The 144,179-nt window shown below is 45.0% G+C and overlaps 3 long non-coding RNA genes across 4 annotated transcripts; 2 read left to right on the top strand and 1 right to left on the bottom strand.

Annotated features, from left to right (window-relative positions):
* Window positions 1–29,449: 29,449 nt before the first annotated feature.
* Window positions 29,450–66,596, bottom strand: LOC109284395 (uncharacterized). The gene is made up of 4 exons (XR_009462947.1): window positions 66,511–66,596; window positions 51,421–51,554; window positions 42,175–42,280; window positions 29,450–36,145 (listed from the first exon to the last, which is right to left on the bottom strand). It is a non-coding gene; the product is annotated as an uncharacterized LOC109284395 (long non-coding RNA).
* On the top strand, window positions 48,668–51,427 carry LOC132251125 (uncharacterized). Its single transcript, XR_009462948.1, has 3 exons — window positions 48,668–48,860; window positions 49,730–49,806; window positions 50,215–51,427. It is a non-coding gene; the product is annotated as an uncharacterized LOC132251125 (long non-coding RNA).
* Window positions 66,597–101,898: 35,302 nt separating the features above from the next.
* On the top strand, window positions 101,899–112,006 carry LOC109284396 (uncharacterized). Of its 2 annotated transcripts, none has more exons than XR_002091845.2 (3): window positions 101,899–102,132; window positions 103,195–103,381; window positions 111,870–112,006. It is a non-coding gene; the product is annotated as an uncharacterized LOC109284396 (long non-coding RNA). The 2 variants fall into 2 exon arrangements; XR_002091844.2 differs by having other exon boundaries at window positions 103,195–103,403.
* The last annotated feature ends 32,173 nt before the right edge of the window (window positions 112,007–144,179 follow it).

The raw sequence follows: 144,179 nt of genomic DNA, 5'->3' as shown, positions 1-144,179 counted from the left end.
AGTTATGGTGAAGATTTTTCCTACCCAGGTGAAGGACCCTGTTGAACCTATTCTGATCAGCCCATAGAACCAGTCTGTCTAGGTCATCCTGGATCCTTGCCCTATCCTCTGGTGTGCTTACATTTTCCCACAGCTTGGCAATGTCGGCAAACTTAATCATAGAGCATTCTACCCCTTCATCCAAGCCATTAAAAATATGTTAAAAAGCACAAGTCCAAGCACCAACCCCAGTGGGACACCACTGAAGACAGCCCTCCAGGAAGAGGCCGTCCCATCAATCACAACTCTCTGGGACTGGCCTCTGAGCCAGTTATCCATCCATCTCACTGTATGCTGTGCCAGGCCAGTACCCTCTAGTTTAATTGTTATAATTTAATGGAGACAGAGTCAAAGGCCTTACTTAAGTCGAGGTAAATGATGTCTACCTCATGTCCCTTCTCCAGCTGATTAGTTACCTGGTTGTAAAAGGACACTGGTTTTGTTAGGCATGATCTACCCTCCACGAAGCCACGCTGGTTGTTTCTTAATACCCTGTCAGTTACAAGATTGTGATTGATGACCTCCTTAATTTTTTCAAAAGTTTTCCCTAGGACCGAAGTCAGACTGACTGGTCTATAGTTTGCAGGGTCATCCCTCCTCCCTTTCTTAAAGATGGGTACTACATTGGCCCTCTTCCAGCTGTCCAGGACCACTCCCAAGTTCCACGATTTTTCAGATAACTTCACCAGAGGCCCTGCTATGAGTTCAGCCAGTTCTTTTTGGACTCTAGGATGTAGGTCATTTGGCCCAGCAGACCTGAAAACGTCCAATTGTTTTAAGAGGACCCTCACATGGTTGGGGCTGATTTCATGTTGACTTCCTTGTGTTCCCTGGGCCTCTGGATGGGTGCACAGCTCCTGTTAGCTTTCTGGAATACAGATGTGAAGTAACCATTTAGGAGCTCCCCCTTTTTGTGGGGATCTATTGTAGGCTGCCCCTCTGTATTCAGTAGGTGTCCCACAGTGGAGCTCAATTTTTTCTTGCTTCCTATGTACCTGTAGAAAGACTTTTTGTTGACCTTAATTTCAGATGCTAGCTTTATTTCCATGCCTGCTTTGGCTTTCCATATCTCATACCTGCAGACCCTGGTTATATGAGTGAACTCTTCTCTGGTTGCTGATCCTTTTTTCCATTTCCTACATGGGTCCTTTTTTTTCCCCAAAAGTTCTCTAATATCCCTGTTGAGCCAAGTGGGTCTCTTGGCCCCTTTCCTGCTTTTTGGTCTCATGGGAATGGCCTCTTTTTGAGCAGAGAGGATTGCTCCCTTGAGGAGGCACCATCACTTCTGAACCCCCAAATCCTCTGGTTGGTGGTCGCAGAGGGCCTTTCTAAGTAGACTCCTGAGTTTGTTAAAGTCTGACCTTCTGAAATTGAGGACCTCTCTTCCACTAGTTGAAATCCTAGACTTCCAGTAGATGGTGAACCTAATCAGATCGTGGTCACCATCATCCAGGGTACCGTCAATCCTCAGGTCTCCTACCATGTCTTCCCCTTTGGCAAGCACTAAGTCCAGAGTGGCTCCCCCCCTAGTCGGTCCTTGGACAACCTGTGACATAAACAGGTCATCAGTAGTTGCCAAGAAATTGGCTGACCTGCTGGAGCTGGCCAAATGGTCCCCTACAACAGATGTCAGGGTAGTCGAAGTCACCCATGATAATCAGGTCTTTAGTGCTGGCTGCATCACCCAGTTCGCTGGAGAATGCCTGATTGTTCTCCTCTTCTTGGGAGGGAGGCCTATAGTAGATTCCCACCATCAGGTCTCCCTCTCCCTCCCTCTTGTATCTTGACCCTGAGGGTCTCAAGGGACCTCTCCCCACTATCAAACCTGACCCGCAGGGAGAGGTACCACTATTTCACATAGAGGGGCACCCCTCCTCCCTTCTTCCCAATGCGATCCTTTCTGTAGAGCCTATAGTCATTGATATCCACTTCCCAATCATGCGTATCATCCCATTAGGTCTCTGTCAACCCTATGAGGTCAAAGTCCTCATCTATCAGAAGGAGAGCCAATTCCTCCTGTTTGCTTCCCATGCTTATGGCATTCCCATAAAAGTACTCAAGTTCCCCTGTGGTTGCCTCAGGTTTTCTGTCATTATGCAAGTATCTCAGAGTGTTGGTGCTCATCTGGGTGTCCACTACATTGATGCCTTCTACTGGGTCACATGTAAAGTAGTGGCTGCATGTATAACAGTGAAGCCTCCTCCCTCTCCCTCAGTCATGCTTAGTTTAAAGCCTCAGCAAGTTGGTGATTCTGGTAAAGAAGAGCTTCCTCCCTCTGCCTGTGAGGTGAATACCATCTCTTACATGTAGACCACTGCCGTCGAACTGCCTACCAAGGTCAAGGAATCTGAAGCCTATACAATGACACCATCTCCAAAGCCATCAGTTGACCTCCTCAATGCGCTCCTCCCTTCATCGGCCTTGGCCCCTGACTGGGGGGATTGAGGAATGGACCACTTGTGCCCCTAGGTCCTTGAGCTTCACCCCTATGGTCTTGTAGTTGCCTATGATTCACCCAGGGCTGCTTCTTGCTGTGTCGTTGGTGCCCACATAGACAAGAAGCATGGGATACTGCTCCATTGAGTGGACTAGCTTAGGGATCCTTTCCATGATGTCTCAGATCCTGGGTCCTGGAAGGCAGCAGACCGCTCAAGCATAAGGATCCAGATGACAAATGGCTCCTTCTGTGCCCCGTAGCAGGGAGTTTCCCATGACAATTACCCTTCATTGTTTCCTTGGCAAGGGCGGGTGTTCCTATCTTGTTTGCAGAGCAGAGAACATGGATACCTCATCCATTGATGATGTGAGGGCTGCATAACTGTTGTGCAGGGCTATTGGTGTAGCTACTGACGTAGCTTGTGACTTTGGGCCTGATGTGACCAACTTCCATCCACTGTCATTTCGGGTATCTTGCTCAAGCCCGTTTTTCTGCCCAATTTCCATGGCATCTTTCTCTGGGTGCGCAGCCTGGCAGTAAGCGTCGATCTCCACCTCATGTTCCTTGATGACTTGCAGCCTGATCATCTCCTCCTGGAGTTCCCTCACCTAGCCCTCCAGGGTCTCCACCAGCAAGCACATCCCACAAGTGGGGGTGCCAGTGCCCCAGTTCCCAGTCTCCAGCAGATGTGCCAGGCAGCCCTTGCAGCATGGAGTCAAGGGCTCCATCTGTGTGGAGGCTGGGACCATAGGTTCTGTCTGGGTAAAGACCTCTGTGGTACCAAGGGAGAGTGCTCCATCTAGACCTGGAAGCCTAGGAATACAGGCATACCCATTACCATGTCTGTGTGGTGGACCCTGGTCACATGGCCTCCTAGGTACTTGTTTAAGTAGGAGACCAGGTGTGTGTGATTACTCCCATGTGTTCCCCACCAGCTGTGGTTGCTGATGCTTAGCAGACAGACTCAAATAACTGTATGAAGTGGGATCTCCTGGCCTTCTGGGCTCCTGATCAGCCAGGGACTTCCCTGGGTCGCTGGGTCTTACCCTGGATGGGAGGAGGCTTGGTCCCTCATCCCCTTCACCTCAGATCTGGTGTCTTAGGACTATCCTTCAGCATGAGGGGCTCCAGCTGCCCAGGGACACACAGAAGTGAAAGTGTGTGCTGATAGCCCCTCTTGCTTGCCCTCCTGTGCAAACCCCATGCGCTAACTCGCTTGCCGGGCCCAGAATGCACCTGTTTGCACTCTCTGTTTGTGCAGCTCCTTAGGGGGCTGGCCTAAGTAGGAGCCATGGCTAGGTGTGACCCTCCTCAGCTGCACTCAGCTGCTCCCACTGCCAAGTGCCCACCCACAGTGGGCCCACTTACCTCCCGGCTTGCACTGACGGTCAGGTTGGGGGTCCACCAGAGGGTCCACCGGGGGTCCGAGCTCATGAGGGTGCAACGGGTTTACACCTATGCATCTTGTTCTGTAGCTGGGCCCCAACTGTGGGGGGGCCAGCATCTCAGTAGGGGAGGCTGGCTGGAAGGTAAGACATACTTTAAAGAAACAAACCCTTCTCTGGTCCAGGGCTCCCTGGCCCCATCCCACTTACTGTAGCTGAGCTCACTGTTCAGGGCTATCAGCTCCTGGCTTAGCTTCATGACCCCAGGTGCCAAAACTCATGATATGCACCATGATGTACGCTAGTGGTCCCAGATCATACCCCAGTCCTTATACTTTGCCCACTCAGCTGAGCTTCAAGTTTGGGGTTTCCCCAGTCACCCCTTTCATTGGCCTCTGCCTCCCCTTCAGCCACCACCAGTCCCCTAGGGAAAAGCACCAAAATGCTAATGCCTGTCCCCGGGCACAGCAGTGTCCCATAGGGACTCACCAAGTTAGGGGGCAGTGTAGCCATGCCAGAAGATTGGTTGCTGATACAGGCAGACCTGGACAGGATAGAGAGTTCGGCAGACCAGAATCAGATGAAGTTTAACACTTCCAAGTGTAAGGTGCTCCACCTGGGGGCAAGTAACCCTCAACACACATACAGGCTCGGAGGTGACAGCCTGACTTGCACCACAGCTGAAAGGTAATGACTGACCACTGCATAAACATGAGCCATCAGTGTGATGCGGTGGCCAGCAGGGCAAACAACACGACGGCATGCATCAACTGATGCATTTCGTGTTAAACTAAGTGATACTCCTGCTGTACTCAGCACTGGTGAGACTGCAGTTAGAATACTGCATTCAATTCTGGGTGCCACACTTCAATAAGGACATGGAAAAACTTGAGAGGGTCCAGAAAAGAGCCACCCGTATGATCAGGGACTTGCAAGGCAGGCCATACGAGGAAAGACTGAGGGACCTGGGCCTCTTTAGCTTAAAGAAGAGAAGGCTGAGAGGGGACTTGATAGTGGCTTACCACTATATCAGAGGAGTGCATCAGGAGCTCAGTGAACAACTGTTCACTAGGGCACTTCTGGGGCAGACCAGGACCAAAGGATATAAACTCGTGGAATGCCGCTTCAGGCTTAATACCAGGAAAAACTCCTTCAAAGTCAGGGTTGTCCAGACTATGGAATAAACTCCCTCCGCAGATGGTGCAGTCACCTTCCCTGGAGGTTTTCAAGAGGAGACTGGACAGTCACCTTGCTGTGGTCACTTGACCCCAGTTGTCTTCCTGCCTAGAGTGGTGGGGGCTGCACCCAGTCATCAGCAAGGTCCCTTCTAGCCCCTAACACTCTACGAATCTATGAAACCTCACCTTCACCCCTGTGTGGCAAGCTCCAAGTAGAAAGAAAACAAAACAGAAAAATGCATGGGGCATTTAGCTTGCTTTCTGTGCAGGTCTGTGGCCTGTCTTCATTTGGGCTTCTTTCTAAGTTCCCCTCCTGCAGTCTGTACTTCTGTCCCTGTATCTCCCAGGGCAGGCTCTGTCCCCAGTGGCTCCCCCATCCAGACTGCCCCTCTCTGGCCTAAGGCTTTGGCTTATGTAGCAGGCTCTGGGTCACCTAACCATTTACTTCCGCCTCTTGAATTGTCAGGCTCTGTCTTCACCTGTACTCAGTGGCCATCTTGCTTCATGTTCTCAGCCTATGTGCCAACTGTGGCAGCACCCAGAAGCCCAAAAACTCAGACCACATGATAAAGGTAAAGGGAAGGAGGGTGTGTGTGTGTAGAGGGAGAGAGATAGGGGGAGAATGAGGAAGGGTGGGGGGGAAGTTCTGACTCAGGGAAACAAGCAGGAAGGGCCTTCCTACACCAGCCAGAGTGATGGTGGAAAATGAAGGTAGTAAGGATGGGGAGGGAGGAGAGGTAGCAGTGAGAGCAATCCCTAAACCATCCAGTCTCCCTAGTAATGGGGCAGAGGCCCCATTACACAGGGTCTGAGCATGGATATGAACCTCCTTCTCATGGAAGTCAACAGGAAGACTCAATTAGAGATGGGAGGTCTAAAGAGGTTAGAACAAGGTCTGGAAAAGTAAGCAGACCTCCATGGAGACCTGACCTTTAAACATCCATTTATAGTTTTACATGTATATATTGGTTGGTTGGTACAGCAATGTAAATAGTTGTAAGAGTTATAGTTTATTGTTAATCATTCATAATGTGTTATGATCTAATCTTGTTCTTTGTAAAGAAAGGAAGATGTGGAGTGATCACAGAGTCTTCTACATCCACTAGACAGGCGGTACTAGTGGGACTGTAATAAAAGCAAGTCACAGGCCCTGGGGGGTGGAGATTACAATCCAGACTATGGCTGTATGTGTCTCTGTCTTTTTCACACAACAGTATTCATTTCTCATCTTCTTTGCTCACTGGGTGCCCAACCTGAACCACAAGGCCAAAAGAGAAGTCCTGAGTGTACTTTGAACAAATGGGCTGTGTCCCCAAGAGCAGGGGCATGCAATTGCCGTGGGGAAAAAGGCAGCGGCACAAATTCATGCCACTGCTTTTTACCCTGGTGCATGGTCCTGCACATGGGGTTAGCATGGAGAAAAATCCTCTGGGAGGGGTAGGAGAGGCTGGAGCCAGCACCTGGGCTGGGCCCAGCAGCCTGACCTTAGGTGCTGGGGGCCTCCCAGGGCTCCAGCAGTGGCAATCTGGGCATGGGGAGCTGGCATCTGGCTGGCAGCTACAGTATGGCTCTGGTGGCCAGATTCCAGTTTCAGGTGGTGCACGCTGCTGCCAGGTGCGATGCCATGCTCTTTTTCTGTGCACATTTTTTAATACCAGTGTGACAACAATTGTAGAAGAGCAGGAACTTACCTGTGGGGGTTGACTGGGGAGCAAGGAGGGAATGCTGCTGCCAGCTGAGACAAAGCAACCCAGCTACAAACAGCCCAGCAATTCCCTGGGTGGGTCTAAGCTCACTGTAGCAGGTTGCCGGCCCCAGAGCCATCTTTTCTATTGTCCGCGCCCTACGTGGTGTGCCCTTGGAGTCCCCTTTAATGTTCCTCATGTCCCGCTTTCTACTCTCCTGCCACATCTTGATGGAAAATATTATATTGATGTTTTTGTAAGCGGGAGACTGCCTATTGTATTTTTGTATGTTGGGGTTCTCCGCCACCACAGGCCCTGACCCCTGTCTTCCTATAGCTAGGCCTCCCCATTTAAACCCACCAGATAAGGTTGGACTCTGAGGTTGTAGCTGCGTGGTCTTGAGACTCGTGGCCCTCCTTTCTGCCCTAATCTGGAGCCCAGCCTCCCTGCACTGCTGCTTTCTTGAATGTCTCTTTTTTTGTTATAGTTAGAACCCACTAACTGACTGTATGTATATATATATATATATATATATATATATATATATACATACACACACACACACACACACACACACACACACACACACACACACAGAGGCTTGGTGCTTCTGCTTCCCCGCTGCCTGCAATGCTGCTCCTGGTAGTGCTTCCACCACTCCTCTGAGGATCAGCAGCAGTTCTCTTCTGGCAGCAGTCAGACCAGCAGCCAAGCCTCTCTGGGCAGCTCCCACACACAACTTCTTTCCCCTTCAGTGGCTCCGCTTTTAACCCCTTCCCTGCCAGCAGGCTGTGCCTGGAAAGTTCTGGTCTTAGAGGGACCGACCTGCCTTCTGGTAACAGGGGTAGGGTTCCCTGTTACACCCCTCCCTCTCTTCTCTTTTGTATGGGGTTTTTCCTTCCCCTCTGAACCCTCTTCTTCATATTGTCATGAGAAGAAGTCGGCACTTACATTCTTGGTCCCTGGACGATGCTCTACCACAAAGCAGTATGGTTGCAGACTGAGAGCCCATTTCATTAGCCTTGCATTATCTGTCTTCATACTTTGTAGCCATTGCAGTGGGGCATGGTCTGTGATTAGCGTGAAATTCTGGCCTATCAAATAATACCAGAGTGTTTCTATGGTCCATTTGATCGCCAAACATTCTTTCTCTATTGTAGTATAATTCCTTTCAGGTGGGTGCAACTTTCTACTTATGTATGCTATTGGATGTTCTTCTCCTTCCTCCATTTGGACCAACACCACACCAATAGCCCAGTTTGATGCATCTGTCAATACCAAAAAGGGTTTATTGAAATCTGGTGTATATAACAATGGCTGTGTACAAAGTGCATCCTTCACCTTTTGGAATGCTCCTTCTGTCTCTGGTGTCCATCTCACTTTGGTTGGGGCTCCCACTCTTACCATCTCAGTCAAAGGCACCACTAAATCTGCAAAGCGAGGAACAAATTTCCTATAATAATTTGCCAGTCCCAAGAAAGCTTTCACTTGTTCCTTTGTTCGGGGGAGTTTGATACTTCCTTAGTGCCTCTACTTTATCCAGCAGCGGTCACACCTTACCACTCCATACCTGGAACCCAAGGTACCATGTTTCCTCCTTCCCAATTGTACACTTCTTCAGGTTGGCAGTTAACCCTGCCCTCCTTAAGTCCCATAATACCATTTGCAGCGCTGTTAAATGCCCCAACCAATCTGTGGTATACACGATAATGTCATCTATATAAGCCGCGGTGTAACCCCCATGAAGGGCTAAGACTGTCCATCAGCCGCTGAAACGTCACAGCGGCTCCATGGAATCTGAATGGCATGCGTTGGAAATGTTATAGTCCCCATGATGTGGCAAAGACAGTCTTTACTTGGTCTTTGGGTGCTAAGGGGACCTGCCAATAGCCTTTCGTTAGGTCCAAAGTAGAGATATAGCTGGCTTGCCTGATGTTTCCCATCATTTTGTCCACCCTCAGCATTGACTAAGCTTCAAACTTAGCTACCGCATTTACCTTCCGGAAATCAATACAGAGTCTAATTTTTCCATCTGGCTTTGGCACCGCCATGATAGGGCTGTGCCAGCCAGTCACTTTGGGATTCTTGTATTATGCCTTTTTTCTAACATCATCTTGAGCTCCTCTTTTATCTGCTCCTGAAGTTTTTGTGGGATCTGCCTCCAGTTTTCATGGGTCACCTGGCCTGGGGGGGTCCTTATTTGATGCATCACACCCCGAGCTTCCCAGGGGACCTCTTGGAACACATCTCCATACTCTCTCACTAGTTCCATTGCCTGTCGCCTCTGCTCTTCAGATAGTCATGGAGCTACTTCCACTTCACTTCTTCCATCCCTCTCCTGCAGGGAGAGTCCCAGTTCTGATTCATCTGGTTGGAGGGCCAAATATAGGCACTCTCATTCTTTCCATGGCTTCAGCATGTAATGTGGTATATTTGTTTTTTCTTTTGCCTGTCTGGCTGATGTACTTCATAATCTACAGGCCCTACTTGGCATATTATTTCGTAAGGGCCCTGCCATTGTGCTAGTAACTTACTCTCCTGGTCTGGTAAGAGAATCAATGCATGGTCTCCCAATCCAAACTTCCTTTCTCAAGCCCCTTGATTATAATAGGTTGTTTGTCACTCTTGGGCCTCCCTAAGATTTCCTAAAGCTTCTTTCTGTGCCACCTCCAGGCGTTCTCTCAGTTGTACCATGTATTGAACTAGGTTCTGGTCTTTACTTTGTTGCTCTTCCCAACTTTCCTTAATCACATCAAGGTTTCCTCTTGGTTGCCATCCATATAATAGCTTGAAAGGGGAAAACCCTGTTGAGGCTTGGGGTGCCTCTCTTATGGCAAATAACAAGGGCAGTAACATTTGATCCCACTTCTGCGGGCTGTCTACCATGAACTTCTTCAACATCTGTTTCAAAGTCCTGTTAAACTATTCCACTAGCCCATCAATTTGGGGATCATATACTGTGGTATTTAGGTGTTTAATTCCCAGTGTTTTACTAAGTCCCTCGAATACGCAAGATGTAAAGTTCATTCCTTGATCAGTAAGCAGTTCTTTAGGAAGCCCTACTCGGGCGAATATTTTCAATAACTCCTCTGCCACCTTTGAGGTGGACACCATCTGCATAGGTACAGCCTCCAGATACCTCGTTTGGTCAGGAGGACCAAAATAAATTGGTGCCCAGCACTGCTTCTTGGCAGTGGCCCCACAATATCCACTGCTACCCGCTCAAAGGGGACTTCCACCAAGGGCAGTGGTACTAACAGAGCTCTTAGAGGATGACTAGGGTTTACTTTTTGGCACATGGGACAAGACGCACAGTACTTGGCTACTTCCTGTATTAACCCCAGCCAAAAAAACCTTTCCCGGATGTGAGCTTCTGTCTTGTCTCTCCCCAAATGTCCACCCACAGGTAGTTACTGAGCTACTTTCAGTAGGGCCCTTCGGTATTGCTGAGCTACCAGCAATTGTACTACTTCTTCTTTTCCAGGTTTTCCACGTTTGACTCTATATAGGAGATCATTCCTCACCTCGAATCATGGAGTTGTCCTCATCAGCTCTTGTTGTAGCACCTCCCCATTTCACTGAGTTAGATGTGCCTGGAGTGCATACCGAAACCCTTCCTCTCAGCTCTGTTCCAATCTGAAATGCTCATCTTCCCTTAAGTGCACAACATCCACCTCCTGTTCTACTTCTTCATCTGATGGAGGTTGTTCAGCCTCACCAGTGAATACCTCAGCCATAAGATCATCCTCAAATATTGCCTCAGACCTTACTGTCTCACATCCTCTTTTTCCTATTTCCAGTGGCCTCCAGCCGGGGCCTTCTCCTGCCTCTGACTTCTCTTCAGAGGCTCTCCCCTTAGTCCGAATGGGTAGCATTGTGGGGCACCTCTAGTTTTTCTCACCTTTCTCAAACTATATGTTGCCACTTCCTCTTTCCTCCTCTCATGGGCTATGGCTGTCAGTAGCTCTGGCCAGTCACATCCCAGCATCATTGGATAGGGTAAGTGTTTAGCTACTCTGACTAGCATTCAGCGTGTTTTCTCACCCACTTGCAGAGTAACCCACACTCTGTCTTGTCTCTGGGCCTCCCCACACAAGCATTGAATAATTATCTGATCTGCTACTTCCCTCTCTCTTCCTGGTAACACGTCTTTCTGCACTGTTGTGTGCGAGGAGCCTGAATCCAACATAACATGTATCTTCTGTCCCTCAAGCCTCACATCCTTTCTTAGTGTGGGCCATTCCTCTCCTGGCTCATACCTGGCACCATACCTACAAATGCCCTCATGAGGTGCTTGTCTTGTCTGTATGCCTCTAACAATGCCTGTTGTCTTTCTGTTTGCTCCTGCAGACCTTGGGCTACTTGACACAGGAGTCCCAATATCTGTTGCTGTGCCCCTAGATCCAAGGCTTGGCTTTGCACTGTCTTTCCTGCCTTCTCTTTGGACCCAAGGGTTCTTTCTTTCATTTGGGCAAACCATCATCTCAGTATACACACTACTGTAGGAATTTTCCTGGCCAATTATTATCCATGCCCTATATGGGGTGCTCTTGGAGTTCCTTTTAAAGTTCCTCGTGTCCCGCTCTCTACTCTCGTGCCACATCTCGATGGAAAATATTATATTGATGTTCCTGTAAGTGGGAGACTGCCTATTGGAATTTTGTATGTTGGGGGTTCTCTGCTACCATGGGCCCTGACCCCTGTCTTTCTCTAGCTAGGCCTCCCTGTCTAAACCCACCAGATAGGGTTTGACTCTGAGGCTCTAGCTCCGTGGTCTTGAGGCTTATGGCCCTCCTTTCTGCCCTGATCTGGAGCCCAGCCTCCCTGGCCCAGAGGCCCATCCACTGGTTCTTCAGTCATCTGGTATATACACACATACACGCACAGTCAGTTAGTGGGTTCTAACTATAACAAAAAAATAGAAGTTGAAGAAGGCAGCAATGCCAGCTTACATTCTCTTCATGGCTTGGTGCTTCTGCTTCCCTGCTGCCTGCGATGCTCCTCCTGGTGGTGCTTCCACCGCTCCTCTGAGGATCAGCAGCAGTTCTCTTCTGGCAGCAGTCGGACCAGCAGCCAAGCCTCTCTGTGAAGCTCCCACACACAACTTCTTTCCCCTTCAGTTGCTGCCTCCCTACTGCTGCCAAGCCCAGGGTTCTTATAGTTCTGGCCTGCCCCTTCTGGTCACCTGTCTAGCTGGCCAGGATCAGCTTTTAACCCCTTCCCTGCCAGCAGGCTGTGCCCAGAAAGTTCTGGTCTTAGAGGGACCGACCTGCCTTCTGGTAACAGGGGTAAGGTTCCCAGTTACACTCACCTAACGAGCTCCAGCTGCCCAAAGGGGTTGTCCTGGCAACAAACAGGGATGGGAAATAAGAGTGGCTTCTGAATACTGGAGGGGAGGAAGAGGGAGAGAGAGAGGGCAAATAGCTGAGGGACATGCCCGAGTTGCTTCCTCCTGGGGTCCATAGAAAAAGGACTTTGCGTGACTGAAAAGAGAGAGAGGACAGGATCAAGAGCAGAGGCAGGCAAGTTGAAGCCTGCAGCCAAGGAGGAGAACCTCCCTCCATCGTGGGATCCAAGCACAAGAGGGGAAGCAGATGGTGGGACCCTCACACGTTTTTTTTACTTAAAGGGGAAAAGATACATTTGTGGCACTGAAGGCAGAAATTAAACCAAAAGTAAACAGAAAAGTGGGAAAAGGATGCCATTTGTCCACCAGAGATAAGGGCTGTAGGTGTAGGTGGGGGTGTAGGTGGGGGAAGGAGCCCTGCAGATGGACCATGACAGCAGCCCTTGGAAAAGAGTGGGTCACAAGCCACATGAGAAAGACCAGAATTAACCTTCTAGCTCCAAGAAGATTACACCAAGTCACGGCAGATTAGACGGTGGCTAAGAGCTATAGCTGTCCAGTGCAGGAGGGTACAGTGCACAGGTACACCAGGGTCACTCATAGACAACCAGGTTCTCTCGGTATTTCAGTTTGGCTTTGTGCTGTAAATATGTAGCACAGAGAACCAAATCACATGTGCAGGGTACATTTTGAGGTGCCTGAAAAGCCTTTGAGGCACCACAAAATGCATGCATGCACTTATGTGGATGCAGCCATGAAGTCCTATATAATGAAAAAATCCAGACCAATGTGTCTCAAACTGGGTGACCAAAACTAGTCTTTTTACTATTATATCTTCTTACTTCAGTTCCCTAACTGTACAAGGGAGATATTTCTAACTCCTTCAGCCCTGATGGGTATATGAAGCTATTTAGGTTTGCTAGACTCTTGGGTACTAGAGCCAGGGATGTCACAGAAAAAATGAGGAAAACAGCTGTATCTTTGGAGCAGGGCTTGAAGCATGTACACTAAATACGGGCTAGGGCCATGCATTCAACGAGAGTGAAAAAAATACTGACTAGCTACACATTAGTGAGCACCTGCCATCTACTGCACTGAATGATGTAGGGGTCCTGTGGAAAACTAGTATGTAATTATGCAATTAAAGACTGTATCATAATGCATAATACCCACAGGAGCACAGTAATAGTTGCAAAAACAACCTAACCACTGGCATTTTAGAACTTCAGAGTTCTTGACTTTGCAATAATGCTTTTTTAGTGTAGCTTTTTGTGTATAATTATAGAAATAGTTTATTATTAACATGTTTAAATAGTTTGGTCTCTAGGCTGCAGAAAATGCTTTCCTTTTTGGTGCTGAGTTGCCTTTAGCTGTTTTAGCTTTTTGCTGAAAGCAGCTTTCATTTTCTTTGTGAAGCTTTACAGCTCACTTGTCAAAATCAAGTGCCTAATATGCCCACACTGAGATTTTCAAAGGTATCTAGAGGAGTTAGGCACCCAATTCCATTGAAATGCAAGCACCTACTCTGGATTCTTTTAAGAAACATTTGGACGTCTATCTTGCTGGGATCCTTTGACCCTAGCTGACTTCCTGCCCCTGGGGCAGGTGGCTGGACTCGAGGATCCTACGAGGTCCCTTCCAGCCCTAAAGAAAAAAAGAAAAGAAAAGAAATTCAATGGCCCGGGGGGGTGCATTTTAGTCTCTCAGGGCATATCCCAACAAGTGTGCACATGAAGGGGCATACGTTTCCCATGGGACAAATAGCAGTAGCACACTGCTATTTTTCCCTGGGCACACCCCTGAACACATGCTCCAGCATGCAGCAAAGTGACCCTGGTAGGGGAGGCTGGGGACAGCACTTGTGTTGGCCCCAGCAGGGATCCTGGGGGCCTCCTGGGGCAGCAGCAGCACTGAGTCGGCCGCTGGAGCTTGGCTGGAAGCCAGAGCATGGCCCTGGCTGGCCAGGCTCCCTTTCTGGCAGTGCATGCTACGGCTGTGTGCACCATGCCACTTTTTTCAGTGGCAGGTTTTTTTTGATACTGGGATCTCCTGATGTAAAAAAAAAATCACTGCGCTGCAAATGAGCAGCGTGGTGAATGGGTGCACATGCACTGTGTGCAATTTGTGGGGCCTCAAAAACTGCTTTGAAGTGCTTCAAACCACATGTGCATGCTCATTAGGATGTGCCCTTAGACTTGTCAGAACCCGTCCCCTTGCCAAATACTTAAGAATTCAGGCTTCAGATTTGTGATCTGGGGTAATTAAGTGCTGCTTTAATGTTAAATCCATTTGAAGATTGGGCCCTGCATAAATTATACTGACTCACAGCAAATTAATCTGTAGGGCAGCACGTTTTCTTCCACACTGAGATGAGCTGCTTCATCACCCATAACCAAGGGTCTTTTAACAATTGTTTTCTCATTATCTTTAATTACTGTAAATCAATTATGAAAACACTGAGGACAACTTCTGGGAGAGTATCTCCCATCAAACTGCAGAAGTACATCTTTTGTCAATCTGGGTGGCTGTAACAAAGACCTATTCATCTAGGAGAGATACCAACAATCCTCTATTTCTCTGGTGTTTTTTGTCCCTGAGAATACAAAGCACAGATGTACTTGCAGTAGTTCCATTTACTTTTGCTAAATGAAACACACCAAATGCTAGAGGCTGGAGAAACAGATTATCAATATTCTCTCAGAGAGAAAGTTATCCTTTGACTCTTGGATTAAAAACAAGATGTTGTTCTAGTGCAATAGGGATGCTTTTGATCAGTCAATCCATGGTACCGTTTTCCAGTATTCCAGGTGCAAAGTAGCTCATTTATCATATTTTCATTTGTCCACTACTTCTCTCCTCATATCTGCTGTTCAGGTAGCTCAACTTTCAGACACTCTCCTTTAAATTTAGTTTCTTTTCTACTTACATGGTGTCTGCCCATTAACTTTTTTTCTATTGTCTCTTTACACTGCAAATTATTCTGTTTGGGTAGACACTCAGAATTCAAAGCGTGATCACAGATTCACACTAGAATCTTGGAAGGCCTGAGGAGTATAGAAGAAGATGTACTTCTGTGAGCTGTGCTTGTTCCCTATTAGTTTCCATATGGCTTTGGTACCTAAACCCCTTAGACATCTTGAAAATTCCATCCTATGACAAGACAAAACATGGAAGAATGGAAAATATTATCATCCCTATTGTATAGATGGGTACTCAAGTACAGAGGAATTATGGTAATTTGTTCAGACACCCAAAGCCTGGCGGACCAGGGAATCAACACAGATCTACCAGATTCCAGTTCACTTATGCAAAAATTGCTCCATAAGGGCTTAGCTAGTTCCAGTTTATGGTAGAAGAATATTCAAAGCAATAAAAACTTGTGCACTGTCATTTGAATAGAATGCTTTTATCTGGAAAAAGTAATACAGTCCTTTAAAAATGCAAAAAAAGCTAAGTGTGGAAAGTGCGGTTGAATACTGAATACAGAAAGTGAGTCATTTATCTTGGTTAGTCAAATGATCTCTCACATTATCAGGTTTATTAACAAGCTGCTGATTAAGTATGTTTGTTCAGCATAATTAAAGCAGCAGCCTCTGGGCGACCTCATCATATTAGATGTGTATCAGTGATTTGCCTTGTAGCCTGAAATACATTTGTATAAATTCAGATACCTTCCAGGGCTTGCCTTGAATGTATTTGTTCTTGTCTACCCTGACTGTTATTTTCTCAGATTCCTTGTTCTTTTATATCTTCTGCTAGGGAAGCCATGTTAGAATTTCCATTAACTTTGACATTTAAAATTCTACATGAATTACCACAGTTGAAATCCAAATTGTCCTTTAGATTATGCTAACTATAGGCATATGTCATCCTATACATATATATCCTATATCCTGTGTGTGTATATATACACACACACGCCATTTATATGATATTTGCTATAACTTAACATTTTAAGTACAGCTGAATTAACTTGAGAATATTTTCTATCAGCAAGGATTTAAATACCAACTGCTGTGAGGCAAATACCTAAGATATAATAAATCAGACTAAGAACCAGGCTGAACTTTTGTGCAACCCTGTAACAAAACCAACTCTGACTGTCTGTAAAATTTCTTATCAATTTGCTTGTATTCCCTGCTTAGGAGAGGCTATTCGCTGTACCAGCTTCCGCTCTGTGTGTTCTCCAAGCTGGAGTTTCCCCAACAGGTGTGTCAAAACTTGCCCTAAAAGGCCCCAAAACATATATGTCCTGCAGGGTCCAAACAGTCCTTGCACCTCTGGTGAATTTCTAGGCAGAAAGCAGCAAAGCAGGAGTTACAATTAAAAGGGGGACAAGCATTGGAGGAATAGCTAGACAGATGGTTCATGCAAAATGTGCATGAAGACTACTGCAATCTTCTTCAAAGGAGAAAACTGGAAACTACTAGTGGAAGGGAGAAGAAAAATCATGCCAGAAAGACTGAAAAGGAAGGGTGATATGCAGAATTCCCTTTTGCAATAGCTCCTGGTCTTCCAAACATCTAAAAAAGTATAGGGTCAGGTCCTAGTCCACCTATTAGGTATCTAGGTGGGCATAGGTGTTTATATGTAATCCTATTCCACCCATCTCAGACCCCTGAAAAGCAGTTAATACAAGAGGTAAGTTCTTCTCCTGCTCCCTGCTTTTTTGTGTCTTAGTCTTAAGGCTAAGACTATGGGGTTTTTTCAGGGACTGGAGTAGAGAGGATTATGTTAGGCATAACAGGACCTGGTCCTTCCAGTCTAAACCAAAGATTCCCAAACTAGAGATCAGAATTCCAAAGGGAGCATAAAGCCTGGAAAATTCTTCTGGAAGGGTAATTAGTATCAAATACCCGGAAAGAGTGGAAAGCACTGGTCCAGACCAGTGGTTCTTAACCTTTTTAGACTCACGGAACCCCGAGATAGATTTGAAGCAGCCCTCAGAAAATGCCAGCTCTTAGTTTTCACTCATTTTTTACTACAGAAAAATAGCAGAGCAATTCTTCTGTTGCAAAGGACTCAGAAAGACCACAGCAATGGATTTCTATTTGAAAACTTCAGGTTTATCTTGTGAATCATGTTTGTAAACCTAGCAATGCTAACATCGTGTGACAACTCCAGTCACCCTTGATAGGATCTCAAGACACTTTAGTGAGAATCACTGATCTAGACAGACAAAGTGTTTATAATTAGACCCACTTTACACATGTAAAAACAGAGACTAACTTGTTTTCACAGACATGAAACGCTGAACCTGGAGCTGAATCCAGACCTTTCATATTCTAGTCACTATACTGTTCAGCAGACAAGTCTTTTCACAAATAGCTCAAAGAGGCTGAGTTTCAAGGACATACATAAATAAAACAGAAACCCAACCAAGTAATAGCAAGATTAGCTGTTCAGATCTCTTGGTGATGGGCAAAGTATAAATGACAACACATGGATATAATTTACATTTAATGACACTGTAAACACAACGTTTCTAGCTATTTCATTACTCTTTCATCTCCTTTGTCTAATTATCTTTAGAGCTTATCATTCTATCTACCCAATCATCTTGTGTCATCACCCTGAATGATAAAAGGGTTTTATGTTATTTCAAATGGATTTAGAGTAGAATGCATTGCAATTGGAGTGGAACTTCCCCCCTTCCAGAAGGCTGCCTTTTCCATCTATATTAAGAAAATGTCAAGCGGTCTTCCAGAGTTCCAGTTAAAGTTTTTTTCCTTCAATTCAGTTGAAATCAATTGCTTCCTGGGAGTCTAAAATAAATCCTTTGTGGGCTGACACTAAATCTTAACTTATTGCAAACCCAATTACAGATATCTAAACCCCAGGAATTTGTAAGGAATTTTGTTGCTTGTTGAAAGAATGAATATAGGCTCCCTTTCACTCAATCTTTACTCTTTTTTTCATGTCAACTCTTCAGCTGTCACAATAGATCTGTCATTTTCAAGGTCTGTCTGAGCTGTGTCTATCCACACCTATAGCACTTGATTTCCAACGGAGAAGTTGACTTTGGATATGTTTTGCTATGCCTGGTTTTTCCCATTTGCAAAGCAAGAATGTCCACAGACAGGATCCAATGCTTAATACCCCAAATGCATGGAATCTAAAAATAGAAAGACCCCGTCCATCTCTCTGAGACTGTGGGAATGTGCCCTGAAATCTGTTTTGTTGTGCTTTGTTCAGCAGTGATGACACCTGAGTGTCACCTGGGGTGACCAGAGACTCAAACATCAGAAATACCCAGTCTACTTAGGGGTAACAATGTACGGTATACTTTGTTACAGAAAGCACATATTAAATACTAAAGCCAAGGTCAACACACCAAACAACATTTTGTGTAAGCTAACAAATTGCAAGTAGGGAGCGCATCCATCCACCCTATGCACTACTGCCATAGCATTTTGTTTCTCTGTGGCTGAATATGTCTGCACCTCCTATAGATACTTAGGTCACAGTAAACATATTGGCACAACCCTAAATGATACCTGCAGAATTATAACAAGCTTCCTAAAACCCACCCCTGTTCCCTGCCTATATACACTATCAGGTGTAGTGCTCCCTTACATCAGGAGGAAAGTAGCAGGCGAGATTGTCCAGCAAGTATTAGAGCCGGAGGACTACCACCTGCCGCATGGACAGCAACCAATGCACCATCGTCTCTCACCAAGAAACTTGGAAGCATTGCTGCCAGCTTCCCTGGGCCACTTCCTAGGGTTCCTCCCCACCTAGGGGCCTAGGGATATCTGTCCACTCACACCCCATGCTGTTGGGCCGCTACCACCAGGCCTGGGGGTACCAAGGAGGGGTGGGGTGGATGTGGTGCAGAGCTGGGGGGAAGGGGCAGATGAGAGGGGGCAAGACATGGGAGCAGCTGAGCCTCCCTTCAGGCTGAAGTTGCCCAGGCACTGGGAACAGCCTGAGAGATGTGTGTAGCTGGGAGACATACCCAGACATGCGTGACAGCAAGCCCAGAAAACATGGGTGCCAGGAGCTGGGCAGGCAGTGACTTTCCTGCACAGCCTGCCAAGTCCCTCGGCCTCGCTCTCAAGGGACTCCACTACCTCCCTCCTCTCCCTGTGGTCTAGAGCACTGCTACTGCAGAAGGCAAGGGACAAGCAAAGCATAGAGGAGCTTAGAGAAGTAGGGCTGGAAGGCTGATAACCAGGCTTCTAGTTACAAGTCACAGCTGAGAAGGTGGGGGCAGTCAGAGAAAGTTGTGACTGCTCCAAAAGGTGTGACTGCTCCAAATTCCAAGCTAGCACTAAGCTGATCAACATTTGTGCAACTCAAAGTACAACATGTAACAAGGTCATCAAAAGCCTTGAAAAAAACAAGGTATACTATGCCCACTACTCTCTCTGTATCCACAGAGCCTGTCACTTTATCATAGGAGGAAATCAAATTGATCAGACACGGTTTCCTCTTGGTGAACCCATACTGACTGTTCTTGGTCACCTAGTTCTCTTCTAGGTGCTTTACAATGGATTATTTGAGGGCCTGCTCCATGATCTTTCCAGGTACAGAAGTCAGACTGGCTGGTCAATAATTCCCCAGATGATCCTCCTTTCCCTTCTTGAAGATGGGCCCTTTTTCAGTCATTTGGGACTTCATCCCAACTGCACAAGTTCTCAAAAAGAATAGCCTCAGTCAATTCTTTCCATCTGGCCCTGCCAACTTGAAAGCATCTGGCTTCTCTAAATAATCTCTCTGTTCTGCCATTACTTTAGGATGTTTATCTTCTTCCCCAGCTCTGCTGCTAACTGTACTCATCCTCTGGTAGTTGCCCCTATTTGTGAAGACTGAAGTAAAAAAGGCATCAAGTACTTCAGCATTATCTACATTGTCCATGACTAGATTGCCTTCCACATTCTGTAAGGGACCTATGCAATTGCTGGTCTTCCTATTACTTTTGACATACCTGTAAAATCCCTTTTACAGCCTTTTGTCTCTTACCAGCTGCATTTCAAATTTTACCTTATCCTTCCAAATTTTTCCCTGCATGCCCATGCAATACCCTTATACTCTTCCCGAGTACTATGATCATTTCCAATTATGGTAGGATTCCTTTTTGAGTTTCAGCTCGTTGAAGAGATTACTGTTTAGCCAGGCTTGCTTCTGTACATTTGAGAGAGCCTCTTTTAAGCCAGCCAGCTCTCCTGGATTCCTTTTCCCCTCAAGCTTGGTCCAAGGGATCCTGCTCACTGTTACTTTGAATTCCAATTTATCAAATCAAGGGCAAGACCTTATAAAGGGGGATAAGGCAAAATGCCACGTTTATTGATTACATGAATTAGACACAGAGGTTCGGACACATCATTTATATAGACACACACACACATCATACACATCATGACACACAGACACACACAAACACAAAACAATCATTCCATTCTCTCAGGAATTATAGTTACCAGCAGCAGTTGTTCAATAATAGCACTGGGTGGCCAGCCCAGGCCTATTGAGAGAAGATGCAGATAGCAGGCAGGGTGGTTATTATAAGAGAGATCCTGGAGATAGCAGCTTGGAGCGGAGTGAACAGACACGTCTGTGCTCTGAAGAAACAGCAGTTAAGAGAGAGACTCACCCAACCTGGCATTTTTCAGAGTCCTCTTTTATAGGGATTGCCATCCTTTGTTTCAGCACTTTGGGGGTTTTCCAGACCCAATTTCTGTTTTTGCAGTTGTTTCTCATCCATCTTCTGCTTATCTCAACCTGAGGTCAGTTTAGTCATAAAAGTTGGTCTCTTAGCCTTGGAGTGTCCTTGCTGCCCATCTGGCAGGATGTATGCATTCCTCCTCCTCAATATTTCCTTTGTGCCCTAGGCCTCAAAGGGATTCTTCAGTCATCTATTAATTAGTTTACTGACTGGTAACTTACACATTTGGTGCCTTGTTGCTTACAAACACAGTTAAATCTTCTTTTCCTGTCTCTATGCCATTCTCTCACCATTCACCCTTTCACATACACTCATACATAAAGGGATTTTAGAGTTCATCCACTTACATCAACCAAAGAATGCAAAATTAAGTTTTCAAGTTACTTACAGGACAAGACTAACAAGGTTACAATTCACTACTATTACACTCTATGTTAACATCAGCTATATTAGCTCAGTTCATGCTATACCACCAGGCTCCTGATTTTATAAAGGTTTGCTTTTCTGATGTCCAGAGACCTTGTTCTAGTGCTCTTCTTCCTTCATTCCCTTAAGATTATTTCATGGTCACTGTCAGCCCTCCCCTGGAGCTGTAGCCACTGCCCATGGCCACCACCACACACCAGCAGCTGTTTCTGCTGCTGTGCAACTTCCTGGGGGGCCACTATTCCAGTGCCCCCTCTAAGTCAGCACCCAGGGCTGGTGTCCTGCTCACCCATCCCTAGTTATGCTACTGTGTTTGCACACCATTTTTTGTGATGTAGGTAGCCTCAGTTGGGCCTAGGAGTCAAAACCAGCTGATGGGATACTAGTCACATCACTCTTTTGTGTGCCGCTGGCTAAAGAAACCAGCAAATCTAGTGTAAATGGCCACTAAGATGAGGTGGAGATTTGACTTGAGTCATTTATTTGTTAATGATAGTACTAAGCACTGACCACAAGATGCAAGGAGATATATAGAAGAGAACTATGGGAACAAAAGCTTAAGGTCAATGGAAAGACTCCCAATGACTTCAGAGTTCTTTAGTTCAAACCTGCTCTGGACAATGCAGCATAAGCTACTCAGCCTTTCTGTGTATGTCTACAGCTCTGCAAACTCAAGCTTAATTTTGTCTCTACAGTCTCCCCATATCTCAGGAAGCATTAGTGACTTTTTATGAATCTTTTCAAGGTTGGATCTATACAAAACACTGGTATTTCACAGATTCCATCCTCCTGTTAGTATAAACATTTCAAACGTGTGCCTCATCTGTTCTCTGGTATTATCCAAGGTGAACTTTGTGCTGTAATTTCTGTCCATAGCTCTAATTTCTGTCCTCTTGTAATATTTCTGTGCATCTCATTGTGTTCGCAGCCGTTCCTAATTTAGTATTGGCTGTGAATGCAGCTCTCTCTTCCAAATCAGATGAGATGTTAAATAAATCAGACCAAACTGGAACTGCAAGAGCAAGCAATACAAAAACTATTTCAAACCTTCAACATTGATACAGTGTAAACAGATTCTAAGTGTAAAACAAAGCTCCAAGATTGGCCTCTGCCAAGATTCCACAATGTCAATGGTGGTGACATCTTTTTTTATTTCTCAATCGTCGTGTCTGCACATGCACTTTCCTGTGGAGTAGACTAATTAGCTGCAGAGTAAAGTGTCACCATCTACATGTGCGACAGTATTAGGCCTCAATAAACTAATTAACACCACTGTAAAATAGTACTGTTCCTGACAGTACTTAACTGTGGAGTAATTAACTGTGATTAAACACATGTGTAGATGCTGACTGTGGGCATAAATTGTGCCCGGTCAGTCCAGGTAGCTAGAGGCCAGACTCCTGCCTGCCACCTAGCCACATGGATCTGCACTTTCAGCACCCTTGTACCGTAGCCAGCCCCTCTGACACTACCAGCCAGAGTCTGGGACAAGAGCAGCCGTGGAATAAACTGTTCCACTCTGGCTCAAATTGCTGCTGTCATATAAATCATCATTGAAAATTAGTGTTGAAAGGTACCTCAGGAGGTCATCTAGTCCAAGCCCCTGCTCAAAGCAGGACCATCCCCAACTAGATCCTTCCAGCTAGGGCTTTATCAACCCAGGCCTTAAAACCCCCCAAGGAAAAACTTCCACCACCTCTCTAGATAACCTATTCCAGTGCTTCACCACCCTCAAAGTGAGAAAGTTTTTAATAATATCCAACCTAAACCTCCCTGGCTGCAACTTGAGACCATTGCTCCTTGTTGTGTCATCTGTCACCACTGAGAACAGTGCAGCTCCATCCTCTTTGGAATCGTCCTTCAGGTAGTTGAAGGCTGCTATCAAAACCCCACCCCCACCCCAGTCTTCTCTTCTGCTGACTAAATAAACCCAGTTCCCTGAGCTTCTCTTCATAAGTCATGTGCCCCAACTCCCGAACCACTTTTGGTAGTATGTATAGATGCTGTGCCCAGGAGTGATTTACTTCGGCTCAAACTGCTCCAGGATTTATTACTTCAAATTAATTGCATGCATAGGCACACCCAATCCACAAGGAACTGGAATGTAACTAATACATTTATATTAGTTAGGCCAAAGAGAGATGATATGGCAACAATTTAACATAAATGCCACCACCAGTCTAAGCTAGACTTGAACCAGCAAGCCTCTGGTGACAAATTCACTCAGGGATCCAACCGTAGGCTAGAGACTGAACTATATGACCTCAAGGGCCATGTCCAGACAAGCTTGGCCTTGCGGTATGTGGCACCACACACTGCACATTTAGCTGTTCTATGCACTGCAAGGTAGCAGCATAAGGGGCTTTTCTGATTCCAGGAGATCCTGGGGTCAAAAACACTTGTACAAAAAAAAGCAGAGCAACGCACATGGAGGCAGCATATGCTGCTCAAAACCAGAGTCTGGCTAGCCAGAGCCACACTCAGGCTGCCATCCAGGCTCCAAGCAGCAGGATCTCCACTGCTGCAGCCCCAGGAGGCCTCCAGGACCTGCTGGGACCAGCCCAGTGCTGGCCCCAGCCTTTTCTACTCCACCTGGGGTAACCTGCTGAACACCAGAGGCTGCAAGGCACAGGTGTCCCCTGGGAACAAGCAGCAGCAGCACAAGGTGTGCTACTGCTTCTTGTCTCGGGGAAAAAAATGCCCATGCTTGTATGGACGTGGCCAAGGGCTCTTTCAGCTCCACTTTCCTGTGATTCAAGAGTTTATTGCCAATGGTATAAAACAAACAAGCTCCCTTTATTCCATTAGTTTATTGTTCCCTACACTTAACATGTGCCAGATCTCCTCTTTCACCCTTCAGGTTTTCTGTGGTAAGTTTCTTATTACTTTCTAGTTGCTTCATTAGCCATTTGATAATTTAATTAGTTGAGGCTTTTGCTGCAACTGAGCAATCATTATCGCCTGCAACATTCCATAAACAATATACTGTTTGAACACATGAAAATGACTTAGCTTTTATTAAGTAAATTTTGCTTAGATTTACTTTAGATTACAGTAGATCTTTTTCACGTGTGTACTTCAGTTGAAGTAGTTTATCCAAACTAACTGAAGTACCTTATCCATACTGCATGTAGATAACACAGAATAGCATGAGGGTTTGATTCAGTGCTCATTGGAATTAATGGAAGTGTTTTAATTCTTCCATATAAGGAACGGGCCAAGTAATAATTGCCAAAATATCAGTTCTATAGATAAAAGCCCTCTCTTGAGTTACAAAGCAGGTGTAACATGGGCAACATCAATACCTTCCATTTAAAATCTGTCAGGAGACCACTTTTGACAGTAAGGTTGTTCAGTTTTCAGTATTTTATTTTGCCCTCCTGGTTGAAAACTGTGAAGATGATTCCTCTTTTTTGTTGACATCATTCAGTTAGGAACATGATGGATAGCAGATGCATTGAACATTGATTTTTAAAGAGTCATCAGATTTGCCTTTGATGGAAGTACATGAAAGACACCTAAGTACTTCATTTAGCCTCTGAACAGAGTATTCATGTTGTAGATGGTGCATAATGACTTCTAGCACAGCTCCTTTATTATAATAGGAACAGCCTTTGCTTTCCACCCACCTAGGATATCACATTGCTAATATAGAGGGATGTTTCTAAAAGGACCTAAATATTTTTAGAGTACACCTTAGGGCAAATATGCCAAAATAAAATGAACATTTCACCAAAAATGGGACCCATAATACATATCTCCAAGTCTTTCACTCCATCCATCTTCTAAGTGTAGCTTTTCGTAGCAGCAATTTATCCATTCATTTCATGCTGTAATTTTGATCTCAGAATCTCTCTCAAAAATTATTTTACATTATACAGTGTCATGCATTGTTCTTTGAAGATGAGAATGCCACATGTTAAAGTATTCACAAAAGGCCCATAATTTTTTTCAGTTTATACTTTATTCACAGCTAAATAATGTTTTGTTTTATTTTCTCTTTTTATTTTTGTTTTACAGTTATTTCATTTCTCCTTTCCAGGAAAATATGTAGCATCTTTTACTTAAGTGACTTCAAGGTCCACATCAAAATTGTTACAGGGCATCTTGTCACTTTAAAAGAGAACAGTTAGGCTTGCTGAGAGCCCAGCTGGCATATGAATACCCAGAGGACATCCCACCAGGAGCTTTAAAAAACTCCCAGAAGAGTCAGTGGGGGAGGAGGAAGCAAACTGTGAGCAGAACAGCTCACGACAAAGAGAGGCTAGGCTGCTGTGCCTAAGGGCTCCCCTCCTAGTGCCTGGGACAGGAAATAAGGGGGGGGGAGTTGTTTAAATGTGTCTTGCATGTTTGCTGCTCAAATACCGTGTTTTATTTGGGAGAACTGGTCGAGGAGCTCCTCAGGGAGCAACACCCACATGTACAACCAGCAGACTAGGCTACCCATGTACAGTAGTGTTAGAAGCTAATCTTTTTTGTTTTCTGGACAAAGATATGGAAACTCCAAATACAGAAATTCCTTGAGAAACAGTAAATTACTAGATGACCTGATGAGGCCCCTTCCAGCCTTACTTTCCTCTCTAAAAACAAGTAATAGGGTCATAGAAAAGATAGGGTACATTTGAGTAGTAACACAGCAGACTTCAGACCTAACAGGCAACTCAAATAGAGAAAAACTTGTTGTTTTTTGTTTTGTTTTTTTAAAACCTCATCTCTTTGTAAGGCGAAACCGTCACAAAAGGATTTGTGTCTCTCTAACTTCCTAAATTTACTCAAATGTAAGACAACACTAATTATAAGATGACCTCCAATAGTAAGATTCTATACATGGAAAATATATAAATTTGATATAATTTTCCAGGTATAGAATCAAATTATTGGAGGTTTATCTTGAATATGTCCTCCTCCTACCGTTACGGCAGGAAAAATAAATCTTTGGGGGGGGGGGGGGAGGTGGAATCAGGTCCTCCGTCCCCATGACTTTTTCCCCTCTGCAGCCCCTTCAACCTATCCTTAATGTCAGACCCTGCTCTCCCTGGGCACATGAAAGCGAGAAGCAAATTTGACAACACTGACCTTGAAATAAGCATAGCTGTAGTAATTTGCCCGTAGTACCCATAAACTTAGTTCATCCAGAATTGATTCATTTTACCTTTTTAAGGTAAAACTGCTGTAAGTTTTACCACAGGTACTCCATAACTATACCTTTGAGTGGCATTTTGGTACCTGCTTATATGTAGCATAAACTAGGCATGATATTAGTTCAAAGCCAAAGGCTCATGATTTACCACATAGTTCATGGGGCTGGGCCCCAGCAGTTGACAGCATTTCAAGCCATGGCAACCTCACAGCTCAGCACTGCTCAGTATGTATGTGTGTGTACTCCAGATATCCTTCACAAAAGATTAAATACCCCCTCTAGTGACTGTAACCAGATATTCTTCTCACGAATCCTGGGATCGTCCAAAAAATTATATGCAGATGAAGCACAGGGTGACCTGGTCCCACTTCAACTCTTGGAGGGTGGGGCCACATCAATCATATACGCCAGGCTGAGAGAGGGAGAGACAGAGAGATTCTGGGTGAACTGTATGCAATGTCATGGCTAACCATAAATTGAAAAAGAGTTGGTGGTGAGGGAGACTGTGCTTAATAGGCACTACCATATAGAAATCAGAGAATCATAGAAAATTAGACTTGGAAGGGACCTCAGAAAACCATCTAGTTCAACCCCCTGCTTGAAGCAGGACTGTCCCTAACTAAATCATCTCAGCCAAGGCCTTGTCTATCCAGGTCTTAAAAACCTCCAATGATGCTTTACTGCTCTCTTCATGAAAAAGATTGTTTCTAATATCTATCCTAAACTTCCCTTGCTGCAACTTGAGACGATTGCTCCTTGTTCCGTCACCTGCCACCACTGAGAATAGTCTACTTGTCACACTGCAGGGTCCAGTAGGATCAGGTGCAGGGTCTAGGCCGTGATCTCCCTAAGGCCCCCTTTACCGTGCCAAGTTGACCCAATGGGCACCCTCGACTCTCGCCTGCCACATCTTTAATGACAAAATATATTTGGGAGGCTGCCTTTTATGCCCTCTTGGTCACGTCTTCCTGGACACTCAGACCCCATGGTTTCCCGGACCCCTTGTGGGTCCCGCTTTGCAATGGGTGCTTTAGGGGCACCCTAGCCTTATGGGCTATGCGTGGCTCCAACCATCCCTTTACCATGCCCCAAGCCTCACAGATGGGATTGAAGTTGTTCGGTCACAGCCTTGTTATAATGTGGCCCCCTTGTCCTCTCTGGGCCCTGCACTGCCCCGTCTGGCTCTGCACCCCCTCTGGCACTCATCACTGCTGCCTTCTCTCTGGCACTCGTCATTGCCATCCTCTCTCTAGGGTTTCTCCCAGGCTACCCCCTCTCTAGGGCTTCTCCAAAATGCTTCCCCCTCTCCTGGGGCTTCTCAAGTGCCCCCTTTCTGAGGCTGGGGTCAGTACACCCCAACTGCTGCACCCTCGCTGGTGCTGGGGTCCCCACGCTGCTGTGGGTCCCCTATGAGGCCTCCTCCAACCCCTAATAGCCTCACCCAAGCCACCGGTAACAAACAGCAAACAAAGCGCAAGCCCCTCGGCTAGAACTTAAATGGAAGCCGCCCGGCTATAACAACATTCCAGCCTACCAGGGAATACTCCATCCCTCAGCCATGTCAGATGCTGCTCCTTCAGTCAGGCTTCCCCTCTCTTCCCTAAGAGAGCTTCTTCCCCCTTGGTCACTGGCCCCTAGGGTTTATAAGGGAGCCAGGCCCTGCCCCTTTCAGTCAGCTGACCGCTGGCAGGTGTGATTGCTTGCTAGCTCCAGTTGCTCCTGGTAACCAACAGCTGGGCTCTTTACTCACTGCTAGGGCTCTTTCCCTAGCAGTTTCCCCTCTTTAGGAGCAGGGCACCTCAGTGCTTTGTGACACTACTCCATCCTCTTTCAAACCCCCTTCAGGTAGTTGAAGGCTGCTATTAAATCCCCCCTAAGTCTTCTCATCTCTAGACTGAGGGACTGTAGCCCACATGGTGGAGAGGAGACTGGCATAGTCTTTGTCAGAGGCAAACCCTCTGCCAGAACAATGAGTGATAGCACGGGAATGGTGATAGGTGCATGGTGCGAACGGTGTAACAGGACTATAATAGTTTAACTGTCAAAGTATGTTATGATCTGCCAAGTGAACCGCAGAGGTACTGTTATATACAGTAAAAGTTCTGTTATCCGGCATCTTACAAGCCATCATAGTCCACTAACTGGCATGCCAGCTTGTAAGATAAAGTGAAACCGGAAGTGCCCACTGTGGCACTTCCAGTTTCTCCAAGCCCCCATTGCGCAGGGCAAAGCAGTCTGTGCTGCCGAGCCCCCATGGTCTGGAGGCATAACAGGCTGTGTGGGGCTGTGCAGGACCCACCTCTCTGTCTTTCAGGGCCCCCCAGGAGCGGTGGCAATGCCGCAGGAGGGCCAGAGGGACACCCGAGACGCAGTGTGAGAAGTGGCAGCGGTGGCCACTCAATTAACCGGCATATTTTGTTATCCGACATCCCCTGTTCCCAGGGAATGCCGGATAACAGAGATTTTACTGTACATATATATGCACACACACATATATATACACACACATATTTTTATTTATATTTTTTAAAAATCAGCATATTTGCCCAATATGGGCCACAAGTTGGTTCTGTACTCAATGACACGTGTGTAGTCCCTATTGACCTTTGTGAGGAATGGTTCTTGAAGGCAGAATTTATTAGATGAATATTCAGATCTGGATTTCCCATATCACTTTTATAATAATGTTTTGGTGCCTGGGAAATGTACTAACATAGAAGAGACAACCACCCTGTAAATAGTTTCTAAGGGCAGGTTTACATTAAAGTTTCACTGTCATAACTATGTCACTAGGAGTATAATTTTTTGCCAGTATACTGATGCTGGTAAAAGCTTGAGTGTTAAGTGCAGTTATACTGATATCAGGGTGTCTTATATTGTTGCAGTTCAGGTCACTGCTCAGCTATACTAGCACGGTGTCCACCTGTTATTAGAATCTTGCTTAATAGAATCAGCCATGTAGTAAAATCAAAACCAGATGCCAAAAGAATTGTACTACATGAATTTTTCTGCAGCTTATTAGAACCTCACTTAATAGAATCAGATACGTATTAGAATCAAAATCTTAAACCATAATCTATGAGTACAAGCTTCTTTCTGTCAGCTACTGGAATCCATGAGTAAAATACAATAAGGTGCCATATCTGTAGAGTAGTAGTAGTTTATTTACAGCTTTCACCAAAACAGTATAACAAAATGAATAAAAATTATAAATGCTGTTATTTTATTTTCATATATAAATCATAAGTTTTACTAAAAACATACAAAAAAAATTATCCATTTTACCGGTTTACATAAAATTAAAATAGAACATGATATATGATGATAGAAAAGGTAAAATGAAGCAGTGAACAGTAAAATGATTTTGCTCACTTTACTTTGCTGCTGTTTATTAGAATTGCCAATTATTACAATCAAAAATGCTCTCTGCCCAGTGTGATTTTAGTAAGTGAAGGACACTATATAAGTGCTTTCATATCTCTGTAAATACACCTGCATTAGAAGGGAGTGGGAAAGGAGAAGAGAAAGAGGAGATGCACTTTAATAATACTAGCATAATTTTAACGTCCTTGATATCTGAGGAAAGAAAAATACAGAAAAAAGTGTTTTGTAAGTTCTTAACATGTATAGAAGACAGACAGCCTTCTCCTCCAGACAATTGCAGATATTGTGCTCTAACCAAGAACGAGTGGTTGTAGACATGAAGACAATATGAAAGTTGGGAGGAAGTTTGACAGCATAACGCAATTCTCAATTTTGTAACAGAGTGGAAAGATCAGAATAATCGCAAGAGACCTGAGGAAGCAACATTAGGAATTCCTTAGGTATATCAAAATTAAAAAAGAAACATGAAGGCAATGGAAAGAAGGGCAAATCTCTAAAGACATATACCAAGGAATAGCAACAGCTTGCAGGAATAGTATCAGAAACGCAAAGGCAAAAAAATTAGATCATTTTTATCATCACTTTTCAAATCTATGCGAAGAGGTCAGACAGAAAAGAAAGAACAGGGAAAGCATGGGTACAACTGCATAGTAGCACGCATGAGCTACTTATGGAAGACATAAGGAAGGCAGAGCTATTCAATGACTCCTTTGTCTCTATCTTCACCAAAAAAGCAAAACAAAAACTTATGCCCCTGCCATTTTGGATAGCCCTAAGGGGCTATGCAAATTCATATAGACACATGGGGGAAGGGATGCAGATCACAAATTGGAATAAATTTACGTCAGTAGGACCAAATGAAATTAATCTCAGGGTGCTGATTGAGCAACTAGAAATAACATTTACAAACCCATGGATGACAGGTGTGATTGGAGGACTCAAAAAGGGCTAGTACAGTGCCCATCTTTAAAACAGGGGGAAAGGACACTGATTTTCAATACTGGAGAAGTTACTGGAGAAAACCAAAACAATTTAGTTTTGAGGAAAGAGGCCTGGAAGACATGATAGAAATTTCATGCATCTGAAAGGCTGACATAAAGGAGGGAGAACCATTGCTCCATCATACTGTAAGGGGCAGGAAACAAAGCAGTGGGTTGCAACTGCAGCATGGCAGATTTTGATTAAATCTCAGGAAAAAAAATATGCCAAAACTTTGTAACAGAACTGAAGGGCCAACAAGGTGCTCAGGAAAGTTGTAGGATATCTTTCACAGGAGCTTTTCAAGAAGAGGCTAGATAAGCATTTTTCTGTGACAGTGTAGGAGTGGCACACCCTGCCTTTATGCAGGGGCTGGACTAAGATGACCCCCTGGGTCGTTCCCCAACACTAAGACTCTAAATGTTGACTTTTGAATGTAGGCAATTCTTTGATTCCTCATTCTAAGGGATATGGCACCAAAGCATACATGAGGAATGCAGAGATCATTGAAATCATTGATTCTAACAGAAGTCTGTAACTCCCATTGGATGATGCATTGACTCACTTGTGCTTTTTGGCTCCTTTTGTTCATAAAGTTGCTTTACAAGCTGGGTTATTCCTGCTTACATAGTGGCTTGAGTAAAAAAATACCATGAACTACTCAGCTCAATACTGGGCTGTGGTAGAACTGCTTTCCTCTAAGCAAAACTGTCTTAAAATTAGTGGAATTATTGCTGATCTAGGCTCCACTGGGATGGGGTGGAGCCAACAAAAAGGCTCATATACCATAGTCTTGGCTGGCTTCTGGTTTATGGAATGTAGCCTAGGAAAGGGGAGCATGGCCAGGCTTCCTAACACCTCTAAACCCATGCCATCATATCAGCCCATTGGAGTCATTGCTTGGTATGAGTTAGTGCTACCTAGGCAGTTTGCAGCTTGGCAAAGATAGGGGAAACGCAAAGATGCTTTAAAGTCATTCTGGCAATATCCTTTCTGCCCCCCAATATCTCCCCATGTGTACCTTACCGCAAAAATTGCAATATTTTCTCTTTGGTTGGGCAGTAAGAATATGGAAAAGTTTGTCTGCAAAGCTACAAACATGAGGTCGGATGCCTCTAATACATTGCTACAGAACTGCTGAATATGTGTTAAATAATTCTGAAAATTGTCAAAACTATGTTAAATTCATACACTGCACATTTGAAACACCAAAAGGATCTGAATTTAACAAGCTGCTTGGGTTACTGCACACATGCTACTTATGACAGGCATTTCCTCTTTGGGCTTTGATTTTATCCTGCCTCTATTTCTTTACATGATCCCCTAGGATTTTCTTCCTTGCTACTCTGACTATATGTCCTACAGCCTTTGTGGAAGAACAGTGCAGTTCAGCTGGTATAATAGCGCTATTTCAGAATTCACATTGAAAACAAATGTCATTTGATCTCACTAGTGTGTCATCTAAATATTTCCATCTGATAATCAAGTCATTGAAATATTTATCATAGCCCAGACCCACATTTTAATTGGAAACAATAATTAACCTCTCTTCTTGCAGTCTGACTTTAATCCTTGGGAGCTAAAGCCTCCTCCTACTTTGAAGTTTTATCAAAGAAAAAAATTAAAAGTCATTATTTCTGTTTGAAGAGATGGGATTAGTACAAATAAGAATGCTTTATCAAAGAATTAACCTAATAAACAGCTACACTATTTATATCAGCATGAAACATTTAGAACTAAGTTTTGAACTCATCAAACAACTCTGTATTATTCATTTTGTTTTTCTAGGATCTATTCTCAGAACTTCCTAGATTGTGAAACCTGGAGGCTGCAAGTGAGAGAGGAACAATGGAAAAAGCTCTGGTCACACCCAGCTCACTCTCCCTTTCAGCATCTGCTCTCTGCCCGTGTGACACTGGATACTAGGCAAGAGGGCCTATTGGCTGACCCAGTAAATGGCAGTTCTTATGTTCTTGGTCTACCTATGATTCTTGAATATCTTCTGTGGCAGCTCCAATTTATAGCCTTGTTTGTGCCTTTCAGTAAATGAACCACTGATATAACAAGGTGACCAAAATGAATAATACACATATTGATATATTATCAACATGTAAGCAATATAGAGCATAAGAAGTTATAACTAAATTATTTACAACACTAAGAAAAACTCACAGCAATGGTAATTTGAAGATCATATATGGAGGTTGGAGAGGCCTAGAGACCAGAAGAAGAAGAGATACGAGAAGTGGCTGAAAGAGTTAGGATTGTTCAGCCTGGAGAACAGAAGACTTAGAGGGGACTTAATGGCAGCCTATAAGTATATCAGAGGTGTACATCATGGCCTGGGGGAGCATCTGTTTGCCAAAGCCCCCCAGGGGAGGACAAGAAATAATGAGCACAAACTGATTGAAGATCACTTCAGGCTAGACGTAAAGAAGTTTTTCCTTATAAGTTGAGTGCCAAGGTTTTGCTCAATCAGAGGTGGTACAATCAGAGGTGGTACAGTCACCCAATCTGGTGATCTTCAAAAAGCATCTTGATGCCCATCTTGCTGGGGTCATCTGACCTCAATGTCTTTCCTGCCCATGTGCAGGGAGGCTGGACCTGATGATCTTTAAGGTCCCTTCCAGCCCCTAATATCTATGAAACTATGATGACAGCTGATGGTTCAGCACAGGATAAGGCAGGGGTTGCCTGGCTTCCTGTTGTTTGGGCAGCAACTTTACCACTGACCTTAGTAAGTAATTATTTTAAGTAGTAATAGAAGGCTCAGATGAAGTCCATTGACTTAAACAGGCTTTGCATCTGGCCTTCACTGAATAAGTCATGTTTTAAATATTGGATGTAGTGATGGGCTAGTTACTGCAGTTGAGGAGAACTGGCCGTAGTTAATTTTTATATCTCCTTTTCCTTCAGCAACATCACCTTTTCCAACACAACACAACACAACACAACACAACACAACACAACACAACCCTCTCTCTACTTCTCCATCCCCCAAGAGAGGGAGAAAAAGATAAACACAGAAATGAGCATGAAAGATAGGAGGGGAAAACATTCTACTTCTAAGGCTGCTGGGTTAAGAATGTGATGCATAAGAGGGTTTGAAATAGTTAATTTTAAGAATCCCTGTTTTTATTTTTGACATTTCAAAATGTCAGCAATATGAGACCCTTAATTCAAAGTCTAAAAATATTTTGTGACCCTGACCTACATCTGTTGACCAGTGCCAAAAATAAAACAATGTAGGTTTCCCTAAACTTTTGACCAATTATACTGTTGGTCAAATCTTAAAAAAAATACTGCAATTTCAAACTTTGAGTAAATTTATTTTATTTTATAGTTATTTTAGATTCATTTTCTCCCCAAAGCATCTCAATGGGAGAGAGAAGCTTTTGGATACAATCAAGATGCATAACATGACTTTAAGGCAGCCAGAAAATATGTAAAGTAAGATTTCCCAGCTTGCTGAAATACTCTCAGCAGAGGTATATAAAATATTGATGGAGAGAGAAAAAATCTACAGTCAAAATAAAAGGTGGACATTTCATAATTCCAAACTATATGTTTCACCTTTATGATTTATTTGAAACAGTTTTTCGTTCTGAATTTTCCTTTAATTTCTGTTTTTTAATTTAGGAGTTTAAAAACAAACTCTTAAGCAAGACATTTAGTGCAATCCAAAATGATTTAAAAAAATTGAAAACACCTTTAAGACCCAATTAATTTCAGGGCTGTATTTTATGACTCAATACAGTGGTTCTCAACGTTGTTAGACTCAAGACACCTCTTGGAGAAATGCCAGCTCTTACCTCTCATTCATTTCTTGACTACAGAAAAATAATAGAGCAATTCTTCTGTTGCAAAGACCACAATAAGTCTGAATGTTTTTTACACTGTGAATTCTTATTTAAAACCTCTGGGTTGCACATCCAACAGTGCTAACATTGATGGCTTCCTGTGGCACCTTAAAAGGGTGCCACAGTGTCCTGGTCAAGAATCACTGGAGTAGACAGATGGCCTTTATGGCCCACCTTCTTCTCCCAAGTTCCAAGATAATGATAGTTTGGATGTCCAAGTAGTCCAGCAACCTGCTCAGAAAAATCCTGACAAGGAACATCTCAACCTAGAGCAGATATGTCTCTGAATTTCCCTCAGCAAGGGTGCTGAAGAACTTCTGGAGAGACTGTCATAGGTATGGGGCTCTCTGGCATCCCAAAGAGGCAATTTCACAGCCTGTGGCTGAGATAATACATCATGAGGGATTCTATTATTGTACTGCTGTCTTTTAGCAGGAGTGGATTTGACAGAAGCAGAAGGCTGGTGTCTCTTCTGATAATGTATCCCCTGCTGCTGTCTGCAATACCAAATGGAAGATTAAAAAAGGCTCCTTTTTGAAATGGATAAAGCCTGAGGAGAAACTCCCAGGATGGAATTGTAATACTTGATCTTGATTCTTTTCGGAATGTCATTTATTTCACCACTAACGAGACTTGAGCCTTCAAAAGGGGACGTCCTCTATTAATTTTTGGATGCCGGTCCTGATGATCTGAGACTTGAATAGCTCCTTAGAGCTATACTAGTGCCCATGGCTCTGGAAGTAGAGCCTGAGGTATGTTATCTGGATTACAGCAATCTTACGGGTTGGCTATTGATAAAAGAAGCAAGAGACAGGTCCATATCCCAATTTTTAATTGATTGCACCCCAAAACACAAGAACAAACACCTATCCCAATATCTATCTGGCAACCTATCCATCTGACATCACAACATAGATTTTTACCAATACCAGCTGGGGAGACTCAAGAAGTGGAAGGAGAGTGACACACAGACTGGCAGCAAGTCTTCTTGAACTTGCCGAGTTCTCTGAAATTCCTTCCAGCCTATAACCTCTGTTTATAGATGACGTATTCTAATAATGTTCGTTGACTGGCTTAATTTAAATTTCTTTGTTTCATAAAACTTTTGGAACTGGACCAAACCAGATCTTTTGTGGACTTGGAAGGTGTCAATTAGTTGGGATTTAGGTCATCGAGATTGCCGCCTGCCAACATCCAGTTTTCTCTTTATCTTAGTTTAGGGTCTTCACTGACAAGGCTCCTTTGTTTGTACATACTTATCTAAGAAGCTTAGCAAAAATGTATCTATTATAGCAAAACAGCATCTAATGAATTTGGTTGCATTACTCACTATTACTAACATTTTGAGATCAAGTTATGGTGCAGTACATTTGGATTATTTAATTTAAGGTCTTTCTTTACATCTCTTTTCAGGCTTTGTGCTTTCTTTACCTGGATCTCATAACTGGTGTAGCTGGACATGTTGATTGTTTCCTTTACTTTGCTGGCCAAACTGGTTGTCATATCTGCAAAGGTTGATTCTACAGTCACTCTGAAACAGGGTCTGGGGTTTATCTTTAGCCACACTACTGTAGTTTTGTTGTCCAGGGCCAGGCCAACTCTCAGGATCTCAAAACTGCTGTTAAATGGGAGGGTGACACAATTGTACATACGCATACACAAAAATCAATTAGGCACGTACAAACACACTAGGCACATACACACACACGAGGCGCACATGCACATCCAAGATTACCGTCTAAGCACATGCACACCTATCACCAATTCAACCACAGACACAAAGGTGAGTTCCTACCTCACCTTGGGTGGTGTGTTATGTGTTTGCTTAGGGTACTTAGGATACCTAGAGTGCTTGGTGACTATGGGAGGGGGAGTCAAGGGTCAAAGATGTCCATAAGGAGGGGAAGGAGCAGCAAGGTCTTGTCCAGAGGGGGGGTCACCGGCAGGGGCTCTGGGTGGATAGATGGTGTGGCATAGTGCTGGTTCAGATGGAGAGGGCATCTACTGGGTCTGTCTTCACTGTCCCCTTTTATAGGGGCAGACCTCTATGACCCTAGTGGCAGGGGCATGCCCAGGCAAGAGTCAGCCCCTGATGTACTGAGAATGTGCACTCCGGGCTAGGACATGCAGTTTTAGGTGTCTGTAATGGTGGGTTGGTTGGTTTCTGCAGCAGTGTTCATCTTCCAAATCTTGAGCCAGAGAGGGTCAATGCAGGGTGATGGTTGGGTCGTCGAGTTGATGGTTCGGTCATTCAGAGGGAGCTATTTTTTAGGCCTACTGCCATTGTTTCTCAAGCACCCTCATTCATCCCCATTCATTCAGGAACCAATTTACATAGGAGGGGTTGGTATGAGTCACACAGTTACACCATATTGTATAGGGCAGGGGACATAAGATGAAGGCTTGACATACAAAATGGAAACTTGACATTACTTTACAGACATAGGACTAAATCATATAAATTCATTATAAAACAGTAAAAATTAATACAAAAATAATAGGAACATAATATAATACAATATAAAACAGTAAAAATCAATACAAATGTAATAGAACACTATTTACAATATAAAAAGGGGCTTATTACTATGTGGGAGTAAAAGAACTTAACTTACTTAGTATTACTTGTAATCACTTATAAGGGATAGACAGGGCAGAGAGAAAGTCAGAAATACTTAGGGGAAGGGGAAGGAGTGTATTTTTAAATTTAAAAAAATAAAAACTGGAGGTTTTGCTACAGTTTGGCCTAGGACCCTTGAAAATGGCCAAGGCTGAAAACAGGTGTTTCAGAAGCTGCTCTCAGCCCAGGTTAAACTAATGTTTTCCCTTTAGTAACCAAGCTCTTACCACTTCCTTCTATTTTATCTTATTTTATAAGATTATTTCAGCTGACACAGAGACAAAATTAATTCTATTAATTAAAATGCAGAATTTATAAACAAAGTGAATGCAAGATCTAGATAACTTATAACTCAGTTACTTAAATGATTATCTTGATTAAGTAACAACTGCTTTAGGTTGAATGGCCACTCTGTCCTTAGGTGATCATAGGATGCTTTCAGGATTCTGGGGTGATTTTCCTACATGTCTTTTCCGAAGTTTAAAAAAGTCTAAATCCACCACTGCCTCCACTTTACAATTTATAACCCTTCTATAACTATGTAAACTCAACTTCAACCATACATCTCTTGACAAAAAACATTGTTCTCACTAAACAAAATAGCAGGACCCTTTTGACCAAATGAAACCCAGCTTTAATCTTTGCTATGTCCTACCACAAAAAGCCCACTGTTCTTAAAAAATAAAACAACAAGAACTACATATATCTGAAATTCTTAAAAAATAAAAAATCTTTTCCAAATTAAGATAAAGAGTGTGGCTTTAAAAATAGCATTGGTTAGGCCAAAATTTGGCTGAAAATACCATACAAACTATGCCTGTATGTGTACAAAGCATAACCATTCTTCTACTTCTGGCAATTTCTTAATTGCACAGACTAGAATGAACAGAGGTGTGTTACAATTTTAAAAAAAATGCTGACCTTCCAAGGGCACAATAGATGCAATAATGCCTCTCTCACAATAGTAGAGAGAACTCTGAAGGAAACCAAATACTCTGTTAGACTGAGCTAAGCTAGGAACACAGGAAAAGTGGCCATGCTTTTTATCCACTATACCATAATATTGAAAAGAGGGGCAGATATGTTTCATGATGAATTCCCTTTATGTGCATTTGGAATAGTTTTTGTTTAATGAAGGGAGCAGTGGGAGCAGCCAGAGCCTAGGGATGTGTGGGGCCCAGGGCATATCAGCCTGTGCAAGGGCGGGGCGGGGGGGCAGGAATGGTGACCACCTGCAGAAGCCAGTGGCGGCATCGGTGGCAGGGTGGGGGGAGGGTGTGGCAACTGCCCGCAGAAGCCGGCAGCAGTGGCAGGGTGGGAGGAGGGTGATGACTGCCCGTAGAAGCCGGCAGTGGCAGCAGAACCATGGCAGGCCCTGTACGGCACTGTGCGCGAGGAACCCCAAAGTGCAGGGCCCAGGGAGGTTGCCCTGATTCACACCCCGTCCCCCCCACCAGGGATGGCCCTGGGACCAGCAAAAAAGCCCCATTTGATTTACACATTTGATGTACTACTGACTACTCCATCTCTTCTGAAGGACTCTCAACTGTCACATAAATGCTGCTTTCTCAAGTAGGCAGCAATGTTGGAACCACTGGATTGTACCCTAGAAAAATCCAGCTGGAAAAATCTAGGCTGCACCTAGAATGAGACCTCTGTCAGGAGAGCAATTAGTACCAAAGGAGCTGCCTCTAGCACCAGAAGAGACATTGATGTCCTTATTGATCATTGCTTTCAACATAATGCTGTAGTAGTTTTGAAGGCTCCAAGCTAGACTCTTCAGCCAATCAGAAGAGCATGTGTAGCTGATTCTGAAGGAATCCCTGTGCTTCTCAAGGACCTTTGGCATTGACACCAGATGAAAACTACTGCAAGAATCATAGAATCATACCAAGAAGGACCAGAAGGGACCTATAAGATCATCAAGTCCGGTCCCCTGCCATGGGCAGGAGGTAATGGGGCTCAAACGAGCTCAATGAGGTATTTGTCCAGCCTCCTCTTAAAAACCGCCAGAGATGGCAACTGCACCACCTCTCCTGGAAGTGTGTTCCAGACTCTAGTTACCCACATAGAAAAGAAGTTTTTCCTTATGTCAAGCTGAAACCTTTCCTCAACTATCTTGTGTCCATTTGTCCACATCTTACCAGGGGCTTTTTTGAAAACTTGTTCACCTAGGTCCCGATGCTCTCCCTTGACATATTTGTAGGCGGCTATCAAGTCATCTCTCAGCCTTCCTTTGCTCAGGCTGAACAGTCCCAGATCCCAAAGTCTCCCCTCATAGGGCCTGTCCCCCAGGCCCTTGGTCATGCAGGTGGCCCTTCTCTGCACCCTTTCGAGCTTGTCCACATCCTTCTTGAAGCGTGGTGCCCAGAACTGGATGCAGTACCCCAGCTGTGGCCTCACCAACACCGAATAGAGAGGAGCACCTCTCTGGATCTGTTGGCGACACATCTGCTGATGCATGCCAGAGCTCTATTTGCTCCGTTTGCGACTTCATTACTCTGGTGATTCATATTCATCTTCTGGTCTATTGTTACCCATAGCTCCCTTTCGGATGCAGTGCCAGCCAATGAACCACCACCCATCATATAGATATGGTGAGGGTTCTTCCTATCCAGATGAAGGACCCAGCATTTGTCCCTGTTGAACCTCATCTGGTTTTGTTCAGCCCATGGGACCAGCCTGTCAAGGTCTTCCTGAATTCTTGACCTGTCCTCTGATGTGCCCACTTGTCCCCACAGTCTGGTATCATCTGCAAACTTAATTATTGCACTTTTCACTCCCTCGTCCAAGTCATTAATAAAAATATTAAACAGCATGGGCCCAAGCATTGATCTCTGGGGTACACCACTAGAGACGGCCTTCCAGGATGAGGCCACGCCATCAATTAAGACTTGTTGGGATCAGTCGCTGAGCCACCTAACTGTGGCCTGGTCTAGGCCAGTACTATCCAACTTAACTGAGAGGATTTAATAAGGTCTTGTCAAAAGCTTCATTAGAGAACCCTTGAAACAGAGCAGGATTTAGATGGAAGTATGAACACTGGTGAGATATCCAAGTGACTCAGCTCTGAAGTCTCAGATGGGGTTGACATGAACAGCAGAAAAGAGACTGCTCAGAAAAGAGTTTCCAAAAGTAATGGGAATCATTGGAGGAGCACTCTTTTTATCCTCCTCTTCCTAGCTTGAAACAGAGGCCTGAGGAGATCTAGGAGCCTGGCTCCACTGATTATCCCAGTTGATTCAAATTCTGGGGCCTAAAAGGGGTCTTTTTACCAATGTCAGGCACAGAGCTGGAGCTGTTTGTGTTGAAGGAGCCTACTATGCCAGATGTTGCCAAGGTGGAAGCTCACTTCCATAAGTCATTATCTTTGAGAAGTTCAAACTTGGGCCCTGAACTGAGGGAGGTGCTGAAGTTGAGATAGTCAGATACATCTCTGGTCTCTTTACAGAAGACCTTTCCAAAGAAGCTGACCTAAGAACTCCCAGGGAGTTGTAGGATGGTCTAGAAGCCATCTTAGCCATCTGTTTTCTCCATGTAAAGAGAAAGCATGAGTGGGACACACATGCACACATTTTGAATCTGCTATGGGGCTCTACACCTGACACAAGCAGCCCCTGAAGCACTAAATAATTAGATAATGTTAGCGGCATAGTTAAGACAATGAAAGAAGAAAAGCTAGCTACTTCTTGGACACGTGTAGTTCTAATAGCTTTTTGCAGTGGCATAGGAAGAACAGAGGTAGGCCAGGGTTTGCACTCCAATATAGACATAGCCAATAACAGCATCACAATGGCATCAGAGCTACTTTTGAAACAACACATATGTTTCAGCTATTTCTGCAGCTCAAAGTTAGATAGGCAAAGTCTCACAAGTCATAATACACAGAGGGCCTGAAAGAAGAAACTTAACTCCAGTTGAATTTGGAATATTAAGAATGAAATGAGACACAAGAATATTAAAACAGGTGGCCAGCATCAACATTTAACCAGAGTCCAGATACAGCATGGCTCTGCAATATGAAAATACCTGATTACACTTTATCCCCAAACAACCTAGCACTGGCCCTAGCACTGGGATAACCTAGCCGTGTTATCCCAGAGGGCTTACAGTAATGTGAAAATTCTAAGGAAGACACTCAAAAAACCCACTTGTAGCAAATCTTCAGAGGAAGCTGCCTAAAGGAAAGAGTAGCCAGAAATGCTGCTAGAATAGCAAGAAGTCTACAAGTTGAGAAGGAGACATGGGTCTCTATTAAGAATGTCACATGTCTCAAGGGAAACTACTAAGATTCAGTTTTTTCTGCCAAAGAATAATCACCCAACATAAGGTTCCTCTCCCATTTTCCTCTTCCCATATGTATGTATTGGGGAATGTCCTGATAGGAAATTGGACGAGGATACCTCATTGTCATTTTGCCCTCACACTGAGCACTGCAGAATCTTTAATGATCTCATGATTTTGGAACAAAATTTGTATGTCACTGAGGCATCAGTAAAACAATGTAAACAAACAAAAAAAATAATAAAGCAAGAGTTCATAAAGTTAACAGCTTTGAAGACAGTGGTTTATTGTGAGGGGAAATATCTGATGTCAGAAACAATAAAAAACTCTAACAAAATTGAAAAGGTCCACCTGTAAGTAATTCTGAGCTAGTGAATGAGTTAAAAATAGTGAAGGAAATGAGGATGCATAATGCTTACTTCTTCTCCCTTTTGATTTTATAGCAGACAATGAGAATAAGCTGTTAAGCATAAGTAGGAAGTTACTGACATTTACTGTTGATATATTGTCAGTAAAAATTAATTCTGTCTCTGTTCATGAAGGGTGGCTAAAAGTTCATATGACAGATCTGAATATATTTTTCAGGAGGAGAGTCAAATACTAAAATGGTTTCATGATTAAATATGAACAGAAAATGAAGTATAAAAACAGTGACAGGCCCAAATTTAAAGCACAATCAAGGCCCAGGATTCAGAAAACAAATAAGGAGGCAAACAGAAATGAGTGCAAAGATCATAACTTACCAGGGTTGGTGGCAAGATACCAGTGACACAGAAGAGACAAGAGGAATACTCCACATTGAAGAGCAGTCAATGAAGGGTGAGGGAAAAACAGCTCTCTATGGCTTTTCTGAAGGAAGGAATAAGCAAAATGCTCAAAATGCTAAATACTGTAGATACCTGCACAATATTAAGAAACACATAATTAGGTCCAGGTAACACAGTGCAGATCCCTGATCAAAAAATGTTTCCATTATTCAGTAGCTTCTAAAATAAGGATTTTAAAATGGCTAAGCCATTTAAAATGGCTTAAAATTTAAGCCATTTTATCATCATCTGGCAATAAACCCAGGGTCTAGTCAGGAATTTTTGTATAGTCTGTCATGCCTCATTATAAAACCCTGGGGAGGAAATGGCATAAAAAATATTGGGTGGGATTTTCAAAAACACACAGCTCCGACCTATTCCACTCACAGTGAAGACTGGGAGAGACCAGAGTTGAACCAAACTACCATTTTGAAAAACCTCTCCCAGGATCATAGAATCATAGAAGTAGGGTCGGAAGGGACCTTGTAGATCTTCAAGTCCGACCCCCTGCCTGGGCAGGAGGGAAACTGGGCTCAAGTGACCCCAGCCAGGTAGGCATCGAGCCGCTTCTTAAAGACCCCCAGAGTAGGAGCCAGCACCACTTCCCTTGGAAGTTGGTTCCAGATCCTAGCCAACCTGACTGTGAAGTAGTTCTTATGGATGTCTAATCTAAACCTACTCTCCAACAACTTGTGGCCGTTATTCCTTGTTATCCCGGGGGGCGCTAGGGGAAACAAGTTCTCCCCCAAACCCTTCTGGTCCCCCCTAGTAAGTTTATAGATGGTCACCAGGTCCCCCCTCAGCCTTCTCTTGTGAAGACTGAACAGGTTCAGGTCCCATAGCCTCTTATTGTAGGGTCTGCCCTGCTGGTCCCTGGATCATGTGGGTGGCCCTCCTCTGGACCCTCTCAATGTTGTCCACATTCCTCTTGAAGTGTGGTGCCCAGAACTGGACACAGTACTCCAGCTGTGGCCTGACCAGTCTCGTGTAGAGGGGGAGGATCACCAACTTGGCCCTACTTGAGATATACCTGTGGATACACGATAAGGTCCAGTTGGCCCTGCCGACCATGACTTTCCATTGTTGGCCCATGTTCATCTTGGAGTCAATGATGACTCCAAGATCCCTTTCTGCCTCCGTGCTCTCAAGAAGGGAGTTTCCCATCTTGTAAGTGTGCTGCCGGTTACTACTGCCCAAGTGCAGCACCCTGCACTTGTCCATATTGAAATTCATACTGTTTTTGTTAGCCCACCCCTGCAACCTATCCAGGTCTTGCTGCAGTCTTTCCCTCCCTACTGACATGCATACCTCACCCCAAATTTTGGTATCATCAGCAAATTTAAACAGGTTGCTTTTCACCCCATCATCCACATCGCTGATAAAGAAATTGAACAGTGCGGGCCCAAGGACCGAGCCCTGGGGGACTCCGCTGCCCACTTCCCCCCAGGTCGAAGATGACCCATCCACCACCACCCGCTAAGTACGACCCTTCAGCCAATTTGCAATCCATCTGACTGTGTAGGCATCGATGCCACAGTCGCCTAGTTTTTTAATGAGGATGGGGTGGTCGACAGTGTCAAAGGCCTTGCTGAAGCCCAGAAAGACTACATCCACGGCAACACCTACATCCAATGTTTTTGTGACCTGATCGTAAAAAGCAATCAGGTTGGTCTGACATGACCTGCCCCTAATGAAACTGTGCTGGTTGCCCTTGAGCATCATCCCCGATGCCAGCCCATCACAGATGTGCTCCTTGATGATCTTCTCAAAGGATCTTTGGTATTGAACTAGTTTGCATTTATGTATATACAACATAGGAAAAATCATGGATCAAATATACCATTAGTTTAAGATGGTGCAACTTCTGCATTTCAATGGTCTGCCAACAAGAAAGTTGGTTTCCCATCTTGTGAGAGTAATAAATATCAACTTCAGGGGTGTAGGTTGTAACCATGGTGATCTAAGGACATAAGCAGACAAGGTTCTTTGGGTGATCTGATATCTTTTATTAGCCCAACTAAATAGTTGGAAAAACATTTTCTTAGCAAGCTTTTGGGTTTAAAAACCTTTCATCAGGCTGAGGAAGCATCTGCAGTTGGAAGAGCACATACCAACTGCAGATGCTTCCTCAGCCTGATGAAAGGTTTTTAAACCCAAAAGCTTGTTATGAAAACATTTTTCCAACTATTTGGTTAGTCTAATAAAAGATAGCAGATTTACCCAAAGAACCTTGTCTGCCACATAAACTTCAGAAATCTTCAAAGAAAAAGTATCAAGAGTTTTAAATCTCCCAATGTTTTCTTCAGCTCTAATGAAAACTCATCATTATTAATCTAGCAGCTAATAAAGAAGTGAGTATTTCTCATCCTTTCTTAGTTGTTATGAATAATTTTATAAGTGAAATCTTTTGTATAGAGAGTACTTACACTGCCGAATAGCAGCAAGTCTTTTTGTAGGGCTGATTCATCAATCCACATGCTAATCTTATACCAGCATAACTACACTGCAAATCAATGGCAATGCATTTTGATAAAAATGGTGTAATGGAAGAGTCAGGCCACTTGTATTTTAAGTTTCTACAAAATTAGCAACATATACAGCAATATCTTCAATATTCAGTATGCAGTGGGAACATTGGTGGTTACAAAAAGCATCCTTATAAGTTGTTTGCAGCTTTCCAGTTTCCCACAGGCAAAATTTTCAACCTTTTATTGAAATACAGAAATCAGATTTTGCTTCTGGAAGATAAAATGAAATTTCAAATATATCAGGTAATTAAGTTTGTATATATGGTCACATACCTAGGAAAGTCAGAAACAAATCTTTGCTATGGGGAAAGGAAAATTATGCTACTAGCTTTTCACATTTCTTATTCTGACAACCCCCAATGTGTACATTATCATGGGCAACTGAACAGAGTAAGCTAAACTAGGAAGTTAAAATGAGAAACCTGTCTTTCACATGCAAGAGAAGTATCACTTCATTTACAGAGTACTATTTTGCTTTCTCGCCGAAAGAAAAAGCTACAGATCAGTGGAGTTCCTCATTAACCTGTCCTGGTTACATCAAAAAGATGCTATCACTTGCAAAGAAGATAACTGATCAGATGACAGCTGGTCTAGCTTCATTTGTAGCACAGGATCTCTCTGGACTGGAAATCTGCATGTAAAAAATAAGAGCTGTATAAATAACCCATCCTTATATACTCATTGCTGCTACTCTGAAGATTGTTAATCTACTTGTTTCCTCCCACAGTGAGCAGATGCTGAAAGTCTTTCCTGTCTGAGTTATTTTATTTAAAATTATGTTTGCCTTCATCCACATTTACATGGATGGGGATTAGGGTGGATCTGACCTGGGAGCCCAGGAAGGGTGGCTGTGGCTTAAGGAAATGATCCTTCGGGCACAGAGGGAGACGATCCCAATGAGAGGAAAAAGAGGGAAAGGGGCCAGGAGGCTTCCTTGGCTGACCAGAGAAATCCAGGGCAGCCACCGGGCCAAAAGGGGGACACATAAAAAGTGGAAACAGGGAGAGATTACCAAAGAGGAGTATACCTCCTCTGCTCGTGCTTGTAGGGAGGCAATTAGATGGGCCAAAGCTACCATGGAGCTGAGGATGGCATCCCAAGTAAAGGATAACAAAAAATTGTTTTTTAGATATATAGGGAGTAAAAGGAAGGCCCAGGGTGGAATAGGACCCTTACTAAATGGGCAGAAGCAATTGGTGACAGACAGGGGGGACAAGGCTGAACTCCTCAACAAGTTCTTTGCCTCAGTGTTCCTAAGTGAGGGGCACAACAAGTCTCTCACTGGGGTTGTAGAGAGTCAGCAGCAAGGCACCAGACTACCATGCATAGACCCTGAGATGGTGCAGAGTCACTTGGAGGAACTGGATGCCTTTAAGTCAGCAGGCCCTGATGAGCTCCATCTGAGGGTACTGAAGGCATTGGCCGACATCATTGCAGAGCCACTGGCGGGAATATTTGAACGCTCGTGGCGCACGGGCCAAGTCCTGGAGGACTGGAAAAGGGCCAATGTGGTCCCCATTTTCAAGAAGGGTAGGAAGGAGGACCCGGGCAACTATAGGCCAGTCAGTCTCACCTCCATCCTTGGCAGTCTTTGAAAAAATTATCAAGGCTCACATTTGCGAGAGCCCGGCAGGACAAATTATGCTGAGGGGAAACCAGCATGGGTTCGTAGCAGGCAGATCATGCCTGACTAATCTAGTCTCTTTTTATGACCAGGTTACAAAACACCTGGATGCAGGAGTAGGGGTAGATGTCATTTACTTAGACTTCAGGAAGGCCTTCGATATGGTATCCCACACCATACTGGTGAACAAGTTAAGAGGCTGTGACTTGGTTGACTACACAGTCCGGTGGGTGGCGAATTGGCTAGAGGGTCGCACCCAGAGAGTCATAGTGGATGGGTCGGTTTCGACCTGGAAGGGTGTGGGCAGTGGGGTCCCACAGGGCTCGGTCCTTGGACCGATACTCTTCAATGTCTTCATCAGCGACTTGGATGAGGGAGTGAAGTGTACTCTGTCCAAGTTTGCAGATGACACAAAGCTATGGGGAGAAGTGGACATGCCGGAGGGCAGGGAACAGCTGCAAGCAGACCAGGACAGGTTGGACAAGTGGGCAGAAAACAACAGAATGCAATTCAACAAGGAGAAATGCGAAGTGCTGCACCTAGGGAGGAAAAATGTCCAGCATACCTACTGCCTAGGAAATGACCTACTTGGTGGCACGGAAGTGGAAAGGGATCTTGGAGTCCTAGTGGACTCCAAGATGAACATGAGTCAGCAGTGTGACGAAGCCATCAGAAAAGCTAATGGTACTTTATCATGCATCAGCAGATGCATGACGAATAGATCCAAGGAGGTGATACTTCCCCTCTATCGGGCGCTGGTCAGACCACAGTTGAAGTACTGCGTGCAATTCTGGGCGCCGCAATTCAAGAGGGATGCGGATAACCTGGAGAGGGTCCAGAGAAGGGCCATTCGTATGGTTAAGGGCTTGCAGGCCAAGCCCTATGAGGAGAGACTAGAGAACCTGGACCTTTTCAGCCACCGCAAGAGAAGGTTGAGAGGCAACCTTGTGGCTGCCTATAAGTTCATCATGGGGGCACAGAAGGGAATTGGTGAGGTTTTATTCACCAAGGTGCCCCCGGGGGTTACAAGAAGTAATGGCCACAAGCTAGCAGACAGCAGATTTAGACTGGACATTAGGAAGAACTTCTTCACGGTTAGAGTGGCCAAGGTCTGGAATGGGGTCCCAAGGGAGGTGGTGCTCTCCCCTACCCTGGGGGTCTTCAAGAGGAGGTTAGATAGGCATCTAGCTGGGGTCATCTAGACCCAGCACTCTTTCCTATCTATGCAGGGGGTCGGACTCGATGATCTATTGAAGTCCCTTCCGACCCTAACAGCTATGAATCTATGAATCTATGACCAAGGTAGGGTTGAAGGTTGGAGAATAAGATTTGTAGCTGGGTCACAGAGCCCAGTTTTTCCATTTTTAAATTGGAATCTTATAAGCTGTGTTGTGAATACGTATGACTTTAGTTATTTAAAGAGACTACACTAAATCACCAGGAAGGAATATCCCCATTTTAGCCTGTTTACAGTTTTATTTCTAGAAAAACACCAATAATTTTCATAATACCCAGCCTGAAGCAGGTAATTTCCATAAATAAATAAATAATGGTGTAAGTTTAATTCCAGAGCTTGGTGAGATCATGTGAGTTAAAAGTAATTATGTCAACATAGCACCTGTCAAAGATTTGCATTTATGAAGAGGTAGCTCCATGGGCAAAAGTCCAGTTCCTCTACTCTTGATACACTCAGATGACCATGCCCTATGGGGGAATGGCACCAAGGCACTGAACCAGGATTCAAGATGGAAGTTCAGTTCTCTTTCTTGCACAGGGCTTCTGTGTGACCTCAGGTTAGTCAGTCTCTCAGTCTTAATTCTCCATTCTTTGTCTTGTCAATTTAAATGGTAAATTATTTCGGACAAGATCCACTTCCATTTAGCATAGCAGGGTCTGATCTCATCAACTAGGACATCTGGATACTTCTGTAATGTAGGCAACATGGAAAAGTAAATATAGGATTTGGTTCACAAGTTTAAGCAGAGCACTAAAGAAGCCCTCTCTCATTGTAAAACTAAACATGTGTTTCAGGAGTCAATTCTCACTGATCTTGAATGGGCAGGAACCTATGGCTCTCTGCCATACTTGTCCAGGAAACAACCCAAATTCTAATGTTTACCTCCTGTAACAGGGAACCCTAGCCCTGTTACCAGAAAGCAGGCCAGTCCCTTTAAGACCAGAACTTTCCAGGCACAGCCTGCTGGCAGGGTAGGGGTTAAAAGCTGAACCTTGCTGGCTAGTCAGGTGACTGGAAGGGGGCTGGCCAGAACTATAAAAGCCCTGGACTTAGCAGCAGGTCTTGGGCAGCAGTCAATGGGGAGGGAGTTTGTGTATAAGTGCTCCATAGAGGGGTTTGGCTGCCTGTCTAGCTGCTGTAGGGGGAACTGATGACTCCTAGAGAAGCTGTGGCAGTCCCACAAGGAGAAGCATAACAGGAGGTGGGAAGCAGGAGCACAGAGCCATGAAAAAATGTAAGCTGGCATATTGCTGCCTTTATTTATTTTTTTGTGGTTATTGCCCATGGACTTACTGTTTGTATTTTGACTGATAGACTGGTGGCTTGTGGTTGAGGCTGTAGGGGAAGAGGAGGCTTTGTTAGTGCCTTGGGATGCAGTCATAAAAAGCTGAAGGGCCTAGTGCAGTAGAGGGTGCAGCCATGTAGGGCCAGTCGCTCAGAGCTGGCTGCAGGATTTTGAAGCTGGGTCCTAGTGGGGGGATCTTGGCTAGTAGCCTGAGCTATGAGAGGGCCAAGCCTGAGGAGGCAGAACACCCAACTACTTGGCATCCAGGGGAGGAGAGTGTAAGGGGGCCAGAAGGCCTGGCACCATAGTGAAAGCAAAAGGAGGGCCATGGGCCTAGAGAGGATTAAGGAGCTAGATCCTCAAAGTCAAACCCTACCTGGTGGGTTTAGGCTGGTAGGCCTTTCTAGAGAGAGACAGGGGGGCAAAGCCTGTGGTGGCTGAGAACCCCAACAGAGAAGTACAATAGGCAATCTCCCACTTGTAAGAACATCTAAATAATATTTACAAGATGTGACAGATGAGTAAGGGCAGGATACAAGATGAAAGATAGAAGTGAAGCATTAAGGGACTTCAAGGGTGCCCCTCATAGGCCACTAAAATGCCACTAGGGAGGGCAACCTGTACCACCTCCCTGTCAGGAAGCTGTGATAGCCATCAGCTATTCAGAGTACTCTAGAAGGATATGTTGGGTGGGACGATGCTTCTTTCCCTGGCTCTAAAGCAACTTGTGATTTGAGATGAGTACCATCAGGAATGTAGACTGCACAATTTTAAAGGATGCAGCAGCTTCTTATGTCTCCTTCTTGGATTCACAAAAGGCATTTTTCTCAGATGGGTGGAATGGCTCTGCTACTGGTGTAATGGCTCCCTGAAGAGTTAAACACAGCAGTAGCTGGTAAGGCTGCACAATTGTCTTGAAAATATATATTCTGTCCCAACAATTATATTGGTTATATTTAACAGCATAAATTTAGCACTGATTTTTGTTAGCTTAGTTTCCAGTTTATTTTTAAAGACCAATAACCCTTTTGAGTATATCTGATTTATAAGGATAAAAGATGAGAACTGTTCTTTTTTTTTCTATCAACCTGGCCTTGATAGCAATGGTTCCTGTCCTAATTTGATTTCCACAGTTAATTACTTTGGCTTCAAGTCTATTTTGGTCTATTTTTTTTTTTTTCTATATTCATGTATATGGAAAATTCAAAGCAACTTATCTAGAAATTGAAATGGGAAGGCTTAGTCTTTCTTACAAAACGTGAAGCCACTTTTTATTAAACCTCATATTCTGCACTGTTTGCAGGTACAGCATGGGATCCCCAAAATGCAACTGACTACAATAGAGTTAAGAAGCATAAATAAAAGATTTAGAACACTTTAAGTTTTAATGACTTCGTAAGGTCACTTGTTTTCCAAGTCTTCAGTACGTAGATTTGGCTCCAGCAGGCACAACTGGCTTACAGGAATGCACTTGTAATATTTTATTTGACAAGACCCTTTTATACATGCTGAACTAGCCCTCTTAAGTCTCTTTGGTGTACAAACTTTGGGCCTAACCATGCAGTCTGTATGCTACCAATGAAATCAATAGGTGTGTAAACCAGCCCAGGAACCAAAAAACACTGTCCTGTTACAGGCATCCTAAATAAAACTAATTGACAGGTTCAGCATCTTGCACATGCCTTGCCCCAGATCTCAACTGACCCAGGATTTTCTGCAGAAGCTATTTGCTAAAAGATTATACTCCATAGACTCTGCCTGATGGCACATGTGAACCAAGTCTCCTTTGACTGCAGGCTCCTGCAGAATCATTCGTCTTCCCTGTAGCTTAGCTGAATTGGAGAGCTCTTTGCTAGATTTTTACAAAGACCATGTCATCTCCAAGCTACTAACCAATTCCTGGCTGAATTCAGAGCCTCAGTGGATCAGTCACAGGTGAAACTAGGTGGGACAGCTTCCCCATAGAGGACAGGAGAAGCACTGGCAGTTGCTATGCCTTGTGTGTGTGATGGTGATGGAGGAGGAACTGGAAACTCAGGCTTGAGAGGAAGAGTAGCAGCATAGGTGAAGAGGCTGCTGGCTTTGTGGCTTGGCTCCTGGCTCTGATTTGCTGTACTTCCCGCTCAGCGAAGGTAGAACTGAACTGCAGCTTGGAAAGGAGATGAGAGGCTGGGGTGGATTCAGGGGAATGCAGAGGTACTCTCTGAGCTCACCAGCTGGTCAGTACAGGCTCTGGTTGGAGCCATTTGCTTTTGCACAGGTCTGAAGCCCAAAGGATGTGTCCCTGCCATTGCCCCCTTCTGCTTTCCCCCCACTCACCATCCCTGTGCTGAATTTGGGGGTGGCAGTGCTCATCTGGGTTTCAGAGCCATGTGAAAGACAGTGGCGCTGGCAAGAGCCCATACCAACGGTGGAAGCTCTCCAAGATCACATATAAGCTGAGCTCTGGCAGGAGCCCACAGTGCAGAGGGGATGGGCCACACCCCGCTCACTTCTCTCCTGGACTCACCTGTGGCAAAAAGCAAGACCTCTGGAAGGAAATCATCACAGCTGTATGTCTGGCAGCTCTTGATGTGGATGTTCGCATCTGTTACTCCACGTTTGAAGATGCCTATCAGGTGAGGCTCAGGATCTGAAATAAGTCTGATCCATAGCAAACAATTATTGAAGGGAGGAAAAACTGTACTGCAGGATTTAAATTGGTGACATTTGCCACTGCAAAGGGTCAAGATACCAGGTACATTAGAATCTGTCCCACGGCCTAAATTTTCACTAGAAAGTGACCCAGCTGTTATCCAGAACTTGCTCTGTTCCAACTTGAAACAGAGTTCTGCTGAGCAGCAATCCCGGCTGGAATAATATGCCACTGTAGAAAACACAAGAAACAACTGTGGAAAGCAAGAACTGTGAAACAGCTCATTTAAAAGTGCTAAGGACTAGATTTAAAAAAACCTGTAGAAGGCAAAAACCAGAAGTAATTAAAACTGCTCTCATCACATAGTAGCATGGCATCCAAGAGCAAAGAGTTCAGTATAGATGATCATATGCAGCAGTGGATTGTACATGCTCCAGGAACAGAGGGGGGAAAAAGTCAGGGGGGAAAAAAGCCCTCTCAAGTAAATATATACCCCTTTGGAGGGGACTTTACACAGCAAATCAAGAAACTAAATAACTCGCCCTTGCTGGAGGAAAAAATGAGTTATCTCCTTTGCTGTATAGTGTTTTTGTACAGATTCACTAAAAGGAAAAGGAAGGGCAAACAGCAAGGAGACTCCACTACTGTCTCAGAAAGATGCGGAAGAGAATTTGGCAGCACCTTGACATGTTCCTGAAACTTAGAATGGAAAAATGACTTGTGAAGGAAGAATGGTCCATGGTCCTTTGGTACTTTCCCACCCTCTACTCTGCAGATAGTTGGTTGTAAGCACACTATGAGTAATGGCCCCATGGCTGCACATAGGATTTGGGTGGGCAGACCAACATGGACACCTGCACAAATGGCAGACTGCCTGGCCATCCTGAGATGTTGGGCAGTAAAAAAACATTTGGTTCATTTTCCAATTAACCAAAGGGGGAAAGGTATAATACTTAATGCTGACAGTACTGCTACAAACAATGCTGCTGTATCTTTAGCTGAGTGTTAAGTTGTTGCCATTTGGCAAATGAAAGGGTGAACAAGTCTAGCCAACATGGGTTTGTTAAGATGGCTTGATAGGATTTGTTCTTAACGTCCTTCTTGGATAGGACAGCCCACATTGGTAGATAAAAGGAGATGTGGCAGACATGTACTTGGATTTGGAAAACCTTTTGGCACAGTCCAAAATGCCACTCTTATAAGGACATGGAATAAACATGGGCTAGATTGGGTGGGTGCATAATTGATTACTAATAGATATAGGGAAGAAAAACTAATGAGAAAATAGGAAAGCTGGCCTGGCAGTATTTGGGAGGATCTGAGCTTTATGGTGGATCACAGACTTGGCATGAATCAGCAATGAGATGTTGGCACAAGAAAAGCAAATTCAAAAATTGGGTTGCATTAACTGAACCACTGCAAGACATGGGAGGTGATGGTACCACTCTAGCTGGTGCCAAGCAGGTTGGGTAGTACTGGGTGCAGTTTTCAGTACGACATTTTAAGAAAGATGCAGACAAACTAGAGAGGATCCAAAGGTGAGCAACAAAGATAATGAAGGGGCTTGAAAACAAGTTGTAAGGTATGCTTAACTAGATTAAAAAAAGAAAGTCAAGAGGACACATAATAGCAGCTTTCAAATACTTAAAGCTGCCCTGTGGAGAATAATTGTTCTCTGCCACAGAGGGTAGGGGAACAATGGGGAACACACAAAGCAATGGGTTTAAAGTTTCGGGAAAAAGTTCTTAACTGTAAGAATAGGAAGACCATGGAATGAGCCACTTACAGGAGTTGTGCAATCTCCTTCATTGGGGGCTTTCAAGGAGAATTTAGAGAGAACCATTTGCAGGGGATGATTTAAGAATAGCAAATCCTGCATGATTCTTGATGTCTCTGCCAACACTATGATTCTTTAAATGGAGAGAGGGAGCAGCCTTATATTTTTCCTTAAATTGCAAATCAAAACCCCCAAAGAGGAGCACCAAACAGCGGACATCTACAAGCAGTATGAAGGTCCTAGTTGGCACAGGCACAGCAGGGTACTGCAGGACAAAAAACAAGAACTACTGCACCAGGAAGTGCAGAACTTGTCAGTGGCAAAACCACCTGGGTACCCTCTGGCTTACTGCTGGGACCATGGTTGGCAGCCAAACAGACTTTATATTCTTCTGCTCTCACTGGGTGTTGGCCCACAAGGGGTTTGGTCTTGTTGTGAATGGTAGTGTTGAGGAAGGAGTTCTGAGGTGAATGACATACAACTGCTGGCTGGGAATGTTACAGTTATTGTACATAGCTAAGGGTGGAAGGGAGCCACCCTCGGGTCAGAAAGCAATGTGTTGATGAGACTGGTTTTCAGTTCTCCCCATCAGATTCTTTTTTTTTTAATAGTGATCTAGTTAACTGATACCAGAAAACTGGATCTGCATTTTTGGAAACACTGCCCAGAAATCTGTAGAGCATGTACATCTACCCATTCAGCTAAGTCAAGCACAATGAAGGGTAGGTTAACTTCAGACTCATTAGCAGACATTCATGAAGTAGTTTAAAAAAGGTCTATAGGAGAGTGTGTGGGGTTTGGATACTCTCTGGTGGGAAAGAGAAACTTTCAGTAGTGTGGCACATGATTTTGTCATCTGTGCTGCCCAAATGTAGAATGTACAAAATTTCAGTCAGTAGCTATACTCTTTAGTCTTTATTCAAATGCATCTAGTGCAGGGGTAGGCAAAATACAGCCTGCACGCTGAATCTGGTCCATGGAGGGGCTTTGTTCATCCTGCAGCGGGTCCCTTGGTCCTGCCTGGCCCAGGTTCCACCCAGCCATGGTGCATTCTGCCGCCCCCCCCCAGGCATGCACCAGGGCTCCGTGGCAGGAATGCCTTTCTAGGCAGCCTGGACAGCAGTGGCACCTTCTGGCTGCCACCTCTGCTGCCCCCAGCCCCATGGTACCAGTGGGGACCTGTGCCACACAGCCTTGACTGGCAGAGTTTGAACTCTCACCACTGCCACGCTGGGCAGCCCAGAGGCAGTGCTGATGCAAGGCAGCCCAGAGGTGTTGGTGATGTATGGTGTGGGCTCCGGGTGGTTGCCCCTAGAACTGCCCAGCAGCTGCAAGGGGAAAGGGCTGCTTTCCCCCTACACCAAACAACAGTTTCTGCCCAGCACCACTGCTGCTGCTCAGCCTGGATGGGTGAGTCTGGAGCAGGCTCAGGGTGTGCTGAGTCAGGGCTGTGCAGTGCAGGTTCCTGTTGGTACTGCGGGGCTGGGAGCAGCAGCAGGCGGAAGGAGCTGCTGCCACCTGGGCTGCCTAGAAAGGCAGTCCAGACACAGAGCCATCCCAGCTCCACTACGTGCCCAAGGGGCAGCAGGACGTACCATGGCCAGGTGGTGTGGAGCAGGTGCAAGGCAGGCAGGGGCTGTGCCTAACTTGCAGTGGTGGGGAGGTGCGACAGGGTGTGCAGGTGTGGAGCTGTTGCAGGGTGGGGGCAGGGGCAGGTGCTGACCAGCTTGGTGGGGAGTGCACACCACCATACTCTCACACCCGCATGCCTCTTGCGGGAGCTCTACTCACTGCTACATGCACACACCTTAACACATACATGCAGCCACCCCCCCATATTTCCCCCTTCCCCCCCAAATATACAAGAGTAAGACTTCATTTTGAGCTACTATGGAATCACCTCTGTATACACAGTGCAAATGTACACAAATCAAGACAAAATATATTTTCATTTTATTTTAAAAATTATTATTGTGGAAGTTTGTTTGGTTTTGGGGGTATTTTTGTTTTGGTTTTTTTTAGGATATAATTTGTTGTTTTTTCTGGTTCCAAGATGGCAAACTCCTTTCCCAAAAGGAGTACACCCAACACACCAAGATTTCCAGGAGGCACGGTGCCTAACTATCAAGTGTTGGTGACAGAAGCCAGTGGTTGGGGGTTTTTTTGTTTTTGTTTTTTGTTGTTTGTTTTGGGTTTTTTTTGTTTTGTTCCTGGGTTTATCTAATAACCCTAATGCAGCCCTTTCCAGTCTGTTTCTGTGCACACCTCCTGGAAACAGACACATGGAACAGCTCCACCTTCTGCAGACCTTCCAGGCCTGGCTTTGCATGAGGAATGCATGGCACCTGCACCTGGCAGAGTAGCATTGCCCTCACTGAAAATCACCGAGGTAAGTTGAAGCAGTGCAACAGTGATTCTTAGTGAGGGCAACCACCAAATTAGAAAAATTGTGGAAGGGGCCCTGAATCTGAAAAGGTTGAAAACCAGTGGCCTAGGCTCTTGGTTTCTGCCTCTAAAGTTATGAGATCACATCAGGGTCCCAACTCAATATTTATAGAAGAACTAAATAATGTGGCTGGGTGACAAACTTAAGGTTGCAATTTTACAGTGGAAGCCAAATAGACACTTGGATTTAGGAAAAGGCCTGGAGAAGCAAGAGCAAACTGAGAATAGTAGCAAGCTCCTGTTGTCTTCCAGAACACCATCCCTGGGTGGGCCAGGAATCGGAAGCAAAAGTAGAAGAAAAGGGAAGTATAACAGGATGCATCTCCAAACTGCAGCTGTCATGCCCTTTAGCAGCCACACTAATCCCATTAGTCACTCAGTCTTTCCAGGGGTACTTCCCTAATCTCACCTACCATGACTTGATGGAGAATTTGTATAAGGGGCCTCTGGAAGCCCACTTGGGGCTCTCTTTAGCTTCAGCTAGCAACAGTCCAGCTAGGGCTGTCTTTCCCACTCTGGCCCCCAGGCCTCAGTCACCCCTAACACACTTCACTACGCACAAGGTGCCTTTCCCCAGGCACCTGGTGGCCTCCACAGATTCACAGAAGTTTAGGGCTGGAAGGGACCTCACGAGATCATCGGGGCCAGCCCCCCTGCCCTGGACAGGGAAGACTGCAGGGGTCAAATAACCCCAGCAAGGTGCGAGTCCAGTCTCCTTTTGAAGATCTCCAGGGTAGGTGCTTGCACCGCCCTCGCTGGGAATTTATTTCAGAGTCTGGTCACACGAACTGTGAAGACGATTTTCCTTGTATCCAGTCTGAAACCTTCTACAAATTTGTAACTGTTCCTTCTGGTTTTCCCCTGGGGCACTTCAGTGAATAGCTGTTTGCCTCGCCCCTGATGCTCTCCCCTGATTATATTTGTAAGCTGTCACCAAATCCCCCTGAAGTCTTCACTTTTCTAGGCTAACAGTCCCATATCTGTCAGCATTTCGTCATGGCTTGCTCTTCAGGCCTCTAATCACATGAGTGGCTCTTCTCTGGACTCTCAAGCTTCTTCACATCCTTCTTGAAGTGTGGCATCCAGAACTGGACGCAGTACTCCAGCTGCAGCTTCACCAATGCTGAGTAGAGCAGGAGAATAACTTCCTTAGTTTGCTTGAGATGCATCAGTTGATGCGTGCCATCATATTGCTTTCTCTGCTAACTGCACCCTCACACTGGTGGCTTATATTAATTTTATAGTCAGTTTTGACCCCCCAGGCCCCTTTCGGACTTGGTGCTAGCTAATGTAGCACCGCCAAGCCTGCAAGTTTGTTGTGGATTTTTCCTCCACAGATGGAGCACTTTGTGCTTCTCAGTGTTGAACATCATCTAGTTCTAGTCTGCCCATCTAACTAATCTGTCTAGGTCCGCCTGGATCGTCAGCCTACCCTGATGAGTGGCTGCACTTCCCCAGAGTTTAGTGTCATCAGCAAACTTTGCCAGTGTGCTTTTCACCCCCACAACCAGATCATTGATAAAGATGTTGAAAAGCACCGGCCCAAGTATTGAACCCTGGGGGACCCCACTGGCTACCTTCCTCCAGGTTGACATAGATTCATCTATTAGTACTCTCTGGGTCCAACCCTGCAGCCAGTTCCCCACTCATCTGACCGCTGAATTGTTGAGCCCATAGTCCCCTAGTTTTACCATGAGAGCCTCATGGGGCACCAAGTCAAAGGTCTTCCTAAATTCCAAATAAATGACATTGACCTCATTTCCCTTATCCAGGCGGTGAGTAACCTGGTCGTAGGAGATGAGGTTAGATCGACATGACCTACCCGTGACAAAACCATGCTGGTTGTCATTCAGAATTTTGGCTTCTAACTAATGACATATGGACTCCTTGAGAAATTTGAGGATTTTTCCTGGGATTGATAGCTTCATAGCTTTTAGGTTCGGAACGGACCTGAACAGACCATAAAGTCCGACCCCTCCCCCCCGGGCAGGAACAAGTGCTGGGATCATAATACCCCAGCCAGATATCTGTCCAACCTCCTCTTGAAGACCAGGCTGATTTTTTGAGGTCAGGTTAATTAACCTGTAGTTCCCTGGGTCCCCTCTTCTCCCCTTCTTGAAGATTATCACAACACTGGACCTCTTCCAGTCTTCTGGGACCTCTCCTGAGCACCACTAGTTCTCAAAGAGGTTAGCCAGTGGACTTTTAAAGTCAAGAATTTGTACCTTACTGATAGATTTCCCAGCCCTAAGATGGACAGTGCAAGGGACAGTGTCATGGTCACTATTGCCTAGGTTACCCTCTATCATCAGATCACTCACCAGGTTGTTATCCCCTTTGGCCAAAACTAAATCTAGGACATTTTCTCTGCTTTGCCTGTATGCTTCCTTAGACAGGTAAAGCTTGTCAATACAAATCAGGATCTTCCATCTCCCCCATCAGCCACTCCCATGCCACATAGCAAAAACAGAAAAATTACGTGCAACAAACAATTTATGCACTTTTTACTATAATGCTTGCACAGAGCTCCTTTTCCCTTCAAAATTTGGGCCAGTCTAGACTTGTCCTGGTCTGGAGCTCTGTTTTAAATCTCTTGACTGGTTCTCCCCCTTCTAGTCGACAGGCTCCCCTTCCCTACTGGGGCACAGAGATTCTTCCTTTGCTAATTAATGGGCTTACTGCACTGCCTTGCTGTCTGCCCCTGAAGCCTGTATGTACCCTACTAGCAGGAAAACAACTCTACAGTCTGCCTCTGCAGCCTGCAGTTTACGAACTGGAGTCTTGCTGCCTTCTAATTCTACCACTTAGCCCCACTCTGTCACAGGGGTTGGGGCCTCTTTTACAGGAAGCTAACCAACGTACTTGAGACCTCAGCATGAGCATCTACAGCACTGAGGAATACCGCAGAAAAAGGGACCCACAAAGACATGTGTTTTATCAACAGGTGCTGGAATACTAAATCTGTTCAATTTGATGAATGGCACCTTCCTGCCTGAAGCCCTGTGGCTCCTAAGATGGAGAAGAGAACCTTTTGTGTGCTTTTGGATGTACCACCCATGTTTCCTGTAGCATTAAGTTTTAATAATGAAAACCAGAATATCAGTCAATAGGCAGTAAATTAAAATTAATTATAGGTAGTCCTGGGTCACAACTTCTGAAGAGTCATGGAGCTTTACCTCATTAAAAGACATACAGCTGAACTCTTAGTTAGTTAATATAAGTCACTAGCAAGTTATCGTTCTCAAGGTCATAATGCTTTTGTGTATGATTAACTGTTCATTTAGAATAATGTTCTTTCAAAGTTGGATGTTACTTTATAGACTTCATAAGTCTATTATAATGAAACTTGATGTGGTGTAATGCAATATCTATTCTTTAGAGGGCTGTTTCTTTCAAAGAAATAGTCATAAGAGTTTGAAAACTTCAATTTCTGAAAGAAGACAAGCTTGTAAACTATTAGCTGGTAAATACAGAGCAGAAGTCTTCAGAAAAAAAATTGTCTGTTAGAAGCCTTTCAGACCATATTTTTTCATCTGTGTTCTGGCCAGATAAGACGCATTTGAATATAAATCTTTATAAAAAATGCTTCACATAAGGAAAAGTAAATGCTTTTATTTGCCATATGTGGTGTTTTATGAAATGTTCCTGCTCATAAAATATCTATTTTAAAAGCAAACAAATGAAGGCACCCAAATAGCAATCATGGTCACAATAAAAACATCAGAGTTGAGATGCGGGAGTTGCAGCGTTATGCAAAAACTAGAAGTTATTTTCTCTTTAACAGGACCTGTGTGAAAACGAAGTGATCAGTCATCTACCAGAAGATCTCATTATAACCCACTTTTTACAAAGAGAATATGAAAATGATAATTAACTCATGTACAGTCTAAAAGAATATGAGTGTGCAATAGCATGAAGGCTGCTTAGGATTCAAAATCCTGGCTTGTTTGAAAAAGCTTGACATTGATTGCAAATGAGCTAAGTTTTGGCCTTGGAGGCCTATTCTAAAGCCACCTGAAATGAATTAATTCTTTCTATTGCTTTCCAGGAGTTTTAGATGAGCCCTAAATGATTTGCTAGGATGTGCTATGCATCACAATGTATTTGGGCTGTGAATTGCAACAAAGGAATCTTTTGTAAGTAGCTCCCGCGTTACCTACAGTAAAGTTCTCATTGCTTCTACTCTGCTTTCATGCTGTAGGCACTGTCCAGCTGGAAAGGTCCAGTGCAGTTTAAATGAGGTGTGGAGAACCCATGTGAAGGAAGGAGTCATGCTCCTATGCATGTGTATGTGGCAGTAGAGTTGGTTGCATTCTTTTCTGTTCATGTATCAGCTGGTAAATGGGGGCACCCTTCTTTCTGTTCAGAAACTTTTCCTTGCACAGCTGTTCCCAGTATTTCCAAGTGTTCTAGCCACAACCAACTGGCCCCTTTTAAAGGAATTTAAAAAGTTATGTCTATCCATAGTCTGACTCTGCAGCTTCATAACTAGGGCATTGGCCAAGGACATAGTCCAAATTGGTCTCAAATATCTATGCTGTCCAAGTTTTATAACTCCTAGGTTTTTCTGCTCCCAAACTTCCACTGGGGCCTTGAGAGAGCATCCCAATGAGAAACTGGTGGCAACTGATGGTTCTGTGAAACATTTTGATTTCAACAAAGCATCATATTTTGACAGGAAAAAATATTTGTCAGAAGTGTTTTGGCCCGCTCTGCCAATATGCTGAGACAGACTGTGCACAAGGAAGAGTGCCAAGCAAATGACAGCTGTGGAGTCTAGGAGGGAGTTACAGGGGGAGCTGGGGGAGACTTCTCTTTGAGGCAGGAGTAGTCCTTCTCCCATGAATATCTTGGCTCTACAAATTTTGGGTGCCATGTTCCTGCCCTCCCCAACAATGCTTCCCCAAATTCTGTCCACCCAGTTCCCCTGAGGGGAATACAGACATTTTGAAGATAATCATGGGCAGGTAAACAATAGTTCCATTTCAGTCTGTTTCACCCAGTTTCCAAAATGGAACCCAAAACCAAGATACCAATCAGACTTATAATCTCTGCACCCAATCAGAATCACACCCTAGGCCCACATCTATGGCTAAGTTAAATTAATTTGCCAACAATACTATTAAAATTGCTTAGGGAGACTTTTAAACTCTCTGGAAATTTTCTAGGTATTTTTTTTTTTTTTTCTACTGAGAATCCACCTTTTCCCTAGGGACCCCCTCTCGCCTCCTGCTTGTACCCCCAGACTAAATGCAGTGCCCAAGCACTTCCATCCAAGCACCATCTCATATTTTCTCTGAAAAGATTGCTTCCTTTCCTTTACCTCACCTTTAATGTCCAAACAGCATAACACTCAGTTCTGTGTTCACAAGATGGGCTAACCACTGAGATGGAAAATGAATACACTGAAATCAAACCCTCCCCACCACCTTTCCCTGTTAGTGATGAGAGAGTTCCTTGATAGTAGCTTTTATGAAGGCAATGAACATGGAGGCAAATGACTGGGAGAAGATTGCTGTGAGGACTGAAGCACTTGGAAACAGTCTATAAAGTGTGTAATGAAGACATCTGAGAAAAGAAAACCATAATATGCAAAGGAAAGAAGAAACCGTAGGAAGAACTCTGCACCATTTACAATTGTTTGAGACAAACTTCATATGTGATAAATGGTGAAAGGATGGTCACTCAAGAATTGGGCTCTGTAGCCATACGCAGGTGTTCAGTGACCCGACCCCTCACTTGGCGCAATTCTGTTGTCTTGCAAGACAGACAGAGATGCCGCCTACTACTAGGAGCTTTTAATTTTATGCATGTAGATGCTTCACATAGTACCAATTAGAATATAGTGAAGAAGTCTGTTCTTTTCCTCCCTAAACCAGGAGTTTCTATAATTTTATGAGAAAGTAGATTGCAAGATTAGTTTGGAAAGCTCAAGAACTGGAAGACTGAAATAGCTCAGGATCTTGGGTGCTTCTTGTCACAAACCTACAATGATATAGGTGTTTGTGGGTCATTTTACACATTTTCTGGAGTTTATTTTATTGGTATGGCATGTGTAGTCTCTACATATAGGTAGCATCAAGCCGCGTTCAGCTTTATCGTTCTTATGTTTATATGAATTGTGGCATTTGACATTGGTGTCATGCTGGTATATATTTTTATATTTTAGCCAAGGATGTTTAGTAAGGCAGTGATTAACTTAAGTGTTCGTCACCTGTTCACAATTAAGGGAAGCAATCTGAGAACTAGCATCTGACATGAGTTTTACCCATCTCACTGTGGAGAAATTAGGTGAGAGAGTATCTTTAGGGTACTGGATTAGAAATCTTCACCTCTAGAAGGATGGAAATATTCTTTTGATCTTAATTAGAGTAGGAAAGATTTTTACTCTGGGTGTAAAAATCAGGTTAGGCACCTGAGGGGCACTGTGATGCCCCCTGCATATTTACTAGGCTCTCTCTGTGCCTTGTCTCTCTGGGTCTCTCTCTGCCTTCTTGTCTGCCATGTGTCACCTGACTGACCATTTAAAACACCCATGAGACATGGGGCATGGTGTAGGGGCAGACTGGAGCCATGCAATATGCCCTTGAGGTATACAAGGTTCAGCCCACGGTATTGTCTCACCTGTGGTCGACTCTCGAGCTTATATATCTCAAGGGCATATTGCGTGGCTCCAGTCTGTCCCTACACCACACCCCATGCCTCGTGGGCATTTTAAATCACCAATCAGGTAGGATACTTGTCCCTGAGCCTCCGGGCCACCTCAGACATTTGTTCCATTCTTGAGGTTTCTGTCCTCCCAGCTTCTGCCTCTCTTCTCTGGCTGGACCCTTAGCCAACGCCCACTGTTCTAGCAGGGCCCAAGGCTTGGAACTCGAACAGGAGGGCTAACTTAAACAAAGGCCACTTGCCCCGTTAGAAGTATTCCCTCTCCACCCCAGGTAGCATTCCCGTTCCTGGGTCTGCAGAGTGGCTTACCCTAATTTCTGGGTCTTTCAAGGGCCCTACTGCCATGGGCGCCATTCTTTGTGGTCCCCAGGACTAGCTGTCCTGATTGGTGTAGGTTCTGGTCTTATATAGTCCAAGCATGAGCCCCCTTCTCATCATGCAACTCCCCTGACCTGCCCACAGGGCTGTTTCCTAGCCCCTGCGCTGCTGGTTACCTGTGCCCAAGCTACAAAGACCCTGCCCTTGAAGGGGCCATGCCACCTTTCAGTAACAGGGCCAGGATTCCCTGTTATACTGGGTAAATGTGCATGCATAGGAGGGGGACAGGAAGTTTTATATGCATAGTGTGGGCTCCCCAAGAATCCAACATGTGATGTATGTAAATGACCAGATAAGAAACTACTTAAGTTTGCCTGAACTGCAAGCCTGGGTCTTCTGTGTTTTTTTTCCCCCCCAGGTATGGGGGAAATACTCTGTTCTTGGGTTGAGGATAAAATGCACGCTTGTATTTAAGATTCAGGGCAGGAACAGATTATTGTTCTAATATTCTCTTGTGTTTGTTTGTTCTTCTATTTCCATCTGTATCTCAACATATGGTTTTTGATTTCTTTTGCATGTTCTTGTTTTTATAATAAATCTTTTTACTATCTTTTATAACCTACTTATTGTCCAGTTATGAGTTCAGAATATTTGACTGTCTAGGCAGGCCTTTTCTCCAGAAGGGGAATCCATCCTTTCCAAGCACACGACCAAACAAGGTGCGATGCTTCTAGCTTAGAAGCAGGCAATTATTTCAGGCTAACAACTGCTTACTGAGTTTTGGCAAGCCATTGAGGGCCGCGTGACAGGCAGCCAGAGGCGGATAAATATTAATTTTCTAAATGTTTAGGGGCCCTGCGGGCTGGATACAATGGCCTGGTGGGCTGCATGCCCGCCAAGCCATTGTTCTAGCTGGCAAAATCCCTTCTGCTGTTGACTAACAAGACCTAGTGAGACAGGTATAGCTGAGGTTCCAGAGGTCAGAGGGGTGACTTTTAGATCATCTTAGTCTATTCTCAGTAGTCAAGCAGCAGGTGGCAGAGAGGGATTGGAGGCAAAACTCAGAAGGTGTGGCAATACCCTGGGAGTGTCTCTCAAAAGTGCCCTTTGCTGCATCCAGGGCCAGGGAGTGTCACACTTACCCTGAGTTAATTTTTATTTTTTTTTTTTTAGTTCATTCATCACTAGAACTAACTGCACTTTATGATTCCCAGTAGGAGGAGTAATGTTACTCCCCACCCCCCACCTTCTTACAAGATAGAAACTTAGTATACCCAAACCTTACCTATTGAGTGCCCCATGTTTGAAATAGTGCCATGTCCCCCAAATGCCTTTCAGATGAATGAAATTACAATTAAGTGATGTACTGAATTTCTGCATTAGCAGAAAACTTCTCCTTTAAGTCAGGTCCATTATCCACATGGATGAGGGCTGCCAGACACTTTCTTCAGATTAGACAGTTCAGTAAGGCATACATATAAAAATGTTGCTATTTGAAGCCTGATTTCTGGCTTAAAAACTTATGTGCACAGAGTAACGCATCTTTTTGAGTTAATAAGGCTGAATAATTACTAGATACAATGCTTTTTTTGAAGCAAAGAAAAGGACATTCTGAAAAGAAACAGTTCCTGCAATTAAGCTGATAAAGTAACTCTTGCTGATGATTTTGGATTCACAGTTCTTAAAAGCTTCATTTAATATGATGAATTGCTTCCATCATTTAATCTCTGAAGCATTTGTTTTGTGCCAGGTGTACTTATCATACTTCATATGAAGTATGTATAAGAAATTGTTGTCAATAGTTTGTGCTTTAGTGAGAAGGATAGCTTTGAAAGTGTCTGAATTATAGAGAGTCATAGAGAAGCAGGGCTGGGAAGGATCACCAGAGGTCTAGTCCAACCTTCTGTCTGATGCAGTAGCATCCACCAAACTATACTATACGAAGATGCTAAAACAGATTAAGTGAAGGAGCCTGGAGAGATCACATCATGTTTTGATTGAGACAGAATCAATATTATATTGCATTAATGTAACCATAAGTCTGTGCCACGTCTTAGAGTATCACTGAGAAGCATGGTTGGCCTACTCATTGTTGCTCTCCATGTTACGAAATCCAACAGTTAGGCAATAGGCTTCAGAGGGGTGCCGAGTGCACGCCCAGAACCACACTGAGGATTTATATCTTAGACACAGTTATGGCACTCTCTTAGAGCCACTCTAGATTAGTTTCATTGCCCAGTTTCTTAAATTTGGCATGCCCAGAGTAGAAGCAACTGGGACAAGCCTAGGGACAGTGTAAACTAGCCAAAACTGGTCTTTGTGAGAGAATTTTTTAGGGCCTTGTTACACATTGCACTTTGAGCTGTTCAAATGTTGATCAGTGTTAGTGCTAGCTCAGGTTTGGAGCAGTCACATCTTGGCCATGTCCAGACAAGCGCAGATGTTTGTTTCCCCAGGGCCAAGTAACAGAGGCACACCTTGTGCTGCTGCTACTTGACCCCAGGGAGCGACTGTGCCCCATGCACTCTGGTGCAGAGCAGGGGATCTCCCAGTGTCAAACTCCCCCCACCATGCTGCAAGGTAGCAGTGCAGCAAACACCTGCATGTACAGTGTATGGCACCACAGATGGGTCTGCAACACCATATCCACACTTGTCTGGACGTGGCCTATAAGGCTAAAAACCTTCTTTGTCCCCCAACTGCACCGTTGTGATTTGCCACCGACTAGAGGGCTGGTGAGCAGGGACCTGACGAGGAGCTACAGCTGTGAGTTGCCACTACAGGGCTGGTGAGCCAGGACAGGCTTCTATCTCTGCTCTCTGTGGAGGTGTGAGAGATGGGGTTGTCGGGGTGGCAGGAAAATGAAACTGGGAGATGGTTAATGGGATGGGGGGGTAATGAAATGTGAGGAGAAAAGGAAATGAGGGTGGAGGAAGGGTGGTGAAATGAAGGAAGCTGGCTACTGAAGGATAAAATAAAAAGGAAGTAAAAAATTAAAAACAAATAAAGTAAATTAAAGAAGGTCTCATGCTTTAATAAACTGGGATTTGGGACTGGTGTGTGAGGAGTGCTGGTTGTGTTTCCCAGGGTGGTTGGGAAGTGGGAGCAGTGAGGGAAGGTGCTTTGGGGGGGAGCTATTCCCCCAGTCCCAGGAAGGAAGACCTAGCTCATGGGGTCCTGATCTGGCCCCCTATCTTGTCCTCCCCAATCAACCTAGGCCCCAGTCCTGGACCCATCCATGCCCTGAGACCTGCTTAGCTGGCATGTGCTCTGTAAGCTTTTTGCATGGGGTTGCATCACTGGGGTGGGACAGTCACCATGCCAGGGACAGGAGAAGGAGTTGGCTTGGTGCCAGAACTGCCCCTTGGGCAGTGGAAGTCCAGGGGTGGAAAGTTGACAGAGTAGGCAAAGTTGCTGGACTGCAACTTGGGCAGCTCATCTGTGGGGAGTGTTCATATATTAATGGAACATGAGCTGGGCAACATGGATAAATATGGGGTAGCATAACTTTCAGCCACCTGAAAGTACTTAAAACTAGTTTCAGGTGTTAACGTGTGGACGTGTGTGGACAATCCAGGGCTTAAGAGTTCCAGGAGCCAGCTAAAATGAATGTGTAACAAAGCCCTTCATTTAACAAGCAACGATGCACATGCTGAGGTCCAGCTAAAGTATGTGGAAAGCCAGAATGTGTATGCAAAAGAATTCAGTAATGAAAAATAAAATACTAGTCCTTTCACAGAGAAATAAATCCTTACCCCCTTTCCAGCAAAATAAAGAAGGATGTTTTTTCATCATTGTTTGTTGTCTGGCTTAGCGACAGGTATCTAGGGGTTAGTTGACTTTTCTGCCTATTCACAAAGACAAAATGAGAGAAAGGTCAGAATTGTTTTTAATAAAAACCTTGCTACTCTAGAGCAAGTAGGCACATGATCATCAGTAGGATGTCCCGCCCACCCCCATCAAAGAGAGAATAAGTGCAGACTAGGAACGAATGTTGGCCCAAATCTTGTTCCCTCTTATACTGACGTAAAACTGGAATAACTCTCTAGAAGCAAGAAGAGTTATTCTAGGTTAATACAATAATACTCTTTTTTTTTTTGGTTTGTATCACGTTAATATATTTCAAAGCAACCCCTTTCATATATTCATTTGTCCTGTTCATATGAACATACTGAGGCTGAATTCACTCAACCAGGGGTGCCACAGCTCCAGCCCTCAGGCCCACAGAGCCCCACAATCTGGTCCCCAATGCTGCCCTTGGGTACAGATTTGATCCACACTCTGCATGCAGTGAGCACTGGACCAGCTTCACATGCAAGGCCCATGGCAGCAGGGCCAGATGAGTTTGACACCCCTGTATCAAATCACTCACAGCCTTCATCTTTCCATTGAGGCAGAAGAGTTATGGAATAGCTCATTGTAAAACATGCCACTTCATAAGAAAGTCATACTGCCTAATGGAACAGCCAATTCTACCCTCAAAGTGCTCACTTGCCTCACTAAAACTAGCACAGCACTTAGTATATATCTGGGTGGGGGCAAAACTGGCCTCAGCAACATTCATTTGGAAGCGGGGGGAGGAAACGCACTCAAAATGCCAGAGACATCTGTCAACTCCATGTGGCAAGGACCTTCTCCTGTTGGTGCTCTACCTTCTGAAACAGTCCTGCAGTGACAGTTATGGTGTAGGTGATGCTCCTCATCATATAGGAGCGCACATCCAGCAAATGATGAGGACGCTTAAAGATACTGGTGCCATGGTCTGAGCAGACTCTGGGTCATGAACTAGTATCTAGACTCACAAGCAGATTTTCTGGGAGTTGAGTTGGGCATGTTTTGTGACATGTTTCCTAAAACAAGATGGTTTTCAGGATGCCTTAGAAGATCATTTACATGTTTAAATAAAAAAAGAAGTATAAATACAAGATGAATGCATAAAGGAAGGCATAATGCCTTTCCAACATTCACTGAGGGAAAACCACCACCAACTGAGGGTGTAGACAGAAGTGCAGGAAGCGTTTTGAGTTACAATGATTCCCCCAGCCAAACAGAAGTTCACTGATATTTTGATTAGCTCTTCTCTCAAACATCATTCTCTTCACTTTCTTCCTTTTCACCCATAATCCTCATGTCCCTATGGCTTCATTTTGCTTAATTTGTATGTAATACTCAAAAGTCTCAAGTTCAACAAACTGAGAGGGAGACATCTTTGTAGTAGAAATTATTGCTCTATTTTTTTTGTAACCAAAAAGAGTGGAATATCAAGATCTGGAATTTTCTGAGAGGTGCCTTGAATAGAACAAGGGTGCCTTGAGTCTAAGAAAGTTGAGACCCACTACTCTAAAGGTATTTTGCCAGAAAAAAATCTATATCCCCTCTGCCTTTCTTCTCCACAACACATGATCATCACGTTAAATTCCCTGCAGGAAGGTCTCTATCTGTAAAAACATTGTTTTCTGTGAGTCCCGTTATGCCCTGAAACTCCAAACTCTTGTCCTTCACCTATGAAAAGTTTAGGATCAAGGGGATCCCCATCTAATTCAAGAACTGTGGTTGCTTTTCACAGTTTGTTCACATATTGATCTACAATTAAGTCTGAATCCTTCTAATTCATTTAACTTATAAATTGAAGTATAATATGGCCTCACCAGGTACAAATTGCAAGTTAGTTCAAATAAAAGTGTCTCTGTTATGCCCTCGTATATTGAATGGTTCACATTCTGTTCTCTGCAAGCCAGTTCTTTTGCTGGCAGTCTCATTTTCTTTTCAAGGCTTATCTTCATGCCATCACTCCCATATAAATAGATTCTAACTTAAAAATAAGCTTTCTTAGATATTTTATTAGGCATCTGGTCTCATCTTCTGACACCTGTTCTTAGTTTTCAAGCTATAATAAAACGTGTATGCACACACACCTTTGGTTAACTAAAGAATAAAAATAAATGATAAAAAATGATAACAATGCATGGTATTCTTTACATTCGAATGCCTTCTTTTCATTAGAAAGGCACAGGCAAAAAATGTCAAGGTATTTCTTTAGGAACAGACTTTATTTCCTGCATTAAGGATGAAATAATTATTTTTACATGGTTTTAAGCAGGGTGGTAAAATGTGGGCATAATATAATGTATCACTTTTAAATGTCACGGCTTATACTAAAGGGGTGTTGTATTGGTTGTTAAAGGTCAAAATCTCAGAAGCAAAATTTAAAGTAGGAACATTAAACAGAATGGACTGTGCAATGTCATGCTCATAAAACAATGAAGCCAATGGAATCCCAAAACCTTGAAGCCTCCAGACATGCCACCAAATCCCATTCTGGTGCACAATTTAGAAGAAAGATGATCTAAAGTAACATGCAGCTGAAATGTAAAGCATTTGGAAATGAACCAATACTTGTTTTTCTTCCTTGGATAGCAGTTGGCTGTTTTTATAGGATTTGTTAGAACATCCCCGAGTTGAGATGGAAACCAGCATTTGTATAGATGATCCATATTTAGGTGTAAAATAAAAGCAAAAAAAATCTTTAAATATTTATGAGTGGCAAGTATATAGGGCCCCAGTCCTGTATGCTGCTCTGCATAAGCAGATTTCTGTATCTGAAAGGATGGAGATCTCACGTGTACATATTTCTGCTCTGAAGGAAATGCCTGCAGGATCATCATCATACAAGGTACATTTATTTGCTCCTTTTCTTAATAAAAGAAGAGAGATTTTTTAAAAATTCTTGTTGGTTCTCTTTATACAGGAATAAGCGCTAAATAGCTGAAGTACAAAGACTAGCAAATGCATAGCACTAAATTTAATGACATCTTTACTGAATGAGAGAGAAAAAAAAATGCCAGGCATAAATAGCCTACTTAACTTGAAATGATTGTTTAGCATTATTTCACCAGCATCTGAAAGAGATCTGTGAACAGGACACCAGATCTACCTGAGTCAAAAGAAATTGTGGGCATTTTTTGAAGCTTCTGCTGCCTTACCTACATCATTTAATATCTTGTACGTTCTATTACTACTGTCCTATTTTTTTCTGAATGTCCACTACACTACTTTCAGAAATGTTCATAACTTTTATAAAAGTTTTCATAAAACTTTCATAAACTCTCTCTTATTTTGAAGAGATGAAGATGGAGTCATACTAGTGTTCCTAGCCTTCATCTGGTATCCTCTCAGCTTTATCTGGAAGACTACTTCCAACCAAAAGACTCATGAAAATGAAGTTAGAGTTATTCACACTGAGGAAGGATTCTTACAGATTGTTAACCTTTCTGTATGAATAACTAGCTCTCTCAGTTAAAGAGGAGTAGCTATACTGGATCAGACCCAAGGTCCATCCGGTCCAGCATGCCGTCTCCAACAGCTGCCCGCCCCAGACGCTTCAGTGTGCAAGAAACCTTGTCAACATGGATCACAGTTTGCCATAACTGCAGGCCAGAAATCTTGGTCCCCTTTCCTCTCCCTCACCCTGGAGCAGCCAGCTGCCTGCACTCAGTCTTGCTACCGATTCCCGACCCTTCTGCAGCAAGGGAGGCATAGACACAGCAAAACAGCAGGTTCTTCAGCAGAGGGAGTGCTGAAAAGGGGATGGGTGGTACATGCAGCTTCATGCCACTGATCCCTTTTGCTAGACCAGACTTGTAGGGCCTGGACTGGACCTCTTCGCAGGCCAGACCTGACCTGTGGGTCATAGGCTTCTGACCACTGCATTAGACAGACATGAGATGATCTGCCCTCCTTCTATTAGGTCACCTTCTAATCTCAAAAGTTGAAGATCCCTTCTATGTTTGGTTTAATTACAACAACCCTGGATACACTTGATCTCCACCATCATCCAAGGTGTTTTGGAATCCTGTTAATTTTTTGGCTTCAACAATGGCAGAGACTTCCATAATCTAATTATGCCTTGATCGGTTCAGCATTCTCCCCTTTTGGCTATTCCATACTGGTTCAACCTCATATGAAGGGAGTCTTCTGGAGAATTCAAAACAATTGCAAAAAAATAAATGAAAAGGTGAACTGGTGAGAGAAAAGAAACTTTGGTGCTATGTAATTACAGAGAAAGGATCGTGAAAATGTTGGAGGTGGTGTTGCTTGTTTTTTACCCTAGAAATGTTAAATGGGAAATCTTCCCATTTTCTCTGAAGTTTTCCCTGCAAAGATGAAAGTGTACTAGAAGTTTTTTTTACCCTTAATTGAATGAGGAAGGATTATGAATCTAACTGTAAAGAGCTTTTTCTTCCAGGTATTTGTGGAAAAATAAAATGTATGTGTATTTAAAATTAGGCACAGCACTTGGATCCTTGGTATCCCAATGATAGGCAGTCCTAAAAATCCCTTTCTTCCAGAGAAGTGATGTTTCCCTGTGGTTAAGGTAAAGGAGGTTTCTAATCTCTGAAAATGACACTTGGGGTCTGAATAGGAGTTTACAGAATGCCCAGAACATGGTTTGTCTAACCACGTTCTTTTGAGCCTTTGGGCTAAGAGGAGCTTGTGGTTCTACAAATCATTTCTGTCCTTGTCTGACATGTTTGCTCAAGCAAAAGGCAAACAGAAACAAACAAGAGATGGACAAAAAAGATAATCACTTTGGCTTGTGCTTACTGGAATAGTCTTCAACTGATCAATTACCTTAACTATGAATGTGAAAACGTCGCTAGTCTACATTCACAAATGGGATATAGGTATCATAACACCAAGCATTGCTGTGCCTAACTTTTAGGCACCTGGCTGTTCAGTAGAATTAAAAAAAACATCCAAAATGGGTGCCCAAGTTCCCTCTATAAAAGCATGGGGAAGTTTAGGTACTTAAGAATGGGATGCACAAAGGCCAGTGTGCTCAGCTGGGAGCCACCTAGGTAAACCAACAGGAAATAGCGAGGCAAGTCTAGGTAAGTCTCTCTAGGGCTCAGGCATACCTCTCCTGATATTACATGCTGAAGGCCTCTCTTTCAAAAACCAAGGGTGAATTAGTCCTTTCTTTCAAAATACAGCCAATGATGACACCCCTTTTAATCTAATTACTCAGTGGTTAGGTCACTGCCCCAGGGGTGTGGGACCCTGAGTCCAATTCCCTCCTCTGCTTGAAGGAATTCAAGCCCCCTTCTCCACTGTGCACACAAGTGTTTTAAGCACCAAGCTATTAGGTATTCTGAAAGTCAGGGGTGGTCCTTGCTCTGTGTTAAAACTGTTCCACTTTGCATTGGAATAATTAAATGTTCATTGGGCAAGAGATGATCAGGACCTGGAGGAAGGCAGTTTCTGTGCTGGTGAATGTAAAAGAGTGAACAGACTTTTTTTACTGGAGTTTTCTTTTTGGACAACAGTGGAGGACAGCCTATCCTTTAGCTATATTCTGTACAGAGCCAAATGCATGAGATGTGCTCAGTGTACTGACTGAGGTGGACCCACAGGGCAAGATAGGCTACAGAAGCCTTTATTTGTGAATTCTGATGAGGCAAAGACATAAGCCAGGCAACACAGTGCTCAGTAATACCACGGAAGTAATGTAACTTCAGGTCAGCCAGACTCACACATTTAGGCATCTATAGGATTTTACCTGTTAGAAACTCAGGTTCTTGAGTTTAGGGTATTCCAAGATTAGGCAGCTGCTGTACAAAGGTTTTGAGGAAGCTTTGGATCTGGGCACCTATTGTGACAGACTTATGCGCAAGTCCCACATAAATCCTCTTTTTGGGTCTACCCTAAAGCCTTGCAATACTGCACATCATTATGTGCAATTCCCTTAAGGTTGTGAGTTGCCCTGTTCAACCCCTTTTACATTCATGGAGCCCACCTGCAGCCAGTACAGTAAAGTTCTGCCTATGCTGTTCTTTGCAGATCAGGCCCATATATTACGTCCATTGTTGTGGTTCCCCATCTTCCAGAAGATGCTGCTCCAGCCTGCAAGCAGGAGAGGTAATCCATCCACAAAGAGGCTGACATGACCTTTTAGCTGTTTACATGCTACAGATTAACTGAAATACTGGCCTAAGAAGGAAAATGTGCATGTTGGGAAAATTGCTCAGTGTTCATTTTAAAAGGAAAGCTGAACCCCTGCTTTCACTAGGTACCAACATTCAAGCAGGGAAATTGAAGTTGTGAAATCAAGTCAACACAAATTACAGCACTGCACTTGACAATCACTCAGCAGGTCCCTCCAGGAATGGAACTTCGGCCAAAGCCCCGTTCATAATGCACGGCCCAAATAGCCAGGCTGAGCCTAGCGTAACTCTTTATCCTCCATTGGTGCCCATTAAAAAAGGTGAACTAATATTTCAGAGACCTATTAAAGCATAGGAGCATTCCAATCCAGGGTCTTTATTACAGCCCATCTCTAATTGCTGAGTAATTACCTTGAGAGGAAAATACTTAAGTCTACATGCAGGAGCCAAATACATTTTACTGTAGAGAGTCTCTTATTGGATGCTACTTCATTTCTTACTGTGTCAGAAAGCGAAACTAAATGACACTGCTGGAAATGATTGTTTCCCAGCGCAACATGCTGAAGCACATACTCTTTACTACGTAGCCAGCAACAGACCTAGGCTTGTACCAGAATTTACAGAAATGAATTTGATCCAGCCCAGTAACTAAGTCAAGTGTCACTACACCATGGGTTCAACAGGCAGTTCACAGAGACTGAGTAATAGGAATGTGATGTGTCCTGGAAAAAAGCTGACCAAATCCAACTTCTTAATGAAAACATGATTTTTATGTTCCTTCACATTTATGCCAAAATCTAAGAAAAACGCTATCACATAGTCTCAGCTTTATTTTGCTTTGTCATTCCTTCTGTACTGTACCATACCTCTTTTTTATTAGCATATCCTCAGGGCTTCCACAGGCCAATGTATAAAACTGCAATAATTTATATTTTGATCTATGCCAATCACACCCACGGCTCTTTAAAAATCACACAAAACAATGTGCATTGCCAGCTCTATTTCTTCCCAGCATGATACACTGTGCTGTGCACTGCTAGTGCAGATTTAAATAATTTGGAAGCTAGTATTTCTGTTGGGAGGAAATGGCAGATTGAGGCACTTTCATTCTAAGCCTTCTTTTAGATGCTCAGTGGCAGAGAAGCATCCTAGCTAGTCTCTGTAATATCAGAAACCCAACCCTGACTGCAAAACCTGGCTCCTGATGTTCTCCTTAACTAATCAAAGAGAAAATAAAAAGCTGATACTTGACCCACACAACACCTCTACAGCTCTTCTGTTCCACATTGGAATGGGTTATGTTGCATCATCAGTCCATTACCAAGAGTAGAGCATAAAGGCTTGGGAGGAGCTACAGTTCTGCCTCCCTAAGTAAAGCCAGCTGTAAGTAAAGGGCCAGCCAGTTTTACTTAGAAGATGGAGCTGTAGCTCTTCCCCATCCTCTCCCTGCCCACTTGCTAACAGAAGAAACATCCAGCCTATTAGCACTGTTTTCGCACCTGGGACTTGGATATTTAGACAGAACCTTGTGATGGTAAAGGTTTTAGAGTTGGAGGGACCCATGGGAAGGAGAATAATTTCACTGTACTTACCTCAGGAGAGGTAAAGATCACTGCAGGAGCACATAGTGGAACACTACATTTCTCAAGTGAATACTTCCTCTGGATTGGTGGAGGAAGAACCAGATACTTCCAGCCCCAGTAAGGGGCAGCCTGAGAGACACTCCAGTATATGAGAGTTGGGGACGTTGGAGGCTCTCCCAACAATGCCAGAGGTGCCATGAGGAAGGTATAGGCAGTCAGAGGACTGCCACTAGAGGAAGCATTGTTGCAGAGGTTCAAGGATCATGCTTGTGGAGCCGATCAGAAGCCGCTGCCATAAAGTAGGTACCAAGAGGGGAATGGGGAGGCTCAAGTGGGATAAGCCCCTACAAGGATAGGGCTGCCCTCTTGAACACAAAGAAACTATATCTTTTTCTTTTGTTGTTGTTAGTTTCTTGTGTTTGTCATTTGTTTTGCTTTTGGCTTTTTGAACTGAATTTAATTTGTCCAGTTACTAGGCGAACACAGATGGAAAATTAGGACTTAAAAGGGGCAATAGCCTCATTGAATCCCAGACTGTGCGATGAACTGTAGGTCCCAGGGTTTATTTGCTTTAGACATTGGTTGTAGTCAAACAGCCCCTATTTTTTGAGACTGGGGGAACCATACGTTGTGAATTATTTTCAGAAATTCAGAGTCATGGTGTGGTAAGGATGCGGTGTAGGGAAGGAGGAGCTCCATATAGAGAGCTTGCTGGGGAGTCTGAGGCGATCTCCCTGCAGAACCAACTCCCAAGCAAATTATATAGAATGAAACACCAAAGTAATGGAGGGCAAGAACTCAACAGTAGGCAGTGGCTAAAATGGGTGGGGGAGGGGGGCAGGGAAACTGTTACAGTTTCCCCTTTAGCCAGTCCTCACTCAGAAAAGACGTCAACTTGTTGTGGACCCAAGCCCTACAGCACCTATCGCTGAGAATCTTGTATAGCTATATAAAGGCCTGGGAGAACCCTTGTGGGCTGAACTCTCTCTGCAGCGCTATACTGAACCTGGGTTCTGTGCAATTCTATCACCTAACACCCCCTATAACCCCTCCCCCAACATGTACACTCCCACTGAAAATCATTTACGCACCATTGAACACACACCAATGTGTTGGCTCCCTTTGTCTAAGTGTAGGGAATGGTTTGGGCTGTATTATTTTTCAGCCTGGAAAAACAGTGGTTATGTAAATTTCCCTTCTCTCCAAATAATTTGCTTTTCAACTGAAATCAGCATTCTAGTGTCAAGGATCATTATTTTAAAAGCTATGAGCAAATGGAAATTGTTGATGAGTCAAGGATTGTAAGGCAAGATAAAAACCGTCCAGGTTTACTTACAGGCCTGTTCTGCTACTACCCTTACTCACAAGTATAACTCCTCTTTAGAATAGATTATAAATCAACTATAGTGCAGTCCCTCTTATGTACCTGTATGTTAAGTGCATAAACTGCCTGAGTACATTGCATCTTTGAACTCCAATGTATGTACTCTGATTAACTGCACACCAACTGTAACTAGGGATGCCTATACACATGATGATTTTTGCCATGTAAAGCATTCTAAAGCTGTCACAATACACACAGGTAATTTTAGAACATTCTTTAAATGGCCAAAGTTGCCTTAATTAAACCTAGTTGTATGCATTTTAAATGCAAAGCGAAAGAACTGCAGTAGTATGTCTTTATTGCACATGTATTTAACTGGGGCTTTTCAAAATAGTAATTGCTAATTGCTACCAACAGGTGTAGCTAGCTCTGGAGTCAGGTATCAGCATGCATTCGGCAGCATCTGGCACCCCCTGCCTTCAACTTTACAGAACTGTAGCAAGGCATGAAACTTGCATCAAACTGTGGAACATCTATTATTAAAGAAGCTCCAGCTTCTGCCAAATGATATATCATTTGCACGTGAGAAGGTCATCTTACCTCTCCTTTCTGACAGAAGGAATGAAATTGTTAACAAGATTAACATTTAAAGGATTACCACTAGCCATCTGAGCCAACATTTCTTGAAGGCTAATAGGCTCAGTTGTATGGCAAGGACACCCCTTGTACCTGTGAGCCAGCAGGAGGCAGAAGCCTCCAGAGCTGTGCCAGGGATAAAGGTGGAAAGGGGGGCTACAGCCATGGAGAGGCAGCCTCAGCAGCTGCAACATCTGGAGAAGCAACAGAGCAAGGATGACATGGCACAGGTTATGGTACCTACTCAGAGTACTGTTGACAGTAGGAAAGCCAGCACACGTGACCCAGAAGTGCTGAATGAGGAGGTGGTATTTGCAGAGACTCCAAGTGGCCAACAGTAAGTAACCTCCCAAGGAAAATGAAGTAGTCATTAAGTGTGCCTACACATGAGCAGCGAGGCTGCTCTGACATGCTGTAATTCTAGTTCATCAGAGCAGTCTTGATTAATCAAGTCTGCTGGAGTATGACAATTATCATGCTCCAGCAGCCTCCCGTGTCTCATGCATCAGCATCCTTGTGCTTCAAAATAGCAGCAGGAGTGTTTTAACTAAAACTCATTCAACTAGCTTTAGATCGGCAGTTCCTAACCCTGGGTCATGACCCAAATGAGGGTCATGGGGGCAATGCCGGTGGCACTACACGAAAAATATGAGCCGTGCCACTTGCCAGGAGCTCCCCTGCCCCTCCCCGAGGCTGCCGCTGTTGCACTCCACTCCCAGCAGCAGGGCGCAGAACAAAATGTTGGAAACCACTGCTTTAGATAAAGCACCACCCACCTCCATTTTGAAGCATGGAGTGCTGGTTCACGAGACACTCCAGGCACTTCAATTAGAGCAGCTCTCGGAGCCACTATAATTAAAGGGCCTCTCCCCTCAGCATGTGTATAAATGCCTTGAGAGTCTTTTGAAGGAGACAGTTGGGGGAGTTACATTTGTAAAACTGTTCCAAAATGTTGGTGGGAGACCCAGGGGCTGTGGGGCAGTTAAGTTCAAGGACTGCACAAAGAAGACATTCAAGATTATAAAACAAATTGACTTCAGAGAGATGTCTTTGAATTTTAGTGAGGGCCTGGACAGTCAAGGAGGTCACAGAGAATCACAGCCTGCCAGGGGATTTGACAGGGCAACTGGAATGAAGAGGTTGCCACCTGGGATTTTTAAGGCCACAGGCAGTCCTTCCTATGACAACAGCAACCTGGAGACTGATGAAGGGGTAGATAATCTGTTCTTGTAGATAATCTAAACTTTAAAGACAGCTGGAAGGTGTTAAAGGAAATACTTGGCAAAATGAGAACATTCAAGTGGGCAGGTATCCAAAGGGACAAAGATAGCAAGAGTCTAGACTGGGGTGTTTTCATATATGAACAACTCAAAGAGGCCATGAAGGCAGCCTCTATGTTCAATGGATAATTTCTGCTTAGGAGACCTGTGCAAGTAGGGGTGGACATTAGAGCAGGTCCCCATGCAGATCTTTGAGCAAAGGCTCACAAAGTACAGTGGTGGCCCCAGGTCATAAGGGGTGCTAGAGTGGGGCTAGGACTGACTGACCCTCTAGACCCAAGAAAATCTTACCCCAAGAACATCCAAGACCAGCTAGGAAAAGGAATGAAGGTCCAGAAGACAGCACTGTCCAATGAAGAAGAGTCCATGCCAGCGGCAATGTCTCAAGAAACTAGGATGACCAAAGAACCCCCAAAAGCAGCCTGATTGGAGTCAACAGTCACATGGATACCAAGGAGCAGGTAAAACAATCTGTGCATGACCTAATGTGCAGCGAATAAGAGCCATTATGACAGGCAATGATCCCCTGATGTAAGCCTTGAGAAAGACAGGGAGGAGGCAACAGGGAGCCAAGGCCCCCATTTAAGAGAGAAAAGTGCCGGGTTTTAGCCCTGTTCTGCTGGAGACAGCTGAGCAAGGATCAGCTGCTTTTGGGAATAAGCAGGCAGAAAAGTTATAGAGTTGCCTGTAGCAACTTGAGAGCTCCTGGCAGCAAAGGGTTGCAGCTCACCTGAGCTCAATACATTTGGGGGCAGGCTGCTCATAGAGCAGATTGGTCAGGAGCATGTGACTGGGAAGGGGATGGGGGTTGAACAGACAGGGCCAGAACCAGAGTAGGCAGTCTAACCCAGGCTGTTCTCGAGGAGGGGAGCTCCAGGCACTGAGAGATGATGGGAACCATGAGTAGACCCAGGAGGGCCAGGGCTGGACTGTGGCCTATTGTAGACAAGGCCAGCCAGGCAGCACAAAAGCCTGGGGAGAGCCTGGACTAAGGCACCCAACAGTGATTGAGACTGTTGCTCGGGGTGGGAAGGTGCAAGGGGTGGTTACTGTGAACTGCTAAAGACCAGAGGATTGGGTTACAGCTGTAGGAGAGGATGAAGGCAACCAAGGGGTGCTTGGTAGGGTGCTCCATGAGAAAGCCTAGCCTGGAATCAGGAACCCAGAGGGCTGAAGACTGGTGATAGGCCTCCAAGGGCTGATCCTCCTACAGTGCCTAATTTGTAAAGACTAGCTCTGGGGATAGGCAGACAAAGTTGTTTGGGTAAATCTGATATCTTTTATTAGACCAGCTCAGATAGTTGAAAAATGTTTTCTTTGCAACCTTTTGGGTATAAATACCCTTCATCAGGCTGAGGAAGCATCTGCAGTTGGTGTGTGCTCTTCCTGGATGCAATGAATAGTAAAGAGGCCAGAGGCTGGTATGCGTGCAAGACAGGCAGCCAGTGAAGATGTAAATTGAGGAGTCAGTGGGTGAGAGACAGGCTGGGAGGTTAAGGGGAGGGAGAAGGGGAATGAATGTAGCTGGTATATAGTGGAGAGTCAGATGTTAGGCAGATTACAATGCGTCATAAATCCAGTGTCTATATTTAGTCCATGATTTTTTGTATCCAGGATGTTGATGAAGTGAAGTTCATAGGCTCATCTGTGAAAGTTGTTTTGTAAATTCCCTTTGAGGATTATAACTGAAAGATGGGAGAGAGTGATTTTCTTGTGAGACATGTGCCCCACACAGGTAATTCAGTATTCTTGTCCTTATTAGGTTTCCAGTGTGCATTTATTCTGGTGCGCATTTGTTGTTTGGTCTCTCTAATATATTTTCCATCAGGGCATTTGGTGCATTGAATGAGATGTATTCCATTTCTGGAGCTGCAGCTGTAGGATCCAGGAATGGTGATGGCTCTGCTGTGGGGTGTAGTAATTTTGGGGGTGGTAGAGATATGTTGACACTTTTGAAAGAGATCGCACTTTTGAAAGACCCACCCAGATACCACGTGAAGAACCGTTTCAGTACAGAAGGAAAAGCCCCCAAAATCACACACCACTGGTTATGACATATCATCCCTCCCTGGAACCTATATGGAAAATCCTCAAAACAATTGCAATCCATACTAGAAGGAGACCCATTCTTAAAGATCTCTTCCCAGAACCACTGATCCTGGACTTCAAACAAGCACTGGACCTCACTAACCTCATCACCAGCAGCAAACTTCCTATGGCACAAAACACATTGAGTGGATCCAGACCATGCCATGACAAGAAATGCAAAACCTGCTAACACATCTCCAAACTAAAAACCAGAAACCAAACAGAATTATTAAACACAACACATGTTATACTTCCTTTGACAACTAGGGCTGTCACTTGATCTGCTAATCCATGATAAATATTAAATAAAAGCAGATGAAATACATGGGTGTTCATAATATATAGAAACATTCTGGTCTTGGAAAGCAGCATTTAAACTCCTTTGCAGCAGGTGATAAAATACTGATATTTTTGTTTAGTAAAATCTCACCACAACTTCTTGCTAAAACCCAACATTTATTGATCACTCCAGCATTGCCAAATGTTTTCTAAGGATCAACAGACACAAACCCACAGTAAATTCTCTGACCTTTCATAAGCTTTTTGCTGCAGCTGGAGAAACTGACAAGTCATCTCTCTCTCACTCCCCCACATCTCTTTATTTTCCAAAGCCAAGGAAAATGAGCATTACTTGGGAAATCAGGATTGAAGCCTTCAGAATTCTCAATTTTGATATTTCACTTGTGTCCCATTTTTATGAAAGGAGGTCAATTTGTTACCCTGAAAAGAGTCTCATGAACAAAGGTGTCTGAATGCATTTTTACAATATTAAAAAGCGTTGTTTTTTTTTCCTTTTACCATTGCCTTTACAAAGTTCATTGTAGAGGAAAAGATACTGTAACTTCCAAGGTAAATCACTCCAACCTCTTCCCCATTCCTTAAAAAACACAAGTCCCCACACACCACATTTGTAGTGCCTACATCATGATCATCTATAGACATAAATTCCCTCCTCCAGAATATCACACTTATCTTTATTTTATCTAAACAATGTTCTTTGCTTATGATTATCTTTTTAATGTAGGCATGATCACACATAGGAACACTGGAACTGCCATAGGTCTGAACAAAGGTCCATCCAGCCCAGTACCCTGTCTCCAACAGTGGTGAGTAGCAAATGTACATACCCACAGTGTACAGCAAGATAAAAATATGTATGCATAGATATTGTATCTGCACATACAAATGTGGTATTTGTATGTGCAAATTGGGTATCTGTATGCAAGGTGTACATGATTCTGTATATCTTAGTTGTTTTGACTATGTAGGAGCAGATGTACAAACCCGATGGAAGATCAGTTTTATGAATGGCTTTGATTGTTTGTGAGCCTTCACAGGAAGGAAGTCCTGTCTCCTTATACTTGCACTTTTTAATTGCTGTTGAATGGGCAATGTACTCAAAGTCATTTTTATTCTTTTCTAAAACATAAGCTATAAAAGTAGCCCATTAGCTAAAATCATGTACATTTTCCCCCCTGAGACTTGTAGTCTAATTCAGAAGCCTTTTATGTATTATTAAAGTTGTCACTAAATGGAAGCTTTTATGGATTATTAGAATAGTCAATGAAAGATTAGTGAACATACTCCGATTCTTAAGTAAATCAAAGGTTTTTTGTAGCACGCATAATATGGAGGAAAGTTAAAAGTATATTTCAGTAATTGGCATTCAGACATTTGATGTCTCTAACTGCTTCATAATAAGTTCTGTACATTTCTGAACAAGTTCACACCACATGTTATGATATCTGGGTGCTGGTTAGAAGCGTGATTTATATTCCACGTTACAATAAATTCTGATGCTTGCTTAATAAAAGAAAAAAATCCTTACTCTGAGGCAAGGGTTCAAAAATGTCACTGAATAAACAAATACGCTTACATACCATATTCTAATACTGAATAAAATTAAATGGTGAATGAAGCATGGAAGAAAACTCTAGAGGAGATTAAATGGATATGGACCCCTATCATTTACAGGAAATATTTTAAAACATAATTATTTTATAAAGTTTTTTGCACCTTGACTGAGCATCACAGCATCAACATACCCTTTTTAATCCCTTTAAGAACAACATACTCAGAGGAGAAATCTGTATAACCAAAAAGGGAGAAGAACCAGACTCTTGAACTATTAAGAGTTTTGCTATTAAATTCCTCATGGAAGATGAACAATAAAAAATTCTAGATGGAAAGAAGAATAGCATTTACCTATTTCTTATGGAACATGGCATCAATGGGAAAGGAATAACTTTCATTGCATTACATGGCAAAACTTATACTTGCCAGACCCAAATCACTTCTAGCTTTGTTTGGCAAAGTTAACAGCTACCCTTAAGCGCAGTTCATCTCTGGGAAGGTCCATCATTGCAGGAAACAAATACAGGATAAAAACCTTCTACTTATCCTTTTTGAAGTATGACCACATGAAGATCGCTATCATCCTGTGTCAGTTGCCTCTACACATCTAGCTGCTATGCAACCAAGCAAGGAATAAGTTTGGCTGTTTGTAGACATACTCATTTTCTAACTGATTCACATCATACAGCAAATTTCAATTTGATTTAAGGGTTTATAGATGATCAAGGGGGCTTGCCCCCCTTCTTCACAGGCACGTAGCACCCATGTGCTTGGGCAGGGCTGGGGGCTTAGTCAAGATACTGATACTTAGTCATGCTAAGGCGTTGGGGGCGTAGGTTGTAGCCATGTTACTCTAAGGACATAGGCAATCAAGGTTCTTTGGATGAATTTGATATCTTTTATTAGACCAACTTAAATAGTTGGAAAACATTGTCTTAGCAAGCTTTTGGGTTTAAAAACCCTTTCTTTCAAACCTGAAAGCTTGCTAAGAAAATTTTTATATAAAAATATAAAACATATGAGAGAGAGAGAGAGGGGGAGAGAGAGAGAGAGAGAGAGAGATGACTACAGTCTGGATTAAATCTAGAAAAACATAACATCTATAAACAGCCTTTATGACCCTCCTCTTAGCTGTGGCCAGTCTACAATACACCTGAGCCCACTGCTTACAAACCTGGGCCTGTGAGATTTCAGGGCTCTCACAAGAGATGTTAAACAATTAGCAGAATTAGACTGTCAGACTCAGCAAAGAAACTAGTAGCAGGGTTTGCCAGCTCTGCAGCACTGCTGGGAGAACAATTTTCCTAAGGGTCCTGTTTTGGGAATGCTAGTTATAGATCCAAGGTATAGCAGGAGTATCGCCTGGCCCAAACAGCATTGGTAATATTTTCATGCTTACTGGTGTCTATGCATTATTATTGGTATAGAGCAGGGGTGGACAATTATTTGGGCCCGAGGGCCATATGGGGAGTTTTGATGAGCTGTTGTAGGCTGGGTCAGCACCATGCCTCAGCCCCCCCACCAGCTCACCAAAACTCCCTATGCAGCTGCAGGTAGGCAGGGAGCGTGTTCAAGAGCGGGGCCAGGTCACAAGGCAATGACAGCTCTGAAGGTGTGTGAGGGGGAGGAGAGAGCGCATATTTGTGCATGTGGGAAGGGGCTGCCTGGGCACTAAGCCCCAGGAACCTGCTGTGGATAAGGGAAGGGAGCTGCCCCAGGCAGTGCAGTCCACACTTCCCCCGTGGCACTCTGCATGGGGCTGAGCCCTGCCCGCTCATGCCAAGACAACCTGTGTAGTGTTCCTGCCAGTCCCCACAGCACAGCCTGGTTGGGAGCTGTTCTGTTCCCCACAACCTCCAGTGGCAGCTTCTGCCGCACCGCTGCATGCAAGTGGGCAGTGTCAGCCGGGCAGCTCCTGCCCCAGCACATAGGGCTCCAGCTCCTGGGAAAGCAGCCAAGAGCTGAAGCCAGAGCCCTGTGCACTGGGGCAGGAACTGCCTGGCTGAAGCTGCCCATTCACACGGAGCAGTGTGTTGTGCCAGGGATAAGATCAGGAGCAGCTTCCAGGGGAGCTGTTCCTGGTGCAGCTGCAGCCAGGTGCTGCTGTACTTCCCCTGCCTCCAATGGTAGCTCCTGCTCCTGCTGTGCTGTGCCACTCCCAGTGGGCAGGCAGTTTTGGGTGGGCAGCTCCTGTCCCAGCACTCAGGGCTCTTGCTTCAGCTCCCAGCCACATTCCCAGGAGCTGGGGCCAGAGCCCTGTGTACTGGGGCAGGAGTCACCCAATTGAAGCTGCTCGCCTAGAGAGCAAGATCAAGAGCAGTAGACACTGTTGGAGGCAGGGGAAGCAGAGCAGTACCCAGCTGCAGCTACACTGGGAACAGTCCTGCTGAAAGCTGCACACGCTGGCTGGGGCCAGGCTGTGGGCACTGACAGGAACCTAGTGTGGGCTTCCCTGGGGCAAGCAGGTGGGGCTTGGCTCCATGAAGAGCACTGCAGGGGCAGCCATGGGCCAGATCCAGTCACTTGGTGGGAAGGATCTGGCCCACAGGCTGTATTTTGCCCACCCCTGGGCAAGACTGTTTGCACAGTTTAGTGCATCTGCTTTAGTAACCCAATTAAAGTAAAATATTTGAGTAATGACATGATCAGTAGCACCCTTTTAGGGTCCAAGAGAAATCCCCCCCTTTATCAGATTTTCTAGCACTTGAGGCTTATGAAAGCCAGTCTCTCCACAAGGAATCTCAAATGCAACAACTACAGAAGGGGGAGGGGTGCACACACAAGAGTGGAGAAGTTTTACTTTTCAAAGTGGGGCAACGGATGTGTTTTTATTTTTTTCTGATCTTACAGCAAATGAAAAACTTTTCCTTCAGTCTCACTTAGCTAAGCGGAAGATACCCAATCAGTATAAAAATTGAGTATTCCTGGGCTGGAAAATGTGATTAAAGCATATTTGCCTGACTGGAATTAAGCTAATTAGAAATGGTTAGCATCTGATCCAATGAATTATATTAGAGAGAAGCCCATTACTTCCAAGGAATCAGATCCCTGAAGTGCTGAGCTGATGGCATTAAAGTAAGTGATTACACTGCCATTTGACAGTGCCAGGAAAAGGGGGTTTGGAACCAAAATAGTCATTTCTTTTCTTCTACATCCAAGCTCACTGATGTGACTGTGCTTATGAAGATACAGAAGAGAAAGAGCAGAAATGGGAGGAACTTGGAGACAGTTGCCATATGCAGCATTGTTCAATGGCAACACTGAAGAATTTTCAAGAAAGGTAACCTGGGGAGTCTCCACACTAACATCTGCTCCTATTTCAAGAAGCGGTGCACAGGTGTGGATAAGGGTACAATGACAGCACAACCTTAGCTATCTTGTCAGGTAGCAGGGAAGGCTCTGGTATCATGGAATATCTAGATGGCTTGGGAGTCATGTGCCCTGTCCCCTGCAGTAAAACTGCAGTCCCTTCCCCAGAAAGAAAATAGCAAGAAGGCAAATCCTGGCACTCCTACTGATACTTGGAAACCTTTTGGAGACCTGGCTGGGGGGAAGGGGGAGCTTGCTCTTCCATTTAAGGCAAAACATATTCACAGATTTAGGATCAAGGAAGAAAATTTCACCTCTGCTCCAAGTCAAATTGGCAAGGAATGTAGGGGTTTTGACCTTCCTCTGGAGGATAGGGCATGGTCCTCTTCCTAGGATCTTCCAAACATACATTAACTTTACCTATACAGTGGCAGGATATTGGCTGAACCCAACCTCCCTTGCCTGCTTTTTACCTATACCACACTGTTGTGTATTTGTGGGGGTTCCCATAAAGTGCTTTGTGGTTGTGGGGTGCGCAGGAGGCTGAAGTGAACATGTTTAGCACTGCTTTGATAAATGGCAGCCTGTGAATTTAGGATTCCTGTGATTCAGCAAATTCCTATGATGGGCTCTTAAGCCCATACTTAAATCCTATGCTCCAAATCAGGCATGGCTGAAGTACTTTCCCAAGTCAGAAGGATGGTTTTAAGTGTTTTGACTTAAGTCTTTAAGTCAAAATTCTTGAGACCCTGGACCAGGCTGGCAACAAATCAAGTTTCTTAACTCTTACTTTTGTCACACGGATGCTTGTTCTGAAATTGGCAATGTACCCAGTTATCTTTGTATACTATTCCGTACTTTAGATCAGGACTGACAGAGACTTTTTTGTCATTTTGATACATTGTAAATTATTTAAAATATATTGATTAATTTTTAAACACCCAGTCAAAAATAATGCGTGTCTTGCATCATTTTCTTTACAAGCTGCTAAAATCCTAAGGACTGTTTCTCCCTCCTATTAAAGTTTATAAGAATGTCTTCAAGCAGGAAGAAAATGCCAAACAAGAAAACGTAGTGCATGTAACCGTACACAATGTGCTGTCAGGTGTGCCTTGTAAACAAACTAAAAAGATGCACAAAGTTTAGAGCCCAAAGGGGCCATTCAGTCGCATCACAAGCCCTTACATTTCAACCAGTTACCCACACCCTAAGCACAACATCTTGCCTGATTAAAGCTTACTTTTCCAGAAGGGCATCCAACCTTGGTCTGAAGAAAGGGGAAATGCCATATTTGACTTGGTGCTGGTCACAGGGGAGGACTTGGGGGATCTACAGGTACAAGGTCACCTAGGGGATAGTGACCACCAGTTGATAGGATTCACTATCTGGTGAAAGGTGTGAAAGACAACAAGTAGGGTAGAAGTGCTAGACTTCTGGAAGGCCAACTTCAACGAGCTCAGGAGATTAGTTAGAATGGGACTGAGGGGTAATCACATCGGTGAGTTGGGAGTCCCAGAAGGGTGGGATTTCCTCAAGGGATTGATCCTGAAGGCACAGAGGGGTACCATCCCAGTTCACACAAAGAGAGGCAAAAGAGACAAAAAACCTTCTTGGCTGAGCATGGAAATCCAGGAGAGCCTTCAGAGGAAAAAAGAGGCCTACAGGCTGTGGAAGCAGAAGGCGGCCACCAAGGAAGAGTAGACCTGCTTGTCTCGCACTTGCAGGGAAGCAGTGAGCAAGGCCAAAGCAGATACTGAACCTAAGTTGGCAACAAAGATTAAGAGGAACAAAAAGTCCTTAAGTACATAGGGAGCAAGAAGGCGGCACAGGGTAGCATAGGGCCACTACAGAATGGACTAGGGCAACTCGTAACAGACAGGATGGATAAAGCAGAGCTTTTAAATTACTTCTTTGCATCTGTGTTCCTGGATACCTCCCAATAAGATTTTAGCCTGGCATGAGAGAAATACCAATCCACCTACAGTTAGCGCTGACCTAGTGAAAGGGCACCTGGAGGGGTTGGACATATTTAAGTTGGCAGGCCCTGATGATCTTCACCCAAGGGTACTAAACGAACTGGTCATTACGAAACCACTGGTCCAACTGTTTGTGCACTTGTGGTGCTCAGGACAGGTCCCCGAAGACTGGAAAAGGGTGAATGTGGTCTCTATTTTCAAGAAAGGGAGGAAGGAGGAACCAGGTAATTATAGATCGGTTAGCCTCACCTCTATTCCTGGCAAGACCTTAGAAAAAATCATAAAGGATCACATGGGGGTGGGGGGTTGGGGGGGCAGTAGGTAATACAATGTTAAGGGGGAACCAGCATGGGTTTATAGCAGGCACATCCTGCCTGACTAACCTGGTCTCTTTTTATGACCAGGTCACAAAGTGCTTAGATTCAGGGGTGGAGATAGATGTTATTTACTTGGACTTTAAAAAGGCTTTTGACACAGTGTTGCACCCAATTCTTACAAGCAAACTGAGTAGCTGATATGGATTTTTTCACAGTAAGGTGGGTGAAAATCTGGCTTATGGGAAGCACCCAGAGAGTGGTGGTGGATGGGGCAGTTTCTCCCTGGAGAGATGTGGGTAGTGGTGTTCCCCAGGGCTCTGTCCTTGGACCAGTGCTGTTCAATATCTTCATCAGTGACTTGAATGAGGGCACTCTGGTTAAAAGCACTCTGTCCAGATTCGCAGATGACATCAAACTATAGGGTACAGTTAACACACTGGAGGGCAGGGAGTGAATCCAGGTAGATTTGGATAGACTAGGGAAGTGGGCAGATAAGAATAGCATGCAATTTAACAAGGATAAACACAAAGTGCTGCACCTGGGGAGAACAAATCTCCAATACACCTATGGACAGGGAATTACCATTCTGAGCACCACGTCAGGGGAAAGGGATCTCAGAGTCTTAGTCGATGCAAAAATAAACATGAGTCGCCAATGTGATGAAATAATAAGTAAGGCAAACTGCACTCTTTCTTGCATTAGTAGGTGCATCATGAGCAGATCTAGGGAGGTGATACTTCCCCTCTATGCAGCACTGGTCAGGCTGCAGTTGGAGTACTGCATCCAGTTTTGGGTGCCACACTTCAAGAGGGATGTGGATAACCTTGAGAGAGTTCAGAGAAGGGCTACTCATATGGTTGGTGGCCTGAGGGTAAGATCCTATGAAGACAGACTGAGGGACTTGAATCTCTTCAGCCTCCGCAAAAGAAGGCTGAGAGGTGATCTTTTGGCTGTCTACAAACTCATCAGGGTGGGCCATGGGGAAACAGGGGATACCTTTGTTTACCAGGGCACCCCTCGGGGTTACTAGAAATAACAGCTGTAAACTAAAGGAAAGTAGATTTAGATTGGATGTCAGGAAGAAATTATTTACGGTGAGGGTTGCCAAAACGTGAAATGGGCTTCCAGGGGAGGTGGTCCTTTCCCCTACCTTGGAGGTGTTCAAGAAGAAATTGGACAGGCACCTAGTTGGGGTTATTTAACAGAGTGGTCATCCCATAAGGGAACTGGCCACCCTGTTACACCACCCATCTAAATTACTCTTCAGGATCCATCTAAATATGTTAAAATCCAGACTCAAAACTGGTATGAACTGGTATTACTCCATTAAAATCAGGCTTTAAGCCAAAGTGATGAAGTAGTGAAGAAGTCTCTAGGGGCTATTAGGAAATATTTTCTTCCTCACTGTTCTTAAGTCTTATTTTATCTCCTTGCCATTTTTCATGCACTTACATATACATATTCTGCTTCGCAGGTGTGGAAGGTAAATGGGATCATAATTAATTAATAATTAATTAATGTCTGTGAAGCGCTTCAGAAACCAGGATGAAAGATGCTACACAAGCATTTCTATTAGGAACAAATTCAAGGACAGTCAGTGTTGGCTCATTAATTTAACTTCCAAACTGAAAATTTCACAGGTAATTTGTTATACTCATAACCCACCACAAGGGGATCATTTAGTGTAGCCAGATGCTTTTTGTATCAGCTCTTATCTTCCTCCAATTACCTGAAGGCCAGGAAAAAGAAAGATTGTAAAAGTTTTCAACACACAAGCTGGGGTCTGTCAGAACACAAAGTATCCCTTTGAAAGCAATGCAGGCCTGACATCAATGAGCACATGGCATTTGTGATAATCCAGGCATACCTGGCATATTACAGGGTTTGTGCACGTTATTTTGGGGATTCTATGCTAAATAGGCTAATTACTCATCATCACCACTGTTTCTTGATTCTCAGCAAATCTCTTATGCATCAGAGCGTCAATTTGAGAGAGAGAAAACTACACATGGTCTATTTTCCTTTATAAAACAAAAGGGAGAGCTAAATACAGTCACCCTCCGAGTGCTGTGCTGCCATAGCTAATTAGTAAAGACACTAGAGATGGATTGGCCTTGTTACAGAAAAGAGGGGTTATATTTAGCTGGGCACTCTCCATAAGGACACTTACTCCCGCTCTTGGTCTGAGAAAGTCTGTGTATGTTGATCTTCTAGGAAGACTGCCTGAGACTGAATCAATTCAGTCTTCACAGGTTTCTCTAAACTGGGTCGATTGAACCAATAATGAACTGAACTGATGTTGTTTTCACTTGGGAAAAGTCAGGTGGAAACCTGCACTTAACCAGGCCAGAAGGCGAGGGGCACTGGAGCATGCCCTCCAGCCTACCTCCATAGGGCAGAACCCCCTCCCGGTGCCAGCCCCCTGAGCTAGGGATCTGACCATAGGGGGAGCCCCACACCTCTCCCCAGGCTGGCCTGAGATCCCCCCAGTCGTGGTCTGCCCGGTTCAGTGCTGGGGAGGAGGAGGTTTGGGGGTAATTCCGCCCCCCCACACTTTGGGGCTGGGCCGGCATGAGTCACTGACATGCAGGGTAGAGGGGGAAAGGAGTCCCCCTCAGGGTGGCTTCTGAGCCCAGCATCTGCCCACATGGGGGGAGTCCCACACTGGGGATCCTCTGAGTCCTGGTCTACACAGTTGGGGGGGGGGCAATTCCCCCCTCTGCACAGCCAGGCTGGCATAAGTCACAGATGTTCAGTGGGGAGGGGGGAACAAAGCCTCCTACCCTAGTCTTGGCCACCAAACTTGGGTCTTTCTAGCTGGGGGGGTCTGGTCCCCAGGGGGGAGGAGTGTTTCCCCTGCCCACCCAACCGGGCTAGCTTCATAGAAAGATGGATTGGGGCCTGCCACCCAGCATGAGCCCTCAGGGATCCCTGGCATATCTCACCACAGCCCAACAGCAGTGGCAGCTGGCAAGATGCACTGGATGGCCTGAGAAGTTTGCGCCAGGCAGCAGGGCCTGATCTGCCCCTGTAACCAAGTACTCCTGTCCCCACCGCATGGCACAAGTCCCCTGGGCTGCCCAGCATGTCCCACTGGAGCCTGACTCCCCTGACATGGGCAGATTCCTGACTTGGGGCTGACAGCCCCTGTCGGGGGGTAGGGGAAAAGGAAGAGGAAACGGGACAGGAGAAGAGCAATCCTTACAGACCAGGACTCAGGGCTGTGGTGATCTCTATTTCCCTTGACAGGGGGCAGGCTCAGCTCATCCAGAGCAGACAGCACAGCCAAGGCTAGCCTTCCTGCCCTCTGAGGTGTGCCCCAATTCATCCCAGGATGCTGGGGGATTGGGATGTAACTTGAGGTGGAAGGGGATGTGGGACAGAAGTTCCATAAACCAGTTTAAACCTAGATCAGTTAGGTGTGATACTATACCCATCTAAGTTTATTTTAAACCAGGTTCAGCCATTTTGAAAGTGGTTTATGAACTTCTGTTGTGTTACAGATTTAAACAAGTTTCTAATCACTTATACTGGTCTATGTTTAACTTCTGTCCCTAGCCTGCAAGACAGCAGTTGTGAGTTGCTGGATGTAGATCCTACAATACAATACTGCTGTCCTCCAGTGTTGAAGAGGCAGAAAGGATTTCTATAGCGGTCTGGCTGAGCTCCCACTACATCCATCAATTTTAATGCTACTGAGAATTCACTTGTATTGGTCATGATGTGCAAGTCTGAGAGATGTCTTTTTAATTACTTTTCCAAAGCCAAGTATATATTTCCTGTATTTTTGGGGGTTGGATTTTCAAAAGCACTCAAGTGATTCAAGGCATATTACCCCTCTGTACCAGGTCTGGGGATTTATTTAACTCAGTCTTTAAACTTTATACAGTCTGTAGTCCCAGGGCATGCCTGTTGCAAAGGTGTTCTTCTATATAAGTCAGTCTTCCAACTGTGACACAAACACAGTCCATAAAGGGCTAACTCACAGGTCTGAGTCCCCTTCAGCCCCATAGAAGGTGCCTCTGGCTTGCTGTTGCTCCTTCTTTGCTGCAGTCTTTCTTCTCAAGCTATCTACAACTCAGTGCTACTGGTCAAGTTACTCTCTCCCTGAGAGTCTGTCTGACTTCCTCTCTAGGAGCCTTTTTGCTTCCTGTGGGCCAGCCAATTATCCTCTGCAGCTGGTCCACTTCTTCTAGGCAACCTGCAATCAATGCCAACTGCCTGCAGCTGGACTGTAGTTAGTGCCACCCTACAAAGAGCTACAGCTTGAGGTGTGCAGCCTGGTGGAGACTTCTGCCAACCAGTCTGTTACACACTCCATGTTGCATGCAGAAGAACTGCTGAGAAATATGTCTGGCCCACTCACTTGTTCATGTTCCTGGCAAATCCCTGAAATGAGGCAGCACAGGTGCCTCAGAATGGCCCCTAAGCATGCATCCAGCATTTCTCTTCAGCTTTTCTCAGCCACTGCCTGTGCTCTTTGTATTGGCACATGTTCAGGGCCACTGCAAGGCAGCTCCTCATTTCTGGGAGATGGGAAATGCGGAGTGGGAATGAGCAGGCAAAGTGCATGATGGCTTCCCAGCACTGTGGTGGTATAGACAAGTCCATCAAGCACAAGTCACTTTGAAAGACACCTTTGAAAATCCCACCCTCCATCAATAGCAGACCACTGCCAATTGACCAATTCTATGTACAGTCTGAGTGACCAGATATCAGTGGTGACACATCTGGAAATCAAGGAGATTTGGAGCACAGTCCCCTAAAAATGGTCTTCTCTATCTGGCTGGTGCTCAATCAAGGTAAGAGACTGACTCCTTCATGCAAGGATATTGGGGATGTGCAGATCTTGGTGTTTCTCTAATACATCACCAAGTACTGGATTCTTATGTGGCTATCTAGGGGGTCAAGGCCACAGACCACCTTTGTGAAGAGGGTGGACATAGTGCTTAGTTCCCTAGTGACATTCTCTCTCCCTTGAGTGGGGAAGAGCCCAGAGAGGGAAAGGAACACTGCCGGGTTCGTCGTCCTCTCCCTAGCAGCCGAGCATATTGCTGCTCAAAGGGGAGTGTCACAGAGATGCTAACAGCTTTCAGTCAGACAACAGAAGGAGGTACAAGGAGCCAGTGTTAAGGCTGCCACAGCATCCAGCAGGAGAAAAGAAGTAGGCAAGCCACAGCTACTACTTCTCAATAGTTCCTCAAGCTCCCTCCATTCACATCTTGTAGGTTACTGGGGAAGGGGGTAACAGGTGCTCTTGTCCAGCTCCTTACTGTTTTCCCTATTGGGGGACTACTGGTCCCAACCCAAGGACCCAATATCAAAGTGTGCCTCTCCCCCTCTCTTTGCATCCCAACAAATTCTGAAGATGCTGGGCCTTAGAGAACTGGATCCCCAGTCACTAATTTGAGAATTGTCCCTGACAAAAACTACCTTTCTGCCAAACCACAGTGATTGTGGGGCCATGCAGGTAAGTTTCCCATTGGGAAAGAAATCAGCAGCACATTTTAAAAAAAAGCAAGACCTAGAACCTTGTTTTACTTGCAATGTATACCCCAGCCTTGAACAGAGGTGGTCAAACAGCATGCAGGTACACACCTCTTTCAAGCAAACTTTTGCTTTTTGAATAGATTCTTTTGGAAGAAGCTGTTGCAACACCCCCCCCTTCCCCGCCCCCCCCCCCCCCGCCCATGTCTGCCCCCACAAAAAATATAAAAACATGCATTGTATGGGTTATTTTTTCCCCAGACAGTGTTCCCATATTAAGGAAAAAAGAATTTGCAAAACCATGTTCAACCACATCTTCTGGCAACAGTCTCCAAAATAACTCCTTACCAGCTGACCTGGTGTAAAGGAAGGAGTAAAAGCCAGTATCATGTTCCTATCCAGGTATAAGGTTCCTTCTTCTCATCCATGTAGGAACAGAGATAATACATCCCCTTGGTCTCTGAATAAGTGACTATTTGAGTCTATGACCATGGCAGAGATGCACCTTCATAAAACTATACATAACAGAAGTCAACGGTACAGGCATGTAAAAAGTCGTGCTGTTCCAAGAACCAGTGGTAATTAACGTTTATCTCAGCATCTCTCTCATAAACATCTTAAGTGTTGTGATAAAACAATCATTAAATTTGAACGGTGACTATAAACCAGCTCGCTCTTACAACCTAGATCACCATTCCAATTCCTCTTGGGCTCACATGAAACTATGAATGTTATTAACTCTCTCACAGGCAAATCAGCTGGAGGAAGAGTTTCCATAACTGTTTCATTTCACTCTGAATAAACAGATGCAATTAGTGTAAGGGCCAAAACAAGCCTTGCTTTAGCTCAGGACTTAATACAGAAATTCTTGGTGTTGCCTCAAGATCCTTTTAAGGGTGTGGGGAGCGGGTACCACATGATGTTAGCACTGCTAGGTGTGCAAGCACAATTCACAGAGTAAACCCAGAAATTTCAAATAGGTATCCATGACTAGGGACCTACTGAAATCACAATTTTGTGTATTTCATAGAAACAGCAAAATCTGGCATTGCCTGTGAAAGGAGGCAATGTCCATGAAAGAAAAAAAAAAAAAAACACAATTGTGTTGAAGACACAATGGGCACATCTACACATGCATTACAGTTTAGTAATAACAGGTACTAACTAAATGCACAGTAACCAGAACTACTGTGCAAAAGCACCAGCGCATGCCTTTTAAATGATGGTAATGCGTAGTAGATTCATTCTACTGTGCAATAGTACAGCTTTTTCTGTGATGCGCTAATGCGCAGTAGAATTAGTCTACTGCGCATTTAGCATCTTGCGCCCACCGACAACACTGAGCTCAATACAAACCCAACAGCTACTCTCTCAGAAACTCAGCCCACGGAGGCCATGGTGCCAGTCATGCTATGCATCTTTTCTATAAGCGAAAGCTTAGAGCTTTCATTCTGCACATGGAAACACCGGGTTCCACGTCCCACCTCCAGGAGCACGCACAAACCACCTGCTTATAGGCTGTTCTGGGACAAGGCAGGGGTCAGTATCCATTCTTCCTGTCCTGGAAAAAGGCACCAGAAGGATTCCCCCCAATCTCTGAGCTATCTCTGTGCCTACCCCTGTTTGGTCCCTTGCAATGCATCTGTTTACTTACACTTATATCCAAAATAAATGGGGAAGAAGAAACTGAACTGTGCAGTGCATCTGGATGAGAAAGGGACAGAAAACAGAGAGGGAGACGGGCCTATGCATCTCATTCCTTTCCTTAGATATCCAAAACTTGCATTTAGAATTGCTGCTGTCCACAGAACCACTCTCCAGCATTTGTTTACTTGGCCAGCATGTACTCAGCCTCACTGACATCAGCAGTAACAGAGATATAATGTACTTTCACATGTCTGAACTATTCTTGACCTTTTACTCAGATACAGTCAATGGGGATAAATCAGAAGCAGTCTCAGGAAAGATGCCTTCCCTTTCACCTTTTCCCCTGGAAATAAGTTCTCTGAAGGCACCACATTACAGTTCCCCCATTCTGTTAACATCAGTGTTTCCCTGCCATCTCAGTGCCTGGCATCTCAGAGCAATGGAAGAACACCAGCCAAGATGTCCAGACACTTGATTTTCTCATTCTCATTGCATATATTCAGCACCACCCAGGTAAACAATTTACTCAGTTTTTAATCCATTAGATCTAAGAAAAATTTAGTTTTATCCATACTAAAATAAAAAATCCCCTTCCCATATGTTTTCTACTAGACTTTTTCTATGCTCTAGGCACAGAAAGTAATTTTCTCTAACGCTAAAGTGAAAATACCTCTAAAACAACACATTGCAACATATGCAAGCAGACAGCAACAAAGATAGAAACAGCTAAAGGGGTAGCTACCTCGCTTCTGTCTCTCCCTAGGTTGGCACAGCCACTTCTGTCCTACTGCCATCTTGCTGGAATATGTCAGAGTCAAGCAGCTCAGGTGGCAACATCTTTACAAGGAATGCGATAGATCAGGACAGCACTTCAGGATATTACAGAGACACTAAGGCACAGTTCAACACTAAGTACCCTTAGAGAAAGACACGCATCTAATTCATAAACCAAACACAACCAAGTTGCAAATACGTGTTTTCCCCCTCATCTACTAATTCCCCCCCCCCCTCCAATTCACTTCCAGCTCTAGTTCTAGTTCTTTCCAGTTTGTCCCTTGAGGTCCTGTGAGTGAAATCTGGCCAGCAGTTACACCTGTGCAAACCTGCTGATTTCAGATGATATCTTCGGTCCCACCTATGCAAACCAGCTTCCTGGGGAACAGAAGAGATGGGTGAAAGAGACCTAGAAACATCCAAAGGAAAACCACGGTGCTTCCTGCACTGAATCCACATTCCTGAGGATGCATGGAAGGTTTTATTGTGGACAAGAAGGCTGGCTGATTCCCCCATCTTCCTACTTGAAAGCTGAGCCCACCAGAGCCTGGGAGGGGGAAGGTTGCAAATACAGGTACTAAAGAGAGGGAGCCCTTTGTATTTGATGGATAAATGATTCAAGGACATGATATATGCCTGCTGGGAAGAATGAGCCAAAACTACTCTTGAAGCAAGTGTGTGATATCCAGGTATCCTGGTTTTCTCTGTTAAAAAATTCAAAATTCTCTGATTAAAATACCCCAAACCTGCATTTTTCGACAATTAAAATAAAACACCATTATCTGTATATAGGTATCAGTTGAACACAATGTTTTATTGATATATTTACAATTCTAAAGCAATTGGAAGCTTGCCAGTGCCTCAATCATTATAATAAAGCTAGCCAATTGCCCATCAAGAATGACGGGGGCTGGAGGAGGAGGGGGCTGGGATGGAGGGCCACTACCTAACACCCCATGCTGCTGCTGTTCGGCCTCTTGCAGGGGTGGGGTGAGGGGAGCCGGGGCCAGCACCGCTGGCCTTGGCTCCCCCACTCTGTCCGGTCCTCAGTGCAGCTTTGGAATCATGGCGGCGCTCCCCCACGCTTGGACACTCTGATTGGCTGTTTCCGTGAGTTTCCAATATATAAATACATATATATTCTGGCATTTGATTTGGGGTTTTTTTATCATGGAAATTTAAAGCTCCCTCTGCCCCTTTCACTCACCAGGACGCAGGTCCAGCTGTGCCTGTCCCCCCGGCTGCTCTCTGATGCCGAACAGCCCTGATATGTTGGTGCTCCTCACTTCCAACCCACAGTCCCCCACCTCCAGGCCCCAGCCCCCCAGTGTGTGGGGCAGGTAGGGTGCCTGACCATAGGTGATGTATTGGGAGGGCATGGGGGAATACTTGCCTCCCCCAGATTTCTGTACCCACAGCTACACCACCATGGCCACCCAGGTGAGGTGCCCCCTGCCCCCTGCCTGAGGCAGCGGGCAGGAGGCTCCTCACCATGGCAGTGTGGCTGGTGCAGGACTCACAGCAGTGGTAGCAGCAGCAGTGAGTCTCACCGCCCCACTCTGGCCTTCCACATCAGGTCTTGTCCACTGGTCCAAGGAGGTGACTCTTGTTTTGTGTGGGTCCAGCCAGGCTGCAGTCTTGTAGGTGCAGAAATTTGGGGAGGGAGTATGCCCCCTCCCCCTCCAAAGTATTGCCTCTGGCACCCATCCCCTCCCTGGGAGTGTGCGCAGCAGCAGGGAGCTGGCCCTGACGAGCCACCTGTGGCTCTGACCCACTCCCCAGCCAGGTCCCACAGCCATGCATTTCTGCCCCAGCCCCAGGCACTCTGCATTGCCCCAGCTGGGCAGCGCTCCTAGCCCTAGCCACCAACCCTGTCCCTCTCCCTCCCTCACTGTGCAGGCTTCATGTCAGCCACTGCCTCAATCTCCCCAGAAGTTGTGCCCACACACCCTCTCCAACACATTGCCTATGCCCTTCTTGCTCCCCTATGCATTGCCAATGTCCCCCTACCTCCACACACATCACCTATGCCCCCTCCCCCACAGACTTACCTGCAGGCAGCTGTGGGAGCTGCTCTTCACCACGCTTCCTGGGACTGTATTGCCAACCACATGCATGTGCATGTGCACATGGTGTCCCTGCCTCTGATCACCCTCTTCCCACACCTACCCCCCCACCCCACCCTGGCCCCAAACTGGAACTCTGCCAGCCTGCAAGGGGAAATCCAGAGTTTCCAATGTTTTTCTTCTGTAAAAGAGAAAATTTGCATTTTTCCACAGCAAACAGAAAATCTGGATACCTGGTGATAGCTGAACTTCACTTAGCCTTCCATTAGGATAGTGTTTGCTCTGCTATGGTAGGTTTTATGGACATAGAAGGAGAGCTCAGAGGAAAGTATTTGTCATCTGTAGATGCCATACAGCATATAGAACATGAATTTAGCTATTAACTAGTTGATTTAAGCAAGGATTTGGTTTCAGTGAAGAGAGAGGGGGCAGATCTGAGTGTATGTTCTCACTGGATTTAGCTAGGCTTTAGAGAAAGTACTCTGCCTTGCAGGGTGAGACTTTACCAGCCCTAGGAATAAATCTTTTATATGCTGACTGCAATGCCTGTTTTGGATATGGGTTGCAGATTTCTGCTTTATAAGCAACTGAAAACCACTCAGCTGTTAACTCACAGCAAAAATATGGCTACCTATAGAGCTCCCCAGATCCTTTGTTTGTTGGCAAAAGAACAAAGAGACTGTCTTTCTGTTCAAGCTGCAAGGAGTCTAGATGACAGATACTATATATGATGGCCCCACTACAGATACTGAGAAATTATCTCTAAAAGATCAAAAGGAAACATGTGAGCCAAAAATCTTGAAGACTAAATGGAACATTTCCTTTGAAATGTGTACAAAAAACAAAGCAGAGAAGTTTATCTAAAGACTCATTGATTTATTTACTTTTTAAAATAAAGTTTTAAATATTCAAAATACTGGTTACTATGATTGTGCATGCATCAATCATTTATTTGCCAAGAAAATATGTGCTCTGTTCATTTCCATAAGTGCTTTTATCAGGCTCCTGTCTGTGTTAGCTGAGCACCTTCCAGTTGTGTATTAAACAAGACTCTGTCACGTGGTCTTTGTTCTCTTATCCCTTCCCCAGAGGGAGAAGTGTGTGCAGTGAACTGTCTCCTTCTTAAAGGTCATTTTTGGTTTTGGTCTAGGACTTTTTTAATGTGTATGTTTGCTATATATTCATTTTAGAGAAAAAATATTGAAGGTATTTGCCACTGGAGCAGAGGGGGGCAAGGTTTGTGATGGTCCTTAATTCCTAAGGGAGTTCTTGCCAGTCTTGGACCAGCCCCTGCAAGAGTTCCCTTCGCACAGTGTTCTCCTCTACACTCCATTGGACCAGAAGAGGAAAGATTTCTTTGCCTCAGACTGTTAAGGGTGAAGTTCATATTACACTTAACATTTCACAGATTTAGTGTGATCTAAGTTAGAATGTAATGCAAGCAGTTGTATGTTAAGGGTTAAGACAGTTTCTTGCCTTCACAGCTTTGACTTGCCACTATAAAACTGCTGAGCAGGGGTGAGGCTAGGAACCAGAACATCTGAGCTCTATCCCTGCTGGTGGCAAGGAGGGGAATGCAGGGAAAAAGTGTTTGGAGCAGTGTATCCTGAGATACTGGAGGACTGAAAGTTGCTTGTTTTATCTCCATGGAGCAGACTAAAGTTACATTAACACAAAGTAGGTAGTGTGGCCCGGAGTTGACCCTTGCCTGAAGTGGCATAACTTTGAGATGCTCAGAGGGTACTTAGTATGAGTTAACTCTTTAACATGTGAAGGTTTGCATTTTAAGCACCCTTAGTATGGTTTAAGTGTATCATGTAACTGTTTAAGTGTAGTATGTAACTTAGCCCTATTCGGTAATCATCTAGATATGCTGGCATAGGGCACACAGCACTTAGAAGACAAATAAGGCCTTGAATCCTACAAGAAGCCAGTGAAATGAGCAGAAGACCATTCTCCTGTTAGCCTGTGCTGCTGTGGAGAGATGCTAAAATATTTTGTCCTAGCTGGAGTTGCCTAAGCACTGTAGTTTCATGCACAGCTATATCACCCTGCTGTCATCAAGCCAAGATATGGCAATGGCATTTGTAATTAAGGCTAGGTATCATTCTCTAGCACAGAATCCCCTAGCCACCTAGGAGCTGATGAAATGAGTTACTTGCAGATGCTGCTACTCAAGGGTTTAGTCTCAGTGAGAAATCCAAAAGTATTGAAATGACCAATTATGGGTGTGCAACTTCAACTGAAAAAGCTACACTCACTACAAACTCTTCCATATGCTTTCCTCTGCCCACCAGCATCACCTTTGTTTTATGGTGTTTAGATTCCATTGACTATTCTTTATCCATGAACTGATCTCTCCCAGTTACTGGGCCTTTTAGTAGCAGTCGTATAGTTGTAGGTAGTGAAGAACAAGTAGAATAGCTGATTGTCAGCATCGGGATGGTTGCAGCCCCAGCTTAGGCTTATTGTCAGTATGGGGACTGAGCAGCCCAAAGTCTTAAACTCAGCCAGGGCTGTCTGGAGTGGGTGGGGAGAGGGGAGGCTGATTAGCTCCCCCTGGTCAACAGGTTCAAAACTGCACACCCAGCGGCCCAGCAGGTCAGCAAGTGCCAAGTGGGGGAACTCAATTGACTCCTCCCTCCTTGGCATGTTCACCATTAAATTACTGTTTACAAGGAGCTTTAGTGTCTACATGTACATATGGAAAAGAACTCGAAAGAGAATTGATCCTTTTGGAACTCCACAGACCAGAGGTCTTCTCAGCTATGTGCACTTTCCCATCAAATTAAATACATTTCTGCAGGAACCATTCAAGCCATTTTAGTGCATTCCCCATGAACCTCTACTGTGGCAGTATCCTGGGATGACAGCATGTAATGCTGCAGAGGGGTCCGGAAGGATAAGCATTGATGTCTGTTCTTTTTCCATGGCCAGCGAAACTCTTTCACTTCCATGTCCTGACCTATTGTGCTTGACACAATTTGCTCAATGTTATCCTTGATGGAGCAGACCTTCACCTAGTTTCTCTACAGTCCTTTTCTGGAATGGAAAGTTCTGATCTGAGCAGTAGTTGCCTAGAGTCAATTTGTCCAGAGCAGAGTTTTTCAGTCTTGGTTGCACTACTGTGTTTCTGAAGAAAGGGAAGACACCTTCTCTGAGTGATGCAGTGACATTCTTTCACAAGTCAGAAAGAGCATGGCTCAGATTTACAAGTCTTGGGACAAGGCCGCCTTTGGGTATCCAGTACTAATCCATGAATTAATGTACTGAACTCCAAGAAGAGAGGTGAGCTGCTCACTGGTGAGTGTAGAGGGGGTCGATCCCCATGATCTGAGACGTCTATGATTGAATCGGAGTCATCGGTTTAGTTACCTGGAAGAGCTTGGACCACTGCCATAATGAGGTGATGGTGTGTCCAAGACAGTTGCTGGACTGTAATGTTCTTGACTTTTAGAATGAAGATCAAAGCCATGGTGTGACCAGCTGCCCAGAAAAGCCTATAGAAGCCCCTCATCTCTTTCCTTGCGTACTTGCTTTCTACCTGCAGCTTTGTTAATTTGTGTTGAAGTCTTCTGCTAAGACAAATCTTGGTATTTCACAATTGTAGACAAGATATAAATGAGCTCTTAATGAAACTTTTGCCTGTGACCATCTATAAGTGAGCTGAAAATCTGTTAGCTCTGGCTCTGGCTCCTATTGTCAGATGAATGAATACAAATGATGGTGTCTTATCTGAGGTACTTCTTTTGGATTTGATTGATGGCATACTGCCAGTTTTCTTATGCTGCCTCAGTCTGGAATGTACTAAATATCCTGGCAGAAAGGACAAAAAAAGGGAACTATCACAGAGGTTGTAGATATTGTCCAGCCAGATCTGGTCACACAAGCTATCCTGGTGCTTTATTACTGACAAGACTGGGAAATATATGGTATTTGCTCTTTGAGATTGTGTGGAAACTGCCATGCTTCTCAGCTTAACGTGCCTTAGACACCCTTCATGATCTCCTTGAGGGTAGCCTGATTTAAGTCTGATGCCTCCTCCAGCTGTCCCTTTTCTCAGGCAAAATCCTGTGATCTGATTACTCTACGTTGGACTGTCAGGCTGAACGTCCCTGTAAATCACTGTGATCATCTCAGTTTGACTTCCATTCAGCATCCTTCAGTTCTGTTCCCTTAGGTGCCCATGTGGTGCCTTAAACCAATGTAGGATTTATGCAGAACAACATTTCAAATAAATGTATCTTAACAAAGCAGCAGCTCACATGGATGCCTAAACACAGATACCTAGCTTACCAGGCAGTCACCCTTCTTTTACACAGAGACTTTGGTAGATCAAAAATTCTTCAAGATCCCTAGCTCTGTCTTCATCACACTTGTATATCCCAGTTTTCAGAAGCAGACCCCCTTCCCTCCAAAGACTTAAAAAAAATTATATATCCACAGCATGACATTTGTGACTTGCAAATTGATAATTGCAAACAGTATTAATGATAACACAGTCTTAACTGTAATTACACTTGTCACAACCAAATTAAGCAGTGCCCATGCTACAAGCAAGAGATACCATTCAAAGCAGTTTTATTTTGCACTAGGTTAACTAAGGGTTAACAAAACGATAGTAACAGCCTTCTCCGCTGTGCATGCCAACAAGAGATTTATAGCTGCGCCACTAACAGAAATGAAACTTTAACCTTCTGTGCTTTATATAAATCATTATAATTGGTCAGAGTGAACAGGGAGTAGCCCTGCGATAGAACCCTAGCGAAAACCTCTATATAATTGGCGATTCTAATTAAATTTATGACGTGGCGAAAAGCAATTGGCTATTACACAAATAAAACCCGCTTACACTTCCGCGAATTCGGAGACCTCCGCACACACCTTGGAGACCTCTGATCACACGTATCAGAGTAATTTGACAATCTGATCAATTGCCAAAGTCGCCCCGTCTTCGACCAAAATTTAGACGTAAATCAACCACTGCTGGCCCGAACATTTCTGCCCAAACACTTTTGCAGACTGACCTAATGAACTCTAAGCTGTAACTAACCAAGTATCTCTGACCTCCGTCATTCACCACCTTGACGACGTAAGTAAACAATCTCCTATAACCAACACGCGTCAGTGCCTGGTTAATTTTACGCCATCCATCACTACCTGCCTGCTGAGGCGATAGTTTAACTGCCCGGGTGGGAGTCAGGGAGAGCTGCTGGCCAGCTGCCCTGAGTCCCGACAACACTAAAAATTAATTGTCCAATATTACAAACCCATGTCAGCTGCTATGCAGGAATGGATGCTGGAAAAAATTATACCAATCAAGTTTCTTAGATACCTTTACTTGTGCAAATTTATTATTTTTGTGCCATCATGCACAATACTTAGTGGGATGATAATGCCAAATACAGTAATATCCAACATGCAGTAACACAGAGATAAGCCAAGGGAAAATTTGAATTTGTAACAGCATCAGCAATACCCAAAGAAGTCACTGTTATTTTTCAACCATGAAACTCATGGGAATGTTAAAAACATTTTTTCTATAGGATGAAAATGCATAACATAGAAATAATATAAATGCATCCAAAAATAAGCAAACCATGTTGCATACAATTGCATTCAGTTCCAAAATAAGGAGAAGTTCTATAGCAGAGCGTTATAGCACTTCTACAAAGCAGAAGTCAGTGGCTCCCCTTCTCACCCACGTCTAGCCTATTGTTTGCAGAGCTGTGATATGTTACCCTGCTAATGATAACAAAAACACTACTTGAGTTCCTGGGCACAATAAAGAGCTGGCAAAAATGTTAATCATGATTATTTTTTACCTGGCTCCAGTGTCCCTCTCCTTCCCCTTCCCCCACCAAAATCTCTTTCATTTTGTATCTGCCTGAATCTAAATATTTTTTGCATATGGGCAAAAATAAGAAATGAGATCTGTAGAGTAAAGCTTTATTCTTTGAACGACTGAAAGTAATATTCCTCAGTAATTCTCAAGTGCAGGTCATTCAGAAAACCATTCCATTGCAGTTTGTTAAAGACATGTCATTATTTTGGAATGCAGCAGCATCAATATGTCCAAGGCTTGTAGCAAAGTACTTGTTTGCAATGGGTAAAAATTAACTTTAAGAACACTAGCAGTTACAAATACTTTCAGGATAAACCTGTTACCGAGGAAGATGGAGATGGAGATCCAAGCATAAGAGAAAAAAACAGAATGAAAAGAGAAAAAGACCTGATTACTTTTGACAGAGATATAAAGAAAATTTTATCTGGCTTGACCAAGGATGCTCAACCCTGAGCTCACAAACCAGATCCAGTCTACAGAGCCACGTAATCACCCTGTGAGTTGCTCCATGAGCCCAGGTATTTTTTTTGGGGGGGGGGAAGAGGGGGGGGAAACAGACAGTGGCAAGTAACAGTTCCACTGCTCCCCCACTGCCAAATTTCCAAACCCATCATGTCCGGATAGGCCCCAACCAGGCCAGCCCCACACAGAGGAATTCGGCCCTGTTCCTACACAACTGGATTGAGCTGATGCGGTTATGTAGGATCTGGCTCCAGCCAGGTAATTCCTGTACAGCTGGATTGGGAACCAGCTGGGCCAGCACCATATGCCAGATTGGGCCCACAGATGGATCTGGCACCACACACCCAGCCTGTGAGCCAAAAAGGTTGGGCGCCACTGGGCGAAACTGATCATCTAACCCAGTGGGGATTGACCTCCAGCCCAGGGGCTGAATATGACCCACAAGGCTGTGTCATCCAGCCTGCAGGACTTCCCATAAATCCAGAAATCTGATGGCAGCAAAGCAGTGGCAACACTGTCACAGCTCCCCAGCATTCAATTTCTGGACTTGTGCATGGCCCCATATGCACGAGGTCATTCCTAGGGATGCAGAGTGGGCCCTATTCAATTCAGACTCGTATTCGACCCAAATCGGAGACAGTGATTCGATTTGTTGATTCAGATCACTGTCCCTGATTTAATTAATCCAAATCCAAATCTGAAGAGTCAATGTTGATTCAGAGAATCAGCTATCCAGACATAGACACAGCTTTAAATGTTTTTTCCACATACCTCGAGGTACCAGCAAAGCTCATGAAGGCTGTGATGCTGGGATGGATGAGCATCCTACAGGACCACAGGGTTGGGGACACATGCTCAACAGCGAACCCGGAAGTGGACCGGAAGTACTTCTGGTCCTCTGCTGGGGAGCATGCAGGGGGGCCCCCTGTGCCCTCCTGGCTCAGTGATCAACTGCAGGGGGACCCCAGGTGCCCCCCCAGCTGGGGGGAGAGACATGGGGGGGGGCACCAGCATGCTCCCCAGTGGGCCCAGAAATGGACTGGAACTGCTTCTGGTCTGCTTCTGGGTCTGCTGCCTAGCACACTGGGGACCCCCCCCCGCCCCCCTGCCCCGCACTCCTGTGGGACACTCCATGTGCCTCAGCATCATAGCATTCACAAGCCACGTGGTACCTAGAGGTATTTAGAAAAACATTTAAAGCTGTGTCTATGTCCGAATCTCCGAATCTTTCCAAATATCTCCGAATCAATTTGGGTGGTTCTGATTCGATTTGGAGAGATTAAAGGGTCACCTGATTTGATTTGGATTCAGAGATTTGGGCACCGAATTGGGCTGAATCTCTGCCGAATTGAATTGGAGACCGAAGCTTCGCACAGCCCTAGTCATTCCACAGCCAGATGTGCAGAGTTAGGCTAGCATATGGGGCTGGACCAAAGTCAAATCTGGCGCACAGGGCTAGGCCAGTGCACAGGGGTTGCTCCTCAGCTAGATCCAGGGCATGGGGCTGGGCTGGAGCTAGGGATGTGAAAGGCTAAACAATTAATCATGTAACTAGTAAGTGCAGTGATAACTGGTTAGTTTGTTGGTTATTCTTTAGCTCGAGGTAGGCACAGTCTGGCAGGGAGGTGGGGGAGAGAAGCTACACAGTGCCCTGGCAGGAATCAGAAGGCAGCAGGGCAGGCAGGAGGAAGGGAGGGAGGAAGGAAGGATGAGGGAGGGACAAGGAGAACTAGTACCCATAGCCTAAGGGTTGGGCAAAATACGGCCCACAGGCAAGACTCGGCCCACCAGGCACTTTCATCTGGCCCGTGGGCACCCACCAACTAATGGTACCCCACCCAGCCCTTCCTCCTAGGAGGGTAGGACTGAGTTGCTCACATATACACACGCCCCCAACATACCCTATTGTGCCTTGCCCCCACCGTCGTGGGCAGAAAAGCCCAGCCCAGCCAGCCAGCAGCTTCTAAGCAGGGCTGCTGCTACCACTGCTGCAGCCACTGGGGACCTGCTCGGCTTCCCCGGCATCCCGCTCACTCTGGGCAGCACGTAGGGAAATGCTGAGAGTGGGGGTGGAGCTCCAGCTGTGTGGGAGCATGAAGCATGGGGCTGGGGCTGGCAGTAGCATGAAGCCTGTGCCAAGGAGGGTGGTGGCAGTGCACAGCTCAGGTAGGCAGCAGGTGGGTGTGATGGAGGGTGGGAAGGTGTGGAGACCCCCCCAACAATCCTCCCATTGCACACAGTACTGGTAGGCAGTGGCAATGGCAGTGGCAGCAGCAGGTTGGGGCGCTCATGCCTGGTGCAGGCGGTGCCTGGTGTCATACAGCTCTGGCCAGCACCACACATTGTGTCAAGGGGTGCAGCCCCTGCCTAGCTGTCTCTATTGCCAGCACTCCCCACCACATATGAGCAGCCCCTACACTCGCACACCATGAGAGGGAAGCCCCATGCGCTGGAGCCGGCTGCTTTTCCCAACTCCTGCCATGCAGGTCCCAGGATTCTGGCAGAAGTGGAGGGGAGCCCCAGCCCTTGCTTCCTGGCAGAGTCTCGGGACCTGCATGTGGGGCTTCCCTCCCATGCCACATGAGTGTGGGGCCTGTGCGTGCATGATGGGGAGCACTAGCAAAAGAGACAGACCAGTGGAGGCTGCACTCCTCACCCCAATGTGCAGCACTGGCCAGAGGCGTGAGCTGCTGGGCACCTGTGCTGAGTCACAAGCACCCCGAGCACCCCAACCAGCTGCTGCACCATGAGAGGAGTGTGGGGGGAGTCCTCACACCCCCCACCCTCCCTCACACCCCACAAAATCCATAAACCACACCCTGCCCCCAGAGCCCCCCGCATATACACATCCCAACATACCCTATGTCCCCCCGACACACAGCCATACCCCCTCACACACTCCCACACCCCAGCATATGCACACATACACAAGCACACCCCCACACAATATACAAGACTAAGAATTTATTTTTGAGTCATTATTATGCAATCATCTCTATATATGATATACAAACACAAGCCATGACAAAAATCTTTTTGTAATAAAATTAAAATATGTTATAGTAGGTGTTTGACTTCTAATGTATGATTTTTTTTTTTTCTGGTTCTAAGATGGCAACCCTCCACACCCAAAAGGAGTATTTCCAGGGTGGCGGCAGGGGAGGGACTTCCAGTGGCAAAGTTAAGGGGTTGGGGTGGGACTTCAGGTCCCAAGATGGTGACCAGGGGGTGGGGCAAGTCTCAAGGGGCAGAGATTCATAGATTCATAGATTCATAGATGTTAGGGTCGGAAGGGACCTCAATAGATCATCAAGTCCGACCCCCTGCATAAGCAGGAAAGAGTGCTGGGTCTAGATGACCCCAGCTAGATACTTGTCTAACCTCCTCTTGAAGACCCCCAGGGTAGGGGAGAGCACCACATCCCTCGGGAGCCCGTTCCAGACCTTGGCCACTCGAACTGTGAAGAAGTTCTTCCTTATGTCCAGTCTAAATCTGCTCTCTACTAGCTTGTGGCCATTGTTTCTTGTAACCCCCGGGGGCGCCTTGGTGAATAAATCCTCACCAATTCCCTTCTGTGCCCCCGTGATGAACTTATAGGCAGCTACAAGGTCGCCTCTCAACCTTCTCTTGCGGAGGCTGAAAAGGTCCAGTTTCTCTAGTCTCTCCTTGTAGGGCTTGGTCTGCAGGCCCTTGACCATACGAGTTGCCCTTCGCTGTACCCTCTCCAGGTTATCCGCATCCTTCTTGAAGTGTGGCGCCCAGAATTGCACGCAGTACTCCAACTGCGGTCTGACCAACGCCCTATAGAGGGGAAGTATCACCTCCCTGGACCTATTTGTCATGCATCTGCTGATGCACGATAAAGTGCCATTGGCTTTTCTGATGGCTTCATCACACTGCCGGCTCATGTTCATCTTGGAGTCCACTAGGACTCCAAGATCCCTTTCCACCTCTGTGCCACCCAGCAGGTCATTTCCTAGGCTGTAGGTGTGCTGGACATTTTTCCTCCCTAGGTGCAGCACTTTGCATTTCTCCTTGTTGAACTGCATCCTGTTGTTTTCTGCCCACTTGTCCAACCTATCCAGGTCTGCCTGCAGCTGTTCCCTGCCCTCCGGCGTGTCCACTTCTCCCCATAGCTTTGTGTCATCTGCAAACTTGGACAGAGTACATTTCACTCCCACGTCCAAGTCGCTGATGAAGACATTAAAGAGTATCGGTCCAAGGACCGAACCCTGCGGGACCCCACTGCCCACACCCTTCCAGGTCGAGACCGACCCATCCACCACGACTCTTTGGGTGCGACCCTCTAGCCAATTCGCCACCCACCGGACTGTGCAGTCATCCACATCACAGCCTCTTAACTTGTTCACCAGTATGGGGTGGGATACCGTATCGAAGGCCTTCCTGAAGTCTAAGTATACGACATCCACCCCTCCTCCTGTGTCCAGGCGTTTCGTAACCTGGTCATAGAAAGAGACTAGGTTGGTCAGGCACGATCTGCCCGCCACAAACCCATGCTGGTTTCCCCTCAGCATAATTTGTCCTGCCGGGCTCTCACAAATGTGAGCCTTGATAATTTTTTCAAATACTTTACCAAGGATGGAGGTGAGACTGACCGGCCTATAGTTGCCCGGGTCCTCCTTCCTCCCCTTTTTGAAAATGGGGTCCACGTTAGCCCTTTTCCAGTCCTCCGGGACTTGGCCCGTGCGCCACGAGCATTCGAATATTCCCGCCAGTGGCTCTGCAATGACGTCGGCCAGTGCCTTCAGCACCCTCGGATGGAGCCCATCCGGGCCTGCCGACTTAAAGGCATCCAGTTCTTCCAAGTGACTCTGCACCACCTCAGGATCTACGCAGGGAAGTCTGGCGCCTTGCTGCTGCCTCTCTACAACCCCAGTGAGAGACTTGTTGTGCCCCTCACTTAGGAACACTGAGGCAAAGAACTCGTTGAGGAGTTCAGCCTTGTCCCCCCTGTCTGTCACCAATTGTTTCTGCCCATTTAGCAGCGGTCCTATTCCTCCCTGGGCCTTCCTTTTACTCCCAATGTATCTAAAAAACAATTTCTTGTTGTCCTTTACTTGGGTTGCCATCCTCAGCTCCATGGTAGCTTTGGCCCGCCTAACTGCCTCCCTACAAGCACGAGCAGAGGAGGTATATTCATCTTTAGTGATCTCACCCTGTTTCCACTTTTTATGTGCTCCCCTTTTGGCCCTTAGGCTGCCCTGGATTTCTCTGGTCAGCCAGGGAAGCCTCCTGGCCCCTTTCCCTCTTTTGCCTCGCTCGGGGATCATCTTGCTTTGCGCCCAAAGGATCGTTTCCTTTAGGCACAGCCAGCCTTCTTGGGCACCCATCCCATCAAAACTCCTACTCTGCAGTGCTTCCCTGACTGATCGCCTGAGTGCAATGAGATCAGCTTTCCTAAAGTCTAGCACTTTCACCCTACTAGTTACCTTACCCACTCGCCGTCTTATGTTAAATTCTATTATAAGGTGATCACTGTCTCCCAGATAGCTACCAATCTGGAGGTCCCCTATCATGTCATCTCCCGTTGCCAATACCAGATCCAGTATTCCCCCTAGTGGGACCATGCACCTCCTGTGTCAGGTGGAGGTCCTGTACACAGGTTAGAAACCTGCGTGAGCGATGGGACCTTGCTGTTTGCATCTCCCAGCAGATGTCCGGGTAGTTTAGGTCCCCCATGACTACCGCCTCTTTAGCTTTTATGGTCTCCGAGAGTTGCCTCAGGAGCCCCACATCTATTTCTTCCCCTTGGTGTGGGGGTCTGTAACAGACCCCTACCACCAAATCCCTTTCTCCTTGCCCCCCATGTAGCCTAACCCACAATCCTTCTACTTCCTCAACCTCGGATTCTGTCTTGATGAGGGTTGATGTGTATTGCTCACTGACATAAAGTGCAACCCCCCCCCCCTTTCTTCCCCGACCTGTCCTTTCTATACAATCTATAGCCCTCAATATGTACCGCCCAGTCATGGGATGAATCCCACCAGGTCTCTGTTAGCCCCACTAAGTCATAGGTGTTTAGTGCAAGCAGGAGCGCTAGTTCATCCTGCTTGTTCCCCATGCTCCTAGCATTAGTATATAGGCACTTGAGCCCTGCGACTGGTGCCTTTGCTGCCCCCCCGCTCCCAGTCCCATGGGGCCCATTGTTTCTTACCTTCTTGTTCCTTACCTGTTCTGTAGTGCTAGCCTCCCCATGGCTTTCAGGTTCCCAATGTTCTCCTTCTTCAGGCTGGGCTGTCCTTGTGGGTGCCACATGGTTTGGTGGTCCACAGCTTCCCCTGCCCTCGTACTCCCCTCCCCCCGACGAGCCTAGTTTAAAGCCCACCGGAGGAGATCCGCCAACCTAGAAGAAAACACACGCTTACCTTTGGGGGACAGGTGAAGCCCATCCCAGCTGAGCATGTCGTCGTGATGTGCGGGTCATTGTCCAGGAAGCCGAAGCCTGCCTCGAGACACCACTGCCGAAGACGCCAGTTGGTCTCTCTGATGCAGTTCTCCTGCCGTCTTCCTCGTCCGGTCACTGGTAGGATGGAAGAGAAAACCACCTGGGCACCGAACTCCTTCAGCACACCGCCCAGAGCACAGTAGTCCGCCATCAAGTGATCGGGGGTTCTCAGAGCTACCTGTGCAGCCTTCAAAAGCTCACCAAACCTTGTTAAGCAGTCCTCCACCCAAAATAACTGTCCACCCCTGACCTAAGAGGATAACAAACAGAAGCCTAATGGTTTATCAATTAAGCAATTAGCTCCTGTTCACAGGTGCTCCCTCCTTCCCAGTGCAGGGATTCACCTGGGCTGTGCTGTCTTCTTGGGCTTGCCGCCTTATCCTTTCCCTGCGGTCAAAGGGCTCAGGGAGCCCAGAGCAGCTCTCAGCAGCAGCTGTGTCCAAGCTGCTATGTTATCAGTTAATCATTTAACCAATATAATTATAGATGGTTCAATGAATATTTTTTTACTGATATTTAAATCCCTAGCTGGAGCATCACATCACACTTTTGGACCAACCCCATGTTCCAATCCTGTGTTGAATCCGGCCCACAGATAAACCGTGGATCCAGCCCACAGACCAGCTTTCATCATGCCCATGGGGCCGGAAAGTTGAGCACCACTTATCTAACCTATTACTTTCCTTGTTGTGTTAATAGTATTGGGAAAAACCCTAAAAGTGCCTTTCAATATCATCTTTTTGTAGCGTAGGAAAGATGGCCAAGCAAACTAGTTACAAGAAGACTAAGATTCAATTCCTGGTTTAGCTACAGATATCCTGTGTGATAGTGGATAAATCACTTCCTTTACCTGTGCCTCAGATCTTTGCTTCCCTGGATACAATGCTTCCCTACCTCAGGAGGATGTAGGATACACTTCACTAGTGATGACAAATAGCTTGTGGTGCAAAGGTTCATATAAGCACTTAGGCAGAAAACAGACATCACCTTTATGCCACTGTAAAAATTTTCTTGGTGGCACAAAGCCCAAGCAAACAGATGTGCATGCCCCTTCTCAGACCACAAATGCTCAAAATTCTGGTCATGGCAATAGTTAGTAAGAATGTGCACCACTTTTTGTGGCAGATATCTGTTTATTTTATAGTGGGAGAGTGCAGGCACTCCTGCACCCAAGGCTGGTACTCCTAGGACTTCAGTGTCCCAATCCTGTCTGCCCTGGGGACTCCCTTGCAAGGGTCAGGCATGCAGGATTCAGCCCCTGAACTCCCAAGAACACCTGACCAGGTTTCCTGCTTGCAAGGGCACACCCTGGGAATCCTTTAGCAAGGGATTCGCTGGGTGCCAGCATCATGTTCCAAAACAGGGCATGAGGCTCACCTTGAGTCGGTTCCTCCTCATTTCTTAAGCCCTGGAACCAGCAGGGACCCAACCCTGTGGTACAACAGGTGACATCTGGGTCACCACCCAAAGTAATGGATCAGCTGTGCCATGCTTTGTGGCAAGGCACATCCCAGGACAGCTGATCCTGCTCCAAGGATGATGTCTGTTTATAGCCTTAAATATTGTGTTGGGCATGGTGTAAAACACAAGAAGGTCCCCTCTACACATTACAGGTATCACACAATTAACTGGTTAATAGTGCAACTACCTGGAGACCAGCTCCACATGCAAAGTAGCTATCACATGATAAAAAGCTCCAACAACCTATAAAGTTAGATCTCAAAAAAATAATTGAGATTTATGTGCATCTTTCTGCAGAAAGTCCTAGCATAAGGCACTTTCCCAAGACTGCCCTCTGCACACTTTGTCATGCTGCTCACACTATCATAGAGGAAGTAGATTGTCAAGCAATCTAAAAGCCTAAGCATTTAGAGAAGGTTAAGCAAAAGTCATCCAGAAAGGCTTGGATGTATGGCAGTTCATATTCTCTGCCTGAGCCCATGGCTGGCCACTCTGGGACTATAATATGAAACACATTTTTATCCCAGTTCTGTATTAAACACAGGCTCTGGGATCTAGCCTGTTGGCTGATATCCCTCCTGTTTGGTACTTTCAGGTTAGTGAGCTGATGCGGGTTGTGGAGTGTGCACTTACCTTTGGAGAAAAGTGCCATTTGCTTCCACTTCAGGCCAGGTGAAGTGAACCAGACCCCCTGGCAGTGAACATCTTTGGACATGTTTTAGTCAAAAGCATTTGGAATATGAAATAAACTACCAGTATAACAATACAAGTTCTTTTAATTGTCTGGCCCCATACCGTGGTGCAGGTATGAGACTTGGAAAAATCTGAATACGTGTGACACAAAAACATGCTATGTATTTTACAGAACCAGTTATATAAAGGGTGGTTCACTTTCTTTCTGGGGTGAAGGGGAGATTTAGGCACTGATGCAGTAAAGCTGCTGGAGTAGTAGTTGCTATGAATTTATATTACTTTTAGGATTTTATAGCATGTGGCTGTGCTGGGTATGAGGGTGGGATTTATTTCCAGGTACAAAATAAGAGGCTGAATTCAGGCCTTCTGGAAAGGAGAGCACAGACTGGCAGTTCTTTGCTTTGGGGTAGGAGACTTTTGAGGAGGACTTTAGGCTTTTGGGGTTGTCTTTTTGCAGGACTGCTAGGCTGCTAACTTTTCAAAAGTAACTTTCCATGAAGACAAAGCCTCTGTAATGCAGGTGAAAAAGAAAAACCTGCAGCATCCTTATAGGCTCAGCAGTGCTAGGCTGGTTAGCACTACGGACAAAAGGGACTTGGGGGTCATGATTGATCACAAGATGAACATGGGCCTTTAATGTGATGCTGTGGCTAGTAAAGCAACCAAAACACTGGTTTGCATCCATAGATGCTTCTCAAGCAAGTCGCAGGACGTCATTCTCCCGTTGTACTCAGCCTTGGTGAGGCCGCATCTGGAGTACTGCATCCAGTTTTGGGCCCCACAATTCAAAAAGGATGTGGAGAAGCTTGAGAGAGTCCAGAGAAGAGCCACGCGCATGATCAGAGGTCAGGAAAGCAAACCTTATGACAAGAGGCTGAGAGCCATGGGATTCTTCAGCCTGGAAAAGCGCAGGCTCAGGGGTGATCTGGTGGCAGCCTATAAGTTTATCGGGGTGCTTACCAGGATCTGGGGGAACATCTGTTCACCAGAGTGCCCCAAGGGATGACAAGATTGAATGGTCACAAACTCCTCCATGATTGTTTCAGGCTGGACATAAGGAAGAACTTCTTTACTGTCCGAGCCCCCAAGGTTTGGAATGGCCTGATGCCAGGGGTGGTTCAAGCACCCACTTTGAACACCTTCAAAAGACATCTGGATGTTTATCTTGCTGGGATCCTATGATCCCTGCTGACTTCCTGCCCCTGGGGCAGGGGGCTGGACTCAATGATCTTCTGAGGTCCCTTCCAGCCCTAATGTCTATGAATCTATGAATTTGCACATGTAGCAGGGTCTCTCCCCTGAGGCGGGGAGCCCCATCAACAGAGGTCAGCTGACAGGGCTCCCAGTCTCAGGGGTGCCATCCTGGAGCCCTGAGGATCATGGCTGCCAGGATCCCCGAAGTGTGAAACCCCTATGTCCCCACAGGGCTCTGGGTCCCGGCTGCACCACATGTACAGGACGGTGTCTTGGTCCTGGCTGTGCATAGCCTCTGTGACTGGAAGCCCCCACAGCAAAGGGCTCCCCTTATACTGGCAATCAGCCGTGATTGGATCTAATGCACAATCTCAGAATTGAGCCGTGCACATGTGGCATAGTAGGAGACACAATAGTGTTGATCACACGTTAGATCTAATTGTACCTTTACCTGCACATGTAGAGGGGGTCTTAGAGACATTACCTGCTTGAAAGAGCTTAACTAAAGCTTATATAGTCTACAGCAAGCAGTCTTCATTCTTCTTCCATTTATCAAAATCAGTTCTTGCTGATATAAAACTTGTTTACTTTAAATGTATTCATGAATCATTTGCACACACGGGGTGCATACGGACAAGTGCAGATGTGTGGTATGCAGCGCTGCAGACCCATCTATGGTGCTGCACATGATATGAACTACACATGCAGGCATTCCCTGCACTGCTAATTTGCAGCTTGGGGGGGAGGTGGGGGGGAAGGGGTTGACACTAGGAGACCCCAGTGTCAAAAAAACCATGACTAAAACAGTGGGGTGGTACACGTGGTTGCAGCATGCACTGCCAGAAATCAGAGCCTGGCTGGCTGGAGCCACACTCTGGCTGCCAGCCAGGCTCCTTGCTGCCAGATTGCCATGGCTGCAGCCCCTGGAGGACCCCAGGCCCAAATGCTGGCCCCAGCCTCTCCTACCCCACCTGGGGCAACATGCCATGAGCCAGAGCGTGCATGCCATGGGGTTCCATGGGGACAAGCAGCTGTTTGTCCCTGGGAAAAAACATGTTCCCACTCATGGGGATGCACTCCTACAGTCTGCTTCCTCCCATTTTGCAGGGGGGCAAAGGTCTGGGAAATTTGAATATCATGCCACAAGAGAAGTTACTGATCATAGGCCTTGATTCTGAAAGGTCTTTCACAGGACTGAGCCTTTCCTCCTCTAAAGTCCTAGAACAATTAGTATGATTGGGATTTCATAGCTTGCCTGACAGAAAACCAATGCACTGGGCATGTCTACATGTGTGCTGGACTACACAGTTGTTACTTAAGCAAGTACTAAATGACTGCACAGTAACCAACTTTACTGAGCAGTCTGCATGCTGCAAGGATCTTTTCCACGTGTACCACCCCACTTTTTTAGCAACAAGCTACTGCACAGTAGCATTGACATCATGGTTCATGCCCACCGATGCTACATCACTAAAACGAGCTATGGCAACATAGCTTGTCGCTACAGCAACATAGTGACTCATGTAGACACGTCCCCTAAGTATGTCACATGCTGAAATTCTGACTTTAATCTTAGAAAACCTGGACATATGGATGCACACATATGCCTGTATGTTCTTGCAAGTTAAAAGAGAATGTAGTTTCATAGTTTTATAGTTCTTAGGGTAGGAAAGGAGCTAAACAGATCATTGGGTCCGACCCCCTGCCCTGGGCAGGAACAGGTGCCGCGATCATATCACCCCAGCCAAATTATATCACCCCAGCCAAATATCTGTCCAGCCTCTTCTTGAAGACCTCCAAGGTAGGAGAGAGTATCACCTCACTTGGGAGCCCATTCCAGAGCCTGGGAGCTCTGACTGTAAAGTAATGTGGCCGTTATTCCTAGTAACCCCGGGTGGTGCCCAGGGGAACAGCGCCTCCCCCAATTCTCGCTGGTTCCCCCTGGTGAGTTTGTAAACACCCACCAGATCCCCTCTCAGTCTTCTCTTGTGAAGACTGAATAGGTTAGGCCCTTTAGCCTCTCCTCGTAGGGCCTGCCCTGCTGCCCCTTGACCATATGAGTGGCCCTCCTCTGGACCCTCTCAATGCTAGCCACATCCCTCTTGAAGTGCGGTGCCCAGAACTGGATGCAGTACTCCAACTGTGGCCTGACCAATGCCACATAGAGGGGAAGGATCACCTCCCTGGACCTGCTTGTGATACATCTGTAGATGCACAGCAAGGTGCAGTTTTTAGCCTTACTGACTGCTTCCTTGTATTGGCGGCTCATGTTCATCGGGAGTCAATAATGACTCCAAGATTCCTTTCTGCCACCATGTTGACAAGAAGGATGTTTCCCAGCCTAAAGGTGTGTTGCTGGTTCCTTCTCCCTAGATGCAACACCTTGCACTTTTCTGTGTTGAATGCCATCCTATTCTCATCCACCCACCTCTGTAACCTGTCTAGATCTAGCTGGATTCTGCCCCTTCCCTCCAGCATGCCCACCTCACCTCACAACTTGGTGTCGTCAGCAAATTTGGACAGTGTGCTTTCCACACCCACATCCAGATTGCTGATAAAGATGTTGAACAGTACAGGCCCCAGGACCAAGCCCTGGGGGACTCCACTGCCCACATCCCTCCAGGTCGAAAATGACCCATCCATCACGCTTCTCTGGGTGCGACCATCTAGCCAATTTGCCACCCATCTGACCATGTAGGTATCAATGCCACAGTCACCTAGTTTAAGAGAATGTGGTGGGAAATGGTGTCAAAGGCCTTCTTAAAGTCCAGGAAGATGACAATCTACCCGAACACCTTCATCCAGGGACTTTGTGACCTGACCAAAAAAGAAACCAGGTTAGTCAGGCAGGACCTGCCTTCAGTGAACCCATGTTGGTTGCCCCTGAGCATTACCTCCCCTGCTGAGCCCTTGCAGATGTGCTTCTTGATAATTTTCTCAAAGGTCTTCCCAAGGAATGAGGTAAGACTGACTAGCCTATAATTTCCTGGGTCCTCCTTCCTCCTCTTTTTGTAAATGGGGACCACATTGGCCCTTTTCCAATCCTCTGGTACCTGGCCAGTGCCCCACACTCATAGATCCGTGTCAGGGGCCCCACTATGGCCCCTGCCAATTCCCTCAACACCCTCAGGTGAAGAGCATCTGGACCTACTGATTTAAATATGTTCAGCTCCTCCAAGACTTCCCTAACTAGGTCATCCCTGACCCTAGGCATGGCAGTGCCTCCCCTGAGTCCATCTGCAATTCTAGTGGGGGAAATGTCTTGGTCTCTGTTCAGGAATATGGAGGAAAAGAATTAATTAACAAGGTCAGCTTTTTCGCTTGCCACAATCACCAGATTGCCAAGCCTATCCTGTAGGGACCCCATGTTACCTGGTGCCTTCTTCTAACTGAGCTAAATAAAAGAATTCAAAGAAACCAAATCCAGAGTCAAAAAGGCTACCATGAATTCTGATGTTCATCTTGCTAGCACCTTGCAAGGAAAAATGTCCTGGACTCCTGTAATATCAGTCACCACTACTGGTTCAAATGACAAGGAAATACGAGTCAAAGATGTGACTGAGAACTATACAGGCATAACAAGTAAATTTAAAATGTCTTTATTTAGACTGCTGGTCCCTACTGGGAACATCTGACTCATTTTATAAATTGAATTGGCTCAGCTGGTGATCTAAACTAAATAAGCTCATCTGATAATCTGCTGGGAGAAAGCTCAATTATCAGGGAACCTTAAATGTGGTGACTTTATCCACATAGCTGTTGCTGTTTGGATTTGCTAGGCACTGGATGGATGGAGCACTCCCTTTTCCATGCCTGCACTTTGCTGTGATCATTTATAGCAGTTTAAAAGTGTTACATTTACCATTCAGTAGCATCTTACACTTACTCTATACACTGTCAATGAATGTGCAAGATGGAGGGCAATGGTGAGTTACTCCCAGGAACTCTAAGATAATGGCAGATTGGTTCAGATAGGTTTGGAGGACAGCAGAATGACAGCCTGATGCTGAGAAGTCCCAGGTTCCCACAGTCATGGGCAACTGGTGCCTCCTGAGTCTGGGGGGGCAGCAACAGGGCACAACCAGGGAGAGTGGTCCCCCAGCAGCCAGCCGACACATGCGGCTCAGCGGTGGTGGAGTGCCACTGGTGGAACAAATTTTAGGAGGGGGCACAAGTGTTCTCTGTACCCTGCTACCAGCTGGAGCACTCGCTGTTAGGGCGGGCACCAGCACTCTCAGGGGGGGCATGTGCCCCTTCATGTCCCTCCTACAAGTCGCCTATGCCCACAGTTTCAACTGAATTTAACCAATGTTAATGAGAGCTGTACAGACAATTTTCTAGGTCTTTTTATTAGAGTAGCTGAAAAAAATATTCAAAATTATTAAAGGAAAAAAAAAAGATAGCCCCATCCACCCTTTTCTAAGTTTTGAAACTGGAAAACAGGCCTCTCTTCCTGCTCGCTTTCTTTGTTTCCTTTCTCTCTATAACCACTCCTTTACTCTTCCATTTTGTCACTGAAAGGCAAGAGAAAGGAAACATGAGACAAAGGAGTCAAAGAGAAACAGAAGTGAAAACTAAAAATGGTATTTTTTTGATAACCAAACCATGTGTGTGTTGTTTTGTTTTTTATGTTTTTTTTAATTTTAATGAAAAATTGAGACTGTCATAAATATAAAATCCAAATGAATTCAAAATACATTAATTAAAATATCAATTTCATCTTACAATTAGATCTAAACAACCAGGTTGATTATGGGTATCCTGTTTGATTAACAGAGCAAACAGGCATACCTTTCTTTCCATCATTGCAGTAGTCTCTCCAAAATGATGTTGAAAAAGTTAGGGCCATTTGGAAAACCTTATTTTTATGTTGGATAAAAACCTTGCAGGCAATCACTTCCAATTCTGTAAGTAGTGTATAGAACACACATTTGCCCTTTTTCAGGAGGCAGGGGGCAAATCTTAGACTGGGTTCTGCCGTTTTTAAACCAGTCTGTGTGCCAAATTTCTGTTCTGGGTATAGACCAGTTTTGTTTGCTGAATCTCTGTTCTGTCACAGGTATACATAAGCTGGTTTCTGATCACATATACCAGTAAAAGTGTAATGTCTGTACCTAGCCTTAGTGTACTTCCAGATGGCACCAACCAGGTCAGGCCCCCTCAGGTGGGATGGTGTGGGTGGCTTTCCATTGCTACTAGCTGTACCACCCTGGGGAAGGAGCCTTGTCCCTCTTACACATTGTTATATATTGTTAAGTCAGTGTGAATGTACAGTGTCTAAAGCAGGGATTGTCAAGTAGGGTGCTCCCAGGTCCTTTGAAGGGTGCCATGAGATGCAAAGAGATAAGATCTTCCATCCCCATGCCCAGCTCCTCTACAAGGAGGTAAGCACTATAATATATGAATTAGTTTTTGAAATAGGATACCACTCAATTCACAAAGGCTTATAGAGGGCTGCTTTAAGTTTAATAAGGGATGCATTGGTTCTAAAGAGGAGTGCTTTGAGTCCAGAGAGGTTGAGAACCATTAGTCTAAGATTTTATTGTCACTGGTAGTGTCTACATGGGACGATGACTGTGCAGTAGCCCAATACTACTGTGCAGTAGCATTGCATGTCAAAAACCGAGGTGCAATGCTACTACACAGTAATATTAGGTTACTGTGCAGTAATATCACAAAAAAGGCATTCGCTGGCACTACAGCGCAATAACTCAGGTTATTGAGCATTCATTTAGTATTTGTATAAACAAGTACTAAATAACACACAGTAATGACTGTGCAGTAGCATCTCATATAGACATGGCCACTGACATTTAAGTGTTTCTTTTATAGTGAGATAACAAATGTGGGATAGTTATATCCATGTAAAATCCTAAGTGGAGACAAGTCAAGTACATACACCTTGGCCGTGTCTACACGTGCACTTTAATGTGCATTAGCCTATTTTAATGCTCATTAAAGTGTCACAAAAAGCCACACTTTAGCTAATGTGCATGAAAATGGGCTAATGTGCCCTTTTCTAGTATCTCACAATGGAAGTACTAGATTTAACGCACATTATGCATTAATGAATATGTAGACGCCCACAGTGGGTACCATTACATTGCTTACCTTACAGTAAATGTAAAGTGCCCAACGCTTACTGTTTTTACTGTATTGGTTCTCTGTAGTAAAAACACACCTTATTTTGTCAATAAATGCATAAGCCTATGATGGTATATTGTTCTAGCTCAGGGAACTGGAAGGTGTACATTATAGCAATTTAGAATCATGTCTTAATTTAGTCAGATGTACTTTGTTTAAGTGGGAATGTGAATCAATTATTGACTAATTAATCTAACAGTAATTTGACAGAGGAATGTTTACTGATTCATAAAACAACACTATTTCTCAGTTTGAATAATTCTTAAGCACACACCAATAATATATTCCACAGTTTACCTTGTAAGCAATTTTCTATAATAAAGCACAATCTACTGTTCTAAGCAGACAGTGACAAGTAAGGCTGACAGGTTTTTAAACCACACACACACACACACACACACACACACACACACACACACACACACACAGAGGCAAAAATAAAGGCAACTTTGAATACCTCAGTAGTGAGCTGGGGTTTAGGTTGTAGTGAGCTCAAATTCATTTGCATATGACTTATGCATGCTCTTATGTACGCTCTAGAATGGCAGAGTGAATGCTGAAGGTGGTGTACTAATGGTGCCTCCTGCATGTAGTAGCAGATTCAACAAAATGATGTAGACCCTCCAGGAATTAACTGCTGAATAAGAGAAATAGCTGGTGGAGGAAATAAAAGCATTTTAAGCATTTTAAGACACCCGAGCAAACCAAAACTTGAAAGTCCAGCTGATTGCAGCAAGTGACTTTTTGTTGAAGAAAAAGTCCAAACATTTTGCCTTATATCCTGAGCCCAGGAAATTTTTACCAAAAATTTGTCACATGGTAAAGTCTGCAGGTCTGAACTGTGTTCTGTTGCAATGAGTTATAGTTTCCCAGCCATGGGGAGAAGCAGCACTCATAACAGCAGAGCTCTGGGATCCATGTCTGTAGAGGCTCTGAACTAGATTCCTTTGTGATGCCTCCTCAACACATTTGCACATGCTTTAATCCAGGATGGGGCTTTGGTAGTGCCATACCAGATGGTATGCTATTGAGAGGAATCCAAGGTACGTTTCATCTTAGAGCATGTACTCACTGCCAGTTGTAAAACCTCACTCACCAGCTTTTACAGCTGAGGTCTGACTATGAAAAGCAAGTGGAATCACCATGGGAGTTTGGGAGCCAAGAATTTGCCCTAGACTTTAGGATTACTGTCCCCCATTCTGAGCTGCAGAGTAATAGTTTACAAACCCTGTTACATCTGTAAAGTTGCCGGTTTGCCTACAAAGCTGTTCCAAATCTGAGCTGTGTATTGTTTCCTATACACTGTTACTCAGGAGGAGAAGGCTGGAGAGAAATGTGGTGTCTTTATGAGGACTCAAGTCCACATACTCAGGAGCAGGTTTCAGAGCTCTGGGAAGGACTGCTGGCTGGCTCCAGAGCCTTGTAAGAACAGCTATAGTAGCTGCTGGAAGCCCAGAGACTCTGGAGGGGGCTACTACCCTACTCCACATACCAGGAGTGCAACCAAACCACATAGCCAAGGAGCTGCAGGCCCATCCAAGGCACTAATCAGCAGGCCCTCATGGGAGAATATGAAAACAGCTGACCTGAAGACTTTGCTAATCACAAAATCACAGAAATCTGCAGAAAACCATAGGCAGACAAGGTTCCTTGGGTGAATCTGATATCTTTTATTAGACCAACCCAAATAGTTGGAAAATAGTTATTAAGCAAGCTTTCGGGTTCAAAACCCCTTCGTCAGGCTAAGGAGGTTTCAGCAGTTGGTGTGTGCTCTTCCTGGATGGAATGAAATGTAAAGAAGCCAGGGGTTGTGCTGGTATGCATACAAGACAGGTAGTCAGTGAAAATGTAGATTGAGGAGTCAATGGGTTAGAGACAGGCTGGGGGGGGTGAGGGGGCGGGGGAGAGAGAAGGGGGATGAAAGTGGAGAGGTACCTGAGGAGTCAGATGTCAGGCAAGTTATAATGTGTCATAAATCCAATGTCCATATTTAGTCCATGATTTTTAGTATCCACGAGGTTGATGAAGTGGTGTTCATAGGCTAGTCTCTGGGAAGTGTTTTGTAGGTTTCCTTTGAGGATTAGGACTGAGAGACTAGAGAGAGAGTGGCCCTCCTGTGAGAAATGTGCCCCCACCGGTAATTGGGTATTTCTGTCCTTGATGGATTTCCGGTGTGCATTCATTCTGGTGCGCAGTTGTTGTTTGGTCTCCTACGTATTTTCCATCAGGGCATTTGGTGCATTGGATGAGATATATCACATTTCTGGAGGTGCAGCTGTGAGATCCTGGGATGCTGATGGCTCTGTTGTGGGGTGTAGTAATAGTGGGGGTGGTGGAGATGTGTTGGCAGGTTTTGCATTTCTTGTCATGGCATGGTCTGGATCCTTGCTTAATAACTATTTTCCAACTATTTGGGTTGGTGTAATAAAAGATACCAGATTCACCCAAGGAACCTTGTCTGCCTATATCCTTAGACCAACATGGCTACAACCTACACCCCTGCAGAAAACCATGTAATTTAGATTGATTCTGCCTTGAGATTTTGGAATGTCTCTACCTAGCCATAGAGTGGTTGACTTAGACTGGCCCCACTACAGATATGCTGATTCAGCACTTTCCCAGGGCAGCCTCTCCCATGAATTCTTACCTAACTCCTCCCCTCACTGGCTCTGTATTTTAAGCCCAGGTTTGCCTACCCCATTCCTGTAGCACTTCCACAGCATGTGGATGGAGATGTCCAAAAAATCCTCGTTGTTTGCTGAGAGTTTGTCAGAACCACCTTCTATGCGGTGACATCGGTAAGACATGTTCAATGGAGATTTGTGCCCCAAATTACACTTTTGCACTTAACAGACAGCAAAGAAATGGAGAGGCAGAGAGTTTATTTAGGTACCCTATATATCAGTTATTTCGATTTCCAGGCAGATTTCCTAAATGACATTCTCATTAAAAGTCCCTGCTGACAAATTTGGTTTGCTTTCGCTTTTAGAAGTGTCTGCTGTAATGAGCAATTCCACTTGCAAATTATTTACATAAAGTATTGTTCTCCTATCACTGAAACAGACATTAGCACTATGTTTGGTAAGTGATTGTGTGTGTGTGTGTGTGTGTGTGTGTGTGTGTGTGTGTGTGTGTGATGGAGAATGAATGAATGCATGCAAAAGGTTACCCACCTTCATGAGTTGCTGTAGGGTTATGGCTTTTCAGTGGGGATACTCTACCAGGCTTAGGCTAGCCCAGGGTAATTCTGCATCGATGTGTAATTACATTACTGTCTAATATTTTTTTACCAGGCACATCAACATCAGAACCTAGCAACTGTACTGCTCTAAACATGCTGTTTCCCAAAACAGAAGCAGTACAGATGTACTTGTGCAGCAGAGTGGGCAGGCTGTTTAAGTGATGTGGGGAGTCAGGGCTGATTAGCTTGTCTGCAGTACCATGTGAATGAAGCTACACTGCTTTTGGTGTGGCAAGTGTTGCATGCAGAGCAACATATGTGGCATGTAAGAGGGGCACGGGGGGAAGGGGAGCACATGCCCCCCCACCCTGACAGGGCCGCTACTGCCTCCAGCACCTGCAGGAGTTTGCCTGCTCCACCCCTGCTGCAGATGGCAGTGCCTGCAGGAGCTGGCCAGCTCTGCTGCCGACGCCAGTGGCGGCACCTGGGGAACTCACCAGCTCTGGCCCCACCACTGAAGCCAACAGCAGCACCTGTGGGAGCTCACCAGCTCCAGCCCCGCTGTCAACACTGACGGTAGCACCTGCAGGAGCTTGCCAGCTCTGGCCCCGCCACTGATGCCAATGGCAGCACCTGCGGGGGCTCGCCAGCTACACCAACAGCAGCACCTGCATGTGCCCCCCCAGACTCAGTCACCCATGCAGAGCAGCACAGTCTGTTTCAGTGTGCCAGTGCCTAGTGTGGCAGGTGTGGGGTGGAGACATGCCCACAAAGAGCTAAACTGCAGCAGGGAGATTTGCACAAGTTTACATATTAAGTGGGAGAAACAGAAACAGAATATGGATATTCCAGTTTCCAGTCCTCTGCTCCCCCACTGGATAATGTTCCTGCCCCAATCCAATAGCTTGTTGGGAAACATGATTAAAGGGTACCATTTGCCACTTCTCTTTACCAGTGGCTTAATGTAAATGCAGTTTATACTTGTTTATAGCTAGTCCCTAACTGCTATGAAAGTAGGCATTTTATAAATAAATTTACACTGAATTGTTCTTCATGTAATGAAGAGATCATTCCTTTCGCTATAATTCTAGTTCTTCTTCCTACATGGGCTAAGGAGAAATTTCATTCCAAGGATTGGTTCATTCCAAGATTAGGTTGAATTTCAGGGTACGTGCATGTTGGCTAGTAGTCTCGTGGCATAAGAGGGCAGGAATTTACTATACATCTAGTGCTCCACATTCACTGTTTACATGCAGTTCTTCCCCACAATAAATGAAAGCTAACTGCGATAGCTTAATCCTCAATGAAAGTCCTTTTTCATTAGGAGTATGCACATGCAAAGTTACTGTATAATAATATACAATCTTATGACTCTAATGAATGGCATGCTACTTCTTTCCTTTAGCCTGCAAGAATATGTAGACTAGCATGTTGCTGATATTGATATTGTGAGCTAAAAACTGTGCATCTCAGAGATGGAGGCTGTTTATTTTCTTCACATAAAGACACACACATATCCCACTGCAATATATAGAAAGAATAAACCAAAAAAGGAATATCTTTATAGTTTAACTTGGGGAAAGAACTATGCTATTGACAGCAAAGAACATAACAAGCAAGATATTTTTGGAAGCCAGAAAGAATGTCACTAACTTTTCAAGAAAGGTAGATATTTTCCACACTCTCTCTCTAATTTCTGCTGTCAATTTTTAAAAACCATGCAACACAGGGGACCTATACTATACAATTTCTCACCAAAAATAATTCTTGCTTCAACTAGTAACATTAGGAAGTACAATCTAAAGTGTCACTTGGATTGTGGATCCCTGGAGTACAGACAGGAACACTTAGCATGCTAGGTAAATGGTTCTGAGTTCTCAGACATTTATGTGCAAATGATCTTCCATATACTCTGTGCCTGAATGTCATCCAGAAGAAATCCTGCTGTATAAGTGCAGAGCCTCTATAGATAGAGGTGCAGGGTAAGGTACTACTTTGCAAATATGAAGTTTGTCTTTCCACAGGTTTAATGAGGACTTCTTGATGGACCAGGCTCATCATGTCCACATAGTGCCTGCTGAGCAGATACACTGAATAGACACACACTTCCCACACATCCTTGTATGAAGTGCAGGTAAAATTGTGCTTCATTTAGAAAGCTCTATTTTAACTGTTACCTGAGAAATCAGTTGCCAGATGCTACAGATTCCAAACAATAAGAACTCATACGCGTATAGATAAGATCACCAGAGGAGAGATATATATATGGTAGAATCAAGCACATTAAATGCAAGGGACCAGTGAAAGTGCAAGGAAAAACAGTTGAATTTAAATCATACACTGGAGCTCAGGTTACTATTATACCTTAGCATGCATATAGAAGATTAAAATTGAGACCACATGTGAGTCCAACAAACATCAGAATAATTGGCTGTTCAGAAACAAATATACCAGTGAAAGGGAGATGCATCATTAGCATCCAGTATGAAAACAGAGTATGCAAACTCCCATTAATTGTGGTGCCTAGGGAGGTGATACCAATTTTGGGTGTGTCAACTTGTGAAAAACTTTATCTAGGTAAGTATGTGCTTGCTGTACAAGAAGACACAGTGTTCATGCTCTTGATGAACTTTTTGGCCCAAATCTGGACAATCTTCTTAGGAAGAAAAATACAAGAAGTAACCATGTCCTTATTGCTAGGACAGAAGTTACACATCAACTGGTATAAGTGATCAGAAACCACTTCAAATCTGTAACACAACAGAAGTTCAGTGCGCATAAACCATTTTCAAACTATCCAAAACCAGTTGAAGATAAACCTGGAAGGATATCAAACTTAACTGGTTTAGGTTAAATCAGTTGATTGAACTTCTGTCCCAGAACCCTTCCAGATTCAAGTTAATTCACAGTCCTCCAGCATCCCAGGATGCTTTGCACCTCCCCTGCAAACCCCCACCCCCCCTCACAGGGTGGGTGGGCTAGCTTTGGCACAAGCTGTCTGCTCTAGCTAAGCAGGACACTCCCTCTATCACCTCCTGGCTTCTGGCCTGACCACTGCAGGCTTGTGGCTGCATTTCTGGAATCAAAAGTGAATGGCTGTTTGCTTGCTTATCAGTTCAATCTTCACAGTTTAGATTAATTTCTGGAGATTGAATTGATTCAGCCTCAGGCTTTTTGACTGACTGTACTTAGCCTATGGGGAGAAATGTCCCTATGGATACACATGCAAATACTAGCATGCAGAAAGCAGAACTCAGCACAAAACTTGATTAGCTACAGACCACTGGGGCTATGTGCAGAAGGATAGCTGTCAGAAGTTCAAGTCAGGTGGATACCAGTATAAGGATTGAAGTTTATCAAGATTCAGAGAAAAAGCTTCCCATCAAAAACAAATAAAAACTGGATCTATTACTTTGTCAATCTGAGAAGAAAGTAAAACCTCCTGAAAGACTCACTGAGAATTGTTAAAATTACTTTGGAAAAGGAGGGGTATGAGAGTGAGTGGTGAAGACTGTGTGTGACCTATGACCAGGTCACACACTGCCTGGACGCGGGAGCCGAGGCTGATGTCATTTTCCTGGACTTTAGGAAGGCCTTCAACACAGTTTCACACCCTATCCTCATTGGGAGCTAGCAGACTGTGGCCTACACGGTCAGATGGGTGGCCAACTGGTTTAGGGACCGCACCCAGACAGTGGTGGTGGATGGCTCCTTCTTGGCCTGGAGGGAGGTGGGCAGTGGAGTCTCGCAGGGTTCGGTCCTCGGACCTATATTATTCAATATCTTCATCAGCGATTTGGATGAGGGTGTGGAGAGCACCCTCTCCAAGTTCGCTGATGATACCAAGTTATGGGGCAAAGTTAGTACACCGGAGGGCAGGGAGCAGATTCAGGCCGACCTGGACAGGTTGGATCAATGGGCAGAGAGAAATATGATGCAATTTAATAAAGATAAATGTAAGGTACTCCACCTGGGAAGGACGAACCCCCAGCACACCTATATGTTGGGGAGTGTCCTTCTCAGCAACTTGGAGGCAGAGAGGGATCTTGGAGTCATAATTGACTCCAAGATGAACACGAGCTGGCAGTGTAACAAGGCCATCAACAAGGCCAATCGCACCTTGTTGTGTGTGCATTAGCAGGTACATGACTAATAGATCAAAGGAGGTGATGCTCCCCCTCTATGCAGCACTGGTCAGGCTGCAGTTGGAGTACTGTGTCCAGTTTTGGGTGCCACACTTCAAGAGGGACGCGGGGAATCTTGAGAGGGTCCAGAGGAGGGCCACATGCATGATTAGTGGCCTTCGTGATAGACCCTAGGGGGGGAGGTTGAGAGACCTGAATCTCTTCAGCCTTCACAAGAGACGACTGAGGGGAGACCTTGTGGCCACCTATACATTTATTAGGGGAGGTCAACGGGGAATAGGGGAAGCGCTGTTTACTAAGGCACCCCAGGGAATGACTAGAAATAATGGGTGTAAACTAGTTGAGAGTGGATTTAGGTTAGATATTAGGAAGACATATTTCACAGTAAGGGTGGCCAGGATCTGGAATGGGCTTCCAAGAAAGGTGGTGCTATCACCTAGCTTGGAGGTCTTCAAGAGGAGGCTAGATAGTCACCTGGCTGGGGTCATCCGACCGCGGTCCTCTTTCCTGCCAGAGGCAAGGGGTTGGACACAATGATCCATTGTGGTCCCTTCCAACTACAATCTATGAGTCTATGACTGACTCTAGAGTGAAATTCTAGTAACCTCTCCCCTGTAGGTACATCCCCCTTTGGGTGTTAACAATAAATACAAAAATCAGTTAAGTAGGAAGATATAGTGATAGAAGTTATAACTTGCAGATGCTCCCTCACAGGAAACTTAGGGGTTAGTTATTGGGAGATGGTCCCTTAGGCTGTAGTTTGCTACTTAGGTAGTAGCTGTTAGTCAGTCAGAAAGAGACACAAGGTCTGCAGAGATCGCTTACTGCTCCAGAATAAAACCTGCTGTATAGTTCTTCTCATTCATGTACACCTGTGTTTATTGAACTTAATGATCACTACAGAGCTCCCAAGGGAGCAAAGCCAGCCTGCAAGACAGCAGGTATGCCAACCTGTTCATAGTAAAGAACAGAACATCAACTCCTCTCTTCTTTGGGATAAGAAAATGAGATAAAACCTGAACTAGTAGGGCATATCCAAGCTGCAGAAAGGAGTCTGCTTTTTGTTTTAAAAATATTTCATGAGAATGGTCCCTGAAAGAGACAAGAACCGGGAATAGGATAAACATTTGTTGTTGTTTTCCAGGTGAAGTGAGTTCAGGATTCTTTAAGTGTAAGAGGCAATTATTGAAGGGCATGTTTTGAGGGAGGGAAGGAAAGGGAAGGAAAGGGATCCTAGAAATATTCTATTATGGTCTCAATATGGCCTCAAATCTACTGTTTGGTGGATCCAACATCCTCTAAAGCTGATACTGAGTAGGGGGGTGGTACTGGAAGGAAGCCTACAGTCTTACCTGAGGTCCATCAATGTATGTAATGGCTTATCTGTTTTATAATGTAAAAGTTCACTACCCTGAAAGGGAAGGTCCTCCATTGTAGTCCAGACCTTCCTGGGAATCTGAGACCTCAAGTCAGAAAGATCTTCTCTTTACCACAGACATGCCAAAATATGAGCTACTTTGTTGGGTATAGGTAGAAATGAAATGCAGGATGTCAGTTGTTGCTCAGTTATGATAATGTTTTGTTCCTTTTGATGTTCTTAAGATGTTATTTCCCAAGTCTGAATCCTATTTAATGGTAGTTAACCACAACTATCTAGATACTGAGAGATTAAAAGAATTCCCGTCTGAGCAGGTTGAGTCTGCCCTGGGTATAGATTTGGCAGGTCCCTCCACGATCATTTTCCTTTGGGCAACAGCTACTAGGCACTCCTAATTCTGCTTTGGAATAAGTATATTCAGATCCCTTCAAGAGACTTGCTACTTCCCTTCAGCTTGCTTGAATATGACTGTATTAATGATGACATGTGACCCAGGCCTCTTGCAGGCTCCAACAATTCATTATGTATTACTATGTAGAGCCCACCCAGCAAGAAAGGGCAGGGGGGAGGGGAGGGAAGAGAGGAGGGAAGGTATCCAGTGGGCATACAAGACGAGAGGGTTGCAAAAGGGATACTCACAGTGATCCAGTGCTGCCAGGTGTACGATTCTACTATAATAAAAGCCTTAGTCTGTCTGTTTTCCATAATGCTTTATTTGCATTCTGATTGGTTGTCTCAGCAGCCAAGCACAATGTTGTCTGAAACAACCAGACAGAGACATACCATGAGAGTGCTCTGCACAGACAGAGCAAGAGAGCGCTGCCATGACAGTGGGGACTAAAGGGCTGGAGCAAGGGGGTGAGGCCAGTGATACTGGCCTCATCCCCCCTCCCCCGGCTCTGCTTCTTGGAGGCAGAAGTGTGGGGTGCTGGTGGTGCAACATTGGCCTCACCCCCTTGCTCTGGCCTTACCACTGCCACCGGCCTCCAACAAAAGTTGGCAGGGACAGGGAGGCAGCAGGGGGGGAGGGCAGCAGGATGTGGAGGGAGGGCACAGTGGTGGTGCCCCGCCACCACTGCCAGGCCCTGAGAACAGCGGGGAGGGAGGGTGGGGAGCTGGGGGTGGAGGGGAGGTTGCACGCAGCTGGACACGCAGTGGCAGCAGTGCCGGGTGCTGGGTGGCAGCTGTGGCTGTTGCATGCAAGCTTCCCCCCCTCCCCTGTGCCTGGGAGACAGTGGCACCATGGGGTGCAGCGGCGGGGGGGTGCACAGAGCCGGATGGGGGCAGGGGTGGGTGTGCATGGGGCTGGAACCAGAGTGGTGGCAGTGTGGGATGCTGGGTGGTGGCTTTCTGTCATCGCCTGCCCCCCCATCACTCTTGACAGGCAATTGGCTAGTAATTATCATATTTGTACAATAATTTCAACCGTTGTACTATGTAGGATCAATAATAGTAAGTGTTCAAAACACGATAATTGTTGAGGCAGCTAATTAACACAGCATATTCAAAACCCAACTCACTCTCTGAGAGTCTGGACTGACTCTTGGGTTTGCTGTCAGAGCTTTCTCATGACTACTTACCTCAAAATAATGAAATGCTTCAACTTTGATGACCCAGTTCTCACTCATTCACTAGCATTTTACAGTGAGCAATAGAAAGTAAATAAGAAGAAGACTTATTTGCATATTTTTTCAGTGTATGATAGTTTTTCAGCAAATATGATAATTTCATATTTAAGACCTGACAACACTGCAGTGAGCCCAGATCATTTTCTGGTTATGGAATCCTTCCTTCTCATATTCCTGCTGTGTTATCCGAGGGGGACAGGAGGGGGGAGACTGGGACAGAGGGTCACATCTTCTTACAATGCTTCAATAATGATGAGAAAGAACACACCTCCTCCAACAACACACTTTCCTGTCAGCAGCACTCTGGCTCCATTGTATCCTCCTTAGTTAGAGTTTAGGGCTCTGGAAGCAGGTTGCTGCCTTTTGCAGGAAATGTCGCTACATTAGTAGAGTTTCAAGTCACTTTATTCTCCACAACACAAGGCTTAGTTTCCAGTAAAACAAGGAAAACTAACCAAAATACTCCATCCTCCCTGCACATTAACACAGTAGCCACTTTTCCTCTCTGGTTTCTCAGCACACAATCCAGCTTTTCCTTACAGCTTGTTCCTTCCTCTCTGCTTTCTCTTTTGGGAGCTTTTGAAAGCTCCCTTATTGGAAGAATGCTCCTCAACTGAACATACTTAACAAGGCTAGCTACCCCTTCTTAAGGAAACAAACCACCCTGTTACAGGCACCCACACCTTCAAGAGGACTGTTTGATGCCTTGGTTAATCACTCAGTATGCCATATGCTCTTAATACTTAATTATTTTTAAAAACATATGCTGTTCTGGAAAAATGAAGCTTCTGGAATGCATGTCATTAGGAGGAGGCAGGTTTTGGACCCAGGGAATTTTGTTTTTTCCATGTTGCTTGAATCTCTATACTATCTAGGCCTGCCTATAAATAAAATATTAAATTTAAAAATGTTTGATGTTTTATTTCTGCCAATGGGCAAAGAGCCTACCTAATAAGTAGGCTAAGCTTGGTGTGAAGATACAAAAGGTGGGATAGTGGATTTTGTTGTTTGTATAAGGTAGAGCAAAATTTCACTCACTTTTGCCTATTTGTAGCAGAAAACCCCCTTTGTACATTTCCCTTCTGGACATGAATATAATAGAAGCCCCTTCTTGCCTGCACCCCCCCCCCCCCCATTCTGTGCATTTCTTTTTCCTTCTAAGTATTGGCAGAGACCTAGCACACTCATTGCATGGGTGTGGCAAGGCTCAGAGAAAGCAGAAAGCTGAAGTTGCTTTCTGTAGGAGAAATCTAGAAACTACATCTACATATCAATTAAGCTCAGTGTCACTAAAGAAAACAAAAGAACTAAAATATCCACTTCAAAGACTGTAAATATATCACGGTACTAACCTAACTCACTTACTGTCCCAGTAGCCTTTAATCCTACCTCACACTGCATTTTTATATATTTCTCACAGTGCATTTTTATATTTCATCTGTCTCATCTTTATCATGTTATTTTGCATTTTATATTTTACACTTTTAAAACCTTAAGGAATGTACTCCCTGTAGAATGAAGTTACACCCTGGACCATTGTTAAAAGCGGCATTGAAATTGTAATTGTAAAGTGATAAAATCTGCTATATTGGATGGTCCCTTGAATGAATGCGAGTATGAATGCCAAACCAAGTACCTCTGGCTGTTAATTGATAATAGCCTAGCCAGAGGGACTTACCATTACAAAACTCTACTCTAAAAGCCATCTTAAACTAATCAAGCCAAGGAACTGTTTCCTGGAACAAAGTAGCCACTCTATTGACTATTCCTGTAACCCATGACAATACAACCATCAAATCAATAAGTCAAGGTTGAACTCCCAAAACTTCAAGTACCAGCAGGCAGAGACCCCTGTGACTAATAGCTGTCATGTGCTACTCAAAACCCACGTGGGACAGCGACCACTGGATTGGGCAGCCAAGATGAGGCTGGGGGATCACACAAGTCTGCCAGAAAGGGATAAAAAGCAGTGATGCGTGACCATCAGTGGCACCCTCTCATCCAGCACCTGACCTACCGAGACAGATGGACAAGCAGGCAACCCTCTTCTGGAGAAGACATCACCTTGAAGGAAGCTGACTATCGGCAACAGACTCCGGGGCTCAGATAGGTAGATATACTGACACCAACGCTCTCACAATTACTACAGCAGCTACTATACACTATACTACATCGGTTTAAATGACATGGGCTTAAATGAGGGAGTGTGTGTGTGTGTGCGCGCGCGTGCGCTAAGGTGACCAGTACACCCCATAACTCAAAGTTTGCATTTATGATTTTATTGGTAACTTCACATCCCATCCAATAGACTAGAATTTATTGTGATGCCGTTAGTTGGTCCTTTGTAGCCAACATATTGATTATAAATTTACCCCAGTTGGACTTTGGCCTTTACTCCTCTTCCACTCCAGGTTTTCATGAATTCCTTCTCTACATCTTGAAATATGAGAAACAATCATTGTAAAGAACTGTTTAATCAAAACAAAAGGATTTGTTTCAGATTTTTGTTAGCATAGGAGAAGAGCAGATGATCTGTGGGAACAATTAATTATTATGTAACACTACTTCTTTAAGTGAATCTTTCTTTAATACTCACGAAAATTGCTGGATTGCTAGTCCTGGACAGAAACAAGGTTCTGCTTTTACTCACAGAACAGTGTGCATTCCCAACAGCATGCGGCTGTGACTGCTTCCCCAACACAACTGGGGAACAGATACAAAGCCCTGGCAGCACTGGAAGATGATGCAGCAAAGGAAGCCACAAGGGAAGAAACATCTACAACAAACACCAGGCAGGCTGAGAGACAACCGAGCAGCCAGAGGAAGAGATGCCAGGTAATCGTGGTGAGTGACTCCCTCCTGAGATGCATGGAGGGGCCTACCTGTCGACCAGATCCCATGACACAGGAGGTTTGCTGCCTACCCAGAGCCAGGATCTGGGACATCACTGTGCAGATTCCGGACCTCATCCAGCCCTCTGATTAATATCTCATAGTCTTTGGGCATGAATGATGCCGCCAGGAGTAGTGCAGACTGCGTCATGAGTGACTACAGGGCTCCGGGGGCCAGACTTAGGAAGTTGGGGGCACAGGTAGTCTTCTCATCCATCCTTCTGGTCAGCAGTCGCCATCAGCATCAGGACACCTGCATCAGGGAAGTCAACCTGCAGCTCCAGAGTTGGTGCCATCATGCGGGTTTTGGCTTCTACAATCACAATCCTCACTTCCATGAGAGAGGCATCTTGGGACGAGATGGTCTTCATCTCTCTTCTACAGGTAAGAGTCTGTTCTCTTACAGGTTGGCTGATCTCCTCCAAAGGTTTTTAAACTTGGTTTGTTGGGGAATGGGAAAGCATATGATAAGGAGAACCTAGTATCAGTGAGCCATGAGCAATGCACTGGATCAGCCCAGGTAAGCACTAAGGTAAGCACTAAGGGGCCCAATAGACATCAGGACATGGTACCAGGGGGGTACCAAGGGCAGCCATTGGGGGGCTTAAATGTCTCTACACTAATGCTAGGAGCATGGGGAACAAGCAGGAGGAACTTTCGCTCCTGCTTGCAAGCAACAAATTTGACCTGTTTGGACTAACTGAAACCTGGTGGGACTCTACTCATGATTAGGCAGTAGGCATTGAGGGTTACAGGCTGTACAGATGGGACAGAGTGGGGAAAAAAAGGTGGGGTGTTGCTCTCTATGTTAAGGAACAATATACATCCTCTAAAATCAACATGGGATCAAAGGAGGGCCAAACGGAGGTACTGTGGGTCAGGATACAAGGGGGTTGGGGGGAAAGGGTACATTGTGGTGGAGAGCCATCTGAGGATTGGAAAAGGGCTAATGTGGTCCCTATGTTCAAGGATGGGAGGAAGGAGGAACTGAGAAACTATAGGGCAGTTAGTCTCACCTCTATCCTTGGGAAAACTCTGGAAAAAATCATTAAGGATCACATTTGTAGGAGCCCAGCAGGGGAAATAATGCTGAAAGGAAGTCAGCACGGATTCACTGCAGGTAGATCCTGCCTGACTAACCTTGTTTCTTTTTATGACCAAGTCACAAAATGTTTAGACATAGGAGTAGAGGTAGATGTCATCTACCTAGACTTTAAGAAGGCCTTCAATACAGTATCTCGTTCTGTTCTTGTAAAGAAACTGACAGGCTGTGATGTAAATGATTACACGGTCAGGTGGGTGGCAAATTGACTTAGAGGTTGCACCCACGGAGTGGTGGTGGATGGGTTGATATCGACCTGGAAAGATGTAGGCAGTGGAGTCCCGCAAGGCTCGGTCTTTGGACCAGTGCTATTTAATGTCTTCATCAGTGACTTGGATGACGGTGTGGAGAGCACCCTGTCCAAGTTTGCAGATGATACCAGATTATGGGGCTAAGTTAACACAACAGAGGGCAGGTTAGTCTGCTGGTAGGGAACAGATCCAGGTAGATCTGAACAGGTTGGAAAAATGGGCAGAACGAAATAGGATGCCGTTCAACAAAGACAAGTGCAAAGTGCTGCACCTGGGCAAAAAGAACCACCAACACACTTACAGGCTGACGGATGACTTTCTCAGCAGCACAGCAGCAGAAAGGATCTTAGAGTCATAGTTGACTCCAAGATGAACGAGTTGTCAATGTGATGAAGTGATCAATAAGGCTAAATGCACTTTATCATGCATTAGCAGATGCATGGTGAACAGGTCCAGGGCGGTGATGCTTCCCCTCTATGCAGCACTGGTCAGGCCGGAGTTGGAGTACTGCATCCAGTTTTGGGCGCTGCACTTCAGGAGGGATGCGAGAAACTTGAGAGGGTTCAGAGGAGGGCCACTCCTATGGTCAGAGGCCTGCCAGGGAGGCCCTACAAGGAGAAACTGAGGGACCTAGATCTCTTCAGCCTTCACAAGAGAAGGCTGAGAGGTGATCTCATGGCTACCTATAAATTAATCAGAGGAAGGCAACAGGGAATAGGAGATGCTCTATTTACTAGGGCACCCCCTGGAGTAACTAGGAACAATGGCCACAAATTGCTGGAGAGCAGATTTAGGTTGGACATTAGAAAGAATTTCTTCACAATAAGAGAAATCTGGAACGGGCTTCCAAGGGAGGTGGTGCTCTCCCCTTCCTTGGGGGTCTTCAAGAGGAGATTGGACAAGCAGCTAGCTGGGGTTGTCTGACTCCAGCACTCTTTCCTGCCCAGGGCAAGGGGTCAGACTCAATGACCTACTGAGGTCCTTTCTGACCCTAACATCTATGAATCTATGAAGCTATGAACAGGTAATATCAGTACAATATTAGAGTGGTTGCTTTGCTGTCAGACCTCTGTACCCAAGTGAAACAGAACTTGAAATTTCCAGTGAGATAGAAACTGCAAGTTTTAAAAACTGGAATGAAAACAAATTTCAAATGAAAAACAAATTTAAGAAATTCTACAAGTGGGAAATTTAAAAAAAAAATCATTTTGAAAACACTGACTTACAGCGTTTCTTGAAAAGGGTTCCTTGAATACCAGCTGTTGATGAAGACTGATATTCTTGTTAGTTTCATCACTGCTAACACAAGTGAATATCATTTTCATTCAGCATTTCTTAAGGCTTCCAGTTTTTATGGTTTCAGGATATACTGGCCATATATACCAGTGGGCTCTACGAAGTAGTAAAATGGAAGCTCTTTTCTGACCAAGATAGCAGAAGCTGTGCTATGCTTTTCTCTGCTAGAAACCAGACTTCACTTTTCCTAAGGGACAGTTGGTTTAAATATAACTTCATCAGCCATTATAATCCATTTAAAAGTTTGTAGAACCACTTGTTTACATTATGACCAAGAATTAAACTCTTCCATACTCAACCATTTGGTGGGAAATGATAAGAGATATCCCCCAACCAGACACATCTCACAAATTACAATTTAAAAGAGGATTAAAACTTCTTCAGTACAATGATAAGAACCAAATAAACAAGAAACATTATTTGGAACTGAAGACAAGGGGAAAATGTGAAGAAGAGCCAAATAATTCACTCCTGTCACCCCCAAGGAGAACTTCTGATGCCAGTAAAGAAAATATATTCTGGAAGATGAAAGGCAAAAAAAAAGAAAAAAATTAGAATAATAAACTTCAATTGCATATGAAAAGATTAAGTGGGTGGATAGGAACATATTTGTAACTTTTTTTACAGCTAAGTAGGGCAAAATAACTCTAGTAAGGCAAAAGATTATAAAAGCCACCCTCATATTTAGCTGATTTTTTCCAAAAAATAATCTCTTTAGAGACCAAAATCAGGGAACTGGATAGCTCAGGGAATTGATAATAGAATACAGAGCTTTTGGTTCTATGTTCGTGATTTGATTTTGGCTCAGTCACTGAAAGTTGTGAGCCTACCTGCTTGGTGATCTACATAAAATTAAATATTGTGCTCAGTTCCCTAGGTCAACATAACTGGTGCAAATTTTTCAAAAATTGTTAAGTAATTTGTATCCAAGGTGTTTCAGGCCAGCTTGAAATGTTGATGCTTAGGATCACATCCTAATTCACTTTTATGTAACAAAGTGCCATTTATGTTTTAAGCTTCCTCGCCCAGAGGCAGCAAATCTGCATCTCCTGTGGTCTAACCAGCAGTCCATCAGCTTGGCACTGCCCAGATCAACTTCCAGCCCTCTGCCTGAAGTTGGCCCTCTGACTATTTGTAGCATTTGGCATTATACAATCATGGGATAAAATGCCTTGGGAACAGACAGCAAAACTCAGGCTTGCCTCCTCTCATGGGTATGAGCTCCTCACTTGGAAAAAGATTCAAGCTCAAACACTATGCTCTCCTGGCTGCTCTAGTTCATCCCTTTTCTCCCAGTGGCCTCACTTCAACAGGAAGGAACAGAGAATGCCCTGGCCCCTGTCTGGTGGTTAGGACACTTTTCTGGAAAGGGAGAGATGTGGGTTCAAACTCTCTCAGTCTGAGTGGGGCCTATAACCCTGTCTCCCGCTTTCTGGATAAGTGCTCTAGCCACTAGGTAAGTGGGCCACTCTCCTGTGCCTCATACTGCTGCCAGTCAGTTAGATGCACTGGACCAGTAGGTGTCTGTTGCAGATCTTGGTTTACTTAGTCTACAAGGCAAAAATCTACCCTGCCTTCTCCTGGCCCCAGCCTAACAGGGCTAACTACCTTTCTCAGTTCTGAATCCTTACATGATGTAAGTGAGATTGCTATAGGCCTCCCTGGACAGGATAGGATCAACCTCTGAAATTGCCTAAGGCTTCCCATTGCCAGAATGGAGAACTATACGCCTCCACTGGATAACAGGATTGGCCTTTGCGGACACATGAGATTGTCCATTGACAGAGTGGAAAAGCTATGCATCTCTTTGAAATCAGACTGCACTCCCATGTTTTTGGTTAGCAGTGGCTTTGATGCCTTAGAGGTAAAATAGGGTCTGGGCCTTAGTCTTTCTGTGCTTCAACTGCCTATATGTAAAATGGAGAAAACAGCATATCCCTACCTGAGTAGGTAAGGTTTAAAATGAACTTCAAAATGCCCAGGGAATTGCATCATATTTATTAAAAATTTGGGGGGAGGACTCCCTTTGCCCCAAACAGTCCCTTATCCCATCCTCCATTTGTTGAACTTCCTTGCAGATTACCTTTATTTTTGTCTGTCTAGCTATGGATCTGCTGGGAAACATACCAGATAAATCATTGCATTCAACAAATACACAAAAGAGGAGCTGGCTGACATTTAAGGAAACTGCCCTTTCAACAGATATGCCTGGCATGATTGAAGCACCTGACTTAGGCAAGATTGTAAGAGGGTTATTTCAAATAATAAATAATGTAAAAAAGAATAACGATCTTAAAAGCAGCAGGCTGTGACCCCCTCTCTCACCCTATACCCAAGTGTGGGCTGTGTTCTCTATCGTTCAATACTTCTGTAGTATTTTACTTAAATATATATCTTGAAAAGAAATCAAAGGTTATTTTAAGCATTTGTGCAACACATCTAACCAAGTTAAGCAAATGAGTGAGCATGGCTTTATTTGTCTCTTCAAGTCTTCCTTTCAGCTGCTCATATTGTCTGCTTTAGCTGAATTTCTTTATAGAAAGGTCATTTGACAGCAAGCATATTTAGAAATCTTTTTAAGTCATTGTTTCCCCCATCAAGCCTAAATAAGCTTGCTATTCTGGATTTTCATTAGCCTAGTTCCTATGGAGTATGCTATATTTGAAAGGGCTTTCTAAAAGAGCTATTTTATGGTCATGGAATGAAAGCAGTGGTTGGGGCATGAGGCAGGGAAAATGTTGGCAAAGTCTTTGAAAAAATTATCAAGGCTCACATTTGCGAGAGCCCGGCAGGACAAATCATGCTGAGGGGAAACCAGCACGGGTTTGTGGCAGGCAGACCATGCCTGACCAATCTAGTCTCTTTTTATGACCAGGTTACGAAACGCCTGGACACAGGAGGAGGGGTGGATGTCGTATACTTAGACTTCAGGAAGGCCTTCGATACAGTATCCCACTCCTTACTGGTGAACAAGTTAAGAGGCTGTGACTTGGATGACTACACAGTCTGGTGGGTGGCGAATTGGCTAGAGGGTCGCACCCAGAGAGTCGTGGTAGATGGGTCAGTTTCGACCTGGAAGGGTGTGGGCAGTGGGGTCCCGCAGGGCTCGGTCCTTGGACCGATACTCTTTAATGTCTTCATCAGTGACTTGGACGAGGGAGTGAAATGTACTCTGTCCAAGTTTGCAGATGACACAAAGCTATGGGGAGAAGTGGACATGCCGGGGGGCAGGGAACAGCTGCAAGCAGATCTGGACTGGTTGGACAAGTGGGCAGAAAACAACAGGATGCAGTTCAACAAGGAGAAATGCAAAGTGCTGCACCTAGGGAGGAAAAATGTCCAGCACACCTACAGCCTAGGGAATGACCTGCTGGGTGGCACGGAAGTGGAAAGGGATCTTGGAGTCCTAGTGGACTCCAAGATGAACATGAGTCGGCAGCGTGATGAAGCCATCAAAAAAGCCAATGGCACTTTATCGTGCATCAGCAGATGCATGACGAATGGGTCCAAGGAGGTGATACTTCCCCTCTATCGGGCGCTGGTCAGACCGCAGTTGGAGTACTGGATGCAATTCTGGGCGCCGCACTTCAAGAAGGATGCGGATAACCTGGAGAGGGTCCAGAGAAGGGCAACTCGTATGGTCAAGGGCCTGCAGACCAAGCCCTACGAGGAGAGACTAGAGAAACTGGACCTTTTCAGCCTCCGCAAGAGAAGGTTAGAGGCGACCTTGTGGCTGCCTGTAAGTTCATCACGGGGGCACAGAAGGGAATTGGTGAGTATTTATTCACCAAGGCGCCCCTGGGGGTTACAAGAAACAATGGCCACAAGCTAGCAGAGAGCAGATTTAGATTGGACATTAGGAAGAACTTCTTCACAGTTCGAGTGGCCAAGGTCTGGAACGGGCTCCCAAGGGAGGTGGTGCTCTCCCCTACCCTGGGGGTCTTCAAGAGGAGGTTAGATGAGCATCTAGCTGGGGTCATCTAGACCCAGCACTCTTTCCTGCTTATGCAGGGGGTCGGACTCGATGATCTATTGAGGTCCCTTCTGACCCTAACATCTATGAATCTATGAATCTATGTTGCAGGGCTGGGACCTGCCCTAGACTGGGACAGTTCCTGGCCAGGCCTAGGCTGCACAGGGAAGTGTGCATGTGTGGCCCAGAGCTGGCTAGGACAGGACAGTTCCAAGCCAGCTCTGGGATGCATGTGCAGACTACCCCCATCTGGGGCAGGTCCCAGCCAGCTCTAGGCTGGGCCAGGAACTCCCCCATGCAGGGAGCTCTTGGCCCCAGCTTCACGGTAAGAGTGGGAGCTGAGAGACTGTTCCCTGCCGCCGGGAGTTCCCTTCTGCTGGGGCAGAGGGACACTGTCCCAACCCAAGCTCTGCCATTGAAACCTGGCCAAGCAGCAAACAGCTCCCGGGGGCAGGGAGCAATCTCACAGGCCCTGCTCTGATCATGGAGCCAGAAGCTCTCTGCTGCTGGGGCAGGGGGACATTGTCCTAGCCCAGGTTGCAGCATCACAGCCCACCCCAGGAGCAAGCAGCTCCCAGGGCCAGAGAGTAATCTCTTGCCTGCTACTGCCTGACTGACTGGGAGAAAATTTGCTCCCGGTCGACCATCTACTTGTACCTTACTGCACAGTAACTACTCTGTGGTTAATTTGCTACTTGCATTTGCAAGTAAATTGGTCTAACCATGGAGTAGACCAATTTACTGTGCAGTAAGCATCTGTACATGTATACAGTGATGCTTACTGTACAGTCATTTGGTCTACTGCATGGTAACGCACCTTGTGTACATGCACCCAGTGTCACTATAATCCAGAGACATGGTAAAATTGAAAAAGGAAACTTCCATGTACTAAATTCATGGATCAAGCTTTTCAGAATGTATTCAATAGCCTGAACCTTCTCTTGTTGAAGGAAGAAGTTTTTAGTGGTACAGAATTTCAGTCCCCTAAATGGGAGAATCAGGAACAGTTCAGGAACAATTACTATTAAACTCATGTCTATACATGGCAGGGAGGGAAGGGTGCATATGTTTTTGGAATATCAAGGTACAGTTCCAGTATTCATAAGGTAATTGGACGATTAGTTTAGGAGTGCAATGGGTGCATAAATAGATGGTCACTCCCACCTAATAGCTACTTATAACACTACTTTATGCTTATATGGAATTTTTTACATGCTGATCCCTAACTGATAGGGAAATAAAGGGACAAGGATTGACATAGCTAGCCTGTGTCACACTGTGGTAGATTCCAGTTCCTCAACATTCAGTTCTGTGTATTATACGTTGGACCCAACTATTCCCACCACTTGCTTTTGCTGTCTGTCTGTAACCATAAAAACCATCTACTGGAACAGAATTGTGTATACAATTGCAAACTTTCAACGCAGAAGCATTTTTCTGAAAAGGTTGCCTGTTTCATTTCTCTTCACACATTCACAAGTGAAAAAGGAACAGCAGAGACACAAATTAGGCAGAAATTCCATTAGTCTTCTATTTTAGTGCACAGTTAGTTAGAAGCTGATATTTAGATAGGCATTAAATTATACAGATATTAATAGATGTCTGAAGCAAAGTATGGAGAAACACATTTCTGATCAGCATAGTCCTCTGCCTCTTTGATCTAGGTATCAAAGACTAGATCTGGCTTTTGTGCATCTTTCTGCTAGGACATCCAAGTCAGTTTGGATATCTGTTATGTACAGAGCTGGGTTGAAGTCACAGCATTTGGATTTGGTATTAAACCATGTGATTCAGGGTGGTTCAGATGCTATGTTGGCTTCTCAGAAAGATAAAGGGCATTTGAATGATTCAGATTTGGATCTTAATTCTGTTTTCAATCACTCCCCAAAGTCTGAGTAACACAGCTAGATTCTGCATGCAATTAGGTATTAGGGCTGTGCAAAGCTTCAGTTCCTGATTCGATTTGGCAGAGATTTGGCCCAATTTGGTGGCTGAATCTCTGAATCTGAATCAAATCAGAGGACCCTTTAATCTCTCCAAATCGAATCAGAACCTTCTGAATCAATTTGGAAAGATTTGGAAAGATTCAGAGATTTGGACGTAGACACAGCTTTAAGTGTTTTTTTTCTACATACCTCAGGATACCAGGTGGCTCATGAATGCTGTGATGCTGGGGCACATGGAGCATCCCACAGGAGTGTGTGGGGGTCCCTAGCATGCTCGGCAGCAGACCCAGAAGTGGACCAGAAGCGCTTCTGGTCCATTTCTGGGTCTGCCACAGTGTGTGCCAGGGGGCCTTCCCACACCCCCCTGGCTCGGTGACTGCTGCCTCCTAGGTCTGGCGGTGCACCTGGGGTCTCCCTGCAGCTGATCGCTGAGTTGGAAGTACTGGAAGTACTTCCAGTCCACTTCAGGGTTTGCCACCAAGCACGTGGAGGGCACCCCCTGAATCCTTGGAGATTCTCTATGCACCCCAGCATCGCAGCATTCACAAGCTGCATCTGCTACCGCAAGGTATGTAGAAAAAAGTTGCATCCATTTAAAGCTGAGTCCATGTCTGAATTGCTGATTCTCCAAATCAGCATTGATTCTTCAGATTCAGCTGAATCGAATCAGGTGCAGTGATCCAAATCAACAAATCAAATCACTGTCCCTGATTAGGGCTGAATCTAAATCTGAATTGAATAGGGCACGCTTTGCACACCCCTGATAGGTAGCCTGTCAAGTCATGTGGACCCAGATCTCTCTTGCTCTCCTTTTGGCCCTACATAGTTTCCCCTCTTGGCAGCCTACTGTGCCAGCTTCAACAAGAAAGGGAAGGGGGTTCTTGGCCCTGCCCAGCCATGATCTGGTGATAAGGGCTCTTTACTGAGTCATCAAGGATATAGCTTCAGATTTCCTATGAATAAAGAGGGGCACAAATGCCTTAGCTACTAGACTACTGAGCTAAAAACAGGGAGCCCAACCATCATTATTAAAGATATTTCTGCTACTACTGTTTCTACAAGTTGCACACACCTTTCTTGCTGGAACAGAATCACAGCAGAGCATAAAGGGTGGGAGAAGATCCCTTCTGAGCATGCTCCATGGGCAGAGCAGGTTGAACAGGGGTAATATGATCTAAAATCTGCATTAAATGGCCCTAAATGCCATCTATGCATCCAATCTTACCATGTAAGGCAAGCTGGATTTGGGCCTTTTTTTTCCTGCTCTACAAAAACTTCTTACCAGGACACAAAGTCAGTCTTGTTTAATTGATGTAAATCCAGAGTGACTCCCTGGAAATAACTCTGAATCTATGGTGGTGGTAGAATTTAACCTAAGGTCCTGTCTAGCACATGTGCACAATGTCACAGAGGAAGCAAAGAAGCCTCTATTTCTGCATCCTGCTGTTTTACTTGCTTCCTGAATATTATAATACAACACATTCAGACAGTAATTGAGTTTCCTGCTACTTTATCCAATGCCCGCAGAAATAGAAAAGCTTTTATGTCATAATTGCTGGCTAATCATTGTCTCTAAAAGTGACTGACTGACTGCTTTCAAGTTCCTGCTGTGGCTATTGTAGAGAATGAAATGTATGGAAACAAGGAACATTCTTCAGTATAAGTCATAGGCAGTCTGAAGCAGAAGAATTCTGAACCTTCTGATGCTTTCAATGTTCAGAGAGAATATATTTGGAGGTCGCTCTCCTTCACAGTGGTTTTCCACTTGCCCGGTTGTAGTCTTATCCCTAATTACTTCTATCATAGCATGGAGAGCTTGCTGAACTGTAGTTTTACAGGTGCGCCAGTTACTCTGGCATCAAAGCTGAAAGAGTTTTTGAACCTGGCATGTGCTGGAGCCTATCCCCTAATCCAATCTGTCTACACTGTCTCTTGAATGCTTTTAGTAAAACTGTTTTATGACCTCTGCTATAGTTATATTCACTTTATTCACTTCAATTATATGGCTTCTGAGCCACACGTGGCTCTTCAACTTATCACCTTCAGTTCTTTGCAGAAAATGTTGCTGGCACTTCTAATTTGTGTGTTTAGCATGTGCATGTTTTTGCTGCCTGCACTGTGTTTGCTTCTCTTGAAGTCATGAATAATGCAACATATGCTTTAGCCATTTCTATCAATTGTGGTAAAAGTACTAGGTTGTTGTTTTTTCTGAACTGCTTGCTACAGTTCACCTCAGTGCTAAATGTTGTTGTGGCTCTTTGGTTAACACTAATCATTCCTGTGTCATAAGTTATTTATATGTATACACACATAATTTGTTTTTAAATTGGTTTGCCTGCCTGATCCTACTTAACCAAAATATAGTGTCATTTTATAAATTAGCTGCTTGACTATAGCTGAGACCTGCAAAGGTATGTAGGCATCTAGCTTCCATTAAAATCAGTGTGAATTAGATGTCTAAATACCTTTGAGGATCTGGACCTAACTGATTAGAGAAACATACTAGGCAGGGCAGTTGTCTAGTTAAGGAGATGATCCTCCCCCTCTACGCAACACTGGTCAGGCCACAGTTGAAGTACTGCGTCCAGTTCTGGGCGCCACACTTCAGGAGGGATGTGGACAGCATGGAGAGGGTCCAGAGGAGGGCCCACTTGCATGATCGGGGGCAGCAGGGCAGGCCCTACGGGGAGCGGCTACGAGACCTGACCTGTTCAGCCTTCACAAGAGAAGGCTGAGAGGGGATCTGGTGGCCATCTATAAACTGGCCAAGGGAGACCAGCAGGCTATGGGAGAGTCCCTGTTCCCCCGAGCACTACTGGGAGTAACAAGGAATAACGGCCTTAAGTTGACTGAGAGTAGATTCAGGCTAGACATCAGGAGGCACTACTTCACTATCAGGGCGACTAGGATCTGGAACCAACTTCCAAGGGAAGTGATGCTCACTCCTACCCTGGGGGTCTTTAAAAGGAGGCTAGATAGACACCTTGCCGGGGTCATTTGACCCCAGCATCCTTTCCTGCCCATGGCAGGGGGTCGGACTTGATGATCTGCTCAGGTCCCTTCTGACCCTACCAACTATGAAA

Source organism: Alligator mississippiensis, chromosome 1, assembly GCF_030867095.1.
Source record: "Alligator mississippiensis isolate rAllMis1 chromosome 1, rAllMis1, whole genome shotgun sequence".
Lineage (NCBI taxonomy): Eukaryota > Metazoa > Chordata > Crocodylia > Alligatoridae > Alligator > Alligator mississippiensis.
The sequence above is the reverse complement of the archived record's forward strand: the minus strand, read 5'-3'. Positions and strand labels throughout refer to the sequence as shown.